At 57.4% G+C, this 121896-nt stretch overlaps 3 protein-coding genes across 6 annotated transcripts in view; 1 reads left to right on the top strand and 2 right to left on the bottom strand.

Moving 5' to 3' along the window:
- Positions 1 to 987: 987 nt before the first annotated feature.
- On the top strand, positions 988 to 43954 carry KCNAB2 (potassium voltage-gated channel subfamily A regulatory beta subunit 2; the record flags this gene model as incomplete). Of its 4 annotated transcripts, none has more annotated exons than XM_082832314.1 (15): positions 988 to 1205; positions 19393 to 19436; positions 20232 to 20269; positions 27655 to 27734; positions 30132 to 30176; positions 31943 to 31987; positions 32805 to 32848; positions 33846 to 33932; positions 34780 to 34824; positions 37689 to 37774; positions 39534 to 39654; positions 39904 to 39998; positions 40952 to 41072; positions 41415 to 41503; positions 43536 to 43954. In XM_082832314.1, 15 exons carry the CDS (start codon positions 988 to 990, stop codon positions 43623 to 43625), a joined length of 1248 nt encoding a protein of 415 aa, XP_082688440.1. In that variant the 3' UTR covers positions 43626 to 43954. The 4 variants fall into 4 exon arrangements, with proteins under 4 accessions (XP_082688440.1, XP_082688441.1, XP_082688442.1 ...); XM_082832316.1 differs by lacking the exon at positions 988 to 1205 and adding an exon at positions 12671 to 12882; XM_082832315.1 differs by lacking the exon at positions 34780 to 34824.
- A 6487-nt stretch (positions 43955 to 50441) lies between these two features.
- CHD5 (chromodomain helicase DNA binding protein 5) lies at positions 50442 to 112342 on the bottom strand (the record flags this gene model as incomplete). Its single annotated transcript, XM_082860302.1, has 42 exons — positions 50442 to 50501; positions 50607 to 50740; positions 51445 to 51559; positions 51674 to 51837; positions 52982 to 53177; positions 53577 to 53709; positions 55335 to 55443; positions 55701 to 55838; positions 56416 to 56505; positions 61856 to 61988; positions 62232 to 62311; positions 64323 to 64482; positions 64838 to 64982; positions 65429 to 65562; positions 65849 to 65937; positions 66138 to 66230; positions 66698 to 66872; positions 67408 to 67580; positions 67836 to 67946; positions 68131 to 68362; positions 69426 to 69550; positions 70923 to 71040; positions 73967 to 74098; positions 75280 to 75421; positions 75801 to 75974; positions 76793 to 76914; positions 77005 to 77142; positions 80619 to 80819; positions 80907 to 81098; positions 82250 to 82358; positions 82444 to 82575; positions 84916 to 85127; positions 85345 to 85551; positions 86630 to 86851; positions 87026 to 87192; positions 87807 to 87930; positions 89273 to 89397; positions 91405 to 91643; positions 92202 to 92320; positions 94706 to 94885; positions 102262 to 102389; positions 112264 to 112342. The coding sequence occupies 42 exons, from the start codon at positions 112340 to 112342 to the stop codon at positions 50442 to 50444; spliced, it is 6051 nt and encodes a 2016-aa protein (XP_082716428.1).
- A 6310-nt stretch (positions 112343 to 118652) lies between these two features.
- RPL22 (ribosomal protein L22) overlaps positions 118653 to 121896 on the bottom strand; it is a 6350-nt gene continuing 3106 nt past the window's right edge. The window contains exons 3-4 of the mRNA XM_082833463.1: positions 121103 to 121227; positions 118653 to 118854 (exon numbers count right to left, since the gene is read on the bottom strand). Coding sequence (XP_082689589.1) covers positions 118710 to 118854; positions 121103 to 121227 — 270 coding nt within the window. The 3' untranslated portion in view covers positions 118653 to 118709. The remainder of the gene's footprint in view (positions 118855 to 121102; positions 121228 to 121896) is intronic.

The raw sequence follows: 121896 nt of genomic DNA, 5'->3' as shown, positions 1-121896 counted from the left end.
GGGCAGCATTCTGTGCACACACGTGTTCCCCTCTCCTTTCCTTTCTTGATGCTGTCTCCTGGGACTCGTTGCCTATCAGTCCACGTGGAGACACCTCACGTGGCTGCATAAATTTCCATTCTGTGGATGAGCCGTCATTTACATAACCCATTTCCTATTGATGGACATTTACGTTTTTAGTTTCCAAGTGTAATCATCCTTTCAGATGATGATTTAGCAATGGTTCTTAACATTTAAGCTTTGCAATTTCCAAACCTGTTCCCTCCGCCGCTTCACTCCCTCCTTAAATGCATCCGCTCAGTATTTCTATTGCAAAAACTCGTGGATTGTGACACAATTGCTTTGAGCACGGAGCCCAAAGAACTGTGCGGGTGCAATGGCGCTTTCTACAAGCAGAGAATGCACATGTGGCTAACATTTCCCTTTACCAGACTGTGAACCAACAAATAGGGCCTTCCTGGGGGAGCGGTGTCCCCTGGCAAAATCACACTGGAGTTTGCTTCAGCGACAGGTGTGCTTCTGCTGCTTCCCCGGACGGCCCTGTACTCGGCTTTACCCTGGAAACCCCTCCAGGGGGTGCCGTGAAGTCCTCCACTCTGGGGGCCGGGCTCTCTGCATGCTCCTGCCCCCTTCGCATTTGGAGCATTTTGGGGGGGATCTCCCACCTGGAATGCAGCTTCGCCTGTGCTTGCCTCATGGGTGCAGGGGCAGAGGGGGTGGCTCAGCCAGAGTTCCCGGCCAGTGCAGCTTTGAGGACCAAGAATCTCAAGCCAAGAGGTGTTTACATTCCGGGGCCGGGCCCTGTCCCCAGGCGCCAAGAGCCCTTGGTGGCCACTCTATCTGGAGGACGTGTCCCTGCTGCAGCCCCTGCCCCAGCCCCAGGGCCAGCATCCAGCCTGGGCACCGGGGACGGCGGGATGCTCTCTAACCCATCACCACTCGGCGTTTCCCATCCGGACAGCGGCAGCTCCTGGGCCGGGTGGGACCATGTTGTCCATGACGTACAGCGAGAGCCTGAGGAGTGTGGCCGGCAGGTGTCACTCAGACTGGGCCCTGCACCCCGTCCGCCAGGCCAGCACGCTGGAGCTGCAGCAGCTGCGGGAAGTACGGGCAGCAGCCCAGGCCAGGAACATGGAGAGCTACCTGCGCATGCACGGCCTCTCCCTGGACAGCTGCACCGCCCGGTGCACCGGCATGAAGTACCGGTAAGGGCTGGGCTGGGCGGGGACAGGAGGAGGTCCCCCGGCCGAGGAGGGGGCCGAGGCAGGGGCTGCGAGAGGGATGCAGCCCAGGAAACAGGGTAATGGCGTCACTGTCAACTGGGGCAAACTCCTTGGGGTTTAAGAATGCTGACCGTGGGACTTCCCTGGCGTTCCAGAGGTTAAGACTCCACGCTTCCACTGCAGGGGACACGGGTTCCATCCCAGTTCGGGGAACTAAGATCCCACATGCTGTGTGGCGCAGCCAAAAAGAAAAGAATGGGGCTTCCCTGGTGGCGCAGTGGTTGAGAGTCCGCCTGCCGATGCAGGGGACACGGATTCATGCCCCAGTCTGGGAAGATCCCACACGCCGCGGAGCAGCTGGGACCGTGAGCCATGGCCGCTGAGCCTGCGCGTCCAGAGCCTGTGCTCCACAATGGGAGAGGCTGCAACAGTGAGAGGCCCGCGTACCGCAAAAAAAAAAAAAAAAGAAAGAAAAGAATGCCGACCGCATAGGAATGTATAAAAGGGGAAAATGAGAGTCTGCATAGTCCTTTCCTCCAGAGACAAGCTCTGCTGCGTTTGGTGTGTCCTCCATGGGAAAAGAGTATGGTTTCTTGAAAAAACTTCGCCGCAGGAGTAAACATACTATGTCATTTGTCTTCTTGCCGTGTCATTGGGACACATTAATTATCAGGGGTTGACGAAACACAAATTAGGGGAAATCCCTCAATTCATCGTCTCTACCAACAAATCCATCCCAGCACCAGAAACCCGTGCGAGGTCCTGGGGGCCAAGATGTGCTTAAATTGGGCTGTCCTCATGCGAAGTGGCCTCTGAATTGGTTGCTGCAACTACGCTTGTAACTGTGACTAGCAAAGGCTGTGGAGTAGGTGTCCCTGTGTTCTCAGATGCGGGCCTGGAGGGTTTCTTCTGAACCTCAGAAAGACATTCTGTTTAGCTCGCTTGTCGCTGAAATCAGCATCTGGGACAGTGCTCTGACCTGCCCACTTTCTCCTCTGAAAGCCTCAGAAAGTGGCCAGAGGAGCCCCAGAGCTGGCGTTTGAGTTGATAAGTTACATATACGAGGCTTTCTTCCTGTGCCTCCCAGGGACAAGTCCTGGCCAGAGCCAGTTGGCCAGAAGGGACCCCACCCACCCACCTAGTCTATGTACTGTTGCCAGATTTAGCAAATAAAAATATAGAACGCCCAGTTAAATTTGAACTTCAAATAAACAACCAGTTTATGCCATCATCGGGACGTAATAGCAGAAGTTATTCGTTATCTCAAGTCCAGATTTAAGTGGGTGTCCTATATCCGATTTGGTTTCCATCTAACGCAGGCCCCAGGGGTTATCTGACTGTTCTCTGGAGAGAAGAACAGAGACCAGCCCTGTTGCTGTAACATTTTCTCCTGTGGACAAGTGTTTGGATCTTCAGCATGAGGTTGTCATTTAAAGATATAAAGCACTTCTGCCCTGAGTCCATTAGATGGCAGGATTCTTAAGGCTTTGCATTATAAATCCAGTTGTAAAGGAAAGACAAAGGGTCAGCTAGTTTGGCCTCGAGGATCTCCTGATTCTGATGGAAATTTCTCAAGAAGGAGATGAGGGTCTGCATTTTTTCTTTTTCTTTCTTCTTTTTTTTTTAAAGATTTTTTTGATGTGGACCGTTTTTTAAAGTCTTTATTGAATTTGTTACGGTATCGCTTCTGATTTATGTTTTGATTTTTTTGGCCTTGAGGCGTGTGGGATCTGAGCTCCCCGACCAGGGATCAAACCTGCACCCCCTGCACTGGAAGGCGGATTCTTAACCACTGGACCACCAGGGAAGTCCCCGCATTTTTTCTTTTTTTGGCAAGTCATTGATACTTTTCATTAATTCAGCAAATGTTTACTCAAGATCTATCTACTTGGCTCCAGGCAACAGGCTTGCCAGATGCTGCGTGAACAGGACAGACAAGGTCCCTCCCCACCCCACTGGACATTACATCCTGCTGGGGGATGGCAGAGGAAAAGCAAGTAAATGCCTGAGACAGTCAGGGAGACCAGGGGCAGCTGAGACCCCAGCCATGTGAAAGGAGGACCAGTTGAAGACATGGAGAAGAACTTTCCAGTCCAAGGGGACAGGGGCACATGTGAGGAGAAAAGGCCCAGGGCCAGAGCGAGGAAGGCAAGTAGAGGTGAGGCGGGGGGGGGGGCAGGGGGGCCGGAGCCCGTCCCCCGTCCCAGGGAGACCTCACCTCCCTCGGGTGTGGATACCGTTTGTAATGGAGGGGGCGCTGGGGTGCATTTTGTCCCCCCAAATTTCATCTACCCAGAACCGTAGAATGTGAAGCTATTTGGTAATAGGCTCTGTGCAGATGTAATTACTTAAGATGAGCTCACACCGGAATAGGGTGGGCCCTAAATCCAGCGCATGGTGTCCTAATAAGAAGGCCCAGTGAAGATGCATAGGGAAGAGGCCCTTTGGTGGTGGAGGCAGCAGTGGGAGGGACGCAGCCACAAGCCAAGGAACCACGGTCACCAGAAGCTGGCGGAGGCCAGGATGGATCCTCCCCTGGAGGCTTCAGAGAGAGCGCAGCCCTGCCCACACCCCGATTGCAGCCTTCTGTTCCCCGGAGCTGTGAGAGAGCCAGGTTCTGTTGCTTGAAGCCCCCCAGTTCGTGGAACTTTGTCATGGCAGCCCCAGGACCTGAACACAGCCGGGGGGTGTGAGTACTGGAACAAATCTCTTATTTGCCTGACACCCGAAGGAAAAGGTCTGTGTCCCATCTGAAACATGCTGGACTAACTGTGGGGCTGAAACACCCTGGGGAAACCTGCTTCCCAAGGAGCAGAGCTGAAAAGAAAACCACTTGAGCCTTTAGCATTTGATGGGCCAGATGTCGCCCCCGTAGGGCCGCCCTTTATCTGGTGGATTTCATCTTGCTGCCTCCAGGGGTTTCGGTTAACTGGGAAGAGGGCCTCGGAAACCACGACCAAGGGTTATTAAAGATCCCAAATAGATGCCGTTCCGCGGTTAATGTTCCCGGCAGCAGCTGGGCTGGGACTCAGCTAAACCTGGTCTTAAATATTAATATAAAAAAGATAAAGCCTCCAGATAAGTGCTGCTCCGTGGAGCAAGGCGACGACGTACCTCGGGCACAGACACCATATCAGTCGACCTGAGCCTGCAGCTGCAGGAAGAGGCTTTCTTGTTAACTTTTCCCATTTTTTTTTTTAACTGTCCTCAACTCTTGCTGTTTAAAAAAAAAAAAAAATGCACTGAATTTTTAAATCTACACAGTCCCTGTGTAAGCTCCCCTTCCCCACGTCCACCTGACTGTAGTGATGGAGGGTCTGGAGATGTGGCCTGAGACAGGGCAGCAGCTGTGGCCACAGGCCGGCCAGAGGCTGTGACCTGGGCCCAGGCAGTGCCAGCTGGACACCGGGCCTGGTTCAGGTGTGTTCCTTGTCCGCTACCCACGGCATCGGGAATGAACCCAAAGTTCCCACCATGCGCGGCCCTTCCTTCCTTCCTTCCTTCCTTCCTTCCATATCTCAAACATGCAAGCTCATTGCATCCTCAGGGTCCTTGCACATTCTATTCCCTCCCCTGGAAGGTGTGTCCTCCAGATTTTCACAAGGCTCCCATCATCACATCTTTGGCCTCAAAGAGACTTTCCGCACCACCCAGTCTAAATAAATGCCCTGTGAGTCATCCTCAAGCCCACTGTCCTGTCTCTCTTACCTTGTTTTTGCCCATCTGCACCCCACTGAGAGCACAGCCTCTGTCCGTTCCCAGCACCTAGAACATTTCGAGCCTCTGTAAGTATTGCCTGGGTGGCGTTATGCGGCCTTGGTCTTAACCCACTTTTCAGGATATTCCCCTGTAAAGTATGTCTCCTTCCTGCTGCTTCCTTGGCAGCAGGACTGGAAGCTGTGTCTGAGACTCTCTGATGCAGCCCGGAGGGCGGGGAGCCCCGGGCAATGAGCCTTGGTCGTGAGCTTCTGGTAGGGCGGGCCGTCCTGCGTGCCTGTGGTTTTTGCCTCTAGATCGTAGCCTCTTACCACGAGCCTCCTACAGGAATCACGGGCAGTATTTGATTCGTGGTCAAGTTCATCGAACAGACTCTCCAGTTGCTCATTTATTCACAGGAGGTCAGTCAGGGAAGACTTCCTGGAAGAGCTGGGAACCCAGGTGTGTCTTAAAGGATGGGTGGGAGAAGGAGGAAGAAGAGAGTCCAGAGAGGGACGGTGGGTGGAGCAGTGCAGGTGGCCAAGCAGGGGGCCGGTCCACCTTGAGACAGTCCCATATCAGTGTCCTGGGGCTGCCGTAACACAACGCAGTGCCCAGAACAACAGCTGTCTATTCTCTCATGGTCCAGAACCCGGAAGTCTAGACCTGGGGTCAGCAGGGTCACACTCTCTGAAGGCTGTAGGGAAACATCCTTCCTTGGCTTTCTTTTTCTTTTTTTTTTTCCACTGGGGTATAGTTGGTCACAAGGCTGTGTTAGTTTCAGGTGTAGAGCAAAGTGACTCAGTTATACATCTACTTATATCCACTCTTTTAGATTCTTTCCCATATAGCTCATTACAGAGTATTGAGTAGAGTTCCCTGTGCTATACAGTAGGTCTTTATTAATTATCTATTTTGTATATAGTAGTGTATATATATCAATCCCAATCTCCCAATTTATCCCTCCCCCGTCCTTTCCCCCCGGCAACCGTAAGTTTGCTTTCTACATCCGTGTCTCCTTGGCTTTCTTTGCCTGTAGACACATCACTGCAATCTCTGCCTCCATCTTCACGTGACTGTTTTCCCTCTGTGCATCTCTGTCTGTCTCCAGATCTCCATCTCCTTATAAGTACAGCAGTCATTGAATTCAGGGTTCACCCCCAATCCAGCAGGAACTCAATCTTCACGTAATAATATCTACAAAGATCCTATTTCCGGATGAGGTCACGTTCACAGGTGCCGGGAGTTAGGACTTGAACATGTCTCTTTGGGGTCACATTTCAACCCACGGCGGGTCCCAAGGGCTGACTCAAGTCCTGAGCCTGCAGGGACATCGCTGAGTATCCCGAGGGGAATCCTGGCTCCCCCGCCGGTACCTGTATGAACTTAGACAAGTCACCTGGCCTCTCTGTGTCTCGGCGTCCCCATCTGGAAAGCAGAGACTATAGTTACTTCCTCACGGAAGTGTGCTGCGGACTAAAGGAGATAGTGACGGAACTTAGGGCTCCCGGCTTGGCTCCTGGTGGGAGAGAAACCCCAGTCTTGGAATCTCATGGGCGGAAACAATAGCACCTGGAAAGCAGATGAGAAGGGAGCGGGGAGGGAGGTGGCGAGACGAGCCCGTCACTCGGGACGAGCTGCCGTGCAATGATCCGGGGGTCCCTCGTGGGCCCCCGGGGAGGGCCGGCCCAGGACTCTGGTGTCAGCCACCCATGGCCTGCATTCGTACTGGGTCTGCTTCTGCTGGCAGTGGCCACCGTGCTGGGGCCCAGCGGCGGTCCCAGGCCTGGAGACAGCCACCCACCCCTCTACAGGTCCTGGGCCTCCCGCCCCAGCTCCCCTGCCTTTACAGGGACATCACAGCCTCTCCCTCCCCTGTGTCGGGCAGGGACGGGAAGGGCTGAGTGATCCTAACACAACTGCTGGTGCGTGGCTTTGTAACCAACGCACAGCACAGCTCAGTGTCTCCCAGGCCCTCCTGGCAGCGGGAATCAGGGGGTCACCTGCTAGCAACACGGATCCTCAGGCCCCGCCCAGAGATTTGGGGGATCCGCCCCCAAGAGGCTCCTCTGATTGGGCAAGGACAGGAGCCCTGGCTGACTGGCTCTCTGCTGTCCACCTGGAAAGGCGGGGGTCAGCACAGCTCAGTCAGACCCGCAGACGGTGCCAGGCAGCGTCCCCACCCTCACCCTTTAATGTGGGGGTCTGAGAGCAGGAGCCTCCGCTGTGAAATGAGGGCGGGCCCAGCGTCAGTCTCCCTCCCTTGACCTCTCTGTGCCTCGGTGTCGTCCAGTGAACGGGAGCATCGCAGGACCCAGCTGAAGGCTGTGGTGGGAACTCAGTGAGCTGCTCGCAAAGCGCTCGGCACGATGGCTGGGGCGCAGCGGGCAGCGCTGTGGCCGTCGTCGTCGTCGCTGTTGTTATGCCTCCGAGGTGCTTCTAAGGATGAAAAGAGAAAAGGTGCAGGAAGCGCTTACTCTGGCCTGGGCGCAGCCACTTAGTACAGGGCAGCAGCTAAGAAGCAAAGGGGCCAATTCACGGCTGACCCGCCTTCCTGCCTTTTAGGGCGGGTAATGCTGGGCGTGACTGGGGCGTGAGCTCCCAAAGGAAGCACAGCCACAGCACTGAGCCCCCAAGGGGGCTTCCGCTCTCACGTACCAGAGGACACCTCCTCCAGGAAGGCCACCGGTCTGCCACCCTTTGCTCTCAGAAACCTCAGGGGCCAAGGACGTCCCATCCCACTGCTCCGTCAGGGTGGCCCCCAACTCTTCAGCAGCTGCCCCCGCCTTGGGCAGGAAGTCACTGTTGAGTACAAATCAGGACACAGCACAGTTGGGGCAGCCTTACTGATACAGGGGAGGCACCCAGGCCTCTGCAGGGCACAGCCGAGGCTCGTCCTCATTCCTGAGTTGCTGCTGCGGTCCGTGCTTTGAAAAGCCATCTTTAGGGAATTCCGTGGTGGTCCAGTGGTTAGGACTCCCCACTTTCACTGCTGAGGGCCCGCCTGGTCCAATCGAGGGGCACGGCCCCCCCAAAATTTAAAAGCCATCTCTAAAACTCCTACTCCAGGCCTTGAGGCTTCCACGGGCCTCATTCTGTGCAGGGAGGGTCCTGTCCCCTCCTACTGTGAACCTGTCCCTGTCTTGGGGGAAGGATCTGGCTGGGCCCCAGCTTGGTTATCTCCCCATCCCTCACTGGGACAGGTGGGGGGTGGATACCAGGCACCACACAGGAAGCTTCTGTCCCGAGAAGCTCTCTTTGGCGGCACTCTGTGGACACGGCAGAGCTTTTCATTGGGGCGGCTGACCCTCTGATGAACCACAGCAGGAACCAGCTGCTTTGTTTTAACAAGAGCGGGTACTGGAGAGGCAGAAAAAAACCCAGAATCTGCTGTGGATCAAAACCAGCCATCCACACTTGATGTTTCTGCCCAAAGCCCATTTCAAGTCGACCAGCCCGTGTCTGGGACTCACTTCTCCACCCAAACGTGTTTGAAAGGAGAGACCCTTTGGGGGTGACATTTTACTGTGGCAAGTTCGGGTCAAGGTCTTAAGCTTTCAGCTTTCCATCCTTGTCTAGTTCTTGTGATTTTCTAAGAATATTATGAGTTGTGACCGCTGTCTGGGGCACATGAAAAGTTACAGACTCTGGCCAGCTGTGAAAACCCACCTACCCGACTTCCCCTCTTGGCAGTTCTCCGCTGGACCCAGAGACACCTTTGTCCTGGATTCCCTGGGCGGGTTCTGAGGTCAAATGTCCATTCCCATCATCCCCGCAACACGTTACAGTGGGATGGAGTCGGGGCTGGGGACTCTACCACCAGGCCAGGCCCAGGAGGTCCTGCGAGAGTGAAGGCTTGACTGCTGCCGAAGTCTGGGAGGGCTGCTTCCTGCTGTGGCTCCCAGGCCCCTGGTGTCACTGGGGAGGCTGAGGTTGGCGACACTGGGAGGAAAGAAAGGTTACTGGTGCTTGCGGGGGGCGGGGGACTGCTTCGCACTGCATGTACTATCTCAGCTGATGCCAGAGAGGTCGACAAGGATTTCAAAAGCAGAGAAACAGGAAGGGCACTCCCACAGGGCACAGCAAGAGTGAAGGCCCAGAGACTTTTTTTTTTTTTTTTTTTTGCGGTACGCGGGCCTCTCACTGTTGTGGCCTCTCCCGTTGTGGAGCACAGGCTCCGGACGCGCAGGCCCAGCGGCCACGGCTCATGGGCCCAGCCGCTCCGCGGCATGTGGGATCTTCCCGGACCGGGGCACGAACCCGCGTCCCCTGCATCGGCAGGCGGACTCTCAACCACTGCGCCACCAGGGAAGCCCAGGCCCAGAGACTTTTGAGGTCATTGACATTTTCTTTTTTTTTTTTGGTAAATACACCCATTTAAAGCATCCAATTTAATGGTTTTAGTACAAACAGTTGTCCAAAAGTCACCCATTTTTTAGAACATTTTCATCACCCCAAAAAGAAATAGTGCGCCCACATTAGCTATCGTTCCCTGATTCCCCACTCCCCCCAGCCCCCAGCAACCACTAATCTACTTTCTGTCTCTGTGGATTTGCCTGTTCTGAACATTTCATATGAATGGAATCATACAATATGTGACCTTTTGTGACTGGTTTCTTTCTCTCAGCATGATGTTTGCAGGGTCATCATGTCGTAGAACGTATCAGTACTTCATTCCTTGGTGTGGCTGAATAACACTCTGCTGTGCGGTATAGACCACATTTCTTTTATCCATTCGTCAGTTGATGGACATTCGGATTGCTTGCATTTTGGGGCTGTGATGAGTAATGCTGCTGTGGACATGATGTGTTCAAGTTTTCGTGTGGGTGTAAGTTTTTCGTTCTCTGGGTACATACCTAGGAGTGGAATTGCTGGATTGGGGGGTGAGGCGGGTGACCTTTTACACACTGTGGTGACTAAGTTTTTGTGGATCTCTCTTAAAGCTTAAAGCACACCATCTGGTTAAGAGCAGCCCCGGAGGAACAGTAAGATGCTAGCCCTTGTAGGATCTGACAGTTTGCCAGAGAACAGTGGAAGGTGGAATGAAGTAGGGGATTTCCACATCCTCTCAGCCAGTGCACAGCACCACTCAAAGCTCCTGATAGGGGCTTCCCTGGTGGCGCAGTGGTTGGGAGTCCGCCTGCCGATGCAGGGGACACGGGTTCGTGACCTGGTCTGGGAGGATCCCACATGCCGCGCAGCGACTGGGCCCGTGAGCCATGGCTGCTGAGCCTGCGTGTCCGGAGCCTGTGCTCCACAACAGGAGAGGCCACAACAGTGAGAGAGAGAGAGAGGCCCGCGTATCGGGGAAAAAAAAAAAAAAAAGCTCCTGATAAAAACACAGCTTCCCAGGCCCAGCCCCGGAGCTACCGATTCAGTAGTCGTGGCTGGGGCCCAGGAATCCGCATTTGCAACAAGCTCCTCTAGCATCCTGGTCAGGTGTTGAGCATCCCTGCCGTGGGCATGAGCTCCACGAGCCTGGAGAGGAGCGAAAGACAGAGTCTTTGCCACCTGCAGCCTCTTCGGCAGGCCTGTGGGCTTCCTGGGGGCCAAGGCCTGCTGTCTTCAAGTGCGAGGTTCCAGCAGGTGGAAGGGCCAGCACCGCAGGCTGTCCTTCCTCCTTCCCATCCCCCCACCCACCCAAGGGGCTCAGGAGGGCCCCACCCTACCCTGAGCTCAGGGACCCAGGCCAGCCAGGCCCCCGAGGTTTTTACGGGCAGGTGGAAGAGGAAAGGCAGAGCCGGCCTGTGGGTCCCGAGGGGCCCCACTGGCCTCCACACGTAGCGTCTGTGAGCTGCCAGGACCCCCGGGCAAAGGCACCAGCTCTGCCCTCCCCAGGCCTCTATCCCCGAGTCCAGGTCCCCACCTCATGGGTGGTTCCTGCTGCCGAGTCAGGCCACGGGGAGGACAGAAGGGGTATTCTTACTGGTGGGGAAGGGGGAGGGCCTCACACAGGGGTCTATCCTGACTCCACGGCCAGAAAGCCACTCCCTTCTGCCGAGGGACCGTGGGAGTGCTTCCCAAGGACCGGACCCCTGTGTGAGTGCTTTGCAGGCGTGATCTGGCCATGCCTTTGTGACCTGCGTTGGACACAAGAGCCCTGAGGCTCGGAGCGGGGGTCACTTGCCCAAGGCTGCCCAGCTCAGGCGCAGGGAGGTTGGGACTGGAACAAGGTTTTATTCTTAACTTCTGTGCCAAGAGGGCAGGGCCAGAGCTGAGAGCAAGTTCAGCCGCCATCTACTGTGAACATCTCTGGGTGGATTCCTCTCTGGGCCCCGTCAGAGCACAGGGTGGACAGCCAGCAGGTGTGGAAGGTTCCTGCAGAGCCAAGCTGGGAGGGACAGCGTGGTCCTCAGGCCAGCCACCTTATTCTGGCAGTGGATACCCAGGGACCAGAGAAAGCAAGACGCCCGCCTGGGATCACACAGCGAATTAGCAGCAGAGCCTGAGCTAGACCCCTGACCACCTGCCTCCCATCCACCACACTTTCTCAGCCCTTCCCGCAGGGCAAGATGAGATCCAAAACGCAGCTTTGGCCAGGGCCACCCTGCAGAGTGAGAGTGGCATGCTCGGGGTCAGAGGGCAAAGCCAGCCCTTCCTGCCAACGGGGGCATCTCTCTGGGTCTCAGGAAACCCGTGAGCTTTGTTCTATCTTCATCCTGATCCCATGAGTGTGGGAAAGGAGGATGGGGTAAAGCAGGGGGATCTTCATTCACCAATTCATTCACCCATTCATCCATCCATCCATTCATTCATTCACTCCAGAAGTATTTACTGAGCACGTGCCGAGAGCTAAGTACCGTGTGGCGTGCTGGAGCTTCTCGGGTCTCTGGCCCCTTGACCCCGGGCTTCTTTCCTAACGTCACCTGCGTCATTACCACCTAGACAGAATGGTCCTCTCTCCTCCAGATTTCTGGTGATCGGACTTCTTGTGCTGAACCTTGGTGGCAGCCCCACTTTCCTGGGTGGGAACCACCAGGGGACAGAGCTGGCCAGGCCAGCTGCCTGCACGCTCAGCTGTCCACCTGGCTGCAGTGCCTCCCGTGTGCAGTCCCGGCTGAGCAGCTGTTAGCCTGGAGCACCGGCGCCGACCTCCCGGGGATCGATCGGCCAGGGCGATTGGGGCGGCTTGTGCATCCACGTCATTAATAACGAGTCACCTCCTGCACCTCCCATGCCTCTCGCCGGTCACCTCGATAACTTGGTGGGACTGCCAAGAGCCACAGTGCGCAGAGCCAGGGGTGGACGCCAGGCTCCCTCCAAGGGACTCGCGGAAGCCTGGAGAAGCAGCTGCTCCCCGGAGCCCTGGGCTGCCACCCTGACGGGAGGCGCCCTCCCTCTTCCTCCTGCTGTCAGGGGACAGCAGTGCCGCTCATTGGTCGTGAGTTACTGGCAGCCCAGCCCTGCCGAACACAGCTGGGCTGGGGGCTCGAGCGGACAGAGTCAGACCAGGGTGGGGCAGAGGAAGGACCCGCAGAGAAGGGAGAGGCAATGGCATCCTCCCCACCCCTCGATTTCTGAGTTCTATCTGATCAGGTCTTTTCTAGTACATTTCTGGAAATTTCACCCCCTTCCCCCGGAGAGCGCACAGGCTTTTCTGCGTCAGAAATCTGCACTCCTGAAGCAACGCCTGGTGGCTTCTTCACCTTCTGGGATAAGGTCTTGTCCCAGGCGGAGCAGGGCTTCCAGGGGCAGGTGACTTCGGAGCCTGGAAGGAGGGGGGACGTGGCCAGGAGCTGAGCACCGGAAACATGCAGGTGTCCTTCGTGTGCTCGGAGCATGGCCTCAAGGGCCGGGGCCCCGAGGAGCGTCTGGGCCGGCCGGCAGCCAGCAGCCCCAGCCTGGGCTCCCGCAGCCATTTCCGCGCGGTGGCCATGGTGGCCCGGAGCCTGGGACAGCTGTCGGTGCAGAGCCTCCTGAGCACAGGCGAGGCCAGCGTGGTGCACCCCGGGATGAAGTATAGGTACGCGGCGCGGGGCGGCTGTGCGGGGTGGGGGCTGCCCTCCCACCCCCGTCTGGAGGAGCTTTGCAGATGCGGGGAAGAATAAGATCAAGGCTCAGGGTCAGGCTGCAGGGGAGGATGATGCCTTTCTTTCCTTCTGCTCGTTTGTTTCTTTGCTTGGGAGGGCTCACTATAGCTGAGCGCCCCCCCCCATACTGGACGCCAGGTAAAGCTTCCTCTTTCTGGGAACCCCGTGGCACCGGCCACAGACCCCTCCCCTCCCCCTGGGCACACAGGCCCCAAAGATGCCCCGTGGGTGGTCTGATGCCTTTGCAGCCAAGCCACCTTGACAGACCTCAGTTTAATAGTCAGGGATACTGGGTGAACCATGTGATGGAATTAGATCTTCCCCCCGCAGCTGAGCCCGACCCCAGGCCTGGGCTCCTCTGCAGGCAGGGCTGATGCTCCACAGGGCACAGAGCCGCAGCCGGGGTTCCCTGCTGAGGGCTCAGTCCAGGCTGCCGTGTGTCCCTCTGCTTCGGCCAGTCCCCACCTACTCTGGGTACGCTCGCCATGACTAGTACGTAGAGAGCGTGCAAAGCGCCCGTGTCAGGGGGCAGGGGCCTTCCTGCTGTTCCTTGCATGCCCCCCTTGCTCCGTCCAGGGCCTTGCTCGGGTGCCCGGTGGACGTCCCCACGTGGAAGAGGAGGGCTGGCTTTGTACCGAGGCTCTGCGAGGGCAGGGTTGCGGGTCACCAGGCTAGAGGTCTAGCCTTTCTCACTCATGAGTTTCTCTTCACTTAGAGCCTTTAGCGCTTGGAGAATGGTATTGTTGGGGAAAGGGGAGTTCCTACAACAAACCGTCTGCATGAGCTGGAAAAGCTACGTTAGGTCCCTGGTTCCCAGCTCTGCTCTCAGTGACTCAGATCTCACGGGCCAGCCTCAGGAAAAGCCCCAGAAGAGTCTGGTTGTGTTTGAGGAGAATGTCTGGGTGTCTAGCTGGTGTTGGTGCCAACTTGAAAAGTATTGAGAGAATGAATCTTTAGCAACTGAGCAGTGTGGCTTGAAGCAAAACCAACGCCCAGAAGTTGGACCTCACGTGAAGGAGCCGCGTCCTAAGTCCCAGGCGTCCTTGAGGCGAATTCTGGAATAACTGGGTCCTTCTGCGTCTCCACCCGTATCCTTTCCTTCCCTGGTCCTTGGGGGACATTTGACGTTCTTTTATGGGCCTCTGGGGTACAAGGCTTTTGTTCCCATTCTCTAAATTCAGTGAGGACAGTCCAGAGCAGAATTCTCTCTTCTAGAAGCTCTGGTGGTTTATATCTTTGGTTCAGTGGGAATCAAAGGCTAAGAGTAAACAGAATCTATTTTTTAGTTTAGATTCGTGTTATCCGCTGGGACTTTTAAGTCAGTCCTAGGATATCAAAGGAGTTAGTACAAGTGAGACCATTTCCAAAAATACGAAGCACTCTGTAAATGGAAAATGTGGCTATCGACATGATTTCCCTCCCAAGCTCCTAAGATCCACTGAGGATTAAATATGTCAAGGAGCCTGAGGGCTTAAGATTACTGTATGCCTCTGTGTGTGTGCACCAGTGTGTGTGCATCTGTGTGTGTGCACCTGTGACTGTGCATCTCTCCGTGTGTGCACCTGTGTGTGTGCATCTCTCCATGTGTGCATCTGTGTGTGTGCATCTCTCCGTATGTGCGTCTGTGTATGTGCGTCTGTGTGTGTGTCTGTGTGTGTGTGTCTGTGTGTGCGCATCTCTCCGTGTGTGCACCTGTGTGTGTGTGTCTGTGTGTGCGCATCTCTCCGTGTGTGCACATCTCTGTGTGTGTGCATGTCCGTGTGTGCACCTGTGAGTGTGCATCCCTCCATGTGTGCATTTGTGTGTACACCTGTGTGTGTGTGCATCTCTCCGTGCATGCGTCTGTGTGTGCACCTATGTGTGAGTGCGCATCTCTGTGTGTGGGTCTCCGTGTGTGCACCTGTGTGTGTGTGCGCGTCTCCGTGTGTGCACCTGTGAGTGCACATCTCCGTGTGTGCTTCTCCGTGTGTGTACCTGTGTGTGTGCGTCTCCGTGTGTGTACCTGTGTGTGTGTGTGCATCTCCGTGTGTGCGTCTGTGTGTGCACCTGTGTGTGGGTGCATGCATGTACACGTGTGTGCGTGTGGCACATGTGGAGGCAGGGAGGGCAAGACAGGCAGTAAAGGGAGGTGGTCGTTGGGCCAGAGGATTTGCAGTCTGAGGAAGTGGGTTCAGATCCCAGCCCCAGCTCCTCCACACTGGGGGACCCCCGCCTGTCCTTACACATGGCAGGGCCCGGGGAGCTTTTCTTGGCAGCGGCAGGAGGAAGGTGGGTTCATTTCCCTGTAGGATCTGTAATCTCATATCAGCTGAAATGGGAGCCAGAACCCAAACCACTGGATCCCCTCGCTGAACAGGAGGTGCCTGCCTAGGGGTAGCTGTCTCATGGGGTTGCTCCATAATGACTATCCCAGGGCCACAGCCAGGGGGCATGCAGCTAGGAGCTGCAGGGGACCTGATCCAGATCTGCCCCAATTCTGACCACCTCCTTCAGCAGCTAGCCCTCCACAGTGACGCTGAAGGTGTGCGGCCTGCACCAGGGTGCCACGTTCTTGCCAGGGGTGCTCAGTGCGGGGGAAGGGGTACACCAAGCCCCGTGATTAAGGAGAGGGACCAGCATCTGATCCTGAGGGTCTGGCCCCAGGGCCTGGACTTCTCAGCCCCACGTTACACCAACAAGCACCCCTGGGACCCTGCAGCTGCCAGCTACCATCTGATAGCAAAGACCCGGAAGTCCAGGCCTGTCCTCAGGGAGCCTGGAGCCTGGGGGCTGAAAACAGATAATCCCCCGCAGGGTGACAACCAACTAGAAAATGCCCTGGCAACCCTGTCCGTCAAGCCAGCTCACCAAGACCCAGTTGCTTTCCATCACCTGATCATATTTTTGTCCTCCGCCCGGAAGGCTGAAGGTAAAGGCCCTGAACAGCTATTTTTACAGGATTTGTAATTGCCCGGAGTCTGAGGTGCAGTGTTTAGGGGTGCAGCGCATCGGGGGGCTGCGTGATGGGCGTCAGCTGTCTTCCTCCAGCAAAGGTTAAATCCCTGAGCCCTCATTAGCCATTTTTCCAGACCCCAGGAGGGACATGAGGCAAATTAATAAAGACTAACGTTATTGGGGTCGAGAGATTTAGCCAACTAGTTTATCGTGATGTCAGGTTTTAATTAGGGGAGGAAAAGCTATAGGAAACGATCTTCGCGTGTTGAAAGTTTCGAGTGGCAGCGTGTCACCAGCCCTGGTCCACCCGCGGCTGTGATCTGCTGAGCTCTGCCCACCCCCCCTGAGCTGCCGTATTTCTAAAGCTCCCAGCCCTGAGATCCCTGTCCCTTCTCGTTCCTTCTCCCGAGGCCTGGCAGCGGATGGCAGAACTAATCCCATCATTTTAACAGGGAAACAACTTGAGCGGGGTAATTGCAGCATCGCTGGGTGTCCTAGTTTTGCTAAATTATTCCTGTGGGCGGTGGGTGGAGCTGCAGCTGCATCGCCCAACACTCTACGTCCCGTCGGAGGAAACTCGGAGCCCCTTCTGGTGGGCGAGGGGTGTCACCTCTCCTCAGGCACAGGCACTGGGGGGCTCAGCCTGCTGTCCTGCGTCCTCACCTGTCTGCTGCTAAAGCCGCCCTTCCCCTGAACACGCAGCTCGTGCCAGCACTTGGTTCCACTGTGATAAAGGGCAGTTGCAGGAGGACGTGCCTAGAACTTGACCTTCAACAGAGCCTCGCCAGGAAATTGTTCCCCCACCATCACGTACGGGCGGTGGTTTTGCAGAGGCAGGGGTTCAGCCCCCCTCCCGGCACCGGATTCATCTAGACCACGTACCCAGGCCTTCGAACGCCTGGGCATTGCAAACAAGGTTCTGAAGGTTTTTGTGTCTGTGAGCATTTCCAGGCAAGGAGCGTCTCAAAGGGGTCTGTTTCCCCAAAATTGTTAAGACCACTGATTTCAACTTTTAGTCCTTTTTGCTCCATTACCAGACTGCTCATAAGCAACGTTCTCATTTCTCACCACAAGCATCTTCTAGCCAGTGTGAGAAAATTTACCTAATCTGCTACATGGAGCTGGCCTGATGCAGGGTCTGTTGGTGAAGTCATTGTGCTCTTCTTTCTTTCTTTTTTAATTCCTTTTGAACTCCAATTTCCTTAAACACGAGAATACACAAGTTTACTCTCTGCTTAGCAAGCGACATCAATCCAAGCGTGGTTTAAACTTTATAAGAAAACTTTTGAAGAATGTGTGTGACTACTCAGCCCTTGAATTTCATGCATATTGTATTTGAAATCTCTCATGGCAAATCTGAAGGTAAATCAGGAATATTCTAAGTATTTTTTCCCAGTTTTTTATTTCTGAGATATAGTTGACCCATAACATTGTGTAAGTTTAAGGTACAACGTAATGGGTTGATACATTTACCTATTGTGAAACAATCACCACGGTCAGTTTAGTTAACATCCATCGCCTCACATAGTTACGAATCGTGCCTCTCTCTAGGGTCACAAACCACGTGTCTCTGGGTCGGAATACGCAAGCAATGCTGAGGGCACTAGTGGAGTATTTCACTGATTTATAGGGGAAAAAAAACAAGGGGAAACTTCAGTTCCCTCTCTAACGCGGTAACATTTAAAGCCTGTTGGACTTGCCCGCTGTTGTTTCTTGTTTAAGGAAAAGGCTGCTGCCCCCCGTTCTGTGCTCTCTGTGGCCCTGTGCCCCAGGCACATGTGTTATCCCATTTCATCCTCATGGCCACCCCCTGAGAGAGGCAGCATCTCGAGCCCATTCTACAGATGAGCCCACCGAGGCATCAGGCAGTTACATGACATGCCCAGGGGCAGGCATACAGCCTGGAAGGTCGAAGCAGAATTTGAACTCCAGCTTCAGAGCCTCTGCTTGTAGCCACTGCCGATCTGCTCCCCTGCCCGAAAAAGAAACCAGCTGTGTTTATGTCCTCAGGGAAAAATCCCAGCATTCCCTGTAGGAACAGTGGGCCAATGGCTGGGCTGGTTTTAATGGGAAATTTAACAAGAAAGCTGGGCAGTTTAGAACTACTTTAAATTTGGTGACAAACTGTTATCAAACCGCTTACAAGTTTATTCTGTCCACCCCCGACCAACGACCACCGGTAATGTGGGCAGGGTCCAGGGATCTTGTAACCAGGGAAACCCAGGCTGCAGAAGGTCATAGTGGGCCCATGTCAGAGAAGGGCAGGTCCCGCTCAGCCCCACACCTGCTTCCCAGGGGCCACATAGGGTAGAAAAACAGGACAGAGCATCCACTGAAGTTAGAAATGCCAGACGGCCCTAGGGAAGGAGGTTGGGGTTCACCCACTGCATCTCTCACAGCTCTCTGGCTTCCCACTGCCTAGAAGGGTATCGCACCCCGGGCTGGTCCCAGGACCGGGATGCCAGCAGTGGGAACTCACGAGGGAAGTGGACTCCCGCTCTGCCACTTGTCAGCCTCACCATCTGGGCAACTCCCATTAAGGGCCGGGACTGCGGGAGCACGCCTCCGTGGCTGGGAGCATGTTCTCAGAGCCTGGGTGAAATCGCAGGTCCAGTGTGCTCTTCTGTAAAATGGGAACATCAGGAAAAGAGAAGCACCCGCCCGACAGAGCTGTCGGGGGATCAGTGACACCCGGCCTGTTGCTGCCCTGCAGGCTCCCAGGCAGCCTGTGCAGGATGGACAGGCCAGGACGGACCGGCATCCCAGCCCTCAGCAGGGCACTGCTGCCCTCCATGACCTCCTAAGGACATTAATGACAGCCTGCAGCTCACCCACGTGGACCCCAGGATGTGCCCCATCTGGCAGGCGCCTCAGGGGGCCTGTGATGGAGCCCTGGACAGTCTGTTCAGCTGTGGCCACTGGGTCTGATCAGGACGTGTGCTGCCAGGGGATCTTGGCTCTCACCCTCCTGAGCGGCCCTGGCTAGGGGTCAGGCCTGCTCTGGGCACCAGTGCCCTTCAACAGGGCTCTCATCTGCCCCCACTTCCTCCTGCAGAGAGACAGGGCCCAGGGCTGTGTGGCCCAGGTGATGTTGGACTAACTTCTCCTCCACTCCTTGGAGAGAGGGAGTAAAGATACACAGAACCACAGACGTGACACTAAAGAAATGGAAAGAGAAGCTTCTTATAAGAGGACACCCGGCGTCCAGGGCCACAAGGCCTGAACCAGTCTTGTTTCAGCCCATGAAATAAGATGGGGTCCATTCCACATTTTCTCCCCGAGGTGGCTCCTGGGGCCCTGCCGTGGTCACAGCGTGGCCTGTCCCAGCAACATGGCTCTGCCCTGGTTGGCCCTTTACCCCCAGGGTAGGCTAGCAGCAGGCCTCTCTCCAAAGGACCCCTTGCCTTCAGAGCCTCAAAAGAGGTGGGTGGGCAGTTCGGGAGGCTGGGCAGCAGAAACAATGGGTTCTGCCCTGGCCGCTGAGAACTCACGCCACGTTTGTTTTCCAGGAACCTGGGCAAGTCGGGCCTCCGGGTCTCCTGCCTGGGGCTTGGTGAGTGTGGGGTCCTCTTGGTCCAGTGGTGCGCAAGGAAGCGGGGGTGGCAGGAAGGCCGGGGGTGGGGGAGGGAGCTGCACCCAGAGCCAGGATGGGGGGGGAAAGATGCTCGGTTGCCATGGTAACCAAGAGGCAGTTGGGGAGGGCCCTACGAGAGGGAGGAGGGCAGAGATGCAGCCTTAGCAGGGGAAGTGAGGGGAGTACCAGGGCCCTCTGCACACACAGCCCACTGCCCAGCAGCAGAAAATCAGGGAAGCACCCTGCCCGCGGGGAACCAGCAACTTCTTGCCTTACGCGACGGAGTCCCTCATGAGGGGCAGTCAGATTTTGCCCTTTTTCTTCTTTTGCCAGATATGAACTCTGTTCCCAGATCACGCTGTCTCTCCGCCTCCACGGTGCACACGTACACACACGCACACACACACCGCCCAGCAAACGCGAGGGCATGGCTGTCAGCCCTGCACATCTTCAGGGAGGCAGCCCTGGTCCCGCTGCCCACGGCATGTCCCTGGAATAGGAGCTGCAGCGGCTTCAGCGCCAACGAGCATGTCAAAGCCCTGCAGTCAGCTGCCTGCTCTGGGCACTTACTGTCCCCTTGGTTCCTTGGCTCCAAGAGAGGGAGACATGCCCCAAAGGCCAGGTGTCCACGCATGCCAAGCACACGCTCCCGCAGAGCGGCGTGGCAGCCTGTGGCTGCCCCACTGCGCCCTGCAGCCCGAGGTCCAAGCGCCCTGGGGAGAACTGGGCTTCCCGGGGCCATTCTCTGACCTGAGCCTGTATCTCTCCTATCAGGAACATGGGTGACCTTCGGAGGCCAGATCACGGACGAGGTAAGATGGAGCTCCCTCGTTCCCCCAGGCCCCGGGGAAGGGCCGCCCATGCCCAGGCACATGGTAGAGTATGCGAAATGCACCAGGTAGTCAGTGCTCAGGGCAGCCGCCTTGGCTCCCCTCCTACTGTTTCTCCAGGGTGCCCTGGGGGACAACAGGAAGGGTGAGCACCGTAGTGGCGCGAACACCCAGCAGCTGGGTGCACTGGGGCTTCAGCAAGTCCCTTAAAGTCCCAGAAGTCAGGTTCCTCACCTACAGAACACCTATCCCACGGTTAGCCAGAGGAGTTCAGGGAGAGCACATTTTCCAAATCATCAAGCCCGATGCAATTCTTTGCCACTCCTACAGAGGATGCGCACGTGAATCTGAAACATCAATAAATATCTGTTGAGGTCATTTAGAATTTAGATCCTGGAAATTTTGCTGCAAACCGAAGACCGAGTAGCTGAACGTTTGACCAAGCTCCTAACTGCGCATGCCCCACAACCGTCGTGAATGGGATGCACGGCCATGGGATGCACTTGCTGGGGCTTCTCTCTCCACAACTGGGATTCAGTGCAGCCAGCGTCTGTCCTGGAGAAGACAGTGTTCCCAGGCTGGTGTGCACTTCGGGGCAGGGAGTGAATATCGTGGAAGTGGGAACAGCGGTTTTGCTCAGAGAGCTCTGAACCTCTGCACAGGAAGCTGTCTTCATGTCTGCTCTACTTCCTATTGGAAAGATTGCATTTAAAAATGAGTAAGTGAGTTCACTTGAGACCTTGCAACCGTGATTGCTCAGTTATTTTTCAAAGGGAAAGCTTGGCTTCCATCGAAATCGAGATGCATTTAATTTGCATTCTCGTTCCTTTTTCTTTTATGACAGTAGCCGTTGTAGAACTAATTGCCCTGGCTTTAAGGTTCTGGGGGCTATCTCAGGTAAAGTCAGGAGTTTTTAAGATGCAGGGAATTGTTTCACCTTCAGCCACCAGATTGGTTCCAAGCACCTAGAAGGTTGGAGCCCCGGAGCCCACGTGGTCTACCCCAAATAAGTGTGTGGTGTCTAATTCGCCTGTTACCCTTTCGATGTGGAAGAATTCTGTGGAGGATGTGACTTCATTTCCTAATGGCATTAGCTACGCTGTGTGCATTGTCCTTGTGGGAAAGATACAGAGAAGTGGCCGGATGGTAACCGTCCAATTAGGTGACTTTTTCACCAACAGATCCATTACACCCAAAGAGTATTGATTAATGATCCAATGGCAGCCACAGCTGGCTCCGGCCTCCACCGCGGCTCCATCAGGGACATGGTGACATGTCTGAAGATGATGGAAGTCGTTTCCAGATGCCACAAAGCTGGGAGGACAGCGGATACAATACATGACAGATTCGGGGTTCTAAAAGGTCCTGGCGGGTGAAAATGATTGAGTGTAAGAGCCAGCGGAATTTTCCTATTAAACCCTACAGTTAGTGTCCCAAACAATCAACACATCAAGTCTGAGGGCCCCACCTCTCCGCGGTTCAGAGGAAGAATGCCTGGATTTCATCCTTTAGCTGGCTGCCTGGTCTGCACCAGCGGCGTTGACGCCACAGGAAGCAAGGACCCTCCTGGGCTGCAGAGAAACACGTGTGCTGCCCAAGCCCAGAGCGGCGCAGGCTGGGACCCCGCTCCGGCTGGGTGACCCCACCTGGAACACTGTGTTCCTTGCAAACATCATGTCCAAAGGAAGGCGTTTGGCATGCCACAGAATCCAGACACAGAGTCCTGTTTTTAGAGTTACCTCCTGCGTGCAGGATGCCACGCCCAGATGCCAGAGAGACACAGAAACAAGGAACTGGTGGGTTTACTATGGCAAAGTGGCGTTCCCCCGCAGGACTGAGGAAATGTGAGTAAGTGATGGCCTGGGGGCCACATCTGGTCCCCAGCCTGGTTTTTTTGTTTTGTTTTTTCTTTCTTCTTAAATATATGAAATGTAAAATTTGCCATTTTAACCACTTTTCTTGTGGTTAAAATAAGCATAACATAAAATGTACCATGTTAACCATTTTTTAAATATCCAGTTCAGCGGCATGAAGTACGTTAACTTTGCGGTGCAACCATCACCACAGTCTATTTCCAGCATTTTTCTTCACCCCAAACAGAAACTCTGCACCCATTAAGCAATAACCCCCCAGCCCCAGGTAACCTCTCATCCACTCTCTGCCTCGATGAATTCCACAGCCCGCTTTTGTAAATAAAGTTTTATTGGCAGGCAGCCACGCCAGTCCGTTTACATATGGTCTGTGGCTGCTCTCATGCTATGAGGGCAGAGTGGAGTAGTTGCCACAGAGACCATCCGCAAAGCCTAAAATATTTACCCTCTGGCCCTTTACAGAAAAGGCTTGCCATCCCCGGTCCTATGGGGTCACAGCAGCATCTGCAAATATCTGTGGGTTGTCGTCCCAGGGAGGGAGGCTTCTGTGGGCTGGGCAGGGACACGGGGAGCAGACGGTGTTAGTAAACCTCAGATCACGTGGCCAAGTACCAGAGCTGCCCCGGACAGAATCAGCTTTCCAAACTCTAGTTCAGTGCCCTTTCTGTGACCTCACACAGCTGTTCAGGTGGAAAACTGCCCCTGGGGCACGTGTTCCCAGCAGCCTGGGCGATAAGAATTCAATAAGAATAGTAGCTAAACTTTACATTTATCACGGCTCTCAATCCTCTTTCAACCCAAGGAGGTAGGTGTTTTATTATCCATTCCGTGGAAGCAGAGCCTCAAGACTGAGCAGGTGCCCGAGGTCACACCTGGAGAGGGATGAAAAGGGATCCTACCTGGGCTCTGTGCTTCAGAGCCAGCTCTCAGCTCCGGGGAACCGTGCGGGGGCAGGATGGCCTCCCTGTCCCCTGGGTGGGGGTGACAGGAGGTGGCCCACATGTCATCTGAGGTTCCTTCTGCCTCCAGCCTCTGGGACTCTTGACATTGGAAATAACTGAAAAGTCACCAGATAGAAGCTCCATTACATAATGCAGGATGCACCCACAGAGCAGAAGTCTTTAGAAGTCATGTTTTGATGACTGACAAGGGAACAGAACCATGATGAGAGAGCACGGAAAACAGCAGAGACAGCCGTGTGTATGTCAGAGTTGCCGTGTTGCAGGGGAAAAGCATATAGTCACATAGAAAAACCTGGAAGAGGAATTACACCCAAATCATAGCAGTCCAAAAATCTGAAAATTCCCGGATTCCCCAATTCTCTTTCTGTCCATAGTCAGCCAGGCACTGTCCTGGGTGTACTTAGGATTGTGTTCACGTCTTTCTTTCTTCCTCCATTCAGCTCATGCTGGCTGAGCACCCGCTGAGCTCCAGGTCCCTGCCCTCGAGCTGCTCTGTGTCTGGAGAGGGGGACAGAGCACAGATCATAAGCCCATCTTATCTCCGAAGGTTAAACATTCGATGGAGAGTGCATTCCTTTCCTGTGGCTGTTAAAACAAATCACCACCAGCTGTGTGCTTTAGAACAACAGACATTTATTCTCTCACGGTTCTCGAGGCCAGATGTCCAAAATCAGTGTCACTGGGCTGAAATTAAGGTGTCAGCAGGGCCACGCTTCCGGTGGAGGCTCCAGGGGAGGATAATTCCTGCCTCTTCCAGTGTCTGGGGGCTGCCTGCAGTCCTCGGCTCGTGGCCGCATCACCCCAGCCTCTGCCTCTGTGGTCACGTCCCTGTCCCCTGTCAGTGTCAAATCTCCCACCACCTCCCTCATGTAAGGACACCTGTGGTGGCATTTAGGGCCCACTTAGCTTATCCAGGAGAATCTCCTTTAATTTAATCAAGTCTCCAAAGTCCCTTTTTCTACCTAAGGTAACATTCACAGGTTCCAGGGACCTGATATCTTTGGGGAACCACTATTTAGTCAACCACAGAGAATAGGAAAACAGAGAAAGAAGGACTGCGGTGTTGGCTCCAGGTTTACACAGGACGATGCAGGAAGTCGGGGGTGAGGGAGTGAGCCACCCGGTGATCCAGAGAAACAGCGTTCCAGCCCAAGGGGACAGGTGTGTGCCCACCTGCGTGAGGCCATGGTGGGAGGGGTGTCAAGAGACGGGGTCAGAGGTGAGGGAGCAGATCTGGTGGGGACTTTGGCTTTGACCCTTCGTGGCATGGAAGCCACTGGAGGATTCTAGCAAAGAGGAAGTTTGCCCTGACTTAGGTCTTACTAGGCTCAGTCTGGCTGCTGCACTGCGGATGGCCGGTGGAGGTGCTTCTCAGACTGTACCGTGTGCACAAGTCCCCGGAGATCTGCTGGGGCAGATCTGATGAGGCAGGTCTGGGGCGGAGCCTGGGATTCTGCATCTCTGATGCTGATGCTGCTGGTCTGTGGACCACAGTCTGCCTAGCAGGGGTGGCAGGGGCACAGACAGAGGCAGAGAGAGTTATGGGGCTACCGCAAAAACTCAGCCGAGGGGTGCTCCAGTTTGGACCAGATGGGCCCAGTTGGAGGTAGGCAGGAGCGGTCAGATTCCAGATCCATTTGCAAGCGGGAGCTGATACGACTGGCTAAAGGTTTTGATCCTGGATTGAGAGAAAGCCAAGTGGAGGGTGGCCAGGTGTTTGACCTGAGCACAGGACGGGCAAGACCACAGGTGCAGCAGGTACAGCAGGCTGCGCTCCTCGGCACACACCAGCCCTACTGCCTGCCACGCCCCCTGCTCCACCTGCCCTCCTCCTGCCTGCCTGACAAACTCCTAACCACCCTTCAAAACCCAGCCCCGTAAACTCTGCCGCATTACACCACGGATGAAGCTTGAGGGCATCTAAGTCAGCCAGTCACAGGACAAAGACTGTATGATCCCCCCCATGTGAGGCACTTAGAGGAGCCAGAATCACAGAGAGTGAGAGTAGGAGGGCGGGGGCCAGGGGCCGGGGGGAGGGGAGGGGGAGTTCATGTTTAATGGGGATGGAATTTCAGTTTGGGACGATGGAAAGGTTCTGGAGATGGACGGTGGGGATGGTTGCACAGCAGTGTGAATCTACTTAATGCCATTGAAGTGTACACTTAGAAATGGTTAGAGGACTTCCCTGGCGGTCCAGCGATCGAGGCTGGGCACTTCCACTGCAGGGGGCACGCGTCCCATCCCTGGTTGGGGAACTAAGATGCTGCGTGGCGCAGCAAAAAAAAAAAGTTTAAAATGGCAAATTTTGGGCTTCCCTGGTGGCGCAGTGGTTGAGAGTCTGCCTGCCGATGCAGTGGACGCGGGTTCGTGCCCCGGTCCGGGAAGATCCCACGTGCTACGGAGCGGCTGGGCCCGTGAGCCATGGCCGCTGAGCCTGCATGTCCGGAGCCTGTGCTCTGCAACGGGAGAGGCCACGACAGTGAGAGACCCGCGTACCGCAAAAAAAAAAAAAAAAAAAAAAGGTAAATTTTATGTATATTTTACCCTGATTTTTAAAAACAAGTTTTGAAGGAATGAAGAAGATCTCCACGAACTGCTATGGGTTTATTTCCAGGATGTATTGTAAGTGAAAAAAGCAAAATGCAAAAGAATACCTACAGTGCGGTACCCTCCCTGTGAGCACAATGGGGACGTAAGAAAATATGTGTGTGTCTGAAATATGAAAATAAAAGCCCTGGCCCTGGGTCACCCCGCTCAGAACCCTCCCAGGAGACAGCGTGCACGCCTAAACCATCTGTGTAACCTGCGGGGCCCAGCACACGGTCCTCTCCTGGGCAGAGCTCCGGCGACCTGGTGGGACACATCCTGGAAAAGTAAGGATGAAAGCGGGTAACCAGGGAAGGAACCTGGTGTGCCTGCAGCTCTGGAGGCAAAGAAAGGAGGAGGGAGGGAGGGAGGACCCCAAGGAGGACGCAGGGGAGCTCCTGCTACATTGTTACGCTTGAGGCAGAGGAAGGAGAGGAGCCAGTCCGCCCTGCAGATGGATCCAGAAAACTCCTCCACCAATGAGCTTTCCTAGTCGGAAGGCAGCAGCTGACTGACGGGGTTAGCTTTAGGCCTGCCCATCAACTGAAACCTTTGGGGTTCACTGCCAACGTTTGAAAATCGGAACTTACCCCGCTCCCCGATATCCTGGATTTCCGGCTTCTCTTGAAAAATAAAAGGATTTGGTCACGCCTGGCAATGTTTGAGCCCCCTTCCACCCCACTAAACCCTCACCAGGCACCAGCCTCCCTCTCCTTACCTGCCTGGCCGGTGGGGCTTCTGCGTTTGGTATTGGGAGAAGCTCCTAGAAGCTGCACCTAGCTGGCTGGCTTTCTGTCGTGCAGTTTTTGAGGGTTAAGTATTACTCACCGCACCCTGGGCTAGCTACTGGGAGGGAGGCTTGGGGCTCTGAGGTGAGCTTCGAGAAGTGGCTGGTGGGGGAGTTTGCATCTGTGACCCCTGCTCGGACGGACGCCTGCACTGCCCAGCGGGCCGCAGAGTTCATTGCCCACTGCATCTTGGAGGAGGCTGTCGATTGCAGGCAGGCTCCCTCGGATCCTCGCCCCGACTGCCCATCGGTTGCCGTTCATCCACCCCAGTCTGCAAGGCACCGGAGAAGCAGGGCCAAGGCCAGAGGGCTAGCTGAGGATAGCAGTTTTTCCCTCTGCAAAGAGTAATTTCCCCCTCCTGCCGTTGCTGGGAAGAATTCAGAGGGACACAGCATCACGGGCACATTCTAGCCATAGCTTTTGAAGAGGATTTATTCTGCCAAGGTTTATCCCGCTCCTGTTGTGGGCTGTGTTCGTTTCCCAGGACGGACAGCGCAAAGACTGGGTGGCATAAAACAACAGAAGTTTATTCTGTCGCAGCTCTGGAGGCCGGAAGTCCAAAATCAAGGTGTCTGCAGGGCCGCGATGCCTCCAGGGCTCTAAAGGAGTTCTGTTCCTGTCTCCCAGCTCTGCTGGCCAGCAGTCCTTGGCATTCCTTGAATTGCAGGCTCATTACCTAACCTTTGCCTCCATCTTCACATGGCCTCTTCCCTGTGTGTCTGTGTCTATTCTTATAAGGACACCACTCATGTTGGATGTAGGACTCACCCTAAAGCAGTATGACCTCATCTTAACTAATTACATCTGCAAAAACCCCACTGCCAAATAAGGTCACATTCTGAGTTTCTGGGTGGATATGAATTTGGAGGACACGATTCAACTCAGCACAGGTGCTAAGCCCTGAGATGACCTAATAGGTGGGGTCCCTGCTCACAAGAAATTCACAGTCCAGAGGCTGTTTCTGCATTCATTCTGTCTTCCTTCTTCTCTATGGGTTTGTGACTGAGCTGCTTCCAGGCCTGTCCTGCGGCGGGGACAGGGCCGCCTTGGCACACGGGGGGTCTTCCCAGGCCACGAGGCTGTGCTCTGGGGCCTCCGGGCCCTCCCCCTGGGCTGACAAGATGGTGCCGCCTGTGAGAGCCCTGGTTTTCTCGTTTCAGATGGCAGAGCAGCTAATGACCTTGGCCTACGACAATGGCATCAACCTCTTCGATACCGCAGAAGTCTACGCGGCGGGCAAGTACGTGCCTTTTTTCACAGGAAGAAGCGATGCAGGCCAACCACAGCTTCCCTGGGAAGAGCCGGAGCTTCTGTTGCTCCAGGGGCTCTTACTCCCCAGAGGGTTTGCACCTCCCACTCTGCCTGCTTTTCTAAACTGTAAACGGCGTGGGGAGGTGGTGTTTTCACGGGGCCAGAATCACAGAGCATTTGGCCACTTGCTAAACTCCTGTGTGTTCAAGCAGCAAGATGACCACAGCCCTTCTGGTGCCAAAGATGCTGCGTTGGGGGAGAGCCATGATTAAGCTGTAGTCCAGGGGGCTCTCCTGCCGCGCCCGCGAAGTGCAGGCAGCCCCACATGCCTGATATTTTCACATCTTAATGGTGCAATTAGGGCTGCAGGGAATGCAGGGCGTCTCAGGAGCGGGGGAGAGCAGGGTCTGCTGAGCCGAGCGCTGCAGGGAGCTGCTCTTCCCATCTTGGCAGTGAATTTTCCTACTCAATTATGTAAAAGCCCTCTTCAGCCAGGGCTGCTGGCTTCAGTTTTAAAGACTGGCTGTAATCAAATCATCCACTCTCCTGCATCGGGTTTCCAAAAGTCAGCTTTTGTTTGTGAAATCATTTGTTGGCTCTCTCTTTGTCCTCCCTCTGGCCCCCTGCTGCCTGGGGCAAGCCAAGTTCCCATCAGCTGGGCTGCTCAGCCTGGCCCACCGCCCGTGCACTGTGGCCGCAGGGCCAGCACCTGCCTCGAAGGCTCCGGGTAATATTACCTGCAGCTCTCGATGGGGCCTAGGGTACCGAGAATCAGGACCCCAGCTGGGACTTTGCTCAAGTCCTGCTCTGATGATCTGACAGCCCCGAGGGCCTCCACTGGGACCCCCAAATCTCCTCCAGACCCTGTCAGCAGCCCTCTGTCCTCCTGATGCCCCAGCTCCCTCCCCACCCCTCCAAACCGGCAGCTGCTTTCCATCAGAGCAAAACGCTTTCCAGACAGATGAGCTAAGCCGAAGGGTCAGAGGTGGAAAAGCCCAATGCAGATGCCAAGCCCAGAGGCGTCCCCCCCATCCCGAGCACCCCAGCCTGTTCCCTGGCCCTGCGCCTGCCTCCGTTTTGCTGCCCAGGAGAGCGTGAGGAAGGCAACTCCAGATGGCCCTGTGTCCAGGCCCAGCACCCCCCTTTCACGGCAGCCACACTGTCTGCGTCACTGTCTTCACTTCCCCCAGCTTAACTGGACAGCCGGGGCTGGCGTGCCGGGGCCAGCACGCCGAGTCCCTCTTGCTAACCAGAGCGCCAAGCGTCTGTCTTACTGAGTGCCCCTGCTTCTCATGCTTTGGGCACTTCCCGGAGAGCTGCAGGATTTCTGTGCCCCCGCTGGGCAGAGGCTTACCAAATTCATGGCCAGGAGAATTCACAGCCGAAAGCAACAGGCTTCGGGTGAGCCGTTGCCTACAGCTCCCGTAGCCCCAGGACCATTGCCTGCTCCCCTGTCTTCCTCCTTGCCTGATCTTTTGTGCCACCACCGAGGGACCCAGGAATAAAAGGAGGAGACCCAGGGCGGAGTGACTTTCTGTGCATCTTGACCGCAAATGAAGAGCCTTCAGAACGTATGCTAAGCAGCTCACAAATTAGAACCCGTTATTCCTGAGCGGGTGACTCAGGCGCTGTTATAATTGGAATGTAGCTGGGTATGGATGGTTCTCCGTCTGTCGTTTTTTGCTCAGAAACATTTCGCCACAAGCAGAAAGTTCTTAAAAGTTAATCCAGCGCTGCAGTGCCAAGCGAGGCTGGAACGGTCCATGCATGACCCTGGCTGGCCTGAGTTTGGTGCAGGGTCCGGAGGGAGGCCAAGCAGAACAGAGAGCGGTCAGCATGGCATCTGTCTCTCTATTGTTCAGAAGCAAGAAACAAGAGGGAAACACACACACACACACACACACACACACACACACACGCACTCGGCTGGAAATTCAGCCCTGAGTACATGTTGATCGTCTCTGCAAACAGAGGATGCCCTTGGTGAATAATTTACCTTTTAAAAAATATACGTGTCTAGAAACTTCCCCCATGTAACGTTGCCGAGCGTTTTCCCCGGTGAATTTCCAGCGGGCCAGGGCAACAGTCTGCTGCTGTCTGCCCAGCAGGACGTTGCTCCTTCCTTCTCCGCGGGAGCCGGAGCGGCCATCGCTGGGTCAAGTGGCACACGCCCACGGCCACCTCCACGGGGAGTAACCCAGCTGCTCCCAGGCACTCTCCTTGCTCTGGAATGAGCTTCCTGAGCCAAAGGGCATTAACAGCCCGGCTCCCCGGCCCCAGTGGCATTTTCACAGAGGGGATCCTGTGGCTGACTGTCCAGGGGGGGCGAGGTTTGGTGTTTCTGTTACGCTGTAATGAAGTCCCCATGTCTCGGTCTTCTTGGCAGGGCTGAAGTGGTGTTAGGAAACATCATCAAGAAGAAGGGATGGAGGTAATTACTCTGCTCTGTGCTCCATCCCCAGGGCGCACGCGCACAGGGAAGAGGCTGGAGAAGGCTGGTGGGAGGGAAGAGGACCACCCTGGGGTCCTGGGTGGGATGGGCAGACCACCCGGGCAAGGATCCGGTGGCTGTTCCTTCCTGTTTTCCGGTGGAGCACCCAGGGTTGGCCTCATCACCCTTGTGCCACCAGCCAGGCTGTCTAAGGCCTGGCGGTTCCAGAATTTTTCTTTCTGGGAAGGTGAGAGCATCCCAGAATAGAGGCAGCCCCATGCTTCCTGCAGGGGTGCGAGCACTCACACTGTGGGTGGCCACCCCGGGGAGCCAGGGCCTGCACCGCGGTGAGGGGGGGAGCTCCCCCCTCCCCCGGAAAGCCGGTCAGGAGCCTTGTGTCTGGTGTCAAGCAGAGTTCCCGCCCGCCCTCCTGGAGTCAGTCCAGGCTGAGCGCTTGACTGCATTTTGGGGTCCCTGTGGCCTGTGTGTGTTTATTTTCAGCAAAGTCAGAAGCAGTTAGAAGGCTGGGCCTCTCCCCTCCCCTCCCCTCCCCTCCCCCCTCCCCTCCCCTCCCCTCCCCCTCCCCTCCCCTCCCCTCCCCCTCCCCTCCCCTCCCCCCTCCCCTCCCCCTCCCCTCTCCTCTCCCTCCCCTAGTGCACAAACTCAGAGTCTCCCCCAACCTCTGGGGCCTGGATGACTGACACCCCTCCTCCTGCCCCACCCATGTTGTTTCTTCTTAGCTCTAATTGATACCAAAATGTATCCCTGCTCACTTTGCAGTTAAAAGGAAACTGCACCTGTTAGCGAGGGCCCTGATAACATCTTAGTTGAACTCTTGAGGAGATAGATTCCAGTTAAGTCATCGCCCCCGCAGGCCACACTGGCGGCTGTGGAGCTCCTGGCTTTGAGGAGCTGTTTCCTGAGCAGTCCTCCCCCTACACCCCCCACTAGAGGAAAGCACGACCCCAGGAGACACTGTCACCCTCCTATGGGAATGGTCAAGGTCAAATGTGGCCAGGAGGGGCCATCATGACCCCCGCCCACCTGTCCCTCCAAGGCAAAGTCACAAAGGTGTCAGCGCTGCCTCTTGTGGATTTGCAGCGGGAGACCTGACTCTATACCCTTTCCTCTGGCTTTCAGCCACCGAAGCCCGAACCCCCAGGAACATCACCTGCCTGCCTCTCGGGTCAGCCCCACCCTAGCCTCCCCCCGCCTCAGTGTCCCACAGGCCGCTCCCCAAGGCTGCCCCACACACAGCTTTTCTGAAGCAGTCGCAGCCAGTAGAGGAAGAACCAGACAGCCTGGTCCCTTGCCTCGCTCCATCCTCACCAGAGCCCTCCATCCAGCCGCCAGCCCCTACACTTGACCTCCTTGGAGTCCCCAGGGAGCCGCAGCCGCCTTCTATTCCCTGAGCCGTGTCCTCCCCTTTCCCGAGTGTCCCCCCTCCTCTGGGCTCCAGGCTCCATCACACTAGACTCCGTCTCCCTCCAGCCCCCACTGCCCAACCCTAGTTCCATGGTTAGTTGCATCCACAGGTTAGTTTCATCTGTGGGTTGTCTCCTGGCTCAATGGGGAGCCTCAGGCCCCTGGGCTCGGCACACCCCAAGCATCGAATGGCAGAGAGGCGCCCCATTTCACGCCCTATGCTCCAGGATGAGAAGGGTTTAGGACCCCTGTGTAAGAGTTGAAGACAGTGGGGAAGGTGGGGGGACGGAGGACCCCAAGAGATCATGCCCAGTAACACCCCTCCTTCTCTCGTTCCGCAGACGATCCAGCCTCGTCATCACCACCAAGATCTTCTGGGGAGGAAAGTAGGTGCAACGGGCAGACCTTGCCCCTGGCCGGGGGCCAGGTCTGCAGAGACCCCTGATTTAGGAGGCCCCTGGGGGTGGGGAGGGGGTAGTTATCCTGGGGAAACAGAGGCTGCACGGGGTCTGTCCTGGACCTCAGGAACCTCCTGGAGGACAGCACGTGGGCAGCACAGTTTCCTGTCTCCCGGTGCCGGAAGCAGGGGGTGGGCTGGCGTTTGTGCAGCCATCTGCCCTGGCTCGTGCCATCCCTATTGAGGGACGTCACGTTCCAGAAAAGCAGCTTTGTCTGAGTTGCCTTGTACTCGAACCTTGTTTCATTTTTATTTTTACTTTTGTGGGTTGGTTTGTTTCTGATTACAAAGGTAACATCCTAAAAATTTCTGGAAAACACAGAAAATTCATGAACTGTCCCAATCACTCCACCTTCCCTGGGCCACAGACCACTCCTGCCGTCCTGCAGGAATCTGGCCCCATATTCTCTCTGGGGCTGGACAAAATGGGCTTCATAGGAATTAGAAATGGGATTCGCTTTCAATTTTTAAAAACTCCAAGCCAAAAAAGAAAAACTCCAAGCCAGACAGAAGGGCAAGTTGAAAAGCAGAGGCCTGCATTCCCCGCTGAGCCCCACCTCCCCGGGGTGGCGGGCAGGCAGCCCAGCTCTGCCAGGTCATCTCCACAGGCAAATCCGCGTAGCCTCGTGGTTTTATCCCCGAAGTGGAATCAGACCACAAGTGGCACGAGCTGACCTACTTCTGCGTCATGAACATTTTCCCCCAAACCGCCCGCAATATCACACGTGCTGTCGCCTGCTTTTCAGAGCCGAGACGGAGAGGGGCCTTTCCAGGAAGCACATAATAGAAGGTGAGGGGGGCCCTGGCTCCACACAGCCCCCTAAACCCATGGCATCTTCCCGTGGATGCGAAAGTGAAGAAAGCACGGTGCCCCTCCCCCACCAATGCTACAGGCCCGGAGCCTGGGGACAGCCCGTGCTCTGGTTCACCCAGGCTCACATGGGGTGGACCTTCCGTGTCGTGAGGGAGGGGACAGGGGTATGGGTGGGCGGGCCCCGTGCTGCCCTGGGGTAGGCAGTGTTGTTCCTGAGAAGACACAGACAGGCCTGGGTTTCAATCTAGGCTAGACCCTGTGCCCACCGGGTGACCCTGAGCAAGGGACATCACTTCCCCAGGCCTCTGGGGCAGCATCTGTAAAATGGGCGTGGTAAGAATGCCCACATCTGGGGTTAGTGGAATTGGGAAGGACCCAGGTGAGGGTGTGTGTCAGACACAGCCTGGGCCTCAGCACACGGAGCACTGGGGTGGAGGTGCCAGGATGTCTCACTCATCCTGATTTGTATTATCCCCCCACGTTCACTGTCGTCAAGGTAATACAGTCAATCCATTGACAATCAAATGATTAGGAGGTCTTGCTGCCCGCCCCTCCCCGTCCCGCAGCCCAGCACTTCCACTCTGCAGCTCTGTTCTGAGCCGCTGCGAAGTACTCATGCGTTTCGGGCCCCACGGGCCTTCGGTGCCATAGATGAGCGACGCAGCTGTCCTCCGTGTCAGGTGGCCTGGCTCTCCCAGTTCCGCCCAGGCCACTCTAGGAAGGGCCCCCTCCGTGCAGTCACAGGACATTGGGCCTGTGGACTCCACCCCACCCCCTTTGGGTGTGCCCCCTCTTCTCTCATGGCTGTTCTCCACCTAGGTGGCCCGTGCCCACAGATGCGCCCTGCCGTCCACAGCTCCCGGTGCCAGGGGCCTCGTCCCTTTCATCTATTGCTCCCTGAGACGCATGCACGCACGAGGGCCCAGGAATGTCTGTGAAGATGGTAACAGTCCTTCCCCACTCCTTCCCCCAGGTCTGAAAGCCTCCCTGGAGCGGCTGCAGTTGGAGTATGTGGACGTGGTGTTTGCCAACCGCCCGGACCCCAACACGCCCATGGAAGGTACGTTCTCCCCGGAAGCGCTGACTGCCCAGGAGTCACGGTTCCAAATAGAGCAGAAAGCTCTGCACCTGAGGCTCTGATGGTACCACCGCAGGGCCCGCGGGGCACCCAGGCCTGAGGCTCTGATGGTGCCACCGCAGGGCCCGCGGGGCACCCAGGCCTGGGGGTCTGGAGGGTGGGGCCTTCCCCATGTGGGGAGGGGCGGGGGGGCGGGCCTGAGCTCAGCCCCTGCTCGAGCCCTCACGTGCACCCCAGCGCCTCCAGGCTGAGTCCCCTCCTTGCTCTGGGTCCGCACCCATCCTGGCTTTGAGCTGTGTGCAGTGGTAGCTAAAGTCACAGTATGATGACTCTGCAAGGGCCGCCTTCTTTTCCGTCCTTTCAATCATGGCCCACATTCTACTGGGAGGGTTTAGGGGACTTCTGCTCTGGGGAATGAACTGTTACTCAGAGGAGAAAAAAAAGACGTGCAGGGCTTTGAAAAGCAGCTTTGGTTTCTCAGGCGCTTGGTTATTCTTTGACTCCTGCCATCTCAGCCCCCACTATCTCCTCCAACTTTCTGCTTCGGGCATCTTCTCATTTGTGCTTTGCTGCTTCAGGGACTTGGAAAATTCAGTTATGTTCGAGTTACTTTTTCTTCATTTGTTTGTGTATATACCATGCACCTGTGTGTGTGTATATATACGTGTGTGTGTGTGTGCACGTGTGTGTGTGGTTGGTTTTTTATCCAAACGGGTATTCTGCGAAAAGTGATTTGAGCCTCCGTCCCCGTGCCCTTTGTCAGACTGTGCCCCTCAGCGTTCCCACAGCTGTGAACTCTGGTCTCTTTCCATCTTTCTTTTATCACCAGGGGATCCATTTAGTTCCTCCAAGTCAAGGACATTCATCATAGAAGGTACACAGTACCCTCGGCCCGACAACTGACCTCTGTGTCTGAGCTGCATTTTATGAGACAGTGCTTTTATTTACACGACTCTCTTCCCCCGCCCCCATGACTAAACTTCTCCATAAAATGCACAAAGGAGAAATAAGTGCCTTATGGGAACACCTTGCAAGTGAAGAAAAGCAAAGCGGCGCAGAGCCGCGCCGTCCCCCTGGTCCACGCTGTCACCTCATTCCTCCCCTACTCCTGTGCATGCATGCCCCTCCTCGCACTGCCTTGCATTGCCATGACCCGTGACCCGCGGGGCCTCCTCTTGACTTGGGGGTTGCTGTGATCCGCACCAGAAACCTTGACCCCAGATGGTCTGGGAGAGGGCTGGGGAGACCAGGTTCCCACAGGAGCAAACGCATCGGGGACCTCAGGACTTTGGCCCCCGGCAGGTTTTATCTTCTCCACGTTTGCTAAGCTCCCACCTCAACCAAAAGTGAGGGCACCAGCAACCAGCTGCCCTACCCCCAGTGGCGTGCAGTGCTCCAGTCCCCTGGGTGGGCTGGGCCACCTGTCACTCTCACCCCATGCCATGCAGCCAGAGCTCACCATTGAAATGCAGTTGTTTTCCTCCTTGAAAAATACCTACATGAGCTGGGGAAACTCTGAGCCCCGGGGCAGCCTCTGGCCATGCAGCGGTCTCTGCCCACCCCTAAGCCAAAGGACCCTGGGACCCCACCCCACCCACGAAGGGCAGGCCTTGGTATCCCTGGGAACTGGGCTGTGGTCCACAATGAAAGGGCTCCCGCCTGCCAACTGGCACTGCCACCTGACCCCTCCCATGTATTATTTGAGACGCAGCAGGAGATGCCATGGGTTTTGGCAGCAGCTGGAAGGATTTGGTCCTCCTGCTTCTGTAAAACAGCATTAAATATTGAGGTGGACAGCTGTCCCTAATTGTCCCTGTTTCTGGTGTCACTGACACCAAGCTTGGGCAGAAGACCAAGGGCCACGCTCCTGTGCATGGGCTCCACGGCCAGCCTGCCACTGCCCAGGACCCCTTCCCTCTCAGGCCAGCAACAGGCTCGCACAGGCTCCCTGGCCCCCAGGCTCCCGCTGGACTCCCCTCTCTGCATGGAAGGGGCGTTAGGAGAGAGCTGTGCTCAAAGAAGCCAGGCTAGCGAACGGGGGTGTCCTCTGCTTCCCTCTCTCTGGCATGTGGGCCTGAGCCTTGGCTGAAAAGAATTGGGCAGTCACACCGCATGGTCACAGGTCCCCCCAAGAGTGTTTCTAAAGAACCCAAGAAGGACGGCCAGGCTGGGAGCCCAGACGCAGGGTTCGGATGTGGGCAGGTTCCTTCCTGGGACCCTCAACCTTCCAACCAAGCGCTGCTCTTCACATCGAATAGTGTTGGCCGTTAAAGTGGTGGCCCACTGACAGCCCGAGGGGGCCGCTTCCCTGCCAGACCCCCTCCCTGGGATGCGCGGGGAAGAGCCCAGTCCCTGACCCTGGAAGGAAGGAGAGGACAGGGCTTGGCCTACAGGCGTGGAAACCAAGGTGTGATTTTTTCAGAGGTCCTCGGCAAGCCCACAGAGACCACCACCCCAGAAGCCCCCGCTACCTTGGCTTTCTACTGAAAGAGGGGACCTCAGCCAAAGGGACACTCAGGGACCCAGGATGGATGGGAAGGGACACCCCAAAACAGAGGTGCCGCTCTCTGCCAGAGAAGGTTCCAGTGGTCCTGGGCCATTCCAAGGTGGAGCTCTCAGAACCAACCTGCATTCTCCTTCCTTCCATCCTTCCTTCCACCCCCACCATCTTCAGGGACCTCAGCTGTCCCATGTCAGTGGCCACTTTGGGAGAGATGGGGACTTTCAAGCGGTATTTGTTTTTAGAAACACTTGTACTTTAACTGAACTTCTGAGGCTGCCTTGGGCAGTCGAACTTGCAAGCATTGTATGGGACCTGAGAGAAACTGATGGGGTAGCCTGTCATCCCGCAAAGCTAAGAGCCATTTAAAATGGTAAAATTTGAGGTCGAGTTCAATTTTTAAAACCACAATATCCCCCTGGGGCCAAAACAGCCTCGGGGGCGACACTAACTGGCAGATTTTTATTTCTCAAAAAACCTTTTTGAGTCCAAGGAAGAATCTATCACAGTGTAGATGGAGAGAGGGTCCCTTGCTGGATACTGGGCTGGTGTGAAAGTCGGGGCGTGGTCCACAGGGGGCTTTCCATGTCTACTGCTGGCTCTTCTGGACTCGAGGGGAGTTCCGCTCTGCAGCCCCCAACCCCTGGGACCACCCAGGGCCCCACACCCTGCCCTTTCTCCCGACAGATGTTATTATTACCTCTCCATTCAATTCTCCAGATCCCAGGGAGAGTCCGGAGTAGCCCCAAGTGGGAGACTAGAAATGGGCAGAAATTATGTCACTTCCTCTTGCCATCTGTCAATCTGATCGTAACCTTAATCCGTTTATCTGGTTCTTCCTGAGCGATGAGGGTCCCCCATTCTTCCCCAGACTAGAGAACACCCCCCGTTCTAGAGTCCCATTCTTTGACCTCACCTTTCCTGCATCCCTCTAATCTGCCATAGAAACGTCTCAATCCATCCATAACCCATTTTTCAAAGATTCCATAAGACCTCTAACTATTTGGGAACGTTGTTTTCAAGACCAGCTTCTTGGACAGAGGCACTTTTTTCTGTGGTCCCAGAAAACCCAGGCCGCCCCCAACTCCGGAGCCGGGAAGTACACTGCTTGCAAGCCGTCCCGACAGCACCCTCCCCCTCCTCCTGGCGCCTGCCTGTATTTGCAGAATGTCCCCAGGCCAGGCCCCATGCCCCCGGCCGCCCCCCCCCACCTGTGGTTTCCCCTTCTCTCGTGACAGAGACGGTGCGTGCCATGACCCACGTCATTAACCAGGGGATGGCCATGTACTGGGGCACATCGCGCTGGAGCTCCATGGAGATCATGGTACGGTGACCTCTTGGTGTGTGCGTGTCCCCCAGCTGGGCTCCCGGCCCCAGCTCCGTGGATGGTGACTCCGGGGCTCTAGCAGGTTCAGTGCCGTTGGTCCCTAATGCACAGATAACTGGGTACTATGGGGAGGGACAGTATGGTGACATGTGGCAGTGATGTCCGCAAGCCTTGCAGACAGGGGTCTGGGCTTGAATCCCAGCACTGCGTGGCCCCAGACAGATGGCTTCACCTCTCTGAGCCTCAGTTTCCCCACCTGTAGAACAAGACTGCAAGGACAACCTACCCCGTCATGAGGCTGTTGTGAGGATTATCTGAGAGAACAGGTGTGAAGCTCTTAGTGGGGGTCCTGGAGCTCAGCCAGTGCTCAGCAGCAGTGACAGTGCCAGCCACCGTGCTGAGCTCTTGTGGTGTTCCAGGTGCCGTTAGATTTGAGGGTTTCATGTGGACTGACTCCCATTTAATCCTCACAGTGCCCTATGAGGTAAGTGCTACTGTTATCCTGTTTTACAGATGTGGACATTGAGGCACAGAGAGGTTAAGTAACACACCCAAGGTCACACAGCCCATGCCAAGATGGATGCTCAGGCCGTGCAGTTCAGAGCCTGGGCTTCCATCTCATAATCCATGATGTTTCCCCCTCACCTGCATTTTCAGGAAGGCATCCCCTTCCTTGTCATTTCCCTCCACGGGAGCCATCAGCAGCTGAGGGTGACAGATGTTTCATAATATTTCTGGGGTATCCCAGAAGGGTCGGCAGGGTGGCTTCTCAGAGGCAGGCAGCTGGTTGGTGGGGGGAGGGCAGAGGCCTGGGGACTGCGTCTTCGCAGGACTAGCTCTCAGGCTGGCGCCCTCACCCCTGCCTCCAGGCCTCCTCCCAACCTCAGCCTTTCCCATGCCCCACCCACCAGAATTTCCCACGTCCTGGCATCCCTGCTAGGGGGTTTCTCCTCTAGTGAGCCCCAGAGTTCTGGTTCATCCAAAAAAAAAAAAAATTAAGCAGGATTTTCATTTCAAGTTACAGACAACTTTAGAAGCCCATGGTATAATCGGCCTTTGGAGTTTGCGGCATTAATGATCATACGGCATTTTTCTGAAGCTGCCTGGACCCAGCACAGAGCTCACTGAGGTGTCAGGATCTCATCCCCACTTTACAGATGTGAAAGCTGAGTCTCAAGCTAAAGGGGAAAGGGCCTCTAGGGCTGGCAGACGGGTGTCCCCAGGAGCTCACACCCATCCGGTCTGCAGAGTGGAGGCCTTGACCTCCAAGTCCCAGAAATGGGCTGATGCCGGCCACTTTCCCCTCCTGACCTAGTGTTTTCTGCCCCTGCCATCATCCTGGGTCCAGGCCCTAGAGTGACAATCATGATAAAACCAGTAACAGGCAGGCACTGTCCTGAGGGCTGCCAACCCTGTTGGCTCATTTGACCCTCATGACAAATGGGGAAACTGAGGCACGGGGGGGTGAGCCCCTTACCCAAGGACACCCGGCCAGTAAGTGCCAGGACCCAAGCCTCACTACTGAGTTGTGCTTTCCCCCCAAAGCCCTTCAGCCTTGGGATCCCACAACCCACTCACTTTTCTCCACTCGTGGAGGGGGGCCTAACAGGCTCCCAGGAAAGCTGAGAGGAGAGGGGAGGGGCAGGAGGGCCAGCCGTTCCTGGGGATGCCTTTGTGTCTTCTCCCTGCTGCCCCGGAGGCCCCTCAGAACCGCTGACCGGCAGGGACCCTCCATGCCCCTCTTTGCTTCTCCCAGGAGGCCTACTCCGTTGCCCGGCAGTTCAACTTGATCCCGCCCATCTGCGAGCAGGCCGAGTACCACATGTTCCAACGCGAAAAGGTGGAAGTGCAGCTTCCCGAGCTCTTCCACAAGATAGGTGGGCTCCCCTGCCCGGCCCCGCCCTCGCGCCTGCCCTCCAGGCCCCGCCCCCGCCCCGCCCCACCCTCTCCCTCGCTCCGCCTCCTCCCCAGCCCTGCCCCAACCCCATCCCAGATCCCCTCGCCCCGCCCCTCGACCCTGCCCTGCCCCGCCCCTCGACCCTGCCCTGCCCCGCCCCTTTCCCCTCGCCCCGCCCCTCCCCTCTTCGGGACCCTGGGTTTGACCTCGTCCGGCTTTCCTCTCCCAGGAGTGGGCGCCATGACCTGGTCCCCTCTGGCCTGTGGTATCGTGTCCGGAAAGTACGACAGTGGCATCCCGCCCTACTCGAGAGCCTCCTTGAAGGTGAAGAAGCGGCCGGGCTGGGGGAGGGGACAGGCAGGACGGGCATTTTGGAGGGGTGGGGCCTTTGGGCAGACACGTTGGTGCTGGGCGGGGCTTCCCTGGGCCACTGTCTGCGGGAAGGTTCGGAGCATGGGAACTTGGAGCCCCAGCTGGCCTGACCCCATGTCTAGAAAGGCTGCCCACCTGTGGGAAATCCCCCAGGTGAAGAAGCCCCTCGCTCCCCCGCCCTCCTGCCCTCCCCCCAGGTTCAGCAACCTGCTCTGGATCCGCATGTGCCCCCTGGGATGCCTCCTCCCCCTGTAGACACCCCGAACACTTTCTCTGGCCCATCCCTGAGACCTCTGGGCTGAGAGCTGCGGGGTTTCTTCAGTGTCACTCAGAGATGCCCCCCCGGGACAAGTCCCCCCCGGCCCACATACAGGCGCGCGCGCACACGCACACACACACACACGCACACACACACACCCACCTCGGAGTGAGGACTCAGGAGGGTCTACAGGCTGCAGGGGTTGGGGGGTCAAGGAGCAGGGAGAGAAAGGCCTGCCCAGGCCGGGGCAGAGCCAGTACTGGAGACCCCAGCCCCAGATTCAAGAGCAGGATGGCCTGCCCCCCTACTCCTGCCCAGCCCCCAGCAAGCCTCCCTGGGGGCTCCCTGACTTTGCTGTGGGCACACCTCCTGGGCCACCCAGCCTCCCAGGAGAAGGGAAGGTCGGCTTGTCCACCTCCTTGTCCAGGCTCAGGGGCCTGGCCTCAGCTCCCCGACAGTCCACAGGCTTCAGATGCAACGGTTCCCATCCTTCCAACTGCCCAGGTCTGGACCACAGCAGGACGTGGTTAGGCCGGGGCCGGGGGGTGCCGCCGTGCCCCCAATCATCATTTTGTGCCATGCACACAGAGGTCCAGGTGACCTGCCCTCACCTGTGGGCTGTGCTGTGCCTCCACCCCACAACCAGGGCTACCAGTGGCTGAAGGACAAGATCCTGAGTGAGGAGGGCCGGCGCCAGCAGGCCAAGCTGAAGGAGCTGCAGGCCATCGCCGAGCGCCTGGGCTGCACCCTCCCCCAGCTGGCCATAGGTAAGAGGCTCGGGAGCAGGGTGGAGACCGGTGTCCCAGGGAGATGTCGGGAGTCCCTGAGTGCTCGGGCCACACCCCCTCCACCAGCCAGCTGTGGGTAACGGGCTCCCACATTCATGGGGAGAGGATGGGGGTGGGTCCCTGAGCACTTGGGCCATCTCTCCACTGGCGGCAGTTGGTGCCAGGGTCCCCCCAGCACTGCTGAGCCCCTGGTTTGCCATGCTGCTCCTGGGCACCCTCAGCCCCATGCCCAGGAGGCTGGCCTAGGCAGGGTCGGGGCAGAGCCAGAGAGGGCCCTGACGTGGGTGGGCCTCCCTCACCTCTGGTCTTGCTGCCCCCCAGCCTGGTGCCTGAGGAACGAGGGGGTCAGCTCCGTGCTTCTGGGCGCTTCCAGCGCAGACCAGCTGATGGAGAATATTGGAGCAATACAGGTGAGTGGGGGCCGCCAGCCTTGCAGGCCCTGGGCAGAGCTCAGGGTCTCAGCCAGTCACCTGTCCAGCACGTACTTATTGAGCACCTACTACATACCGGACACTGTTCAAGGCACCTGGCTACAGCAGTGAACCACCAAAAAGCCTTGTTCTCGAAGAGCTGGCTTTCTAGCTGGAACAGACGGAAAACACTAAATGCGAGAAATAAGATTAGAATATGTGCCGGAGGGTGATAAGGACTCTGGAAAAAGAAACCTGGAGCAAGGTCGGGGGTGTCCAGCAGGGGCGGGGCGGGGGGGAGCCGTGGACCCAGGTTGAAGGGGGCCGTAGGGTAGCCTTGTTGACAAAGTGACTTGTGAGCAAAGGCTTGAAGAATGAGGACTGGGCAGTGCAGATACTCAGGGGAAGAACACTCCAGGCTGATGTGAAGGCGCAGGGTGGGCACGAGCCCAGGACAGCAGTGAGGCCAGAAGGCCGGGAGCAGAGGGGCAGGGGCGGGAGATGAGCTCGGCGTGGGGGCAGACCCATGGGCCACCGCATGCCCTCTGAGGACTTCCGCAATGGTCCAGTGAGATGGGAGCAGAGGAGGGGCAGGGTCCAACTTAGATTTTAAAAGGCTCCCTCTCGCTCTTTGGCTACTGAGTGGAGGAAAGAGTTTGGGGAGCAGAAGGGAAGCACGGAGATTGCTGGGAAGTGATGACGGTGTCGGGGCGAGGGATGGCCGTGGTGCAGATGGACAGCTGGTTGGATCATCTGGATGTTCTGGAAGATGGACCAACAGGACTGGCTGACAGACTGGATGTGAGGGTGCGGGATAGCAGGTCAGACAGCCCCTGGGGTGTGTCACCTGGAAGGGGGATGTTGCTGTTGGCTGAGGTCAAGACGGCTGGAAAAAGCAGTTTGGGGGTGTGGATTATCAGGTGTTCTGGTGCTGGAACCTGCATTTTATGCCGTCGCTGTCCTTCCATTTGAGGGGCAGAGCTTAGACCAGGGCAGGTTCCCTCTGCCCCAAACCTTCTGGAATACAGAAGCAGCATGGCCCCCATCTGCTTCAGGAGCCGCATGCAATGAGAGCAGGACAGTCTGGGGCCAGCGGGCGGCTGGAAGAATGTCCCCCTGTTACAGAACTCAGGATCAACTGCTCGTCACTCAAGAATCCGAATACTGAGACTTCCCTGGAGGTCCAGCGGTTAGGACTCTGCCCTTCCACTGCAGGGGGCACGGGCTCTATCCCTGGTTGGGGAACTAAGATCCCACAAGCTGCACGGCACGGCCAAAAAAAAGAAAAATCCAATTCTGAGAGACAAGTGTTGGGTAAAAGGAAAGGTAGCTTTATTGAGGAAGCTGGTGATCCTGGGAGAAGGTGGACTCACATCCCAAAGATCCAGTTTCCCCGTGTTGATCAGGGGGCAAGAGCTTTTAAAGGGGAGTTTCAGGGGTGCTTTATGGGCGGAGGGAGGAGGCTATGTACAGAGCAGCACAGTTAGCTCTGACGGTCATCTTGAAATTGGTCATGTGGTCATCTGAGCAGGGCCACCTGATTGTTTTAAGTACAGTTAATCTTCAACTCCAGGGTCAGTTTGTTCCCATTTCCCTGAGGCCAGTTCTTGGACTTGTGCAGGATGTAGCTTATTTCATGGCTACAGTCTGGTCATCATGCGGTTACTTTTTACACCTGGTGGGGGTTTCAGTAGCTGCAAAACAGCTCAAAGGACATGGCTCAGAATATGACCTATAGCCCTTGCGCAGGGACTAAAAGCCCTTGACTTTGTTTAATGGCTAAACCATTCTTATTTTGTCCCGTTGGACTGTTTTTCTTTGCTTTTTCATTTTCTCATTTCTCCAATTAAATTTATTCTTGGGCTAAAGTTCTTCTACAGATAAGAGGCAGGCGTAGGATGTTGTGGGGTGGAGGGGTGGAGCTGTGCTCCAGGAAGGCCCCATAGGGCCCTGCTCCGTTACACCCCACCTCACCTGCAGGCCAGGCCAGTCTTGGTGGTAGATTCTGAATAGCTCCCATCTTTGCACACAGGTCCTTCCAAAACTGTCGTCTTCCATTATCCACGAGATCGATAGCATTTTGGGCAATAAACCCTACAGCAAAAAGGACTACAGATCCTAAGACGCCCCCGGCCGTTTGCCTGGACGGTTTCCGTTTCCCTCCTAGCCTCTCTGTTAGCTCGCTTAAGCTATTTGAAGCCAAGTCAAGTGTGGTTTGCTTCAAAAACAAAACAACGCACCAAGATGTCGCCGGGAAGAGACCGCAGAAGTCGCCGCCACACACCACCCGCTGCTTCGCAGGACCGCTGTCGGGTTCGTGTCGGGGAGTCGGCATTGATTCGAAGGCACTCGTGCGGTCCCACCCAAGCCTGCCGTCTCTGCTCCTCCTCCGGGAAACCACCATGTTTTCGCCCAGCCACGGGCCGTCTCAGAGACTCAAGTCCAGGCCAGGCCAAGACCAGCTGGGGCCTAGGGGCAGGCAGAGCCGGCCTCTCCTCTGCCGAGAACCCCACCCGGCATTGGGGAAGGGAAGAGGAAGCCGGGTCTGCCTCTTCCTGTGGCCCCTCGGCGGGGCCCTGGTCAGGGCAGGCCTCCCTCTGGGGTCTCCCTCATTCCCCCTCTTGCCAAGGGCTCCAGGTACTTTCCTCGGGCCTGACCTCGGAGTCTTCCCCCAGCCCCTTTTCCCAACCACCCGCCCCAGTGTGTCTCCGAGGGGCCTTCCGAGCTGCCCCTTGACGCCCCCCCCGCCACCTTGCTGGCAGGGGCAGGGATCCAGGGAGATTCGCCCTGCGGTTTGGGACGCACAAAAAGTTGGGGGGCTCTGATTTCAAGCTCCTCGCCCCGCTGGCTTCCTCCCCGCAAACAATTGATGAGCCCCAGTGCCTGGGCTCCAGTCCAGGTCCCTCCAGGGCCCCACCTGCCCTCCCTCCCTGCCCGGCGCCCAGTCCTCCGCCCCTCTGTCCTCGCCCCAGAAGGCCCCGAGGTCACACGTGCTCAGCTGGACTGGCTGCTGACCACACACCAGGTAGCCAGCCTCTGCGGTGCCCGGGGCGTGGTGGCCTTGGGGTCTGCAGAGAGCATGGGCTGGGACCCTTTCAACGAGGGAGAGTCCCTGGGGTTTTCTGTGCTGTGTGCCTGGGGCCTGGGGGCCAGCCAGCAGCAGCCCCCGCGGTCTAGGAAAAGACCCCGGGAGCCTCTCCGTGGAGCAGTGTCCCCTGCGAGGCCGCAGACCAGGTGGGTGGGGTGGGGTGCTCAGAGCTCGTTACCGGGGCAGCAGTGCCACCCCCAGGATACCTCCACACAGCCCACGAAGACGGAGGGATGGCTGGGGTCGGTCATTCCTGTCCACGCCAGCCCCCCCCCCCCCCGCCCCCAAGCCTGGAACAGACTGGGGACAGGGAGGGAGGGCGGGACATTCACAAGTGTCAGCCACTTTGTAGCCCGGCCTGGGGCTGCAGGGATGGAGGCGGGGAGGCGGGCCAGCCGCCAGGAGGCGCAGCCCCCATAGTCCTGAGCGGCACCCAGCCTTTGCTGGCTGTCGTGGGTGGGAGTTGGGGGCCAGGCTCTGCAGACGCCCCAGCCCACCGAATACGGGCCCTCGTGCCCTTGGGCAGACATAGCCCATCCTGCTTTGCCCTTCAGAGAGGCCCCTCCCTGCCATTATTCTCAGAGGGGCTGCTGTCCAGTCCTGGCTGAGCCGAGGCCTGGGAAACTGGCTTTAAGAAAGCCACAGAAGTGGGGGGAGGGGGGCCTTCTTCCACTCCTGACCTTTGTGCTGGCCCTGGAGTCTGGAACCTTCTCCCTCTTTGTAGACCAGGCCCCTGGGGGTCGTCTTCACCAAGTCCCCTGCACACTTCAGCCTGTGGGTGTGGGGAGGGGACAAGCCTGTCCCAGCAGAATCCGCAGCCACTGCCCACCACCACACGGTGGGATGTGGCTCTGAGGACAGGACACTGCAGCGGGGCGGCTTTCGTCCCAGGCCCGTCCAGGCAGGGACCAAGTGCTCTGGGCCAGGCAGTCCCAGCAGCTGGCCGTGCTCAGGGGCCAGGTCACCGGCCGCTCATTGGCGAGATGGCTGGGCCTTTTCCACACTGCTGTCACCCTGCCCACCCACTGCTGGAAGAGGGACCAGGGCGTGCAGTCGGGGCCGAGGTCGGGACTGCCACCCTCCCACCCCATGAGCCACACCTAGGAAGGCCGAGCCCGCTGGCTGCATGTTTCCCAGACGGAGGGAGACAAGGGCCCCCAGGGTTGAGCTCTACCAAGGCCTAAGTGCCCAGCTCAAAGACCCAAGCAGCTTCCCGGCCCTGGGGCACCATCCACAGCCTGGTTCTGTATCCCCGCTGCAAGTGGGTGTGGAGGGATGCCACCCTGCTTCCTGAGGGAGGGTCCCCCGACTTCGGGGGTGCTGGAGTGGGGCCCAAGGGCGGTCAGAGCCTGGAAACAGAAGAGCTGGGACGAGGCAGGCCCTGGAGGGGCAGCCTGGGCCCCGCCTGGCACGGGTTTCAGACCAGCCAGCCGCACCCTACCTGCTTGAGGGGAAGCCTGCCAAGAGCCCCAGCTGCCAGCCAGCCTCTCACCCTCCCCTTGAAGCAGAGTTTTTGCCCCCAGGGGTCCACCTGGCAGTGCCCCACAAGGGAAGAAGGCCCAGTCTGGGTCAGGGCAGGACCAGTCTTCCTTGCTAATGACACACAGAGCCCCCAGCATTTTTCACCCTGAATCTACGGCAAATTCGAGGTCCCGAGGACGAGACGGGGGCTTGCTCTGTCTTCTGTTCTCTCCAGTCATGTAAATAATGTGCTCCTTTTCTCTCCCCGCCTTTAATGACTGTGGCTCCTCAGCTAACTGCATCCCCTACACAGGCAGAGATGCCATATGCCTCGCACTTCCAAGTGACGCTCAGTGGAGACGCAGCGCGTATTTATGGAATGACAGAATAAAACCCAAGCCCGTCAGGGTCTGCTCCCCTCCTTTGCGGAGTCCTCGGGGTCAGGGCTGGGCCAAGGGCAGTGGGAGGGAGAGGAGGTTGCCCCCTGCAGAGGCCAGCCGACGGGGGCTGAGCAGAGGTTGGGAGAAAGGGGCCCTGGGGGAGAGGCAAAGATTGGGCACTGAGACCCCCTTCGCTCCCAAGTGATTCAGGGGTGGAAGCTGGTGGGAGGCTGCTGGACCCGCCTGGGGACAGAGGTCAGGGTCCAGGGAGGCCTGGGGGCTGTCTCCGGGGGCTCAGTGTTCCTCTGAGCAGTGCTGTTTCAGGGGGCAGGTGGGAGGGGCGGGCACCACCCCTGAGCACCCCTTTTTGGGGCGCCCCCTTCCCAGCGAGCCTTTCAGCCTCACGGGGCCGTGTCTCCTCAGGTGGGAGGTGGTTTTACATGACATCCCCCTCACATCGTTCCCCAGCCACCCCCATCCTAGATCAGTGAGAAGCTAGGAACACACTCTTTGATCCAATCCTTTCCCAAAGGATTTATTAAAACACAGAAAACCAAGACATACACAGTACAAAGTAAAGGGAACCGGGTCGGTTACAGTCTTTGTCGAGCCTCCTACACATCCTCCCGAGGACCGGACAGGTGACTACACACGGGCTCAGCCTCCAGCTCCGGCTGCCTGGCTGGGACCGTCCCAACTCGCCCCAGCGCCCCGGCCCCTTCACCAGCTGGGGGCTCTACCAGGCAAGGGGCCGGCCCCTCTCAGCTGGGCCAGATGCCAGCCTGGGTGCAGGCGTCTGCTCCCTCAACCTCCCACGCACCGATGCCCGGGCAGGGGGGTGGGCCCCTCCCCTCAACCCCAGGCACAGAGGAGCCATGGGAGGCTCAGGCTCCCAGCTCAGTATCAGGGGTTCAGGACACACACACACCCAACGGGCCCTTTCTGGGTTATCGCACCTAAAAAAATACTTTGTTTAAAAAAAATCTGAAAACTAAGAAAAAAATCCCAAAACACAAGCCAATGACTTTGGGCTGATGCACCACAACTGTAAACTTCCAGAAATATAAAATGGGGCGAGAGCCAGCTTCCTCGACAGAGATAGTGGTCGGCACAGGACAGCTGCAGGTACGGAGGGGGGACCCTGGACCGTGGCCGGGCCAAGACCTCAGCCCCCCGCCTCCCAGCCAAGCTCCTTCCTGTCCCCCCACTCTGGGCACACTCCGGAGGTCCCCGAGCCTACCCTCTACACGATCCCCTCAGGCCCTCAGCATTCCTGGGACCCAACACCTGGCAGCAAGGGCTACAGGTGTCCCTGGGGCAAGACTCAGCCAGCCCCTGACCTGGCCCAGGAGTCCCCAGAGGACCCTGGGAAGGGACGCCCAACCAGCAGGAGGGCAGGTGGCTGCACGGGTCGTGGTACCAGCAGAACAGGACCATGGTCTTCACTTGCAGAAAACAAAGGAGCTTCTGAAGGCGGCTTGCAGGGAGGGCCCCCTTGCACAGGGGGTCTCAGGATGTGCTTCCGTGGTGGGCGTGTGCAAGGGGACCCCCGGACACAGTCCAGCCCAAACTCCCCTGGTCACCCAGGAGCCCAGCCAGCTACGCCTTCCGAGACTGTGGCCCCAAGATGGATCAACAGAAAGCCTACTCAGCCCTGGTCTAAATGATAAGGTGGCTGGAAACGGAAGCACGGCCTGGCACTTTCGGCTTCCGCTTGCACAGGACGACTCTCCTGCCCGCGGCAAAAACCAAACCCAGCCTGAAGATGCCAAGACCGTGGTGGCCAACGCCCCCTCCCCACCACTACGACTTTCAGCAGGAGATAACTGGATAAACCAAGAAGAAAACATTCTTAAGATCCTTTTTCCTCTCCAAAACCAGTCAGCCAGAAACCCACTCCCCAGCTGTCCGCAGCCCCCCTCCCAGGCCTCCCAGGTGCTGATCTTGGAGAGCTGAGCCCTTCCTGGACCAGGCAGTGCTGGGGCCCAGGCCATCCGTGGGCGCCTGGCTCTGGCTGGTAGAGGAAAAGGGCGGAGGCCTGGGAAGGAGCAAAAACAGAAGGGCAGAGGGAAGCTTGCTGGGGAGCAAGGGCTGGCAGGGGAAGGACCACCTGCCCTTGGAGTGAGGCAGTGGGGACAACACAGACCCCCGTCCTCTACCACGTGCCCCCTGACCTGACATTCAGGACGCATCCACTGTGTTCCCCACCAGGCCAGCCAGTCTGGCAGGCTGACTGCCTGCTTGAGAGGGCGGAGTCACAGGGCCCCGTGTCGGGGGCTCCTGGCGGTCACGCTGCCCGTGACCTGAGCCGGAACCTCTGCAGGGGGGCACGGGTCAGAGGACCACGCGTGTACACGTGGCGCTGGACAAACCATAGGGGACAGGAATGACCCCACCCTTCCGGGAGGCGGGGTCAGCAGCTGTCACATGTGTCCTGGACATCTGTGCCCCCACCCCCAATCCTCCCACCCGCAGTGCCAGGGTTGGCCAGCCTGGAGATGGCAGGGACCTTGGGGGTCCAGCCCTCTAGGGGTTCAGGGAGAGCCATTTACAGTTGAGGACATCTGGGCTCTGGGAGGGCTGGCCAGTGGCCCTGTGTCCCCAAGACATCCCCAAATCCTCGCCCCAGTCCTGGCCAGGGAACAGAACAGAATCCCCCTGGTGCCTCCACGCGCAGGCCCAGCTTTCTCTCAGACGGGATTCTGCACCCAGGGCTCCACGCCAGGAAGGCCCCTCCCTGCTCAAGGCTCGGAATTCCCTTCCAGGCTGGGCCAGAGGGAACATGAGACACAGACAGGCCCAGGCCCTGGCCCCGTCCCTCCCTTCCTCCAAACTGGGGCCATCACAGCGCACCACCAGCTGCCTGAAGGAGGGTCAGGATTCCAGTGGGGCGTTACTGGCAGGAAACAAGGCAGGAAGCTGGGGGTGCTCCAGCTGGGAAGACTGCAGAGGCCACTGGGGCCAGTCCCCTGCCTCCAAGCTTTCCCCAAGCCTTCCAAGAACACAGCGAGGGCAGTCGTGGCCCACCCCAGATGGCAAATGCCCAGATCAAGGCCTCTCCAGGGACAAAAGGAGAGGGAGGGATAAGTCCAGGCTCCAGCGTGTGGCCTGGTTTCTCCACATCTGCAGCCAGGAGATGGCACGGGGAGTGTGTGTGTACCTGGAGGTGGGGCTGACCGGCCTCCCAGGGCACAGGGCAGGACCAGGGGCTCCTGGGCCCCCTCAGCGCTGCTGTGACCCTCCCCGCTGGAACGCTAGCCACACCCCGCTAGAGGGAGGGCACGCCCCTTCCCATGGAAGCCTGAGACAAAGGCTCCGGCAGCCCCCAGGCCAACACCTGCAGGCTCTGCCCTCCCCTTCCCTCCGGGGAACAGGTGACCTGCCACTCAGGGCAGGGGCCACAGACCCTCCGCTGGTGACGACAGAGTCCAGGGCCTGTGAGACAGGCTGGGCCAGGGACAGACACCTGTCCCACGGAGACAGCACATACTTGGTGGTCTCCAGCCTCGCAGGAAGCATCCTGGCCTGACCTGGGCATCAGCCAGGTCTCTATCCTCAGGCCGGCCAGTTCCCCAGTCCTGACCCACCTGGCACCGGGGGGCCTCACGGGCAAGGGGCTGGAGCACGGTGCAGACGGGATTGGGGGATGGGGGCAGACTGAGGGCACCCAGGGCGGGCAGCTCGCCCTCCTCAGCCGGGCCGAGTCCGTGGGCGGCCTCTGGGCTCCCAGGAGCTTCCCTTCAGGTCTGGAACCCGTCGGCAGAGAGAGACATATGTGCTGCAAGTCAGACTCCTCCACACGTCACTCAACTTTTATCAAGACAAACTTGTTCAAGTCTTCAACAGGAAAGTGCAAAAGATGTACAAAGAAATGAAATCTCCTCTAGGAAGCCATCCTGGCAGAGGTGGCCGAGGGGTGCGTCCCGGGTGGCGCTTCTGGGCTCAGGCGGCCTTGTCCCCACGAGGTGGCATTTCTCCGTTTCCCCTTCTGTCCTCGGGTGGCGTGGCTCTAGAAAGGTGGCAGCTTTTCTCTCCTGCGGGGGTCGGGCAGGGGGCCCGGCAGGCGCGGCTGCAAGAGGCAGATCACGGGTCACACAGCTGGGTGCTCGGGTCCCCACGGGGGTGGCACCCAACACCCTAGACCACCCACTACGACCTGTCATGGCCAACTGACAGCAGGGGGTCCCCCAGCCCAGACCTCCCAGCCTCGGGCCACGGCCACACTGGGGAGTGGAGGCGGCGGGGCCCCCAAGGAGCAGCCTGTCCGGAACAGCCCCGCCCCCGAGCCTCCGCACCGAAGCAGAGGTTCTGATGGGACACACAGCTTAGCGGGCGCTGTCAGCGGGGCAGAGGAGGCCACAGCGGACTGGTGGTTTCTCAGGACTAAAACCCTCTCCCAGCCGGTAACACTGAGCTGCACCCACGCTGAGCCACCCTCCTGGTCCTGGGCAGGGGTTGGGGGGAGGTGACGTCCCAGGGCATCCACCACCCGGCAGGAAAGCGCAGGCAGAACAGTGGAGTCAGGGTTCCAGGCTGGGGGCACCGGCCCCTGACTCACTGCCGGGGTCACGCACGCATACCAACACACCGGCGCACAGACGCACGCGTGTACACAGAGGAGCACGCCCACGTGCACCCACCCTGCCATGTGCTGCCCCCCCAGGCTCCCGGGGAAGCGTCTGGAAGCCTAGGAAGACACACCGGCCCCAAGACGGTCCCCGAGCATGGAGGGGCGAGGGCCCCGGGCCCCAGGGCCGTGAAGAAGCACAGGGACCAGGGCCCGTACTGGCCTGGCCTGACTCGCCAAGCCAAGGAGGGACAAGGGATGGCGCAGCGCCCACGAGCGGCCTCACCTCCACTGGAAACGAGCCCGGCAGCAGAGGGAAATCTCGGGGACGGCTAGATATCTGTGGCAAAGAGAGGAAAGCTCGGCTTGCCTGGGGAGGCGGGGGGCCGGCTGGGGCCCCGCGGGCGCCCCTGCCCATGCCGCCCGGAAGCAGACGGGCACCTACCGGTCACATAGGGCCCCAGGGGCATCTGGTTGTAGTTGACAATCCCTCCCGGTCCAGGGCCCCGGAAGTTGGGCCCAAAGTTGTTGCTGTACATCTGGGAAGAGCCGAAAGCGCCCTGGAGGCAAGGACTCAGGTTTAAAGGTCCAAGTCCCGCGCCGGCCCGAGCCCCCACCCAGGGCGCCCAGGACGTGCGTGGGGGGCTGGGGCCAGGGCGCAGGCCGGCCCTGACCTGCTGAATGGTGGGGTCCCCGGCTCGGTTGGTCAGGCGGCTCAGGATGCTGCGCTCTGACATCTGGAGACGGGCAGCCACCGGGGGGATGCGGGACAGCATGGAGGGCAGGCGCGTCACATCCGCCTTCATGTCGCTCAGCAGCTCCTCCAGCTGGTTCAGGACTGGGGAGGGAAGGGGAGGCGCGGGGCGCGGCACCCAGGCGGGCACTTAGCTACCAGGCTGTGTCGCTGTTATTGCACCCGCGCAGCAGACACCAGGGGGCGCCCTTCACCCGGCCCTCCCAGCCAGCCGAGCAGCGCCCCGCCGGCTGCTGGACAAGAGCCCGGTTTCCCAACAGCTTCTCCCAGCCCGAGGGCTGCAGAGATGACAGCCAGGAACCCCGACGCAACGCTGGGCTTCCCTCTGGGCCCTCAGCCAGCCTCCTGGCTCCCGGGGAGGCCTGCAGCGCTGGCCACCGCAGGGGACAGGATCCTCGCCCAAGACAGAGCAGCCTCAGGAAACTTCTCCCAAGCAGCGGGGGGCCGCAGAGTCCAGGGACCCTCACGTGAGCTTGGCTCACCCCCTCCCCCTAACCAGCCTGGGAACTTCCTCAGGATTTGGAGCACGAGGGTCAAAGATGTGAATCCCGGGAGACCCTGAGCAACTATTTCACCTCCCCCAGCACCGACTTGAAAATGGGATGGGAAACCTCACCACTTAAAGATATTACAAGAATTAAAGAAAGAACGCATTTAAAGCATATTGTCGTAAGTCGGGAGACTGGGAATGACACATACACACGACTACATAAAAAACAGATAACTAACAAAGACCTGCTGTACAGCACAGGGAACTCTATACTCTATAATGACCTGTATGGAAAAAGGATCTAAAAGAGAGTGGACATGTGCATATGGATAACTGATTCACTTTGCTGTACACCTGAAACTAACACAACATTGTAAACCAACTACACTCCAATAAAAAAAAATTTTTTTTAATTTTAAAAAGGTCCTCTCCTCTTCCACTAAAATAAATAGATAAATAAATAAATAAACCATATTGTCAAGGCTCGATAGACGAGCTGGTACAACTTAATAGTCTTCTACGTCACCTAGCCCCGGCCGGGGCCTGCACGGCGCTGACCTTCCGAAAAAGGCTAGAAGAGCAAGGGCCTCGCTTTCCCCACAGGTAAGAGCAGAGGCTGGATGACAGCCTGTCCCCTCTGATGTCCTGTCCCCAGCCCCACGCCCCCACCTGGGGGGCAGGAGCCGCTGGGCAGGAGCCAGGTAGGTGGGCCCCCCTCCAGGGAGCGGCCTCGCTCACCCTTGTGCAGGACGGCATTGGCAGGCTTGTTCCCGGCGAGGGACTCCTTGGACAGGTGCTGGTGGCTCTCGGCAAGGCACTCCACCTCGGCCAGGCGGGCATTGAGGGCCATGGCGGGGTGGTTGGGGTCCTGGGTCATGTTGAGGTACGCGGCCCTCCGGAGTTGCTCCTCGATGACCAGCGCCTGCTCCAGCAGCTGCGGGGGTGGGGGGAGGGGAGGGACTGAGCCCTGGCCTGGCCCCCTTCCGCCAGCACCCACCCCCGCAGGCCAAGGCTCTGGCGGAAAGCAGGGAAGGAGGACACACCCCCTCACCGGCTGTCCACCCTCTGGGCCACCCCTTAGAGCCTGCCCCAAGCTGAGTTCTCTGCACCCATCACCCACGGCAGGGACACTCGCCCAGTGGGGCCGGCCCAGAGCAAGGCCCAGCACCTGTTTGTTGATGGACTAAATGACCCCCTTCCTGGACAGTCTGGCCAGCATCCGGATACACAGGGTGGGGGGCTGCTGCTTGCTCATTTCTTTGCCCCAGACCTTCCTGTAACCTGCCCTCTGGCAGCACCCCGCCCCCAGCCTCTGGCCCTGCCAAGGACTGACCTTGAACCTGCGGGCCAGGAACTTGTTCTTCATCTCCAGGTAGTTGCCCTTGTGGATCTCGGACTTGAAGGGCTCGTTGAGGATCATGTATCTCGGGTCGTTCTGGATGTCCTGCCAACGGGCATAGCCGTGCCTGGGTGGGGCACCGTTAAGGGCAAACCTGGCCATGGGGTGGGGGGCGGGAGACCAGCCTGGGGTTCGGCGCCCCGGATTTGTGCTCTCCGAAGAGTCATTAACCTTGGCTGCAAGATGAGCACGTGGGCAAGGGCGACTTGACAATCAGTGGCCACTGACAGGGGCCCCCAGGAGGCCAATCGTGGCACCGAGGCCTCATCAGATAAACTCCTTCATCCCCAAAACCCAGAGGATGGAAACATCCGAGTCCTGACCCCCAGCACCTGTGGCTGTGACCCTATTTGGAAATAGGGTATTTATTTCCAGGTGTAATCAGATTAAGAAGGGGTCATCCCGAGAGAGAGTGGGCACTAATCCAGTGACTGATGTCCTTGTAAGAGGAGGAAATTTGGACCCAGGACACCCAGGTAAGGAGGCCATGTGAGTGACAACAGAGGCAGAGACTGGAATGGTGGAGCTGTAAGCCCAGGGACGCCAAGGACTGACAGCCGCCACCAGGAGCTGGGGACAGACAAGGAAGGGGCCTCCGCCAGAGCCTTCAGAGGGAACCAATAAACACAACGCAGTTTTCTTGCCCAAAGTCCCACAGTCCGTGAGGGGCAGAGTCAGGATTCAAACCCAGGCAGGCTGGCTGCAAGCATCTTAACCTCCACGACTGGGTCCACAGGCCAGATCCGGCCCACAGCCTGTTTTTGTAAATAAAGTTTTATTGGAACACGGCCACACCTGTTGGTTAACGTACTGTGGCTACTTCTGCTACCATGGCAGACTGGAGGAGTCCTCTGCAAAGCCTGAAATAGCCACTCCCTGGCCCCTCCCAGGAAAGGTCTGCCGACCCCTGATCTACAGCTTTCCACCTCTCGTTATAATAACCAGCCCCACTCGAGGCCGTCATGAAGGCCGGCTTTGCTGGGCGGCTCCCCCGGGGAGCTGTGTGGCCCTCTCCTTATCTCTGGGAGGTCTGTACTCAATGTCGCCTTCTCTGACCTTCCCACATTACAGGCAACCCCCACCCACAAAGCTCCCTTTGCCCATCCTCCCTTTATCATGTTCCTTGAACCTCACTTTGCTAACTTATGCTGTTCGCCATCTACCCCCAGTAGGATGTGAGCTCCGGGTAGACTGAGATTTGGGGCTGTTTTGTTCATGGCTGCATCCTCCGTGCCTGACACATGACAGGTGATCAGTAAAGATGGAATTGAAGAATGAATGAATGAATGAAAGCCTTCCTGAATGGTGAAGCACCCTTCAGGTGTCATCAGTGGGAGGAGGTGAGGTCTGTATCAGGTAGGAATTAGGAGCATTGGTTGTGGAGTCAGATGGAAGGGCTGTGTGTCCCTGAGCAAGTCACTTGGCCTCTCTGAGCACCCGTTTCCTCCTCTGTGTAACGGGGATCGTAGTAGTGACCCTTTGGGAAGGCTGCTGTGAGGATGGAGTATTGAGTATAAAGGGACAAGCTCCCGTTATGGTCACGGTCACTGTCATCGTCACCAGGAAAGGGTCCCTGGCACCTGGTTAGGAGCACCAGCCCCTGACTCCTCACCCCACAAGCCCCACACGCCTCCCTGAGGTCCACAGATGAACAGACCACAGTCCTGCCCAGCCCGGCTTGGCCAAGGATACGTCACGATGCCCGCCAGCAGCCAGTAGTCATGGCGCCGGTGCCAGATGTCGTAGATTTTCCCCGAGGACACAGCAGCACGTTCCTCGTTCTGCCACAGTGTGTGTAGCTCTGGGAAGCCAGCCAAGGGAAGCAGAATGAGGTGCCCCCCAGCCCCCACAGAAGTGGGCCTAGGAAAGCCTCTGCCATCTCCCCACCCCGAGAGGGTCAGTGTTCCAGTGTTACTAGGAAAGGTTATACTGCGGACTTTTGTCAACCATTCACACGTTAGTATAATATAGCCATCTGCCCAGACTCCTGGGACCCACCATCAGGAAGCCTGCGACACAAACAGGCACAGCTCTCTGCCCACGGCCCCACCCCAGTACCTGTGAAGCCCCCGTCTGCAATGTTGAACATGAACTTGAACTTCCCGATCTTGTCCTCCCTCTTCCCCTCCTCATCTTCCTCTTTGTCACCATTTTGCTGTGTTTCAATGGGCTCCTTCTCCTCGGCTTTGGTGTCATCTGTGGGAGGACAGACCCACCTTCATCTATCCATCCCAAAGGCAGTGCCCAGGGGCCGCTTTCCCCCAAGCACTGGGGACCCAAAGGCAAGCGGGAATCACATCTCCCCACCCGCAAGGGGCTCACTGCCCAAAGGGATTTGAGACAGACAAGCCAGCAGCCCCCTCTCTCCATCCTGAGCAGGGAGGGCTGCTCCAAGCCTGAGTGTCCCTCCACCAAGTCAGGACCACCTGGGGACGGGGGGGGGATGCGGGGGACTGTGAAAATGCAGCTTATGTTGAGGGAGGGCAGTGCCGCCTTGGGGCTCTGATCTGGGGACGACTGTTCCAGAACATTCCAGCACTTAGAAGGACACAGGCTGCCAGCTGAACCCCAAATGCTCTAGGTCAAACTCTGTGATCAGCTCTCCTTCCTCCTGGCGGTGGCCGGGGCCACAGGAGGGGTCAGGAGAGAGGAGGTGGAGGGTCTGTCCCCTGAGGGGCTGGTGAGTCCAGGCTCCCACCCAGCAGCTCTGATCAGGGCCTGGGGCCAAGGGGACCAAGGGACACAGGACAGAGCACATGCAAGAGCCCCAAACCTGGCCTGAAATCACTGCCATCGCCTCTGCTGTGAGTCAAGCTCAGCTCCAACTTGTCCAGAATCTTCTCCTTCTCAGCAAGCACTTCTTCTGCAAGACAAAGCGTGTTCACAGGGTGGGTAGGGGTCCGGCAGGGCAGAGGAGACTCCGGGCTGGTGGCTTCCCAACACTGCTTCAGCCATGCACGGAATCCTCTCCATCATCTTACTCAGAAGTCCAGCAGGTGCCACCAGGGAGGGCTCTCTGGGAGGCAGGGTGGGGGCAGGACCTCACCCCACCCACCCATCCCAGCAGCACCCTCCCCCCAAACTTCTCAAGGCACAGTCTCCGAACCCTCCCTACCACAACGATAACGAGAGGACTCAAAGTCCTGGCAACACGTCAGGCCTTCGTTAACACAAAACCCCTCTCACAGACACCCAGAAACGTCAGGCAATATCTATCATATGATAAAAACACACGGGTGCGCTCACAAGAAGAAAAGGAAATTGCCAGGTGCCGTAAGTGAATGGAAACTCAAAGCTCGAGAAACATATGCTGGGGACCTGGGCAGAGGGTGACTGGACACCGGGAAGAGGCCTGGGGGGCTCCAGCTGGGTCTCAACGCCAGACAGGAAGGATGAGGCCGCAAGCCCCAGAGATGCAGAGAACCGGAATTAAACCAGTGAACCAACACCCTCCAGCTGCTGTGCTCTCTGCAAAAGAGGGAAAGTTCCATCCGCCAGCTCATGGCCAAGCTGAGGAAGCCTGGCTCCCACATGGAATCTAGGGGGCAGAAAGCCCCCAGTGAGGGGCCAAACCCAACACCAAGGCATGCAGGCTGTGGAATCTGAACTGTGCCATAAACACTGGGCCCAGACCAGCCAAGTCACTAGCGAGACCACTAGGCCCTGGGCTTCATGGAAATAGAAGGGGAGACATTTCCTGCTACCCAGGAATGACATGGGTTCTCATGGATAAAACAATCTCTGATGAAGATGCACCCAAATGAAACTCAGAAAACGATACCCACAGCCAGACAGATAAAAAAGGAAGAGAATCCATAAGAAAAGACAAATCAAAAAAAAAAGGAAGTAGAAAAAGCCAGATAAAACTTCTAGAAATGAAACACATAATCGCTAACATTTTAGACATCTCCTTGCAGATTTCTAAGACGTCCTCATGACTTCCTGGCCCTGGAGAACGAGCCTTGTACATGGTCGTCAGGACTGTGAATGTGAGGGATTCTACTCCCCCGAGGTGGTCATGCAATGAGGCACAGGTGATCTTCAAAGAGGGAGATTATCCAGGTGGGCCTGACCTCATCACACCAGCCCTTTAAAAGCAGAGTTTTCTCTGAATGGTCACAGAAAAGGATATCAGAGATCTGAAGCCTGAGGGGGACTGGTGCACCATTGCTGGCTTGAAGATGGAGTAAGCCCCGTGGCAAGCAACGTGGGCAGCTTCTAGGTGCTAAGAATGGCCCCCCAGCTGAGAGCCAGCAAAGGAGGCCTCAGTCCTCCAGCCGCAAGGAGCTGAAGTCGGCCAACAGCAAGAATGAGCTTGGAAGCAGATTTCCCCCCAGGCCTTCAGATGAGAACTCGGCTCAGCCAATGCCTTGACCTCAGTCTTGCAAGCCCCTTGGCAGGGAACCCCGCCACACCACCCCACACTTCTGACCCAGGCAACTGTGAGCCAATACACGGGAGTTGCTTCATGCTGCTGAATTTGTAATCATTTGTTTTGCAACCATAGAAAATAATACAAATGAACAGCTGTACCAAAGAAAGTAGGAACTGAAGCTAGATCTGAGGATGACTCAAAAAGCCTTTCAGAGAAACAGGAAAGAAAACAGAAAAAGATGTGAAAGACACGCCCGCCTCCCTCTTTCACAAACCTTGCCCCTGCTTTCTTTTCTTCATTGCATTTGGAGTCTGTTATTGAACAAGACCTACTTGTGCTTACTGCTGATCACCTGGGTCCCCCAGTAGAACACAAATTCCACGTGAAGGCTCTGGCTTCGGTTCACTGTCTGTGTCCCCAGAGCCTAGGACAGCCCCCAACACACAGCAGGCCTTCAGTATGTATTGGTGGGGTGAATGGATGAATTGATGAGTAAGAGCAATGCCAGGAGAAAATAAACATAATGGGAGGAAAGATAACATTCAGCGGAAGGAGTGACTGAGAATCTGCTGATAACCGACAGAAGACACAACACTCAGCTTTAAGAATCACAGTCAGTAAAAAAAAAAAAAAAAAAAGAAAGAATCACAGTCAGTCATAAGCAAGATAAATAAAAATTTCATTGTTGTGAAATTGCACATGACCAAAGACGGAGTATCTTACAAATGGTCTTTCCGTGTTAGGAAAGATAGAAAAGGCAGGTTTCCTACAAAGGAGCAGCAATTACCCTGAGAGCAGCCTTCTCAGCACAATAGAAGCCAGAATACAAAAGAAATAACATCTTCAAGTGCTGAGGGAAAACCCCTATCCCACCTGGAATTCTGCTATTATTCGAGAAAAATACAATCAGGTGTAAAGGAAAAATAACACACAATGAGAGAATTTGCCATCCACAGAAATTTGCTGAAAGCACCATTGAAAGGTGTATTTTGGGAAGGAGGACACTGAACAAAGCAACAATGAACAAACAAGCAAACACAAAACTTTTAGAAAGAAGCAACAGCATATGGAAGATGAAAAGGGAGTGCGTCAGAGCTAAAGTTGCCTACAGTCCTTATAGCATTCAGGAAGTGACATGTTAAAAATTTAAGAGTACAAGATAGAATTGACTGTAAACCTTCCAAATAAGTTGACGGGAAAAGGGGAAAATAGAAAGAAAATGTGATCAATCCAAGAGATGTCAGGAGAAAAAAAGAAGAAAAGGCAAGGGTGATATAAAGCACAAAATAATAGTAGAAATTCATCCAAATACCTAGCTATTACAATAAATGTAACGAGATTAAATTTGCCAGCTAAAAGGTAGAGATTCTATGATTAGATTTAAAACAACAAATCCCACCATATACTGTTTACAAAAGATATATCTAAAACTTATACAGATAGATTAAAAATTAAGAAATGGAAGAAAATACTTGCAAATCACCACATCTGATGTGGAACATGTGTTATAAAGAACTCATAACTCAATAATAAAAAGACAAATAACCCAATTAAAAAATGGACAAAAGGGGGCTTCCCTGCCGATGCAGGGGACGTGGGTTCGTGCCCCGGTCCGGGAGGATCCCACATGCCGCAGAGCGGCTAGGCCCGTGAGCCATGGCCACTGAACCTGCGCGTCCAGAGCATGTGCTCCACAACAGGAGAGGCCACAACAGTGAGAGGCCTGTGTACCACAAAAAAAAAAAAAAAAAAAAAATGGACAAAAGGATCTGAAAACACATTTCTCCAGCAAAAATGTACAAATGGCCAATAACACTTGAAAAGATACTCAACATCTTTACACAGAAGGGAAATACAAATCCAAACCACTTGAGCTATGACTCTTCACCCACTAGGATGGCTATAATCAAAAAGAGAGATAATAACAAGTGTTGGCCAGGATGTGGAGAAATTGGAAAACTATACACTGCTGGTGGGAATGTAAAGTGGTGCAGCCACTGTAGCAAACTATCTGGCAGTTCCTCAAAATATTAGAGTTACCATACAATCCAACAATTCCACTCCTATGTATATACCCAAGAGAACTGAAATCTATGTCCACACAAACACCTATATACAAATGTTCAGAGCAGTATTCATAATAGCCAAAAGGCAAAATAACCCAACTGATGTTGGGTTAGCCCATCAACTAATGAATGGGAAAATAAAATATGGTCTATCCACAGTGTAGAATGTTATTCAGCAAAAAGGAACCAAGTTCCAATACATGGTACAAAACTGATGAACCTTGAAAACACTGTGCTTAGTGGAAGAAGTCACACATAAAAAGGCATATATTTTATGATTCCATTTATATGAAATGTCCAGAGCAGGCAAACCCCAAGAGACAGAAAGTAAATTAGTGATTGCCACAGGCTGTGGGGAGGAGAAAATGGGCTAACAGGCATAGGGTTTCTTTCTGGAATGATGAAAGTGTTCTACAATTAATTGTGCTGATGACTCTACAACACTGTGAATATATAAAAACTACTGAATGATATACTTTAAGTGGGTGAACTGTATGGAATGTGAATTATATCACAATAAAGTTTTTATTTATACTTACAAGTAAAAGGATAGAAAAAAATACACCAAGTATGGGAATTCCCTGGTGGTTCAGGGGTTAGGACTCTGCGCTTCCACTGCAGGGGGCCCAGGTTCAATCCCTGGTCAGGGAACTAAGATCCCGCATGCTGCACAGCATGGCCAAAAAGAAAGAAAAAAATAATAATACACCAAGTGTATACTAAACAAAAATAAGCTCAATCCAAATCAGCCTAAATGAACCTTAAAGCAAAAAGGATCAGGAGGGATAAGAAGGTTATTACATAATAAACAGAAACACTTCACCAGAAAATTATAAAAAATCTGAACCAATATGCACCTAACAACCCAATCCCACACTATACGAAACAAAATCTGGCCTTACGAGAACAAAGAATAACCCACACTCACAGTGAGAGATTTTTACACAAGTCTCTCAGACGTGACTGATCAAAGCAGACCAAAAATAAGTAAGGATATAAAAAAATCTGAACAACATAATGATCTAATGCATATATTTAGAACCTTACACCCAGCAATGAAAGGACAAACATTCTTCTCAAGCACACATAAGCATTTACAAGATCTGACCACATTAAACCAGAAAGCAGGTTTCAACAGTATCATATAAAAACAATATTATACAGACTCATGTGTTCAGACCACGAGGCCACTGATTCAGAAATAACTAATAAAAAGATGTAGCCCGGGTTTTCCTGGTGGCACAGTGGTTAAGAATCCGCCTGCCAATGCAGGGGACATGGGTTCGAGCCCTGGTCTGGGAAGATCTCACATGCCGCCGAGCAACAAAGCCCGTGCACCACAACTACTGAGCCTGCGCTCTAGAGCCTGCGAGCCACAACTACTGAAGCCCGCGCACCCTAGAGCCCATGCTCCGCAACAAGAGAAGCCACCGCAGTGAGAAGCCCACGCACTGCAACGAAGAGCAGCCCCCGCTCTCTGCAACTAGAGAAAGCCGGCACGCAGCAACAACGACTCAACGCAGCCAAAATTAAATAAATAAAATTATTTTAAAAAAAGATGTAGCCCAATAACCCCCAAACTGCACAACAGGAAAAGTTAAAGCCCACGTGTAGAGAACTGAGCCCCTGGCTCTCCCCTCACCCTGGGACCTATGGTGCTAGGACAGAGCGATGCACAGTCCGCCACCCGGCCAGGGAGAGACGGGGTAGAGCGCGGCCTGGCTGCCTTCTCTGACCCAGGCCTGACACTGCATCAGGGTGGAAGCCCGCACCTTTCAGCAGCTGCTCTGGGGAGGGCTGGGCCTTCTCCATGTCCTCCGGTCGATCCTCTCGGGCCCTCTCCTTGCCATCCGAGCTCTCATGCTTGTCCTCACCCTCCGCTCTGTCCAGGGCAGTTGGCAGGGTCTAGGGAGGACAGACTCGGGAGCTGCGGGGCCTGGAGCCTCAACAGGAGTGGAGGCAGGGAAGGCGTGCTGGGCTCGGAATGCACTCTCCCGGCTCCCACTGCGTGCTCCCAACCCGCTCCCCAGACACAGAGGCTCGAACTTGGAACCAGGGGGCCCGAGTGACAGCTGCCTGGGCAAGGCCTGAGAAGGTCCCCAGAACCATCCCATCCCACAGGGGCCCAGACACCTGCATCTTCCGTACCTGGATTTCTGGGGGCTTCTTTGGCTTCTGCGCCCCCAGCTCCTTCTCTTCCAAGTAGCCCAGCTGGGCTTCCATTTTGTCTGAAAGATCAAGGGAGACGGGGTGAGACAGGTGAGCTGGGGCGAGGAGGGGGAGAAGGGCAGAAAATGGGGCATCAGAGAGGATCCTGGGCCCGGCACCTGCAGAAGGACAGGTGAACCAGGTCAGCGAGAGCACCCAGGCCAGGCCTGCAACGTGAGGAGCCTTGGAGGACCCTGGGCCCAGTGAGGCCAAAGCCAGGGGCCGACGGGACGGAGCTACATGCGGGGGGGGTGGGGGGGCAGGGGGTGCCTCCCATCTGGAAGCCGGGAAGCGAGGTAGGTGGCGGCCCGGACTAGGAGCCAGGACGGCTGGGTGTGGTCCCGGCCTTCAGGCTGCTTGACTGGCCACGTGCCTCCCCCACGCTGAGCCAGTTCTCGATCCTGCAAAGGGCCAGTGACCCACGTGCTCTGAGTAGCCTGGGAGGTGGTCACTACCTCGCAGGGTAAGGGACTTGCCCACAGGCACACTGGGCCAGGAAGTAAACTAGGCATGTCTAGTAAACTAGAGGGCACTTGTGCCCAGAAGCAGGATGTCCTCAGAGGCACTGAGCCTCTCGGGGCCTCACCTGTCACCTGGGATAGGCAGGACGCCCCCGGCCTGAGGGGTCTGACTGAGGGAAGAAGATGCTTTGCCCAGATAAACACACGAATCACCAAAAAGGCAAATAACCCATTAAAGAAGGACAAAGGATCTGAAATGACATTTCTCCAAAGAAGACGCACAAATGGCCCAAAAGCACATGAAACGATTCTCAACATCTTCAGCCATCAAAGATGCAAATCAAAAGAGAAATGCAAATCAAAACCACAACGAGGGGCTTCCCTGGTGGCGCAGTGGCTAAGAACCCGCCTGCCAATGCAGGGGACACGGGTTCGAGCCCTGGTCCCGGAAGATCCCACATGCCGCGGAGCCACTAAGCCCGTGCGCCACAACTACTGAGCCCACGTGCCACAACTACTGAAGCCCGTGCATCTAGAGCCCGTGCTCTGCAACAAGAGAAGCCACCGCAATGGGAAGCCCGCGCACCGCAACAAACAGCAGCTCCCTCTCTTCACAACTAGAGAAAGCCCGCGCGCAGCAACGAAGACCCAAAGCAGCCAAAAATAAATAAATAATTTATATATAAAAAAAAACCCCACAACGAAACGCCCCTTCACACCCACTAGGATGGCTGTAAGCAAAAAGTCAGATAAGTGCTGGTGAGGATGTAGAGAAACTAGAACCTCACACGTGGCTGGTGGGAATGAAAAATGGTGTGATCGCTGGGAAAAAGCTTGGCAGTTCCTCAAAATGTTATACCACGTGACCTGGTGATTCCATTGCTAGCTATACGCCCAAGAGGAATGAAGACACTTGTTTTCAGTTAAACACAAAAGTTCAAAGCAATGTTACTCACAATATTATCCACAATAGCCAGAAGGTAGAAACACCCCAAAATCCATCCGCTGATGAGTGGATACACAAAATATGGTGGATTCCAAACAATGGAACAGTATTCGGCCACAGAAAGGAATGAAGTGCTGATACCCGACAACATGGATGAACTTGGAAAATATTACGCTAGTGAAAGAAGCCGGGCACAAAAGGCCACACAGTGTATAATCTCATTTACGTGAAATGCCAGAACAGGCAAACCCGTAGAGACGGAAAGTAGATTAGTGGTTGCCGAGGAAGATACGAGGAGAAGGAATGTGGAGTCACTGCTAATGAGTATGTGTTTCTCTTTGGGGTGATGAAAACATTCTGGAATTAGAGGCAATGGTTGCACAATCCTATGAATCTACCAGAAACGACCGGATAATACAGTTTTAAATAAAGATGGAACACGGTGGTGTGTGAACTACATCTCAAAGCTGTCATTAAAAGGAAAATCTCTCAGGGGAGTGACACTTCTGCAACCAGAAGCTTTGGGCGGGGAGGGAGGCCAGCCCTTGTGGGATGTGGGGAGGACGTGGGGTCTCACCACCTCCCGTGACCCAGGTGCCCTCCCCTGCTCGACAGAGCCCAGACCTGGCAGGCCCAGCGGGGCAGGCAGAAGGTGGGCAGGGCTGGCGGGCACTGGTGTGTTGGGATCCGAGGAGATGACCTCGCCTGGCTTCTTGCCCTCGGGCCCCTCAGGGAGCAAATCCGGGGTGCTGTACTTCCCATTGACGTGCTCAAACTCCTGAACCTGGGGCAGGTGGGAGGGAAGCAGGGAGGGAGGTGGTCGCAGCTCAGAACCGAGGGCCTCAGGGTGGCCCGTGGGACTGGGGGCGTGCTGCCAGGCTTGGGGTGAGGCAGAGGTGCCGCCTCCACCCGAGGCTGGCCAAGCCACATGCCCTTCTGACTGCAAAACCCCCTGCCAGCCCCTACCCCCAGCCTGTCCCCACCTGCCAACCCGGCCTCCAGTCCCCACCTGCTCCAACTTCTAGCCTGACTCAGACCCTGGACAGCCAGGCACTTGCCCTCTGCCCGCTGGCCCCCCAGGGGCACACCTGGGCCGTGGTCGGCCACCAGGAAAAGCCCAGCAAAGGCTACTCACCCACCTTCTTCCTAACTAGTGACATGACCCCGATGCGCGTGAGCACGTGCTGCCTGGAGAGGCCCTCGCGGGGCACGCCGTCTGCGAAGGTCTCCGCGCCGTCAGCCCCCGGCTCACACAGGTGCCGCATGAAGAGGGACACATAGGCTCTGGGGTGGGGGGGACTGGGGCTCAGGGAGTGGGGGGCCGGCAGGACCCTCTGAGAGGGCTGGCAGGACCCCCGGGGGACCTCCTGGCTGGAATCATCACCCGTCGCCTGCCTCCCAACCAGGCCTGGCTGGGTGAGGCCCCAGGGAAGGACAGAAGAGGGCCCCCGGGCAGGGGACCCTCCTGGGACAGCCCTCGCCCCGGACAACCCAGATCCTTCGCGCTGCCGTTAACACCAGCTGCTCTGGCAGAGGGGACTGGTCAGCGTTCTCTGCAAATAAGCCCTGCCCAGGCCTGGACCCCAGGCACGCCAACATCAGATAGCAGTGAGCTCTCCAGATACCCTGAACCTGGCGGAAACGCCACCCATCGTGCTGGCTCACCTAGCCGGAGCCTGCCACTCCAGGGCGGGCAGCCGCACCCTGGGCCACCACCTCAGCCCCTTTACCTAAACTCCTTCTCACTCTTCCCGCGAAGGTCCCGCACCAGCCAGTGGGAGTTGAAGGCGTCCTGGGGGGGCATGCCCCAGCGCATGATGGCGTTCAAAAAGGCCTTCCGCTGTCGGGCGTTGAAGCCCAGCACCTGAGCCGGTGGAGATCAGGGTGAGGGAGCAATTCAGAGACGAGGGAGAGAAGCACAGGGAAGGGAGAAGCGCGGAGGAGCAGGGGCCTCCGGCGGGGGCAGGACCCAGAGGGGCACGGCCCAGGCCCACCTCTACTTGGCACTGACCCAGCGGGACCCCCCAGCCCTCCCGCCCCTCCTCCGTGCCCCGGGAGTGGCAGCGGCGGGGAGCTCTTTGCTCTGAAAGGGGATGAGAGGAATCCAGGGAAGGGGAGCTGGGCGAGTGAGGGGTGCACGCAGGCCCCACCTCAATGTTGCCGCCAACCCGGGCGAGAAGCGGGGGCAGGGGCTTGTCCCTGTCGCTCTTCAGCTGCCTCCTGGATTGTCGCCGTCCACCTGGGGGAGCAGCCCGCCATGACCCCTCAGCAGGGCCCGGGGTCCTGACCCAGCCCACCCAGCAGCTCGCCCCAGGACAGCAGGCCCCTGAGGACCCACTCCGGAGGACGGACGCTTGTCCTGATGCCCCTGGGGTGCCCCACGCTGACCACCAGCTCCCCGACATGCCGCCCGGGCCCCAGCCCAGCGCTGAGACTCACTCTGCCCTTCCGGCCTTTCTTCAAAGTCCTCGTCCTCATCCTCGGATCCAATGGAGTATTCGGACTGGTTGTCTGAGAGCTCGTCCTGCCACTCTGGGGGGGGGGGGGGGTCAGGCAGAGGGGTGCAGGGTGAGCCGTGCCAGCAGAAGCCCACCCGAGCCCCCCACACCCAGGGCCACACCAAACCCCTACACCCCAGCCCGAGAACAGTGACAACGAAAACAGCCCTCGCATACTTCCTGTGAGCTCCAGCAGCATCCCTGCAACCCTGCACTACATCCTAAGGCCTCAAACCACCGTCGTCCCTATTTTACAGACGGAGGAACTGAGACTTGCCTAAAGTCACACCACTAGCCGTGAGGTCACTGAACCACCACCCACCTTGTTCCCCCAAACACCCCACACCCCACACCTGCCCCGGAGCCCCCTTTCTCCGAGAAGCTCTCCCCACCGCCTCCCGACTCAGGCCACTCCACACGGCCCCTACCCCCCACCGCCAGGGCTTCCCCGCCACAGGGATGCCCTCCCCTCCAGCACGACCCCGCCCACCGGGCACGCACCCTGGTCCTCCTGGGAGGCGTCGTTGTAGTTGACCTGCTTGCGGACGCGCTTGCCTTTGCCCAGGTTGCGGGCCAGGTCCTCCTGCTGCTGCTCGTAGTGGTGCCGGAGCAGCTTCTCCCAGTAGTCGGGGTCCACGTTCTCCTCCTGCTTGATGATCTCCCGCTCCACCTCCTCCTGGGGACGCAGGTGCCGTGAGCTCCGTGAGGGCGGGGCCAGCGCGCATCTCCGCCCCTAGGAGGCCTCGCTGCCTCTACCACATCTCACCCGCTAGGGGCTCAAGGAGGAACTGGAAAGCCTGCCTACTCCAGGAAGCCTTCCCTGATCACCCCCAGCCCCATGTGTTCTTCCTCTTCCTGCTCCTGCCGCGGTAATTCATTCATTCATTCACTTCCCAAGTACTCCCTGGCCTTGTGCCAGGCACTGGGGTATAGAACAGAATAAGCCCCACCCTTGTCCTCAGGAGGCCCCCAGTTTCAAAAGGAAAACTGGCACGTGGAAGAATAATTAGCACCCAGGGTCCGCGCGGAGGGTGGAGGGCCCACTCAGGAGAGACCAGGGAGCCGGCCTTCAGGATAATCGGTTTCCGAGCGTAGATGGAGAAGCTGCGGTAGGGGCGCGGCGCGGCCGCAAATGGGTGGAGCCGCTGAAAGGAGGGGCGTGATCTCTGGGGGCGGGGCCGAGGAGGGGCGGGGTCGAGGGCGGGGCTTACCACGCCGTCCTCCTCGCGCACCACGTACTGCGCCACCTTGAAGGAGCTCAGGTATTCGTTCATGTTCTGCAGCTCCGTGTCGTCCGTGGCGTCCTGGTTGCGGTCCAGTAGCTTGGAGATGGCCGCATCATCATAGTGGATCACACTGCTGTCCTCCACGTCCTTGCTGTCACCTGGGGGCAGACAGGGTGCAGAGTTGGGGGACCCCCACCAGGACAGATTCCAGACAGCGGCCCTTCCCAGTCCCCTCCAGGGGTTGCAACAGAGGAGCACGGTGATCAGACAACGTAACAGCCCCACTACCCGCCCGGCTACAGTCCACAGGCGGGGGAACCTGACAAAATGGGTTTGGGGGGGTCCCCCTTCCTCTCCAGGAGCAGCCATCCGGGGTACAGGTGGTCTGGGGGCTGGGCTGGGTTGGCCCCTACCTGGCGGGGTGCTGCCGTGCTTTTTCTTCGCGCTGGCGGCCAGGGCTCCCCCTTTGGAGGACTGGACATCAGGGATGGGCGTGGCGGGCCTCTGGCCCTGAGACATCATGCCTGGAGGACAGAGGTGGGGGACCGCAGAGCTGGGGGGCAGCACCCAGAGATGCCACCCTGGCCCTGCCCATCCTGGCCAGGAGGGGGGAGCAGAGGAGGGAAAGGCTGCACACTGGAGATGCCCTGGGAAGGGAGTGTCTCAAGCAGGACCAACCCCCCGTGCCCCGGCACCCAGGATACCCACCCTCCACGTCGTCCTTGAAGAGCTCCTCTGTGCCGAACTTGAGGATGTCGTCCAGCTCCTGCTTGGTCATGGAGCCGGACTTGGAGCCCAGGCCGGGCCGCACCACCAGGTGGGTTAGCATCATCTTGCGCTTGGCCACCTGCGTGATACGCTCCTCCACCGAGGCCCGCGTCACGAAGCGGTAGATCATCACCTTCTTGTTCTGCCCGATGCGGTGGGCGCGGCTGAAGGCCTGGGGGCAACCTGCAGCTTAGCACCCACAGCTCACCCGAGGGCTGGGGGCTCAGGGTCAGGTACCGGAGGGTGGGGGGAGGCATGCACGTGGGCTCACGAACGCGCTCCACATGGAACCAGCTGCCTGCCTGCCCGTGGAGATGTGTGTGCACCAGGGCAGCTGTGCTCACATCCTGTGTGGCCTCCTGTGGGCCTGGGTGCCTGTGCAGATGGAACTCGGTGTGACTGCAGGTGTGCAAGCGGCAGTGTGGCCAGTGTGCTTATGTAATGACACCACACGGGGCTCTGACGGTGCTCATGCCGAGATGGGGGCTGCACCTCCCCGGGAGTGACCACTAGTGGGACTGTAAGCCCACCTGTTGGGGAGGCAGAGCCACCCTGTGAGGACAGGTTGTGATGTGAGGACATGCCTGGGGATTTGCGCGTTAGGTGTCCGCGGGACGTGATCCGGTGTGATTAGATCTGTGTGGGTGACGGTGCACGGGTACACACACATGTGCGTGAGACATGAGTTTGTGTGTGCGCCCCAAGAGGGTAAAGTGTGTGCGTGCCCAGCCCTGCCCCGAGAGGGGTGGCCATGGACAGCAGAGTGTGTCTCTACTCCCACAACCCCTGCCCCCCAACCCTCCCATCCTTCCTCACCAGCCCCATTGCCCCCGCCTCCATCTCTTCCCCTCCCCACCTCCACAGGCCTTGTCCCCTCAACTCTATTTTCCTGTTCCTCCCAAACTGGCCCCCTCTGGGTCCCAGGACCCCCTCATCCTGCCCCACTCCACGGCCTCGACCCTAAGACTGATGGGACAGACCAGGGGTCATGGTCACACAGATCGCTGCGTGTTCTTGGACACATCCCCTGCCCTCCCTGGGCTGTTTCCTCTTCTGTACAATGCAGGAGCTGGAGGGGCTCACCTCCCAGGTCCCTCTTGGGGCTGGGACTCCACGAGGCGGGTCCAGGGAGAGGTAAAGCCCTGAGACAGTCTGTGGGGGGAGGGAGGGAAAGCCCACAGAGCCAGGGTCAGCGAGGGGCCCTCTGAAAGGGCTCTGGTGTCAGGGCCACACACCTGGATGTCGTTGTGCGGGTTCCAGTCTGAGTCGTAGATGATGACCGTGTCGGCCGTTGCCAGGTTGATGCCCAGGCCACCTGCCCGGGTCGAGAGGAGGAAGCAGAACTGCTGGGCCCCAGGGGCTGAGGAAGAGAGGTGGGCGCCCAGCAGGGTGAGTGAGGGGCACAGCCAGAGGGGTAGGGGTCGGAACAGGCGGATGGCCGACGGGAGATCGGGGCGGGGGGGCTGGAACTGTGACCCCATCACAGGCAACAATGGCCTGAGCTGTGCTCAGGGAAGCTGGAGGAGGCCTGGGGCCCCAGGCGGGTGGACAGAGCAGCCCACCTGAGCCCCATGGATCCCCCAGCTCTGAGCCCTGAGCCAACAGGATGGAGCCAGAATGAGAAGGAACCGATTATCAAAGCCCGGGCTGCAAAGAAGAAACTGCAAACAGCCAGCAAATACGGGCAGAGCCGCTGAGGGTCAGGCCCCAGGGAGCCCTGGAGAACTCGGTCCTTCCCGCCCTCACGGCTCCCCTGCCCGTGATGCTGTCAGAGCAGCCATGGAACACTCAGGGTCCCAGCTCCAGGGCCCAGGCCGACGCTCTGGTCAGTGCCCACTGTGGCAGGATGGCTGGTTCTCAGGCCCATCGGAGCCCTTCACTGAGTGACCTGGGGCTGACCACGGCACCCACTCGAGCTGCAAACAGGTCCCCGATCCTCCTGATGCCTCCCGCTTAGACGTGTGCTGGGGCCGCGTCGAGATGCTGAAACTACTCGATTGACCTCTGACGCGAGTGGGCGACAGGAATCGCTGCTTTGGGTTTTGGAGCCGTGGGACCCCAGCCCTGTTCTGAGGGTGGGAGGCGGGAAGCAGCCACAAGCCCCAGGGAAAGAGAGCTCATCAGCGCTTGCTGCAAACCTGCCACTGAAGCGCTGGACCCCTTCCCCCTCCAGAGGTTTCCTCCACTCCAGAGCCAGCTCCTGGCCTGCCCCCCTCACCTCTCCTTCCCAGGCAAGCAAGAGAGCAGGTTGGAAGTTCGGGCCTGTGTGGCCCTGCCCTTCCCTCTGTCCTTCCTCTAAGGGAGCGCTGCTCTGCTCTGGCCCTCCCCGCAGCCCGTGTTCCGGGGACAGGCCCCATCCGGCCCTGCCTATAACCGGAGGTTTAGCTGGCGTCCGTACCAGAAGCCCACAGGTGCCGGCCAGACCCTCAGCACCGGCTTCATTTAGAAGCAGAGGGATTTTCCTCCCCTTCTGCTTTCCTCCTTGTCTGTTTCTCAGCTCTGAGCAAGTGTTATCTACTGGCTTCTTGCACCCCAGCAGGCCCCTGGCAAGTTCCACGGAATGAATCCCTTTTACCAGCTACTAGGACCTAAGGACTGGTCTGCTTTCTTCGGCCGTTTGAGGAGCAGCTACCCTGACCATGAGTTGAGTGGTCTGGCTAAGAGCCTAGAGTAGGAGGAGAGGCAGACGGGGCCCCCCAGTGAAGGCCCGGGGTGGGGTGGGGCGGGGGTACCGTTGAATCTGTCAATCGCCTCTTGCCGGAGGCCCCCGGTGATGCCACCATCAATCCGCTCATATTTGTAGCCCTCATACTCCAGGAAGTCCTCCAGGAGGTCCAGCATCTTGGTCATCTGCAGGGGACATGGTATGCCTGAGGCACTGCCGCAGAGCAGGGACCCCATGACAGGTGGGGGACGACAGAGCAGCCTGCTGAGTGGGGAGACAGGTGGGACCCAGGCAGACCTGATGCAGGGCCATTCTCTGAAGAAGAATGCAGCCTCCAACCTCAACCGCCGGAGCCACTCCATCCCCCCACACCAGCCCCACAGCCATCTGCCTAAGACACAGCTCTAAGCATGTGCCTCCCTGCTTCTCCCCCCAGGATAAAGTCCCAAATCCTCACCTTGGCATTCCAGGCTTGCAGGATTGGTGCCCAACCCACCTGGGCTTCATTTCCCAATGCTTCCTTCAGACTCTCCAACCATCCCAAATTACCTAAACTCTCTTCCCACCCCCTTCCCGCCTAGGAAACTCAAACAGCACCTCCTCTGTGATGTCTTCCCTGATTTCACTCTTTCCTATGAGAAGAGAAAAGCAGTCCCTTCTGAGCTCCCATATTCCTCCCATAATCAATCTTGAGAGAGAGTTTGGCTGGATATAAAATTATCAGTCACCATTTTCCCGCAGTGTATTGAAGGTTTTGCAGTTGTCTTCTGCCACCTATTGTTGCTGATGTGAAATCTGAGGACAGTCTGATTGTCATCCCTTTGTAGATACTAGGTCTGAAGTGTGGCATTTCCCCTATGATGTGCCTAGGGCTTCCTTTCTTTATACAGTAAGTCCCCTACATACGAACCTTCAAGTTGTGAACCTTCAAAGATGCAAACGTGCATTCGCATGTCCAATCACATAAGTTAGTGCGTGTGTCTGGCGTACACTATCACACGCGTGCATCCTCTACAAGCGGTTGTGCTTTTGTGTACTTTACTGTACAGTACTGTATAGAGTACAGTAGTACAGTATCTTTATTTCAAGCCCAGGATGTCTGGAAGCAAGCGTAAAAGCGGCGGTGATGGGGCTTCCCTGGTGGCGCAGTGGTTGAGAGTCCGCCTGCCGATGCAGGGGACACGGGTTCGTGCCCCAGTCCAGGAAGATCCCACATGCCGCGGAGCGGCTGGGCCTGTGAGCCATGGCCGCTGAGCCTGCGCGTCCGGAGCAACGGGAGAGGCCACAGCAGTGAGAGGCCCACATACCGCAAAAAAAAAAAAAAAAAAAAAGCGGCGGTGATGTAGCTGGTACTATTGTACTTTTCAAGGTGCTATACTATAAGATTAAAAATGTTTTCTTTATTTTTTGTTTGTTTGTTTTTTATGTGTTATTTGTGTGAAAAGTCTTAAAAACCTGTTACAGTACAGCACTGTATAGCCAATTGCGTTAGTTGGGTACCTAAGCTAACTTTGTTGGACTTACGAACAAATTGGACTTAACGAACACGCGCTCTCCGAATGCAACTCGTTCACATGTAGGGGACTTACTGTATTTATCTTGCTTGGTACTCAGACCTGAGACCTCACATCTTTCTCCACGTCTGTCTGCAAACTCCCATTAAGTCTGACTTCTCTGCCATTTCCTCCCTTTCTTCTTCTGCAGCTCCTAGTGCATAATTACCAGAGCCTCTCAAGGCATCCTCCATGTAATTTCTCAGTCTTATCTTTGTCTCTCTCTGCTGCATTCTGGGGAAATTCCTCAGCGCCAGGTCCCCATCCATCCCCATTCTCTTCAACAGTGTTGAGACTTTATCCAGTCTGTTGAAATGTTTTGTTCTCCATCTCATGCAGACCCTTTTCCTATCCATTAGTTTTATTTTATCTCTTGCTGCCTGTGTTTAATCGATTTCTTCGCGATTTATGAGTGTTACTCTGGTATTTTTGAGGTTCCTAAACGTGTTTGTTGGAACTTTTTCAGGCTGTTCTATTATTCCTCCCACTTGGGTTCTGCTTACTGTTTTGTGGGGCGTCTCATTCAATGTCTCATTGAACGTTTTCATGAGTCTTGTGATTGGGGTTTTCAGGCTTACTTTGGCTGGCAGGGCTCCATCTCTGTCACTTTCTCTCTGTGCCCACTTCTAGAAGTTGTGCAGTTCCCTCTACTTGGTCCCTTGGGGCCTCAGCCCAGAATCATGTCTTATGTTGGCAGGGGGCCGGGGGATTCTGGATCCAGTTTCCAGGTCAGCCCACAGTCACAGGCTTGGTCAGCTTTCCCCAGATTCCTCGGCCTTGCTGCAGGCCCAGGGTGGAATCAGGGGCTTGCAGGCAGGAGCAGCTGTTACACGTGGACTGTTGCACACGGAGGAGCCACATCCTAGTCTCTGGCTCAGTCACACCACCATGGAACATTTTTCACACCAGGCCCCTAGGGCCATCCCTGACCCCCATCACAGAGATGACCTTGGGGCTGGATAACTGTCTCTAACCTCCATCTCCCACACTAGACTATGAGGGTCTTGAGGACAAGAGCTGGACCCCCATGCCTAGCACAGGGCCGCACGTAAGACAGATGCAAAAGGATGAAGGAAGTGCACAGACAAACAAACCTGTGGGGCTGGACAGCTTTGCCTCTGACCGCCCAAAAAGTGATGCTGCAGGATCAAGCTAGAAAGAGGGACACACACACACCCCCGCCAAGCTGCCCCCACCACAGGGCCCCACCTTCATGAGAAGCTGGGCTGCACGCGTGAGAGGAGAGGACTGTCATCCCAGCCTAGACAAACGCTCCAGGAGGAGCAGGCCAGAGGAGCAGCTGGTGGGGTGGACATTGGTCCTCCCCACCAACATGCCCTGAGCACCTTGAACTTGCGCCCAACCAGCTCTCCTTGGCTGCATCACACCAGGGCCCAGAGGAGTGAATTTTGACACACAACCCACGTGGGGATGGCATCGGGACCTGAGGGCTGCTGGCAGGTTGTGCCCTCAGCTAGTGGGGGCAGGACGCCCTCTGCAGGTGTGGGGTTGGGCTAGGGAAGGCAGGGAGGCCAGCAGCCACCTGGGGGCAGCTCACCTGGGAGAAGATAAGTACACGGTGCCCTTCGTCCCGAAGTTTCTTGAGCATCTTCTGCAGCAACATGAGCTTCCCTGAAGACTTGACCAGAGAGCTGCCATCATAGGAGCCATTGGGCAGGACAGGGGCCTCCTGTGGACACAGCAGAAGGTGGGGCATTGGGGGCTCTCCTCTCCTCTCTGACTCTGCACCAGATGCCCCAGAGAGTGGACAAGGGCCCAACAGTGGGTGGAGCACCGAGCCCAAGCCCGGGTCAGGCCAGGTTCTGCAGGGCGCATGGGCAGGTCACACGGCTGCTCCCAGCGTCGCGTTCCCCAGGCAGGGCTCCGACTCGCCGGCCCTGCCCTCCATCTCCCCCTGCTGGCACTCCACCAAGACCACAGGCACCAGTGGACGAAGGATGACACAGAGCCTTGAGCCAAGCCGGCCTTCCCAGCAGGAATGTGCAGGGCACGTCCAGGCAAGGCCAACCCGGCCCCCCAGCTGGGAAGAACCTTAGCTCAAAGGCCTCTGCTGGGCCACCATGGTGAGATCAGCCTGGGGTTGGCTGAGTCTAGGTCACCCACAGCACGGCCTCCACGCCGAACTCTGCATTGGTCTTGTTGTTTGGGAGCAGGGGTGGTGGAGGGGGAAGGTGTAAACCATGGAGCGTTTTAATTAGAACCAGAATAGCCGTGACCACAGTGAGCACCGCTGTGCCGAGCTCTCGCTGAGGGCACTGACGTGGACGTTCTGGTCTGGCCCTCACCCTTTCAGGGGGTGCTGTTATTGTCCCCACTTCGTAGAGGATAAACCTGGGGCCCCAAGAGGACCATTGACTGTCCTGAGACCACAGGACTGGAGCCGGGGGTCTGGCTGGGGGTCCAGTCTCTCACCCAGGGCAGCACATCAGATCACCTGGGGGCCCCACCCAGGCCTCCCCGACTGCCAGGTCAGCCCTCGGAATCCTGGCCTGCGGTCCCCTGACGCTGAGGCTGGAGGTGATTCTGTGGTGCCCCGATGCCCCCTATTACTTTATGGTCACGAGGAGGGGTCCAGGGAAGGAGAGGGCCTGGCTGAGCAGTGGACAGAGGTAGGTTTTCAGATACTTCTGGCACAGTGGGGACCCATATCGCCTCCAAATCCTCATTCCCAGCAGCCAGGGGCACCATGGCGGCCACAGCTGCTTGCCACGAGGGCCACAGAAAACCCACCACGACACAGCCACATGCACCTACCACGGCCTCAGGCCCTTCCATGGCAGCCTCAGGCACTCACCATGGTGGTCAAGGGCACCTACCACGGTGGCCACAGTGGCAGCCACGGGGACCTACCACAGCGGCCACTGGGAAGAGGTAAGGGTGGTTGCAACACTTCTTCAGGTCCATCATGATGTTGAGCAGTGACACCTGGTTCCCACCCCCCTTGGAGTTCAGCGCCTCGAAGTTCCTCGTGAGGATGAACTTGTAGTACTTCCTGCCAGAGGAAGGAGGAAAGGCAAGCTGGATACACCTGGCCACACCAGCCTCCGAGAGGGCACTCTGCTCTGCGGGGAGCCTGGGGGCTGCTGCCCTAGTACCAGTTACAGAAAGACCACGGGGAGCCCCGAGAGGTGAAGCCACAGGCCTGGCGCTGCCCAGCATGTTGCTGGGGACAGTGCAAGGACCCAGACAGCCCCAACCCTGGTCACTGAAATCTAAGAGGCCCCAAGAAGGAAGTATGTGCAAAAGGTGAGTTGAGGCCTGGGCGGGGCCGAAAGGCCCTCCCACCCACCCAGGGCAGCAGCCCAGGAAGGCCAGGTCAGGCCCTTCTGATCTAGAAGACAAGCCCAGGGGACACGGGGCAGGCTGCTCACTTCTGCATCTGGCTCAGCTCCACGCGGACGATCAGCTCGGTCTTGGCTGGCATGTTCTTGAACACATCAGCCTTGAGCCGCCTTAGCATGTGCGGCCCCAGCAGGTCATGCAGCTTCTTGATCTGGTCTTCCTTGGAGATGTCGGCAAACTCCTCCAGGAAGCCCTCCAGGTTGCTGCAAGAAAAAGCTGGGATGAGAGCCTGCAGCAGGCCAAAGCCCTCTGCAAAGGGAACCCGGATTGGGGTGGGGGAGCGGGCCAGCCAGCCCGCCCCCGGCCACCTGCCAGAGGGTCACAGGGCAGGCCTGTCACAGGGCAGGCTGGCTGGTGGGCCACGGAGCCCTGGCCCTGCCCTAGGTGTCCTTCCAGTCTCTGTCTAAGCCTGTGTCACCCCCACCCATCGCCGCTGTCTCAGCCACACAGGATGCCTTCCTGTCCTCAAAGCTGTCCTGGACATGCAGTCTCTAGGACTCTTAGCCATATCGCAGATAAGGAAACTGAGGCTGATGGGTGCCCAAGGTTATACAGTCCAGCCTGCCCTCGTATCTACATCTCCTGATTCCAGAATCAGCATTCTCCACCCTGAATCCCCTGAGTAGGAAACTGAGGGATCAGATGAAGACAGGAAGGCCGGAGCTCTGTCTTCACCCCCATCTCCACCACCACCACCCCAGCCTTCTGCCTCCCATCGCTGCCCCCCATGTGGTCACTTCGATCTTTGTGGAGAGACAGGAATGGGCCAGGGGTGTGGGGAAGGGACAGGACCCCAGGAGGACCCCCAGGGTCTTCAGGGGCAGAGCTGAGGAAAAATGGCAGGATTGGCAGCAGCAGATGTTTCCCAGGGGCTCGGCACGGCCCAGCACACTGCTAACACTCCCACGTTACCGATGAGGAAACCGAGGTCCAGCGAGCAGCCCCAGAGCCGGGACGGGCACTGACCCCTCTTCGCTGGCTGCCCCCCACCCCAGCTCCCCAGCCGGCCCCCCCGACTCACTTGAACCTCTCTGGAGTCAGGAAATTGAGCAGGTGGAAGAGCTCCTCCAGGTTGTTCTGAAGGGGGGTCCCCGTCAGCAGCAGCTTGTAATCGATCTTGTAGCTGTTCAGGACCCTAAAGAACTTGGGGAGGGGGGACAGGGGGCCTGTCAGGGGGCACCAGGCGGCCGGCCCATCCAGGGAGCACCGGAGCCAGCGGTCAGCACTTCCTACCTTGGACTGGTTGTTCTTGAGCCGGTGGGCCTCATCCACCACGAGGCAGGCCCACTCAATGGAGCCCAGGATGGCCTGGTCGATGGTGATGAGCTCGTAGGAGGTGAGCAGGACATGGAATTTGATCTGCACTTCTTTCTGGAGGGAGAGGGAGGCGTTTGGGAGGAGAGCTGGGAGAGCAGCAGATCAAGGTCTCCAGAGACGAAGGGGCAAGGAGGAGTGTGGACAGGACCCCCAGAGAGCCCAGGGAGCCCTGGGACTGAGAGGAAGACACAGGCCACTGAGCAAAGGGGTCAGCTGAGGCCCAGGAAGGGCTGAGAGAGGCAGAGGGGAGCCTGTAGGCGGCACCTGGGTGTGCACCAGCCCTGCTCTCTTGGGCTAGACCTTGGTCAAGGTAATTAACCTCCCCAAGCCTCAGTCGCCTCACCTGTAAAAAGGGAGCAATACTGTCTACAGGAGGAATGCCACAAGAATTAAAAGGGCAAGTCTGTTCCTCAAAAAATTACACATATTACGGAGAACAGTATGGAGATTGCTTAAAAAAACTATAAAAATACGGCTTCCCTGGTGGTGCAGGGGTTGGGAGTCCACCTGCCGATGCAGGGGATGCAGGTTCGTGCCCTGGTCCGGAAGGATCCCACGTGCCGTGGGGCGGCTGGGCCCGTGAGCCATGGCCACTGAGCCTGCACATCCGGAGCCTGTGCTCCGCAACGGGAGAGGCCACAACAGTGAGAGGCCTGCGTACCACAAAAAAAAAAAAAAACTATAAAAATAGAGCTACCATATGATCCAGCAATCCCACTCCTGGGCATATATCCAAAGAAAAGCTTAATTCGAAAAGACACATGCACCCCAGTGTTCACTGCAGCACTATTTACAAGAGCCAAGACATGGAAACAATGTAAGTTTCCATCAACAGAGAAATGGATAAAGAAGATGTGGTACATACATACAATGGAATATTACTCAGCCATAAAGAATGAAACAATGCCATTCACAGCAACATGGATGGACCTAGAAATTGTCATACTGAGTGAAGTAAGTCAGACAAAGACAAATATCATATGATATCGCTTATATGTGGAATCTAAAAAAATGGTACAAATGAACCTTTTTTACAAGAGAGAAACAGAGTCACAGATGTAGAAAACAGACTTATGGTTATGGGGAAAAACAGGGGGAGGGATAAATTGGGAGACTGGAATTGATATATACACACTACTATATATGAAATAGATAACTAATAAGGACCTACTGTATAGCACAGGGAACTCTACTCAATACTCTGTAATGACCTATATGGGAAAAGAATCTAAAAAAGAATGGATATATGTATATGGATAACTGAGTCACTTTGCTGTACACCTGAAACGAAGACAACATTGTAAATCAACTATACGCCAATAAAATTTTTAAAAAATAATATAAAAACAAAAACAAACAAAATTACACATAGAATTGCCATGCGATCCAGCATTTCCAATTCTGGTTATAGGCCCAGAAGAAGTGAAAGCAGGGACTTGAATGAATATTTCTGCACACCTATGTTCATAGCATTATTCACAAGAACCAAAAGGTAGAAACACTCAAGTATCCACAGGCACATGAATGGATAAACAAAAGGTGGTCTATTCACACGATGGAATGTCATCCAGTCTTAAAAAGGAAAGAAACCCTGACACATGCTACAACGTGCTGAGTGAAATGAGCCAGACACAGAAGGACGAATACTGTATGATTCCACTTACATGAAGTACCAAGAATAATCAAATTCAGAGACCAAAAGCAGGAGGCTGCCAGGGGCTGGTGCAAGTTAGTGTTTAATGGGGACAGAGTTTCAGTTTTACAAGATGAGCAGCTCTGGAGAGGGGGGTGATGGCTGCACAGCAGTATAAATGTCCTTGATGTCCACGAACCGTACTTGTAAAAATGGTTAAGATGATACACTTTAAGTTATGTGTATTTTCCTACAATTTTAAAAAATAAAGTAAATTGAAAAGCTGAGGGCTTCCCTGGTGGCGCAGTGGTTGAGAATCTGCCTGCTAATGCAGGGGACACGGGTTCGAGCCCTGGTCTGGGAGGATCCCACATGCCGCGGAGCAACTAGGCCCGTTGAGCCACAACTACTGAGCCTGCGCGTCTGGAGCCTGTGCTCCGCCACAAGAGAAGCCGCGATAGTGAGAGGCCTGCGCACCGCAATGAAGAGTGGCCCCCCCTTGCCACAACTAGAGAAAGCCCTCGCACAGAAACAAAGACCCAACACAGCAAAAATAAATAAATTAATAAACTCCTACCCCCAACATCTTCTTTTTAAAAAAAAAAGCTGAGTCAGCAAAGCACCCAGCCCATCGCAGGACCCCAGGGTGAGCTCAGAAGTTGTTTCTGTGACTGATAGGCCCACAGGCCCATCCCTCTGGAATCACTGAGTCATTCCCTCACTCAACAAATACTTATTGAGAATTCCCTGGCGGTTCAGTAGTTAGGACTCAGCGCTTTCACTGCCATAGCCCGGGGTTCAATCTCTGGTCGGGGAACTAAGACTCCCACAAGCCGCGCGGCACAGCCGAAAAAAAACAAACCCACACAAATAGTTACTGAGCATCTCCTGGGGCCACGACCATCCCCAGACGAGGGAGAAAGCCGAGGTGAGGAACCCTGGGGAGGCTGGAGGTGATCCGCCAGCCCCCAGCACTGCAGGTAGCGCGTGAGAGCGCCAAGACTGCCTGAGTGCCCCCGCGTGCCAGGCGCGGGAAGTACTGAGTGCTTTGTGTCCTCGATTCTCAGAGTGCAGCCTGAGAATCAAAAGCGCGCACATCATCTGGGACTCTGTCAGGCCCCACCCCAGAGCTGCGGGATCAGAACCTGCCCTTCAACAAGGCCCCTGCTGACCCGGGGGCACAGGGAAGTCTGAGCGGCCCTGCCTAATGCTTATTCATTCAACCCTCCACAATTCTAGACTGGGTCTGTTATCTCCATTTTGCTGAGAAGATTCTGAAGCACAGAGAGGCTAAGTGACTTGCCAGAGGTCACACAGCTGGTGGACTGGGTTGAATCGTGTCCCCTCAAGATCCATGTCCACCCAAAGCCTCAGAATATGACCTTTTTTGGAGCTCGGGTGTTTGCAGGTGTCATTAGTTAAAATGAGGTCATCCTGGATTAGGATGGTGTCTTTATAAGAAGAGGAGACACAGACACACAGGGGAGACGGCCACATGACAACAGAGGCAGAAACCCAAGTGATTCAGCTGCAAACCAAGGACTGCCAAGGAACGCCTGCAGCCACCAGATGCTGGAAGAGGCGCGGAAGGGTCCTCCCGCAGAGCTTCAGGGGCAGCAGGACCCCGCCGACAGCTGGATCTCGGACTCCTGGCCTCCAGAACGGCGAGAGGATAAATTCTGTTGCTGTTTTCAGCCCCACCGCCACCCTGTTTATGGTTCTTTGCCCCAGGACATGGATACAGCAGGTAACTCTGCCTCAAGAGAAGCTCCGTGCCAGCTACTACCTACTTCCACCAGGGCCCAAGAGAAGAGACCCCAGATGGACTGCAGGGCCCCTGCGGCCCCCAGGGCAGACTGGGCACCTGTGCAGGGTCCCCGGGGTCAGGAGTGCTCACCTTCATCCGGAACACCTTCTTCCCACTCCGAATGGCATTGTCCTCAAACGAAAACTCGTTCTCCCGGATCACAGAGCGGCTCTCCTTGTCCCCCGTGTAGGTGACCACATAGAAGTCGGGCGCCCACATCTCAAACTCACGTTCCCAGTTGATGATGGTGGACAGGGGCGCACTGACCAGGTAGGGCCCCTTGGAGTGGCCCTGGGGAGGGAGACGGACGCGCTGAGGCTGCCGGCCCACAGCCAGCACCGGCTACCCCTCCCCAGCCGCCCAGCCTGGGCCTCAAACCTCCTTGTACAGGGAGTAGAGGAAGACGATGGTCTGCACTGTCTTGCCCAGACCCATCTCATCGGCCAGGATGGTGTCGGTGCCCTGGGCCCAGGAAAAGCGCAGCCAGTTAAGGCCCTCCAGCTGGTACGGGTGCAGTGTGCCGCCCGTGGAGTCGATGTACCACGGCTGCTTGTCAAACTTGACCGTGGGCTGCAAGGAGGCAGAGGTTCAGACGTACGCTGGATCCTGGGCCACCAGGGCCCACCCCCCAGGCCTTTGCACACGCAGTTCCTTATGACTGGGGTACTCTTCCCACTCCTCTCATCCCTGCTAACTTATTCATCCTTCAGGTCACAGCTGGAATGCCTCTTCCTCCAGGAAGTCCTCCCTGACTCCTGGCCCGGCTTAGGTGTTCCCACCACGTCCTCCCTTGTCGACCCTATACTTCTCCTATCAGGGCAGTTTACCAAGTGTTGGATTCTCTGACTTTAAGCCCAGCTTGTGGTCACCATATTGGTGACCTGCTTCTCTGAGTCCCATACAGTGACCAGGACACAGTGAGCACTTAGGCAACATTTGTTGGATGCATGCCCAGGATGCCTGATCCCGAACATCACCTCTCTTATCCTGCAGCTCAGGGCCACCTCCCCCATGAAGTCCTCCTGATGTATCAGACCCATTCACCTTTCCCTGGCATCCCACAGGCTCAAGCCGATCTCCCACTTCTGTGTGTACCCGCCACGGGCCCTTGGAAGAAGAGCACTTTGTGAAACAGGGGGCAGCGCCTTGTTCCCCCAGGGCCAGCCCAGGGCTAGGTGCTAGCAGACACCCAGAGAAGTTTGCTAAACGAATAATAGTCAACCTTCCACTCCCCGATGGGCTCAAAGCTCCGGGGCAAGTTGTGGGTCTCCTGCCCCTGAACAGATAAGAATGGTGTGTAATTAGCAAATCAGCAGTTATGTTCCTGAAGTAGGAAACACACTTTTTGATTTAAGTGCTTGGAATTAGCTCAACTAAAGGAATGCAATTTCGTGAGCTGCGCTGAGTAGAGACTATCTGCTCCACGGTCTGTGCACTGGTGACCCATCCTTCAAATCGCTCTGTCCCCCAGGAGCTGCCACTCTGCATGAGGCTGGGGGACCCAGGCCCCAGGGTGTGAGACCTCCCCTGCGGGGAGGGGCTGGGTCCTGTCACCCTTGTCCCTGACTGAGCCGTAGAGCCCCCTCCTGCACAGGTGCAGCTCCGTGTGCATAGACCCGCAGTACGAGTTCTCCGGACACCTCCGGAGACCATACCCTCCTCCACGGCCAAGCCTCAGTGGAGGCCCTGGCAACCCCACCCCGGGGCCCCTCCCCGCTCACATCCACGATGGGCGTGTCCGGGGGCTTCTCCTGTTTGTCGTCCTTCAGCTTCTTGCCCTTCTTGACCAGCCTCTTGGGCAACCTGGCGTCCTCCCCCAGCATCAATTCCCTGGGAAAGAGCACAGGATGATGAGAGCAGAGCTCAGGCTGGTGGGGGGTGGGAGGCCCCGCCCAGGGGCCCCACCGTGGCCCACCTGTGGCCCCAGTAGGCCTGCTTCAGGTTGTCGTAGTAGGGAATGTCAATGTCGTCAATCTCCCAGGTGCACTGGTCGTAGGGCAGATCTTTCCACTTGATCAGGTAATGCACATCCCCCTTTTTGTCGAAGCTGCAACACGGTAAACAGATGGAGGAGGGCGGGTCACCCGGGCAAGAGTCCACGGAGGGCACCTCACAGGATGCAAAGCCTCTCACCCCCGCGGTCCCCTGGGAGCCCCAGCCAGGAGGACGGCACCAGGCAGGGACTCCAGAGAGGTGAGACAGCTTGGCCAAGGCCACACAGCTAGTGAGAGGGAAGGAGGAGGGAACGGGTTGAGTGGCAGAGCAGAGGGACATCTGGGAGGCCACGCTAATGGGGGAGCACGGAACCAGCATCCACTCCATCCTCGGTGGCTGTGAATCCCATTCAGTCATGAGGATTCCCCCGGAATTCTCAATTACTGAGTCAGATGGTCCTCCCCTGACCACAGACCTTCGTTTTCTCGCTTAAAAACTCCCAAAGACGGGGCTTCCTTGGTGGCGCAGTGGTTGAGAGTCCGCCTGCCAATGCAGGGGACACGGGTTCGTGCCCCGGTCCGGGAAGATCCCACATGCTGTGGAGCGGCTGGGCCCCGTGAGCCATGGCCGCTGAGCCTGCGCGTCCGGAGGCTGTGCTCCGCAACGGGAGAGGTCACAACAGTGAGAGGCCCGCGTACAGCAAAAAAAAAAAAAAAAAAACTCCCAAAGAGGGACTTCCCTGGCGGTCCAGTGGTTAAGATTCTGAGCCCCCACTGCAGGGGGCACGGGTTTCATCCCTGGTCGGGGAACTAAGATCCCACATGCCGCACGGAGTGGCCAAAAAAAAAAGAAAATACCTCCCAAGGACTGGAGGGGTGCCCATCCCGGTCTGGGGCCAATCCCTGCAAAGTAGAGACGAATGTAATTCTTGCAGGTGGGATGCCCTCTCCCAAAGACCCCCGCGGACACAGCGACCTGATGCCCCAGCCAGCAGCCCAGAGGGGTTGCTGCAGAGAAGCACCTTGCACTGCAGCTTGAATATGGCTCCTGGGAGGGGCCTGGGGCCTCCCACCCAACCTGAGTGCACTGGGCAACCGAGCCAGGGCAGCGCTGCAGGGCCAGGGGTGCCACGGCTAGCCTGGGGGCCATGGACAGAAAAACCAATCCCCAGTCACCATGGAAACCGATAGATTTTTTTTTTTCAATAAATGATTGGTTATTACTCAGACTCCATTCAGGTAATACATCTGGAGGAAATTCACCTACCCCGCTTTGAAGGCAGGGAGAAAACTTGCCACTTTTGTTTTGAACATGCAATTTAACAAAGATAAAAAAATGGTGGATCAGTTCAACGGGGGGGCTCAGGTCACAGTGAGGGCTGGAGATGGGAGGATGAGGCATTTCATAGTCGAGGGAGTACTTTTTCAAATTCCCCTGGCCCATCTTCCTGACGGCCACACTAGCAGGCGCTGGCACACTCCTTGAACCCCCGCGGCAGCCCTGTGGGGTGGGTACTCTCATTATCCCATTTCACATGAGAAACACAGAAGCACAGAGCCCGGAAAATGGGAGCCAGGGCTGAAATCCGAGTGACAGGATCAGGTTCTTAAACTCTGCTCTACCCAACTCCTGCCTTCGGGACGCCTGTGGTCTGCTGGATCCCAAGTCCCCCCGAGGCAGAGCCTCCGTGGGCCCCACCCTGAGCCCACCTGTCAGCCACCACCGGTTCTCAAGCGCCTGAGCTCAAGAATGAGCAAGAGGGGCTTCCCTGGTGGCGCAGTGGTTAAGAATCTGCCTGCCAACGCAGGGGACACAGGTTCGAGCCCTGGTCCGGGAAGATCCCACATGCCATGGAGCAACTAGGCCCGTGCGCCACAACTACTGAGCCTGTGAGTCACAACTACTGAAGCCCGCGCACCTAGAGCCCGTGCTCTGCAACAAGAGAAGTGGCTTAACCGTGCTGGCATCCATAAACACGAAGGCGGAAATAAAACACCTACCTCTTGATAGACGGCACTCGGTGGTGTCAGCCGTGTTATAAAGGAGCAGCAAGCATGTACTCACCCCACAGCTCAGGCCCACCCGGGTCCCCAGGACCTTCCGGCAGGTATCAAGCGCTGACGTCAGCAGACACCCAGGAGCACAAGGGTCCCGACCCCCCAAGGGTCCCATCTACAGCTTCCACTGGCCGTTCGTCAAGTTGCCTCTTTAGACATATGACTTAGGAACTGCTCTACCATGAGTGACACGCATGCACATGCAAGTTTACACACGTGTGCGTCCACGTACCCAGGTGCATGAAGACCCCTCCAGCTGGACAGTCACATCACCGACAGTGGGGCCCCTTCCGCTACCACACCCACGCGTGGTCCTGAACCCAGTTAACAGGTGTCCCAGACCTGCAGGCACCCACCTCCAGCGAGGCGCAGGGCCCCACCCGCCGAGCACACACCTGTGGTTCAGGATGCGGTGGACCATCATCCACTCGGGCTTGATGCCGTAGCGGTAGAAGCGCTCCTCCATCTTGGCATAGAGGGGGTCTTTGTTCTTCCTTTTCTCGCTCTTGCCGTCCTCATCGCCAGAGCCGTAGTCAAAGGGCGGCGGCTCATCCATGTCGTTCTTTCTTTGGTAGTTGCGATACATCACCGTGTGGTAGAGCTCCAGCTGCTCGCAGAGGGGGCAGAGGTTACAGGAGGGAGATGGGCCGTGACCCCCCCCCATGTCCCCCAACCCAGCTCCCCCAGCCCCCAGCCTGGGTCCCAAGCAAGACAATCCTCACCTTCCGCCTCCCCCTCCCCAACTCCCAGCAATGCCCCTCACTCAGGGAGCTGGCCAGGGCGTTTAGGTCCTGAGCACAGCCACACCTGCCCAGGTGCCTCACCTGTAGCTCCTTCACCCAGGAGCAGTGCCAGTAGGAGAGTCCAGCCCACTTGACAAAGAACTCTCTCTCCGGGATGCCCTCTAGGGGCTTGGGTGGTGGAACGCCAGGCTCTACGTCGGACCCCGGCAGCCCCACCATGAAGGGGGCTGGGGGCTCTGTCCACCTCCAATGCAGGATCCGCTGGACTTTGCCCTTCAGCGGGGGACACTGTGGACAGAGGAGGGTCCCCAAGTTCAGGGCTTAGCTGCAGGGCCCCACCCCGAGGCTCCCTCCAACAAGCTGTACTGCTCCAAGTCAGACAGCACCACAGTGACTCCAAGACACCACTCTGTCCTCAGGAGACCACCCATGCCGTGCACGCTGATGAGGCGATACGGGTCTGCACACACACACGTGCACACACACATACACACGCATAATGGAAGCCCATATGCACACAGGTAACCGAGGGCTGGCACGGCACAGCCCAGGATCCACAGGGTGGGGGACCCAGCACTAGGGGTGGGCTGGGGACAACTCGGAGCATGATGGCCTTCAAATGCCTACAGTGAATGGGGGGGGAGGGGCGGGTGCTCTCCTCTCCCCGCAGAAACTGAGGCCCCAGCCCCAGAGGCCTCCTACCCTCTCGCCACCCCCAGCCCTGTGACAAGAGCCAGGCCCAGTCTGAGTCTGAGTGGACAGTCCAGCCTTGTGTGGCCTTGGGCAAGTCACTTTACCTCCCTGAGCCTCAGTTTTCTCATCTAAAAATGGGAATAACGAAAGGCCTGGTACTGGAAAACTCAGTAAGCGTTAGAGGGATGCCCAGTAAACGGTGGCTGTGGTGGGCGGTGGTGGGATTACCACCACCGCTTTTCTCTTCTCATAGCGGCTGTTTCCAGAAAGTGTGAAGGGGATTGCAAGCAGAGCAGGCCAGGGTGAGGCGGTGGCCGGGACTCGGGGCACATGGGAGGGGGCCTGGGACTCAGCCCCGGCGGGGCGGTGGCGGCGGGGGTGGGGTGGGTACTCGTGGGGCGTGTCCTGGACGGGAAGGGGCGGGTTAAAGGTCTTGGTAGGCGGAGAGCCAGGCGGGGCCTTCGTAAGTGAGGCCTGGAGCAGCATGGGCGATGGGCGTGGTGGGCGTGGCCTGGGCCGAGGAGGCGGGGCTTTGGTGGACAGGGCCTGCTGGGGCGGGGCCTCGGTGGGAGGGACCTTTGTGCGCAGGGCCTTGCCGGGGGAGGGGCCTGGTCGTGATGGGCGGGGCCTTGCCGGGGGCGGGGCGTTCGGCGCGGGCCGGCGTAACACTCACAGTACAGCGCGGGCAGAGCCATTCACCGTTTGGGATCTCGGGCAGCGGCGGGTTGAGGCAGTGCAGGTGGTAGGAGGAGGGGCAGGCGTCGCAGCAGAGCAGCTCGCCGCCGTCCTTGCACACGCGGCAGAACTCCATGTGGTCGTCCTCCTCCTCCTCGCAGCCGCCCTCCTCCTCCTCGTCGTCGTCGTCCTTCGGCTCCCACTGGATCCCCTCCTTCTCCTGGAGGGGGGGAGTCCAGGTGGAGGCACCCTGGACCAGGACCCCACCTCCACCAGGGAGCGACTCCCTCCCTCCCACTCGCACTTCCCCATGTTCTGCCGCAGAAGACCGTGCAGGAGTCCGGAAGCCAGGCACAGACAAAATCCCGGCCCGGCGCGTCTGCCAAGGGCTTACACAGTGCGGACAGCTCCACTTGCCCTCGGGAGCCTTCTCCAGCTCTGGGTCCAGGCAGACGAGGTGGTAGGCCCTCGGGCAGGTGTCGCACAGGATGATCTCCCCACCCTGCTGGCACACCTCACAGTAGTCCTGGTGGTCCGTCTCATAGCCATCACCGTCATCAACTGCGGAGGGGGCAGAGGCAGTCATGGAGGGCCTTGTTCCCACTCCCAGTGCACAGCCAGTCTCCACGCCAGGCTGCCCTGGCGCATACTAGGCGCTGGATAGATGTTGGGTGGGGGATGGGCAGACAGGGTCAACAGGAGGACTGAAGGAGTAAAGGGGTGAAGAGATGGATGGAAGATGGATAAAAGGAAGGAAGGAAGGGAAGGAGGGAGGAGGAAGGAAAGAAGAAAGATGGGTGAATGCATGGAAAGATGAATGGCTGGATGAGTAAAGACAAGGGAGGGAGGGAACGAGGATGGAGAGGGGGAACGACGATGGGTAGGGGAATGGGGCTGAGGGGATACATGGGTAGAGGGTGGATGAGGTTAAGAAGCAACTCCTCCTGTGCCCCCCTCTGCCAGTGCAAATGCCCTGGGATGGCTCACATCACGGGTCCCTAACGTATGCAGACTCACTTCGACAGGACCCCCTCTCCTAACCACAGAGGCCAGGGTGCTTGAGGAAGCACAGGGGACCTGCCTGCTGAGGGGTGCCCTTCTCCGCTCCCCAAGGGGGCTCTGCATGCCCACATGCGCCTCGGTGGCCATGGGAACCGTGCAGACAGGACTCTTACTTCTCTTCTTCTGGCGCCTCCTCTTGCTCTTCCTCCCCATCAGGGCAGAACACTCCGAGCGCACGGAGGCGCTGTGGATGCTGGCACTGTCCAAGTCTGACCCCTCCCGCTGCTCCTCCTCGCTCTGTGGAGGCGGGGGGGGGGGGGGGGGGGGGGGCGGGGGGGGGGCGGGGCGGGCGGGGGGGCAGCCTGTGAGCCCGGAGCCAGCCCTGGGGGCTCATCTCCAGGCTTCGCAGGCCTGGGGGGGGTGGGTGGGCAGGGCACAGTGGAGGCTCCAGAGGCACAGTGCTGTCTGTCTCTGGTTCATCTCGTCCCTCCACCCAGCTAGAAAACCCTCAGCCCACCGGTCCAGCCTGATGGCCTTCCATCCTCCTCCCCAAGCCCTGCTCTCCAGCCCTCAGACCCTCCCCACACTTTCCACCTCCGGAACTCTCCCAGGCCCTGCCCTCCACCCTGCCAAACTCCTACACATCCCTCAAGGGGAAGCCCTAAGGACACCTCCCCCAAGGAGCCTTCCCAGATCTCTCCCTAATGAGACCTGTTGCACAGCCTTGTGCCAGGTCCAACCTGTCCCATCTGCCTGTCATTGGCTCTCTCCCAGCGCATGTGCCCAAACCCTTCCAGCCTGCGAGCAGCTCCAGAGCAGGGCCCACCGTGGTGGAGCAGAGGGCCTAGCACATTAGTTTGTGCTCAAAAGCTAAGCTGAGCTCGACCACCAGCTCCGGGCTGGACCATGCCTGCTGCTCCGTGCTCCCCTCCACAGCAGCTAAACTTGAGACCTGTCACTTGCCCCTATGAAGGGACAAAGAGATGGTTTCCATCTCTGCCCCTCTGCAGGGCTGGGTCAGGTGAGGGAAACAGGTGCCCTGTAGGGGCAGGATGGGAGTGAATGCCTCTACCCCCAGAGAAAGAGGGCTCAAAGGCTCAGACACGGACTTAGGGTCATTCCAAAGCTGGTGACAGAGCTGGCCCTGGGAGGGCAAGGGAGAGGCAGGGTTCCAGCCCAGCCCTATCCTGCCTACATGCCACTTTCCTGGGGCCTGCCCTCCCAGCAGACCTGGGCATCCAGGCGCCCCCCCAGGACTCTCCCGCCTGCTGCCCAGATGGAGAGGCAGTTGGGGTGGAAGGAGCCAGGACTGAGCCCCCAGCTCAGCAAGGTGGGCAGGAGAGCTACCCACCCAGAGTCCAAGCTACAGGGGGCCTTGGAAGGATCCAGGCTGAGCCCCTCACCAGTCAGGTGGGGAAACAGGCTCAGCAGGCCTGAATGTAGAATGGGAGAGTCTGGGGCGGGGGCGGGGGGATGGTGTGTACAAGACCTGCCCCCTGCCTGGTTCAGGAGAATGAACTGATAGCCCTGCTTTCCTCGTCACCCAACCTTTGCATGTTACACACACACACACACACACACGCGCACGCACGCGCACGCACACACACTCACACTCACACACACACACACACACACTCACCGAGGAGCCTTTCTTCCTCTTGCTGCCAACCCCTCCGAAGCGGAACTTGAGCCCGGCCACCTTTCTCCCTTTGCCCTTTTTCTTCACATCCTTGGAGCCTTTGATCTTCTTCCTCACTCCAGGCCCTGAAAAGCACCGGTGGAATGACCAGCGCCCGCCACGGCTCACTCACTCACCGCCATGCTCTCACTCGGCCTTGAGAACCCGCTTTAAGGAAAGGGTGGTTCCTGCCGCTGCCCCTTCTCGGATGAGAAGACTGAGGCTCGTAAAAGTGACGTCCTTGCTAAAGCTGCACAGCAGAGGGGGAAGCCAGAGAAGAACCGGCCCAGTCCCTGCTCTGGCCGCTGTGCTGCCATCTTAGGAACAGCCCTGTCCCATCCCTCTCCCCAGAAAGGAGCTGTCCCCAGTGGAGCCACCAGCCTCCAGGGCCACTAAGGGCACACCGACCCACCTGCGGACCATACCTAGGCCCTGGAGGGATGTGCTAGGGCAAGAAGCCCTTTCCCCAGCTGCCAGCTTCCAGGGCCACTAAGGGCACAACGACCCACCTGCGGACCATACCTAGGCCCTGGAGGGATGTGCTAGGGCAAGAAGCCCTTTCCCCAGCTGCCAGCCTCCGGGCTGTCTGCCATACCCCACACACCAGCACCACTCAAGACCGCCCTCGCCTCTGCCCATCATCCCCAGGAAATGCTGGCTCCCAGGTGGCCAGCAGGGGTGAGGTTGTTTTTATGGAACTGGTCACAGGACAATTAGTCACCTGGGGAGTAATGACCCCCCCCCCCAGCAGCCTCTCCCACCAGGCCGAGGAGGGCAAGTGGGGGCCTAAAGGCAGATGGCCTCGCCCCAGGCCCTCCTCCGCCCACATCACACACAGAGAGCTGGGTCTGCGAGCCCAGCTGTAACCTCAGTGGCGCCACGGAAAATCTATTTCAATTTTTCAGGCTCTGAATAGGTAGCTCAGGGAATCGACAGCTCAGCAGCTGGAGCCCGACAGGAAAGGAGAAAGAAGCCTGGCTGTGCGGACAGCACGGGCGGGGAGCGGAAGCGGCCTCTAAAGCCCGCGCCACTCACCCACCGGGGCCCCCTGTGGGACCTGCTAAAGGGAGGCATTATCCCAGAAACCAAAGCTCCTTGGGGCAGAAACAAGGGGTCCCCAGCGTCCGCTCTGCCCCCCATCAAAGCCCAGGTCAGGGGACTTCCCTGGTGGCGCAGTGGTTAGGAATCCGCCTGCCAATGCGGGGGACACGGGTTCGATCCCTGGCCCGGGAAGATCCCACATGCCGCGGAGACACTAAGCCTGTGCGCCACAACTCCTGAGCCTGTGCTCTAGAGCCCACGAGCCACAACTACCGAGCCCGCGTGCCACAACTACTGAAGCCCATGCACTTAGAGCCCGTGCTCCGCAACAAGAGAAGCCACTGCAATGAGAAGCCCACGCACCACAACGTAGACCCCGCTCGCCGCAACGAGAGAAAGCCCACGTGCAGCAACAAAGACCCAACGCAGCCAAAAAAAACCCAGGTCAGGGCACCCAGGAAGGTGAGCTGCAGGCAACACCACCACTCAGAGCCCCAGGGAGATCAATGTCCCTACTCCCAGTGGGGCCATAAATCCTCCATCCGGGGAAGAAAGGTCCCTCCCCTAGAACTTCAAGCTGCAGAGAGCCTCTGCGGTCCCTATTCTCCCCACCCAGACACCACCACAGAGTCTGATTTTGTATCTGGACCTCCTTCCTGGCCTCCCTGGGAAGGCGGCCCTGTCCACGCCCACGCCCATGTACATCCGTTACCCCGAGGGCCGGATGCTCAGAGGAGAGCGATCCACGGGTCACCTTGGGACCCCTTCCCCCTGGGAATGGTGCAGGCTCCAACCCAAGAGCCCCCTAACTCCCAGTAGCACGGGCCACACCTCTGTCCCCTCCTCCACACCTGGGAAAACTCCCAAAGCTCTGAGCCCACCGCCTCCTCCACTTCGCCACCAGCCCCAAGAGAGAGGCAGGACAGAGGCCACAACACAGCTGAGGAAGGGTGGGTGGGTCCAAGGTCAACCAAGGCACTGGGTCCTTGCTAGAGACCGGCCCGTTTGTCCCAGACTGTAGGGCCTGGGGGCAGGACTGGATGCAGCCTTACCCTTGCCCTCCTTGGTCTTGGCCTTGCGGACAGGCACAGGCTGGGGTGCCTGCTGGGGGCTGATGGCCAGCGGAGGCGCGATGGTGACCGTCTCCACGGCCGCGGCCACCGCCGCTGCGGCTGCCGCCGCCGAGCTGCCCTTAAAGGGGTTGTTGGCGCTGAACTCTCGCCACTTGGCACCCAGGACGGTCATCATTTTGGACATGGGGATCTTCGGGTTCTTCTTGGCGATGAGTGGCCTGCGTGGGGGGAGAGGCAGGAGGGTGAGGACAGCCCCATGGAAGGGATGAGACCCCCATGTGACCCCCCGCAGGGCCCACCCTTCTCCCAAGTCCCACACCTGGCATATACAGCAAACTGGGAAAACTGGGCAGAAAAGAGGGCAGGGAAGAGGACCAAGACAGAGACAGCAGTCCACCCCCAAGGCTCCCGATTCCCTGTGTATGTGGCCGGTGATCTTCTAATTGGGTTTTCAGACCCTGTAAGACCCGAGGGGCCAGAGGCAGGGGTCCAGTCCCATTTCTTTTAGAGCTGAGTGTGGCTTAAGACCCCTGGGAATGACTGGGGTTGCCATCCCTGGGGGTAGGACCAGCGAGGGAAAGCAGGACCACCTGTTGAGATGGAAGGGTCCTGCCTGCCCCTCCTGCCAGCTCTGCCCAGGGTCAATGTCAGCCTGGAAGCCCACCCCAGGAGCCCGGGGCCCTGACCCTCTGGCCGCCCCACTTGGTGCCCCCGGGGGAGGCAGGCCTCGAGGGCAGTCTCCGTGGATGCCCAGCCATGGTGGCCCCGAGGCCCACCTGAGGAACTGGCTGAAGGCTTTGTAGTTGGTCAGCGTGTGATAGTCGGCCTCCGAGAACGGGTAGTCCACGTCGTCCAGGCCCCACTCGGCCATGAGCTGCCCCGAGGACTTGGGCTCCTACAGACACACAGGCCGGAGGTGGAATGAGAGGTGGGGGTCCTTTTACCCTGAACCCCCCACCAGGGCCCCACCCAGGGCGCCTCGGAAAAGCAGGGGGATTATGTCAGCAACTTAACGAGAGCAGTTCTCACCCACCACTGAAAACATCCTACAGCATCTCGGGCCGCCAGCCCCTTGATCAGTGGGAACGGCCCAGATGCCAGCTCATGACGGGGTGCGGGCCACACGCCTGGGGGGCTAATGCGGGGGTTTGGGGGGAAGCCATGTGCATGTCCAGGGCAGGAATAATATCAGGACTCACTCTGTCCACCCCAGGAGATCACCTAGTACAGTCACACTTGGACCTCGTGAAAGGGCAGGTCACTACGGGTTCGGGGACCAGGAAGGTGTGCCCTGGTCAGGGCAGTGGCCCAGCTCAGGGCAGAGCCCAGAGAGGGTCCCTCGGCTCCTGCTTCACTCTCCAGATGGGGCACCGCAGCCCAGGGAGGTGCGCGAGTTCCCAAGGGCACAAAAACAGCCAGCCAGCCCAGGCGTCAGGTCACAAAGCAGACCCCGGATGGCTAGGAAGGGAGGGGTGGGCGGTGGCGCTGGCTATGAGATTGGAACCTGCTGGACAGAGGCAGGCTCCAATCCTGGCTCTGCCACATACTAGCAGTGAGAGGTGGACAAGCTACTTCATCTCTCTATGCCTCAGTTTCCCCATCTGTAAAATGGGGATAACAGCACCTACGTCACAGGAGGGACGGAGTTAGCACAGGTGCTTGGAACAGGGCCCTCACCCCGATTTCCCATTTGCTCCAGGCAGCCCTGAGCTGTGCCAGCCCCACCCACAGATCCATTCCACCAATCAGCACACGCCATCCCAGGCCACAGTCACTGATCCAGGTGGGCATGTGACTCAACCGGTCCAGGCAGGGGCACCCCTGGGTCTCCTGTGCGGACAGCTAGGACACAAGCCAGCCTTCCCTCCTGCTGGATGGGGCAGGGGGTGTCCACGAAGCCCTGCACTGCTGCTACACACATTCCCAGCCACGAGGGTGCCTGGCCTGAACCCAAAGCTGACCCTCCAAAGGCAAAGAAACAGGGCCCTGGATGACACCACTGGGTCTCCCTAGCTGGAAGCCCCCTTGCCTCTCAACTCTTAGGGCTGCTGATCCAACAGACCCCTTCTACTGCCTAAGCCCCTCAGAGTTGGGCCGTCTGCTCCAGCAAGGGAAGGCCACCCAGGCAGAACACACGGCCTCCCTCGGCCCCAAGGGACCCGCTTCCTGACCTCCTGTTCTCTGTGGCAGTTCAGAGGTGCTCGCACGGGGGGTCCCCTCCCTTGGCCAACCTGCTCCTGACACACAGCCAGTCCTGGAGGTTCCCACCACGAAGCAGAGCAGCAAGTGAGCGATGACATTATTACAGGACGACCCTGAATCACTCCTGTAAGTTCATCTTCCAAATCTGTCAGCTTCTCAGCTGTCATCAGTCACAGGTGACTCATAACACACCTGCCAACTAACGAGCTCCCTCCGGGTGTCGGGACACCGCCAGCACCAGCTAACATACTAACGTTTACGGAGCACTCATCTTCAAATCCACGGCCAGCCCGAAGTGAGCCTCGTCAAAGATCGAAGGCAGCAGGAGGTTCCCGGATGAGGTGCTGTCACCTGCCATGTGCCCCTGCCCGAGCCAGAGACCCAGGGCCCAGAGCCCACCCGCCGCCCTACCCTCGGCCCCTCCCCCCACCCCCGCGGAGCACCCCCCACAAGGAGCGGCCTCGACATTCCAGGGGCCACATCATGCCCCACTTTCACCGGGAAGAGGCTTCTCCCCAGGGGAGAGCTGCAGGCCCATCGCTATAGCTTCCATGACTCTCGTTCCCTGGGACACTCTCCGGGGTGCCCACGTGGGATGAATTTCGGAACACGTGCTAAGGCCCCCTTCCACCATAAGCGGAGCTGTCCAGCCACTTCTTCTTAGCGAAAGCTCCATTTGTTTCACTCTCCCAAACTGCTCCGACCAAGAGGTTCCTGACACCAAACCTGAGTTCAGACCATCGCTCTCCTCAGAAACGGCTGACCGCTCAAGCTGGGCAAACAGCGGACAATACATCAGCAAGAGGCCGCACGACTTCTTCCCCAAACTCCTGAGTGCCATCCACTGTTATTTCCAATGTGTCTCCGAGACCTGTGGCTACAGTATTTCTCACAAAGTTGTGTCCAACCTTCCTGCGCGTGCACTCACACACACACACCCATCTGCCCCGACGGCCCTTCGTGGGAAAGGATGCTCTGGTCCTTTGCCCACAGGAGCTCCTGGGTCAGAGGGCAGGGAGCTGACAGCAGGAGGCTCAGCTCGTCCAAGCAGGGTCCCCCAGCCAGGCATCAGGGTTACCTTGAGGCATCCGTCATCGTTGTCGTCCTCATCATCATCTTTCTTTTTTCGCTTGGCTTTTTTCTCCTTCTTGTCCTTGAGTTTTTTCTTCTTCTTTTTATTTGGGGAGTAGTCGCTGCCCTCACTGTCCGACTTCTCTTCCAGATCCTCTTCATTTTCCGACAGCTCATCATTGCTCCCCTGGAAGAGAAAGGTGGACGGTGAGAACAACAGGGGCCCAAAGAAAATGCAGAGTCCCAGGCAGCAGCACTGCCCTGAGAGCGGCCTCCTGGCAGAGTCTCACCCACCAGACCACTAAATCCCAGACAGAGGGGCTGCCCTGAGCCAGCACGGGGTAAGGGTCTCGTCCCCAATGACTGGTTGGTGACAAATGGTGCTGTGCAGGTGAGTCGAGGCCTCGGGTGAAGACACATGGCCCCACCAGGCAAGCTCAGTGCAGCCCGCTTAGACGGCCCTGTTTCAGGTTTCTATGGGCTTTGGGACTGTAACGCGTGTCAGCAATGGCACTCGGACCCAGGCGCTCGTAGAGAGGATATCATGCCCAGAGCCAAAAACCAAAATGCGGTCCACACTGGAGAAGAGCCCCCAACTTCCGCCCCGGCTCCCAGATCCTCTCCTCTGTTCATCTTTGCATCCTATGGAGTCGTGTGTGTCAAGTGAAACCTGTGATTAACACAGAGCGCACGTCCCAGTTTCATCTGCCTGTGCGCTCTCCGGACACTGCTAGGGCACGAGCCCACCCTCCCCAGCGCCCGAACCCTGGCTGCTCATCTCAATATGAGACAAAGTAATTGAGGCAGCTCTTAAGCTTGGTTTCCTCGATTCAGTTTCCATCCATACAGGCAGAAAATGGCCCATTTATATGGAGATAAGGGTGTTTACAGACAGAGCATCCCCATCAGAAAGGCACTGCCCCTGCGAGAGAGCTGAGAAAGCTGTGTATTCGGGGCTTTTCAAGAGGCAAGCAGGCTGATTAGGCCCCTCCCGGCCTGGGTCTGCAGGAGAGGCCAGGCACGGACGCTCCAATGAAGACGACACTTGGCATCTTCATGCCGGCGGTTTAGAGGCGGCAAAGAGAGGCACGGAAGAGATGAAGAAAGAACTGGAGAAATGAAGGATGTGAGCTCCGGAAGGAGCAATGAGGGAGGGAGGCAAAAGAGGAGGTGGAGAGGGAGGAGAAAGGCGGGGAGGAGGGAGAGGAAGGAAGGGGGCAGGGGAGGGAGCAGATGCAGAGAAGGAGGGCAGCAAGGGCAGTGGGTCTGTCTTGGGAGGCCCCCCGCCCGCTCTGCCCTTTCCAGCCGCACCGTGGAGTTGAGAGTCTTTTCCCAGGAGGGAGACTCTTCCTGAGACACAGCTGGGAAAGGACCCACCCGTGGGGTCCCTGCACTTCCTGACTCTCCTGCTGCTCGGCTCCCAAACCTTTTATGCCCGTTAAGCCGCTGAGTCAGTGTGCTGGCTGGTGGCTGGCAGGCAGCAGAGCCTCTGGGCCTTCCCGGAATACTGACTCAGTCGGCCACACCGGGCGGGCTCCAGGGGCAGTGCGCCGCTCCTGGCTGCTGCCGGAGCCTGCCCAGGGCAGGACAGCCTTGCACGCGATCCCGTTCCCAGGGCTCATGGCCACAGCTCCCAGCCCTGCCTCGGTCCTCTGGGGAGGCAGGGGTCAGACAGGGATGTCCATTTCCCCCGAGGATGTAGAGTTTGGCCAGCTTGGAAAGAGCACCCTTCGATAGACCTGAGAGACAGGCTCTATCCCAGCCACACACCCCACCCCCACCCCCGCACAGGTAAGGATGGGAGGAGGGAAGTGCCACAGGCTTCAGCACCGCGGACAGAGGCTGTGGGGCCCGCCGAGGGAGGGCCGTGGGGCTGGCCCTCAGCTGCCCTGGGGACCCCGCGAACCAGAGCAGGGAAGAGACAGGAGGACCCACGGTGGGTCCGGGGGCTCCCTGGGGAGGCTGCAGGACACAGACTGTCTCGGAGCTCTGACCCTTGCTAGTCCGGAATTGGGCAAAAAGTCACTGCAGCATCCTGACCTCAGTCTCCTTGTGTGTGAAATGGGGGTGCTATACAGGGCGGTAAGAGGAACAAAGGAGATCACGTGAGAGAGAAGGCCTTAAGCATTTTGAAGTAGGAGAGTCCCAAGTACCCACGATGCCCCCGACTCTGCTCGGAAGCTGAAGACGCAGCCGGACCACAAACCGGAGGACACGAGCCTCATCCCTTCTCGTGTCTGCAAATCAGGGCTGGACTAAAGCCAAGTGCACGGACAGTGCCTGCAGCTGGGCAACAACTACAGTGCAGACGGGCAGCAGGACGCCAACAGAAGGGGCTGTGTGACCGCACCTGAGGGGGAGGTGCCCTGAGTGTCTGCTGGGGAGCCTGCATGCCACATCCCAAGTGCAGGAGAGGTGGGGAGTGGCCAGCACAGCTCTGAACGCAGGGCCCAGAGGGAGCTGGAGGTCTCCAGGGAGGGTGGGGAAGGCGCCTCCAGCAGACACCCTGTCGGTGGTGCGTGTGCACAGTGGGGGAGGGTGCACAGTGGGGGGGGGGCGGGGGTGTGTGCACAGTGATGGGGGGGCGGGCAGGTGGAGCACGTCTGGCAGAAGGCCCCAAGCTGTGCACTGCCAGGAGTGTGTTAGTCCAGCAGCCACGCCGGGGCTAAGTGGGGGGACAGGAGGGCAAAGTTTCTTCTCGAGGAATGAGCCGGACCTACAGCAGGACAGTCAGCACCCCTGCGGCCCAGCGGGGGACGACAATGACGGCAGCCCCTTGTTTCAGGGAAGGCGCAGACCCCTCCCTGCCCTGTCTACCTGCACCGGGGAAAGCCTGGCCAAGGAGAAGACAGATTCCTCAATTCCCCGGCTCCCCGCCCATTCCCTGATCCCCTCTCTGCCCTGCCTTCTCCCCCACCTGCATCCCGATCTCGTCCAAGCCCCCCTGCCCACCCGGGAGGCTGGTGGAGGGCGGGGTGCAGGACAGGTCTTTGGAGATGGTTTTCCCGATGGTACAATCAGTCTGTATCCACAGCGTCTCTCTGTATCCAGCTGTTTGGACACATCTAGACCAGGGCCTCCTTTTTCCTGTGTTCTGTTATTCCAAAATCTTCCCTTGCAGAGAAAGGGGCAAGCGGAAGGGCAGCGAGTGGTTCTGAAAACAACTCGAAGAGGAGTGACCCAACAGCAGGACCTGGAGGGATGCAGGTCGGCCAGTGGCAAGAAGGGGAGGAATGACCAGGAACCAGGAGTAGGCTCACCATTCGGTATCTCGAAACTTACAGGGGAGAGTGCGGGCCAAGCCACATTCAGGGAGGAGACACAGGCACAGAGCAAAAATGCCCTAATAAAGCCCCGAACCTAGCTGAGCCCCGAGCCACACTGTGGGCTCTGAACATCAGGACCAGCTGGGGCTGTGACCCTGATGCTGTGTCCTCTGGGCTGCAGCAGCCCCGGGCAGGACTGTAGGGGATGCCCTGGATGGCAGAAGAATGTAAGGGAACTTGGAGTCCCAACAGAATCCATCTGCAAAGCTGCCTTCAATCCTACACCCGGGCTGGGTATGCGAGGAACTGGGGGTAGGGAGGAGGGGTCTCTGCCCTGAGCCCCGGGCCCACTGAAGGCACAGCATGCCACCCGTGAAGGCCCTGGGGACCCCGAGCAGGCAGTCTATGCCTACCCTTCCTCCCCCAGCTCTGCAGATGTCTTTCGATCCAGGCCTCGCATCCCTCTCTCCCTTCCCTCTACGCCCAGCACTCAGCACACACCGCATCTCTCTAAAAAGCAGGCATTTAAACTCAAAAAGAAGGACTCAGAGAGTTGGTCATTCTCAATTTGGGGTCCTTCGAGACTGAGAGGGAAAAAGAAAGAATGAAATATGAGCCTTCCCATTCACGAGTGTTATAAACAGTTATAATTTAGCACTGAATAATTGGTTGCTATGGTAACCGCTGCAGCACAGGTTGGAATCCTTTCTCCCTCCTGCGCCGGGTCTGACAAGGAGCTTCATCTACATATGCTCAGGTTCCGGCCGAAGCCCCGGTTATTTTATGTAAATCAGAATTCACGACTTGCTGCCTGTCCCTCCACCCCACCCCCAAAAAACCTGCCGCTACATGGGTTCCACCACCGGGGGCCCTCTGCTCCCTCCACCCAGCGCCTTGTGTTGGGGCCACCTGGCTGGAGATGAAAAGGAGAAAAGGGGTGACATTCCCCTCCCCACATCCCGAGGACTGGGCTCTGCAGGCGGGCGGGCGGGCAGTGTGCACATGGCGGCCAGGACCCTGCTCTCTGGCTCAGACTGTTGACATCTGAGAGCTGCCAAGCCAGACTCTCAGCAACGCTGGGGAGGGCGCAGCAGTGGCCCGAGGGCCACCTTGGGGGCCTGGCTGGCAGCGCCCGGTCATCTGCGGGGCCCTCCAGTCTACCCTGGCCTCCATCTCCTTTGAGATCCAGGAACTGCATCTCAGTAGAGAGAGGAAGGAGAGAGGGAGAGGAAGTGAGGGGAGGGAGAGTGGAATGGAGGAGAGGAGGAGAGAGGAAGGGACGGGGGCGGGGGGGGGGGGGGGTGCGGAGAAGACATGCAGAGGAGGGAGAAGGAGGGCAAGGGAGACCCAGGAAGAGATGGATACAGCACAGAGGCCATGCTCAGGCCACAGCAGTGAGAGACGAGAGCCTCCCTCCCAGTTCCCAAGAAAGAAGCTTCGGGAGAGGGAGAGAAATCGCTGGGGAGAAGGTGCTTGCGCGGGATGCCCCGGGACCCTAGAATCTACCTCCACCCCGCATCCACAGAGCATCAGGTCTGAGGGCTGACAGCAGTGGCCACAACAGAGCCAAGATTTCAGAGCTTCAACCGGGAAGTCGGCCCCTGCATCCCAGGGCCCCGCCGGCCCTGAGCCATCTAACCTCTGCCCCCAACAAAGACAGACCTGCGGGCCAGGGTGCGGGAGGGGCTGGGGAGAGCTGCAGCAGGGAATTCGGAGCCCCCTCCCCACAGCAGGGGGATCTGGTCCACAGCACCTCCCTCGGGGGTGGTGGGGGGAGCCTCCAGGCACGGGCCACCCCCCCTTCCCCTCTCCTGCCTCCACTGCCCCTCCTGGATAACGGGGACAGGAAGCGGCAGCTCACAACCTGCCCACATGCAGCCCGCGTACCAGCCGCGGGGTTAGGGGTGGGGTGTCCCAGGAGGGTACAGACCTGTCAGTCCTGGAAGGATGCCAGGAGCCCCGGCAGTGAGAACAAAGCTGAGGGCAGCAGAGATGGAGGGTGGCGTCGGACAGGGCAGTGCTGGGCTCGGAGGGGGCTCAGGGTCCCTCTGGGGGGGAAAGGGTCGTCTATGCGCGCCAGAGGAGAGGGACGCCGGGTGTGGCCGCAAGCGGGCAGGGAGAGGCGCCGGGGCAGCTTTGGCCGGGAGCCTGGACAGGGCAGCTGTCCTAAGGAGGTCCTTCCCGGGAGCCAGGAGAGCCGAACAGGGGGCAGACCTGGCAAGAAATGCTGACCCCAAGCTCACCAGAGAACACAGGCAGGACGTACCTGCGTGGTTCCAGCCGGAGGAGGTGCGGCTGACACCTCCCTGCCCCAGTCCCTGAGCTCCAGGCAGGCCAGCCCGGGGCCAACCACTATGGGGACCCAGGGCACCGCCCAGGGCAGGCCCTGCCCTCCAGACACTTGCAGGCTGACACCCTGGATGCCCCCGAGGGCCACTGGCCTTCCCCGTGGCGCCTCTCACGTGAAGACGCCCTGGTGACCCATATCTGATGTGCCCCCAAACAAGCAGGGGGGTGTGGGTAGGTGATGCTCCCCTTACCACAGACACAGAAGCAAGGCTCAGACAGGTGTGGGCAGTGGCCTGGGGAGATGTGGGGAAGAAACTCCACCATCACAGGCCCTTTGTCCTTAGGAGTCTCCTCCCTCCTGCCCCCGCAGCCTGTTTGGGGACCCTCCAGAGTTAAGTCATACCACGGCCCCCTCCGCACAAAGCCTTGCAGGGGACGAGCCAGAGGCCCACGGCGGCCTTTGAGGCCACGTCAGAACATCTCCACAGGGCACCCCCACACACACACTGCTACTCTGTCCCGGGGCCACCGAGGGCGACGACACCCCCCAACCGCCTCCCCTCTGAGGCTGGGCCAGGTGGGTCTCCTCTGGGCAGGGGAGGCGAGAAGGCCAGAGGACCGACAGCGCTTCCCCTCGGAGCAGGCGGGCCAGGGGAGGACCAGGCTGGGGGGCAGGGGGCAGCCGGACATCCCCAGGGCCAGATCTCAGCTGTGTTGCTGTGACCCCTGGCAAGTTCATCTCTGAGCCTCATCTGGAAAGCAAGGTGCACACCAGCCCCTCCCCATAAAGCCACCGGAAGGATCGGGTGACGCCGAGGAGAGGTGGCAGCTCTCACAAGGTGAGAGACGGGAGTCCCCACGTTGCCCTATGACCCTACGACCGTCCCCTCCAAGCGCCGAGGGCTTTAAGCTACGAGGCAGCCCCGGCTTCCCCCCGTCGGGTGGTGATGACCGTCCCTGCCCCCGACTCCCAAGGTGGTTGCTGAGGATGAAGTGAGCCCACGCGGGGCACTCTAGACCTGCTCACACGGGTTACCCATAGGAGACCCATCCCTCACCGGGGTCTCCTTACTCTTCTCCCATTTGTATCTTGCTTACCAGGATTCCAACTCACAACAGGTTGGAAGCAGCAAACCAGAGGGACAGACAGCTGGCAGGAGGCAGATACGGAGGGGGTAGCGGAAGGCACCACCAACAGCACAGAGGCAGTGGACACGGATGCAAGCGGGAATAGGGGCCTCCAGTGAAGGGGTGGGAGCGCCGGGGACCCCGTGTTGTCATGGCCCAGGACAGACACCAAGGAGAAAAGAATAAACACCCCAGCACACCCTGTTTAAGAACACAGTAGGGACTTCCCTGCTGGCGCAGTGGTTAAGAATCCGCCTGCCAGTGCAGGGGACACGGGTTCGAGCCCTGGTCCGGGAAGATCCCACATGCCACGGAGCAACTAAGCCCGTGCGCCACAACTACTGAGCCTGCGCTCTAGAGCCTGTGAGCCACAACTACTGAGCCCACGTGCCGCAACTTCTAAAGCCCGCGCGCCTAGAGCCGTGCTCCACAACGAGAAGCCACCGCAATGAGAAGCCCGCGCACCTCAACAAAGAGTAGCCCCCACTCGCCACAACTAGAGAAAGCTCGCGCGCAGCTACGAAGACCCAACGCAGCCAAAGATAAAGAAGTACCCTTGGGAATTCCCTGGCGGTCCAGTGCTTAGGACTCCGTACTCTCACTGCCGTGGCCCGGGTTCAATCCCTGGTCAGGAAACTAAGATCCCGCAAGCTGTGCTATGCGGCCAAAAAAAAACCAAAAAAGGACAGGACACTTGAGATACATCTCGGGGCAGGTGTCCGTGGGGACGCTGCCCACACCAGACACTGGTTTTGGTGTTTCTCACTCAGGCTCAGCTCTCGGGAGGCACCCCTCTGCCAGATGGTCCCGGGAGCCCACGTCTTTCTCCACAGGCCCAGGAGGAGCAGTCAGGACGCCCGCGCGGCCCAGCCCCACTCACCTCTTTCTTCTTCCTCGTCCCTTTGGACCTGTTGTCCTTGAGCTTCTTGGACTTCTTCTTCTTGGGAAGGCTCACGGGCTCCTCAGGGAAAAAGTCATCGAAGCCTTCAAGGCCACCATCTTCTTCTTCTGGAAGAATCAGAAGGGGGAGGGGGTTACTCCGCTGCTTCCTTCAGGAAGACCCCCAGGGACACAGAGTGAGAGGCAGGGCCCGCTGGGACAGTCAGTTCCTCTGCCACCCAACTGTGCCGGATCACGGCCACCCTGCCCTCCCCAGCCCATCCCCACCCCTCCCCGCCTTCTCCATCTAGTTCCCCTGCCCCAACCCCTCAAAGCCACCCCCAGACCCGCCGAGTGGAACCCCAGCCCCTTGGGCTGTGTCACATCACCCCACCTCTCTGGGCCTCTCCTCCTCTCAACCTGTAAAATGGAACAATAACCACCTACCCTGCTATGACAGTGCTTGGGAAACCGAAGCAAAAACAAACGACCAGGGCTTCCCTGGTGGCGCAGTGGTTAAGAATCCACCTGCCAATGCAGAGGACACGGGTTCGAGCCCTGGTCCGGGAAGATCCCACATGCCGCAGAGCAACTAAGCCCGTGCGCCACAACTACTGAGCCTGCGCGGGCCACAACTACCGAGCCTGTGTGCCTAGAGCCCGTGCTCCACAAGAGAAGCCACCGTGATGAGAAGCCCGCGCACCTCAATGAAGAGTAGCCCCCCCCCCCGCTCGCCACAACTAGAGAGAAGCCCGCGCCACAGCAACAAAGACCCAACGCAGCCAAAAATAAATAAATAAAATAAAACAGATTTTAAAAATTTAAAAAAAAACAACAAATGACCAAGTAAGAGGCCTTGTGGACATGGCTCCCCAGGGAGAAGCAGCCCCACAGAGTCACAAAGCCATCTCCAGCCGGCCCAGGGAGGGGTCGAGGCCCACCTCCGCCCTCCAGAGGGCCACGGCGTGGCCAGGAGAGAGCCTGTGAGTGCAGGATGACAGGGACGTACAGGTCACATCCCCCTGGGACCACCTGGTGCCTTGGAGCAGGCGCCAGGGAGCTTGGAGGAGAGACCAGCGCGGGGGATGCCAGGGCTCCCCTTAATGGGGATTCGAGGACCACACTGCCCCCCGCTGCCTGGTCCCCACCCGCACCTGCCAGGCCCACTCCCCGTCACAGGTACCCGGACACACACAGCAGGATGCCAAACACACTCCGCTGGGCGCTCGGGACGATGTGACGGTCCACAGAGAGGTGGGTTTTCTAAAAGCTGCCCGCCTTTCCTGAATCCTCATTCCTTCACGCACTGGAAAGGCTGGGGGGAGCAGGCGGGTGTGTCACGTGGGGATCTTAGAAGAAGCTGCAGGCTACATGCTTCTTGCTGCCCCCAAAGGGAGCCCGTGGCTGGGGCCTAACTCCCACCCAGGAAGTCAGGGGTGAGAAAGGGCACGAGCCCTGGGTTCCTGGGACCGGACGTGGGCCCCAGGGCTGGGGGTGCGGAGAGCGGGAGGGCCCTCTTGGGGGCAGACGGCAGCAAAAAGACACCGCAAGAACAAGCCACCCAGACTAGAGCTATGCATCTGCCTGCCAGGGATGAAGGAAGCTTCCAGTAGGCACCGGCACAACCTCCAAAGAGTCCACAAAAGGGGTCCACAAGCCAGCCAGCCTCCACACCAGCGGCTTATCCCCCATCCCACGGCCTTCACTGCCCATGTGCACGGGGGTGGGGGGACACGACAGGGAGTCTCGCTCGGTCTGGGGTCTGCCTCGAGCGGGACCCCACTGTGGGGCTGCCACCCTGGGAGACCCTTAGGAGGGCAGAAAGTCCCAGGGCCACGCAGGGGACTTTCATATGGGAAATGGGCAGAGTGTCCTCACTGAATCGGGTTTAAATGATAGGCCCCCAACCCCGCCCAGGAAGTCTAAAAATTTTAGAGTAAAACACCCTGGCTGTTGAACGCGCCAGACCCACAGATGCTTGGACACACCCTGGGCGCTCCAACATCGCCCATCCTCCAGAGGGGTCCACCCCAGGGCCTGGGACCCTGCCCCCTAGAGTCCCCAGAGGGGAGGGGGAAGGCGCCCATCACCACATTCTGGGTGCGGCTAGAGGGCGCTGGTGATGCTGGTGGCCCAGTGAATGCCCCTCCGGCCCACACCTGGAGGGCCAGTTCCCACACGTACCACCCCCCTACCCAGGGAAGGCGGGGGCTGCACCCTCTGTCTCAGCGCCCCTCTGCCCCAGGGCCCTCCTCCAGGGCTGCCAGCGGGCCTGTGGCCCTGCCCCCCAGGAAGCAAGTGCTAGCCCTGTCTTGTCCGGCCCCCCCAGGAGTCCACGGGGACAGGGCATGCCCAAGTCTCAGTCCCCTCCCCATCCTGCCAGGCAAACACAGACACAGAGAGAGACCATCTCCAGGCAGGTGAGGGAGCTGCCGTGCAGGTGACACGAGGGTGGCCTAAGCGCTGGCCTTCCCCGGGAAGCCAGCTCAGCGGTCCTGAATGGCAGACAGGCGCAGTGCTGAGGACAGGACCACGTGGTGGGCACAGATGCTGTGGCCCTGGCCAGGGCTACGGCCCACGGGGCGGGCAGCGAGGGCAGGCCCAAAGCTGGGTTTAACGTGGGCAGGCTTTGAGGGGAGCCAGGCTAGGGCAGCAGGACCCGAGCCCGTCCTGTCCCCTGAGCCCTGGCACGGGAGAGGCAAGGATTTCGGGGCCAGTTGGAAACGTTCATAGGGACCCCCAGTCATCCTGGAGTGGAGGGCTCTGGGGACAGTGACATGGCTGGCGGGGAGCCAGGCTGACGAGGAGATGCCCGTCCACGCCTGCCCACTCTCCCACCGGCCTCCACCTCCCCCGGAGCTGCAAAGAGACCGCCTGGGAAAGCCACCCCCGCACGCTGGCCGTGCCCAGCTCGGTTATGTAACGGGCTCAGCTGATGCAACCGGGAGGGGGCCTCTCTCTCCCGCCTCCTGCTATCTCCCCACGTCCCCTGTCCCCTCAGCAGCGCAGTCCCCAGACTGGGAAGGCCAGCCCAGCACACGGTCACAGACTGACCGGCCAGCAGCACAGACCATGGATGCACAGGAGGCCGCGGGAGGTTCTAGAAGGAAGCCTGGGATCTCCCATGGGCTGCGCCCCACCCTGCCTGGGAAGGAGGTAGGGGCACCTCTAGCCCTAACCCACGCCCAGGACAGGGCTCGGAGGAGAAGTCCTCAGGCCCTCTGCCCTTGGACAGACCCCTCCTCCACTCCCAGAAGACCTCACGGCCCAGGGCCATCTGTCTGGTTAAATCCCTCCTCCAGGGCCCTTCCAGAGCTGGCACACGACCACGGGGACCCCACTCTGCCCACCCCCATCTTCCTCCCCCGCACGGCTTCTGGTGGCCCTGAGGACGCCCAGGGCTGACCTCCTGTGACGCTGCTCCCCGACACCCCCATGATTCCCACTCAGCCCTGCCCCCCTCCTCCCTCTTCTGCAACCAGCCCCGAGCTTCTTCTAAAACCAGACCTGGAGAGTCACAGCCAAGCAATCCTTCCCAGTGCCCATCGGCCCCACCCGGAGCCCAGCCCTGTGCCTCCTCAGGGTACCCAGCCACCAGTAAGGCGGGAGCCCCCCCGCCCTGGGGGAGGGTCCTGAGGGGAAGCGGCCTCAAGACTCCTTGTCTGCCAGCTCCCTGCGGCCCCCCAGCCCTTCCAGCCAGATGGCCGTGCCCTCACGCACCAGCCCTGCCCCTCCAGGGCCCGGGGCTCCATCGACCCCCAGAGGGGCTATAATTAGGACCCATTAGCCCTGATCTGTCTCCCAGGTCTGGGGCAGGGCCGGGGGAGGCTGCTTCAGAGATGAGACGGGGGACAAGGGGGGGGACGGCAAAGAGAGGCACCTGCACCTCCTGCTGCTTTCCCCCAGCCCCTCACCAGGGGCTGCACACACTCTGGCTTCGCCCTGCGGGACCCCCAGGCTGCTCCGCAGGCTGCAGCCCAGGCGGGGGCGTGGACCCTTCTTAGCGAAACACCTTATAGCAGTGGAAGGACCTACCACCTGCACCAAGCTCAAAGCAGGTAGCATACGTTCATTTATATGAATTCATCTACTCCACACAGCAACTCTGGGAGACGGTACTATTATCACCCCCACGTGCAGACAAGGAAACAGGCTCCGAGGATCTCATCGCTTGCCCACTTCTGAGTCTCACAGCCGGCAGGTGGCAGAGCCAGGATGGAGCCCCGGCAGGTGGCTCCCACCACCAGGTGTGGTCCCGTGCCTGCCCCTCCCTCCAGGTATAGGACCCTCCCAGAATTCAGACCTTCCCCACGTTTATTTCACAAGCATTTAAACAGCATAGCCCATGTGCCAGGCCCAGGCACGCCCAGGGGATGCTGAGGTGACTCAGGCCGACCCCCGGTCACCTGTGGTCCCTCAGGGTGGGAGGGTCAGGGCTAGTCCACCGCAAGTCCCCATGCTCTGCCCACCCCCTGCCCCTGTCCTCTGGGGACAGGGAACTTAGCAAACACAAGGTGATCAGAGCGAAAGAAAAACTTATGACTGTGGAAGGAAGAGGTAGGTCGTCTGATTTGGGGTGGCTGACGGATCTGGGGAGGTGCAGCCAGGAGCCGGATCAAGAGCTCCGTCACCCGAGTCTGGAAAGGTAAGCAAATCTGTCAGCGATGGGGACCCAGCTCGACGTCCACCATCCTCTCTGAAGCCTGTGGGGAGGGTCTCCTTCCATTCCCCCAAGCAGGAAACAAGACCACCTGGTGGCCAGGAGGAGGGACAGGGGAGCTCAGGCTTCGAACCACCACCCCTTCCTGGCAGGGTGGCCCCCAATCCCTTCTCCACTGAGCCCACTTCCTCATTCTTGAAATGGGCCGAGTACTGGGAATTCCCTGGCAGTCCAGTGGTCAGGGCTCCGTGCTTTCACTGCTGAGGGCGCAGGTTCAATCCCTGGTCGGGCAACTAAGATCCCGCAGGCTGAGCGACGCAGCCAAAATTAAATAAATAAATAAAGATTTAAAGATAAATAAGCTGAGGACTGCCTTTCTCACGGGGTGATGAATTAGAAACTGTGAGAAGCAGTTTAAGTACCTGGCAGTGGCAGGCGGGGCCCAGGGCCTCAGGAGGGCTAGGATGGCCGGGGCTGAAGGAGTGGATGGCGGGGGGGGGGGGGGGGGGGGGTCTCTCGTTTGGCCACTGCTGGGCCAGGGGTTCTCAGGGCCACCCTAGGGCTGGCCAAGGAGGGGTCACCAAGACTAAGGTTCCCATCAGTCCTTGGAGTGCCCCCCACACCACAGGTCTCTACTGACACTGCTGGGGGGGGCAGTACTCCCGCCCAAGAGAGGATTAATAATTCATTTATGACATTTAACAAAACCCAGACACTACCTCACTGGCATCTCATCAAACAAAACGTCAGTCCTGAGCACCACGGGAGGGCGGGCAGGCAGGCAGGTGGGGGCGGAGGACAGGGCAAGTTTTTACCCTAAGGGAGTGGGGCCTAAAAGTGAGGATGGAGGAGGCTGGGGAAAAGGAGGAAAGAGAGGCCAGGAGGGAGGGGACGGGGACAGTAGAGGGAAAGAGAGGGACAGACAGACAGAGAGAAGGAAGGACTCGGGGAAGACAGCCTGACAGACTTGGAGACAGACAAAGGGACAGACATGGGGAAAGAGTAAGTGAGAATAAGAACAGGAAGGAAATAAGGACAGAGCCAAAGAGACAAGGCAGGAAGTCTCAAAAGTTTCACCTGCAAAACCCCCAGAAAGTCAGACACCGTGTACTGTGTTCAATACTCGCTCAGAGAAGACATGCAAGAAATCTATGCTGGGTGGGTGAGTGGATGGATGGATAGACAACTGGATGATGGATGGATGGACAGAGAGATGAACGGACCGATGGATGGATGGATGGACTGGACGGATAAATAAATGGATGGATGGAGACTGGTTAAGATGGATGGATGGAAGGAAGAAAGGAAAGAAGGGATGGAGGGAGGGAGGGAGGAAGGAAAGGTGGACTGGACAGATAAACGGATGGGTGGATGGATGGATGGAAGGAAGGATGGATGGACAGATAAATAAATGGATGGGTGGATGGACGGAGGATGGGTCAATGGATGGATGGATGGAAGGAAGGATGGATGGAAGGAAGGAAGGACTGGACAGATTAAATAAATGGATAGGAGGGTGGGTGGATGGATGGATGATGAATGGGTAGGATGGCTGGCCAGTGTATGGTGGGTGTACTGGTTGGTTTTGTGGCTGGATGGGTAGATGTTCTGGTGGGAGGGTGGATACATGGGTGGATGGATTAACAAGTGGGTGGGTGACTGAATGAATTGCTGAAATGATAAATCACTTTAGAATGCGGTGACTACCCCACAGGCCAAGCCACTGGGCAAAGGGTGCTATAACCGCTTTACCTCCCTCCTCTCGGCAAACAGTATTAAATATGGCCAGGCTCCCCGGGATGCCCCGAACCCACATCTCCCCAACGTGGGGGGAGCTAACTAAGAAGGCACAGACCTTCAGGAACCGTGGCTCTCCCTCCCTCCTGGTCCCTGGGCCCACAGAAGCCTAGATGGGCTGGGGGACCTGGGCCAGTCCAGTGCCAGAGTGGTCACACTGTCTGGCCTGGAGAGAAGATGGGCTCAGCAGCTCTAGGAAACCCACCCCTCTGTGTGGGACTGAGGAAGGGCTGGGCCTACAAGGCAGGGAAAAGGCCTGGGATGCTGAGGCCCTCTCCTCCCTCCCTCGCTCCAGCCCCTCTGGCCCAGGCTCCCAGCCCCCCAGCTTACTGGATGAGGGTGCATGTCTCAGAAGCATTTCCTTGGAGAAGGCGAGCCAACTGCTCCCCTTGGACGGTGGTAACTACAAGCCACACTTTGCTGGGCCCCTATTATGTGCCGGGCACTGTGACCTACTTGTTCCACGTGCACTGCCTCGTCAGTCCTCATAATAAGCCCTCTATGAGGTTGCTGACGCCGCAGCCCATTCCACAAGTGGGGACACTGAGGCAGAGGGACCGGGTAGCTTGCCCAAGGTCAGGCCACAAACAAGCAGCAGAGGCGGAGCCACCTGACTCTTGAGCCCTCTCTTGGACTAGCCCTCTGAACGCCCAGGGGAATCTGGCAGCTGGGCACCTCCCCCCACCCCCGCAAGCAGGCTCAACCACCCGCCTCAATGCCAGAGAGCTGCCCGACCAAAGCCCGGGTGGCAACAAGAACACTGCTGAGGGGGGTGGCGGACAGGCAGAGTGAAGACAGTAGGCCTGACAAGGACTGAGTCCGCTGCGGCAGACTGAAAACTTAGTGTGACAGCTCCCAGCACACCGGCTCCCCCATCCACAAACGGCCACCTGGGGGACCTGCTGGCCCTACAGCCCTGTGGGTCACGGCCACGAGCTCAGGCTGACGGCTGCAGAGAGGCCGCAGTGGAGGGTAGGGGGCCAGGCGGCCAGTGCTTCAGGAGAGACACGAGGCCTAGGCCGAGGCTGTCATCACGTCCAAAGGCCAGGGTGACCCAGGGACCCCCCAGCCCTCAGACACTGAGACCACAACCCTCTCTCTAGCGCCCACAGTGCTAGGTGCCGGGCACAGTGGGTGGTCGCGGGAGTCACACCCAAGGCAGGAGCCCACGGACACAAGTCAGCTGATGATAATATTCCAGGGAAGCACTGCGAAGAAAATAAAGCATTAAAATGGGCCTGAGAATGACAGGGGTGGGGCTACGCTGGAGCCAGGAGCTGAGACCTAACCGGCAGGAAGGAGGCAGTTGTGAGCCGAGGAAAGCTTGGGTCTGGCAGGGGTCATGGCCAACGTTCAGGGCAGGATGGAGCCTGGGGGCTTCCAGAAGCATCAGGGAGGCCAGAGTGTGAACAAGGAGGTCGGGGTGGAGATGAGGGTGGAATAGAAAAGGGACTTTGCAGTCAGTCCAAGCCGTGGGGGTCCGGGTTTGCTTTGTGTTTTCAAAGGTGACCCTGGCTGCTGAGCGGAGCGTGGTCGGTGAGAACTGGTTAGGAGGCTCTAGAGGGGACCAGCCGGAGCGGACAGTGGTTTGGACCAGGGACACAGAGAGGAGCTGGCAGCTCGGGGAGGCTCAGGACGTGCTCTGGAGGTGGGAGCCCCTGGCCTTGCTGAAGGACAGGCTGCAGTCTCCGCTCTGCGGGACTTTGGAGGCCTTCCTAGAGGCCCTGGGGCCAAGCCCACCCCCCCACGCCCTGCCCTGGAGTGACAGGTGCAAGCAGGAGGGAGGAAAGGTGGTGGGCAGGCGACTCGGACCGAGGCCCAAGTGGAGTGAGCTGGGTGCCCGCCAGTCTGGGGACACCTTCCCTGGCCTCCTCGCCTCCCCTCCCCTCCAAGCCCTGACACAACCAGGGAGAACCAGAACGCATGGGAAAGGGGGACAGGGGACCCCATCAGGGGGTTGGTGAAGTCCCAGAAATAAGTCTGTTCACGAACGTTCAGCTGTCCACTGGCCCCATCAGTGCCACAAAGGGCCACGCCCCGAGCACCACTCACCGAGGAAGCCAGTGACCAGCTTTACCAAGGAGCCAGCTTCCTAAGTAGAAAACTGCCATGGGTTTCAGTGCCTGTGCTAGGCCTCTGTGTTCCCTTCCGGGAAATGGGCCTAATTCCCTGGACCCCAGCACGTGACAGTCAACTATTGTCCAAGCAACTCCACCCATGTGTGGCCACCTCACCCCCACTCCCCTCACCCCAGCAGGCTCTTTGCAAACTTGGCTGCACTGTCTGAAAAGCAGGGTGAGGCCCCAGTCACCCTGTTAAAGCAAGCAAACAAGTGAGCAGGGGAGGAGACCCCCCAACGGGCATGGCCGCCTGGAGGGAAGCCCCTCAGTAGGAGAGGCAGAGCAGAGAGGAGCTGCCGCCCCTGGGTCCTCCCCTTCTCACCTCCTGCACACAGGAGTTAAGGTGCCAATCTGTGGAATATGCTCCCCCCTGGGGCCAGACAGCCCACTCCAGGGCCAGGGAGGGCTCCGGCACCGCCCACAAGTCCCCCAGGAGCCCAGGAGGGGCCATGACTCGGTGCGGGGAAGCTGCGATGTGACAGAGTCCCCCAGAAGGGAAGGAGGAAGGCTGCTTGACAGGGTGAGGCCCTGCCCAGCTGTGCCAGGAGGGGAAACGTCCCAAACAAACGGTGAGCAGTTGAGTAAAGAATGATCCCGCAAGGCTACCCCTTACGCACAAGCCCTCTTTCTGCTGAATTCTGGAGAGGGGTGGCAAGGGCAGGGGCGGTGGCCCTGCGAGTCAGGCCCGGAGCCAAAGCAGGGTGGGCTGGGAACGCCACTAGCCGGGCGACCGCGGGCTGGAGGCGCCGGCCGGCGCTAGGGCGCGCCAGGAAGACGCCGGCGGCCCGGGCAAAGTGCTTGGGAGCGGCAGTCACGGCTCCCGGCGGCCGGGTAAGGGGAGCGGGAGTCCGAGCCCGCGCGCCTCACCCCGGAGCTTTCGTGGGCCCGGAGGGAAGCCGCCCCAGCCAGGGCGCTCGCCCTCTCCTCTAGCACGTCCCGTCCTCCGCCCCCTCCGGGCCCCACCCAGCCCACCCTGGGGCCGAGACCGGCCGGGTCCGGGTATCTGGTCCCTCCTGCCCCCGCCCGTCCCCGCGAGGCCAGGGGTGCGCGGCGCGGGGCGAGAGTGCCGAGTGCGCGGCACCAGCAGCCGAGCGAGATTCCCGCCCCCTTCAAGGGCACGCGGGCTGACCCCCGCGGCGCCGCGCCCCCTCCCCGCTTCGGGCGCCCGGCGCAGGCCCCCGGCGGTCCTCCGCCCGCGCCGCGGCCAGGGTGGCCCCTATCGTACCCGCCCTTGGCGGCCCGCGCGCCGCTCCCCGCCGCTCGCCCAGCCCCGCGCCCTTGGCCGCGCGGCGCCAGCAAGGCGGGAACGCAGCCCGGCGCCCCTTCCCGCGCGCCGCCAGCGCCGCCCGCGAGGTCCGGCCCCGGGGCCCCGCCGGTCGCCTCGTCCCCCGCCGCCCGCCCCGGGCGCAGCCGGCGCCCCGCTCACCTGACATCTCGTCCTCGTTCTCCATCTCGTCCGCGAACAGCCGCGGCAGCTCCTCCTCGGTGCCCAGCGGGCCCCGCATGCCCGGCGCGGGGGGGAGGGGAGGTGGGCGCCCCCCCTCCCGCCGGGCGCGGTGCCAGCCTTAACCCGTGCGCTGCCGGACGGGCGCGCGCGGCGGGCGAGGCGGCCTCGGCGAGAAGATGGCGGCCGCCTGCCCCCCCCACCCCCCCAAACCTCCACTCCCCCGTCTCGACCCCCCTTCCTCTCGGCCGCCTTCGCCCCGCTCCCCGCAAAGCCCGGGCTGCTCCGCCCACCGCGCCCCGCAGCCTGAGTCCCGCAGCCGGCCGAGGTGGTGGCGGCAGCGCCGGCGGCAGGCAGCAAGAAGGGGGGGGGGGCGGGGGGGGCGGCACACATGCCCGGATTGTGACGTCCAGTCTGGTTGCTGTGGCAACCCCATCCCATCGTTCCGGCAGCGCGACTAGTTAACAGCAGAGAACAAGTTGGGGGGACTAGTCCTGAGACTCTGGGTGCGGGGTGGGGACAGGGCGCTCCGGCAGGGGGAGCCGTCGAGGCGACCACGCGCCCGGGGACCCGACGGCCGAGCTGGGAGCTGGGACTCGGTTGGGCCGGGCCCGGTGGGAGGCGGGGAAACGCCGGCCCGCGCACCCCCAGCAGGGCCCAATGCCGCTGCCGCCCCCGCCCGGGAAGGGTCCCCAAGGGCGCGGAGGCGGGGTCCCCGGGGCAGCGGGCAGCGAGCTCCAGTACTCCGCTCCCACGCGCCGAGACCCTGGTCGCCCCGCACCGGCCGCAACACGCTTCTAATCCCCTTTCCAAAGAGGATTCGAAGAAAAATGTGTTCCGCACTTGGGGAAGGGCCGCTCTGGAGACAGTGGGTCTGATTCCTCCAGAAAAATCTGTACAGGCTGGCTCCTCCCTCACCCCATCGCGCCCCGCTCCCACCGCACACGTGCCCACTTCCAAAACGCGCCTCCAGGCGGGGTCCGCTTTAAACACATCCGGACCCCCGGGGGTGATGCGGGCTCTGCGTTCTTTGTGCCCAAAACTCCGCGCGGAGCGGGAAGGAACCGCGCCGCCAGCCCTCGGTTGTTAAAGGTGAAGATGGAGGCCGAAGCCCACGGGAGCAAGACTAGAATTTTAAACACGCGCCACCAGCCTCGGCTGCAGCAAGTCTTAAAGCTACTCTACGAACGCAAAAGTTTCAGGGGCGGGCTTTCTACCCCTAGAAGAGCCAGGAAAGGGCGGGCGCTCTCACCTCACTAACTGGGGCCAGACACGTTTGGGGGAAGCCACTGGAGACCCAGTCATGCCAAGGACCCTCAAGATCTACCTGACTAGGGAAGCCCAAAGCAGCCGGGAGGAGGTTTCCTCTCTGGCACCCACCCCTCTGGTACTGGCTGAGCACCGGCTCCATCCAGGTGGGCATTCACCTGTTTCACCAGTACCCGACCCACTGGCATCACCAGGAGGGCTCTTCCTTCCTGGGGACTTTGAGGAACCGGGAGAGTTGTGGGTGCTTGGCAAGGGCCCCTAGTGCAAGACCTCTTGGGGAGGTGGCCACCACCCACTCCACAGTGAGTCCAAGCTGTGACCTGAAGGTGATGGATGGCATGGGGGGGGGGGGGAGCTGGGAAAATATGCAGCATGTTTTTCCTCCCCTTCCGACCTAGTGCATTACCAGCAAGCCCCAAACCACAGCTCCTCTGCAGTCACGTTCGGGAGAGAACAGTCCAGCCTCCCAGAAAAAGCGCAGGGCACTGGGAATCCCGTCTCCTGGATCCCTTTTAAACCACATTAGGAGAGATGTTGAATCTGCCCCGAGCAGGTGGCCTGCAAGGGCCAAGGGAAGGGCAGCAGGGAAGCGGACTAAGAAAGCAAGGGATCCTCCTGGCCTGAAGCTGTATTTCACCTCCTGGGCATGTAGCTGAGGGAACCTCAACCACTGAGGCTTTAGCAGGCCTGCATTTTGCCTGGCAAGGCTGCCTTCCTCTTTCCAGACCTCCTGTCTTCCTGAATGTTAACCAGGAAAAGACCCTAAGCGCCACCAAACTGCCCACCCCAGTCCCCAGCCCTGCCCCCAACCCCTCCCACATGGCAGAATGAGTTCAGGACACTTCCACAGGTCCCCTGTCCCACTTCAGAGAAACTGTGACCTACAGCATTTCCCATCACCAGAGAAACTGTGACCTACAGCATTTCCCATCACCAGAGAGCCCACCACACACGCACCATTAACCTTGGCTCCAGTCCCCAAGGTGAGGTTAAGTCAGACATCATTCAACGAAGAACAGTTCCAACTGCTTAATTTGGCAAATTAGAGTCGAGATGTTCATCACTCATAATCCTCTCCCCGTCCTTGTTCTTGCGATGGCTGCAGCTAGGTAACAATACTTAATGACCAAAACCAAAGCAAAGCAGAAACTGGAAGGGCAGAAACAAATGGATTTTTGCCTAGCAATCTCTAGTAGTATTTAAAGGACAGCGTTGATTACTGTTAAACTATTAAATATACATTTTAATAACAATGGACCAAAAATGTCTGCTGTTAAAAACAAGCCCCAGGGCTTCCCTGGTGGCGCAGTGGTTGGGAGTCCGCCTGCCGATGCAGGGGACACGGGTTCGTGCCCCGGTCCGGGAGGATCTCACATGCCGCGGACCGGCTGGGCCTGTGAGCCATGGCCGCTGAGCCTGCACGTCCGGAGCCTGCGCTCTGCAATGGGAGAGGCCACAACAGTGAGAGGCCCACGTACCGCAAAAGAAAAAAAAATAATCTGCCTGCCAATGCTGGGGACACAGGTTCAAGCCCCGGTCCGGGAAGATCCCACATGCCGCAGAGCAACTAAGCCCGTATGCCACAACGACTGAGCCTGCGCTCTAGAGCCCGCGAGCCACAACTACTGAGCCCGCGTGCCACAACTACTGAAGCCCGCATGCCACAACTACTGAGCCCACGTGCCACAACTACTGAAGCCCGCATGCCACAACTACTGAAGCCCGCGCACCTAGAGCCCGTGCTCTGCAACAATAGAAGCCACCTCAATGAGAAGCCCCCGCACCGCAACGAAGAGTAGCTCCCGTTCGACGCAACTAGAGAAAGCCCGCACGCAGCGACAAAGACCCAACACGGCCAAAAATAAATAAATAAAATCAAAATATTTTAGAACGGACCTATAGATTGTCAAACTGAGGGAAGTCAGTCAGTCAGCCAAATTTCATATATCGCTTATATGTGGAATCTAAAAAAATGGTACAAATGAACTTTACAAAACAGAAATAAAGTCACAGATGTAGAACACAAACTTACGGTTACCAAGAGGGAAGGGGAGGAGATAAATTGGGAGACTGGGATTGACACACCACTACATACAAAATAGATAATAAGAACGTACTGTATAGCACAGGGAACTCTACTCAATACTCTGTAATGACCTATATGGGAAAAGAATCTGAAAAAGTGGATATATGATAGGTATAACTAAATCACGTTGCTGTACAGCAGAAACTAACACAACATTGTAAACAAACTATACTCCAATAAAAATTCATTTAAAAAATCAAAACTATTTTTAAAAATATATTGGCTCTGTCCAAGGTTACCAAGCAGAGGCCTGTCCCCTTGGTACTGCCAAATCTGTGATTGTCTCCTGTCAGGGACCCACCTCCTAGGGATGTGCCCCGTCACAGGAAGGGGGGCCCGCACAGGGCCCTGCTTACAGCCTTGTGAAGTTTGGGGTAAGTCAGCAGGAGGGCCAGGCAGCAGGAGGAAGGAGAGCAAGCTCCCGAGCTCCCGAGCGTCAGTGATGGACCAGGGGCCGTTATCACCGCACTGGGGCCCTGCTCACCTTCCAAGAAACCGAGACCCCTAGAAAGGCTGAGGCCTAACTACCCCAAAACATTCTGTAATTTTGACCAACTGTCTTAAAATGTATTTGATGTGATCCAACTCTCCCACTTTCCCCCATCTGTGACACCACCGTTTCCGAACACCTCTGTGCTGGGCACCACTTACCAGCCAGCACTGGTCTATTTCACCACGTGGCTCGTCCCAAAATGCTAGGAGGATGACACTACTCAGAAAAGCACACCTTCACCACGGAAAAAGCCACAGAAAGGGGTAGCAGGGGCTTTTGAAAGGAAAGCAACAAAATTAAACCTCAGATGAGAGATAGTGTTCACCCAGCTAAGGGTGAAGCCGTGCTGGATCTGGAGTCAGCTGAGAGCAAGGCTGCACCAAGTTCCTATTTCACTACCTTTATGCACTTAAATCTCAGCTTGAAACGCTCCAAGACCCAGTCTCTTCCTGTGCCTTGATCAGGCAGGTGAAATGGGTCTGAACTGTGGCTCGGGCACAGCTGGGATAATGGGTGCCGTGTAATTCAAGTTCACATCACGTATCCATCAGAAAGTCATGTGTTTGCCAAGTTATTCTCCGGCTCTGGGTCTGAAGAAATTCTACATGGAGAGTTCGGTTATAAAGTCAACTCCAGAACCTGAGGCACCACGGCATAACTAGGGTGAAGAAAGTGGGAATAAAAGACACATGTTCTTCTCAAACTTAATGAAGTCCAAGGTCATTGTTGGTACAGCAATTCATCAGTGAGGACAAACAACCAATTTATTGTTGCTAAACAGATTAACATGCCAATCCTTTAAAAAAAAAAAAAGCCTTGTACAATAATAGTAGCCATGCGTTAGCCACTTTAATATAAAATGTGATCAAAAGTCAAAATACAAGAGTTCAAAAGGCATAGAAAAACCAAAAAGTTTCAATTTTATTACAAGTTTTAGATTCTGGGAATAGTTTAAAAAAAAAAAACTTATATGCTAATTTCAGCCCAGGGCTAATTTTTTTACAACCAATCTAAGAATTACTACAAGGGAACATCAATGCAACAAACAAGTAAAATTTGCAAACCCAAGTCACAAACTTGCTAACAAAGTTAATAATCATGGTAATGGACAGCACCAAAGAGCAACTGATGCCTCAGTTAAATTTGAAAGAAACAATGCCTTCTCTAGGGCACAGAAACATGCAAACAATTCTGCTTCAAGAAATTTGCATAGAAATAGAAAATGCTAGCGCCTTTACCACAAATGAAATTACAAAGCCTCAACATGTTAAATTCAACCCAAGGAGCACCAAATGTTAAATTGGAGCCAAGGTATGACTCAAAACATTTTAATTTCCAGCTATGCAACTAGCAAGATCACAAGAATTTCAGGTGTGGAAAGGCACCCTAGGCAAGCTCTTTAAAGACATGAATTTGATACAACGTAACCTTAAAACAATGCAGACATTCCTGTAAAATTTAAATTTTAGAGGGCACCATAAGGCATCAGGATCTCTTCTCAAAGTCACTCTTGATATTGTCAGCAACAATCACATCCTTATGATCTCATGAATGACCTTTCACAGAGCTCTAGCCTGTACACGTACAGCAGAACCCCCAATATCGTGGGAAGCCCTTTCAGTTTGGCCCTGCTTAACGTGTTTGTAGAATGACTTTTAAACCCAGCCGTGGCCTAAATGGTGTGAAAGGGACTACTCCCTGGGCATCTCAAGACTTCTCTTCAGCCTGAGCTGTCTCCCAGGCCCCTCTCTTCCACACCTGCCCCCAGGGTAAGACTCCAGAACTCTGGGATTCTGAGCCTGACCCCAGGCAACCTCACCAACACCCACCTTTGGAAGCTCCACTATTCCTCATCTCCAGCTCCCCCTGGTGGGGTTCAAAGTGACAGTTTGGTGCAAGGACTTGTAGAAACAATGCTTATGTACAAATTCGTATTTTGTAGACCTTTCCTTAATTGAACACCTGTGACTTTTACAGTCGCTCTCCAGACCCTTTCCAGAGGTGTAGTAGAATATGCGAAGCAAAAGGACATTTTATTTCTACAGGAAGAAAAAAGGATTAACATACATAGTAATAACTGTCCATCAAGAGTAATTTGTAATCAGAAAAGGAAGACAAATGCCCCAGAAGCCTGCATTTTACCGACACTGCCACTTTCCCAAAAAAAGAACCTCAGAAACAAGTCACTGGATCTGCTTTCAGTGAATCAGGAGTTCCCACATTTGTATTCCTCAATCTTTGAGAAAAGTACCAGATGAAACTGACCCACCCCTTTTTGTGTAAAATAGTAACTAACTGAACTCACATCTCCACGCCCTCATCCACCTGTTCAATGACAAACAGTAGTCAGTTCCCTTGAAGGAGACTTACACATTTTGGTATTTCTACCAAAAGAATCGAAATTTTCAAGCAGAAAAAAAGTTTAATTACAAGGAAGTGAGTGGCAGCCCAAGTGAAGCCCTTTTACTATGATTTCCAATTTTCTGTTCAATCCACACTGCAGAGATACAAGGGAAGCCACCATTTTGTTTCCTAAATTTTATTTAAGAATTCATACAAAATACTCCAGATAACTGAGTTTCAATCCTCATCTTCCTCCTCTTCTTCATCTTGATTAATCTGGAAGTAACGTAATTCGTAACTTTCTTTGCTGTTAGCAACTACGCGTAACCAATCACGGAGATTATTCTTCTTCAAATATTTTTTGGTGAGATATTTCAAATACCTGCAGAGAAAGAACACTTCAGAACTGCACCAGATACAAGGCCTTCTTAAATTCTGAAACACTGTAACTTTTATGAAACCCCTGCATTCAAAGTCATAACAATTCAAGGTGTTTTCCCATGGTTCAAAAATGGCAAAGACAGGCAAATATTATAGCCAGCCAATGCTCTAACGAGAATAAACATCAATCACATTTCATCTAACCTGGACATAAAAATGAGAACAGATTAAGATGGGACTGCTGTCCATGAAGCAATAGCCCTCACCTATAAAATGGTTTTTAGCGACCACTAGGGAAAGAGATCAAGGTAGTAATTTGGCAATTAAGCACACAATCTAAGTACCTTTTATTGAGAAACCGCTGGATTTCCAATGAGCTCCAAGTACTTCACCTCACTGACTGAAACCTGCCATTGAGGTTGCTGGGTTACTAGGACCGGGGCTGAGGGCCGTGTCACTCACACTCACTCACACACACACACATGCTCACTCCTGCTGCGTGACGCTCATCTCCCAATGCCCCCCGCCCCGGCAAACGTCCTGACCGCGACTCTGCAGTGAGAGCACTTGGCCTCTCTAGTCCATCCGCCCAGCGGCTGCCTTGGCCTGAGCGAGCTCAGCAGCCAACCCTGCACAGCGCTGTCAGCAAACTCTGTTCACCTCAAGGCAGCGATGCCTCTTGTGCTCAAAAGCAGCCTGCAATCCTGTTTCATCTCTCAGCTGTCTGCTTATGAGGCCCTGAGGTTTATCTATTCTGGCATCTTCCCAAAGCCATAAAGAGGAATAGAGCGCCCAGCAAACCCACCACTGGGCTAATTAACCTTTCCAGACCTCAGATTCGCCCTCTGTAAAACAGGACTCATGATACTTAGCATCTCTTCAGACTGGTACAAGGACTAAATGAGATGCACAGGCAAACTGTGGCACTTTAGCCAGGACCCAAATATTAACAAACCAACAAACTCAACACCTCCAAGAAATGAACACTGTTCAACTGTCTTACTTACGCCAACAAAGCAATCTTCACAAAGATGTGAAGATCTCAGTTCAATTCTACCCACTTTTCCCTACATAAAAATAAATCAGTTTGTTAGTTTCATCTAAAAAGTATTCTTTTTTTTCCATTTACTATTTCTACTATATTGTATTCAGGTGACGTGGTTAATTCAAAAGTTTAGGTGGTTTGAGTGTTTTCCTAATAGAATGTTGGGGGAAGCTAGGTTAAAAGCGCTTCCCTGAGAGCTCTGCAGAAGCCCAGTGGGGTGGGTGCTAAGCACACCCTGGAGGCCCTCCAGTTGCCCCATCTCTCACTCTATCAAACTGCCTTCTGCACAAATGAAATAACGCAGTCAGGCAGAACAGGAGTAGTTCACTTAGCTTTAAAGTCATCTCTTGACTGTTTCAGTTAAAAATGGAAGCAAAGAGGACTTCCCTGGCGGTCCAGTGGTTAGGACTCGGCGCTTTCACTGCCGAAGGTGCTGGTTCAAGCACTGGCCGGGGAACTAAGATCCCGCAAGCCGCACAGCACGGCCAGTAAATACTGATTAATTAATTAAACCCTATTCTTTAAATAAATAAAAATAAAAGCAAAGGCTTAACTATAACCAACTTGTCCTAACACTTCAAACTTCCTACTGTTTGATTCAGTTTGATTAAACGCTCCTAAGAATTATACGCCAGGTTCTGGGCTAGGAGCTAGGTATAAACACGTCCAATTCCGTAGTGACTTGTAACGTGTTTTTAACCTCATTCTCAAAACAAAAGACATAAACATATAGCAGGGCAAGTGAACTGCTGTCTCCAACTTAAAAAAATTGGCCCACAGGAATTAACAGAGTGGCTTCAGTCTAAACTGAGATTTCAGATCCCTCATCTAATTACAGGAGCATTTGGGGCGGGGGGGAACCATAAACTTAAAAATGAAAGCTCTTCAACGTCATCTAGAGGCAAAGGAAGCAATATCTTCACTTTTAAGAACACAGTCTAAGCAAGTCCGAGCATCTTTACTGCTTGAAATACTTCAGCCTGTGAAAAACAAAACTGTAAAAATCTACTAAGAGTTGAATACTTTTAACTACCATAACATTCATCCATTCATCCACCACCCCCTACACTGGACACTGCTCCAGAGGTTAACAGAAGTAACCACAGAGCAGATTACTCAAGGTGGAGTAACATCCCTGGCCAAGGTGGGGGTGGGAATCTCAGTGCTAGGATGCAGGCAAGAAACGCTCATCTCTTTCCCATACCTTTTGGAAAAAGGCACCTCGGAAGTTACAGTGATCTTGCTTTTGCTTCTTTCGATTGTTACAACACCTCCTCCGAGATTCCCAGCTTTTCCATTCACTTTGATTCTTTCCTGAAGAAACTGCTCCTGTAGAAATCATCAAATTGACCAGTTCACCCATCTCATTTTCTTTATACTCCTAACTCTAAGCAAATATAGTTCATTAAATGTTCAATCTTAAAAAAAAAAAAGAAAATCTTTGGCCAAAGATCTGAAATCTAGGAACAGCAATTAGAAGATGGTATTCAACTGTTTACATATGTAACTGAAAACATCCTAGCATGAACATACATGACTACTTCCACACATATACTCAATGTGCCTCTACACCATGCAAGGCTCTGACTCCTGGGTGTCGGGAGAGAGTAGTCAGGAAACCCAGGCCCAAACTTACAAGATACAGGCAACCAAAGTGATAAGCAACTTCTGGACCTAAGACATATAAAGCATTGTCCTCTGTGTGATAAGAGAAAATAGGTCTTCAATCCAGCAGAAGGAACAAAAACATACAGTGACCAAAACAATTACAGATCTGCTGAGGGGCCACGTGCACCATCACCGAACAGCAGAAGGGACAGTGGCCTAGGAGCCCAGAGATGAACTCTGGGCAAATCCCCATGGAAGCCTGGGCTGGTCATTCACTTCCATGGGTTTCAGGAGTCTCTGACCAGAAAGGAGGACTCTTTTTTGGTTTTCTTGCTATTGCAATGCTACGAAGTCCCTTCAGCTCCCACTCCTACAGTCCTCTATTTAAAA

This window comes from Leucopleurus acutus (assembly GCF_964270905.1).
Source record: "Leucopleurus acutus genome assembly, chromosome: 2".
Lineage (NCBI taxonomy): Eukaryota > Metazoa > Chordata > Mammalia > Artiodactyla > Delphinidae > Leucopleurus > Leucopleurus acutus.
This window is presented reverse-complemented; position numbering and strand designations above follow the sequence as displayed.